Source organism: Numida meleagris, chromosome 14, assembly GCF_002078875.1.
Source record: "Numida meleagris isolate 19003 breed g44 Domestic line chromosome 14, NumMel1.0, whole genome shotgun sequence".
Classification (NCBI taxonomy): Eukaryota; Metazoa; Chordata; class Aves; order Galliformes; family Numididae; genus Numida; species Numida meleagris.
The window spans coordinates 10717523-10860951 of NC_034422.1; the positions used below are offsets into that span (position 1 = coordinate 10717523).

General features: G+C 48.3%; 1 protein-coding gene across 1 annotated transcript; it reads left to right on the top strand.

The window, feature by feature from the left end:
• RTN4R (reticulon 4 receptor) lies at nucleotides 21789-90022 on the top strand. Its single transcript, XM_021413126.1, has 2 exons — nucleotides 21789-22310; nucleotides 87998-90022. The coding sequence occupies exons 1-2, from the start codon at nucleotides 22289-22291 to the stop codon at nucleotides 89425-89427; spliced, it is 1452 nt and encodes a 483-aa protein (XP_021268801.1). The 5' UTR covers nucleotides 21789-22288; the 3' UTR covers nucleotides 89428-90022.

The following is a 143429-nucleotide window of genomic DNA, read 5'->3' on the forward strand; positions in this document are numbered from 1 at the left end:
GGGCAGAAATGAGGCTGGCTGTGCTGTTATCCCCCTGCAGTCCATTCCTGCTGCTACTGGCCCAATTCCATGTCTCATGAGCAAGCTCTAGGAATAGCTACTGGGTGCTATGGCTGCAATAACTGCAGGCAGAGCAGTATCTGGATGGCATCAAGCTCTATGTTGCTAGTGACTAAGTCCAAATTTCTCCTGAGCTGATCTGCTGGGGTATGTTTGCACTGTGTGCCATGTTTTCTTTCTTCCAGCTGTGATGGCTCTACCTGCTCAGGTCATGGCATAAAACTTGTTACTGCAGATGCAACTGGCAACTGCCAGCAAATCTCCACAGCTTTCAAATCAGAAAGAGATCCGAAATTAAGCAAGCACCTGTCTAGCTATGTCAGGACCTGGAGTCCTTAATGTTTTCTGCTGAATAAAAGACACTGTGGGAATTTTCCTGTCTACAGGACACATCTTTCCACCTACAGGCTACACTGGAGAGACATAAGTGTAACATGACAGAAAGCACAAGACAGCAGAGGAGCAAGATCCCAGGCTGCAGCAAGTGAGGATCCACTCAAACAACAGCTGCAAAAAAAATAAGGGAAAGAAGCCACTTACCTTCAGAATGCCTGGGAGGTCCTCAGGTAAGCAGGGATCTCTAGAGGAGAAACACTCACCTCCATTACCAACCCTTAAATGAGGTCTAGGAAGGAGTGGATCCTGGCTCCACCCCTTCTGGTCATTCAGGTGCATTGCATGCACCTGGGTTGGCCCTGCCTTCCTACCAGGTGCTCAGTCACTGGTTCAAGCAGTGAGTCAGCATTTCCACTACAGTAGACAATGACATGTTGCTCTCTCAAGTCTATTGCTTCAGGAGGAGCAGGCCCATGCAAAGCTGGATTAGCAGGAAGCCATCTGTTTGTTTCCACCTTGCTGTCGTCCCTAAGAGACACAGCTTCTGCTCAGAAGTGGCAGATAGGCACTGGGTGTCTTCCCCAGAGACATCTGCCATGGGCAAATGCTACCTACCATAGAATCACAAAATCATGATATCATTAAGGCTGGAAAAGTCCTCTAAGATCATCTAGTCCAACCACCAACCTGTCCCCACCATGCCAGCTAATCCTTTCCCTTCCTTACCTCTCGGGGACTGGAGTGCCCCAGAACTGCCACTGAAACATCTCCACTTACAGGCCTCCAGGAGGACAGGGCAGATTTATTCTCCTTGCCTGGGGAGGTCACTGCTTGTAAACCAGAACCCCAACTATAAGTGATGTCTTCTCTCTAGGTCTCCTTTCTGCAAAACTCTTAACCTTATATTCTGGAAATTTAAAAATGACAAGCATCCCTTGGTGCTGGTATAGAAGAAATACAACATGGACACATTGGGTAATCATGAGCTCAGAGCAGCAAAACATCTCCAAGTCCGAGAACCAGTCCCATGGTGCTCTTGGTTGCGTGTTGCTCTGTGGATGGGCAAGCTGTACACTCCCACTTCTGCTCCCTCCTTTTACTGTTGCCTCTGGTTCTGAGGTAGGGAGTGAACACAATCAAAACCCTGTCCCTGTGCTTGGGAGCAGGTGGAGATCAACCCTCCAGGATGCACATCCACGTGGTGATCTCCATCAGTGTCTCCTGGTTCATGGACCTGAATTCTAGGCAAGTTGCTAACAGATGTAGCAAAGAGAAAACAATCCGTCTTTCCACTTAAACCTTCCAGCTCACCAGCCCTGCTTTCGACTCTCCTAGCAACATCCTTTTGTTCCTCTCTGCTTTTCCTGCCAGATTTGTGTTGCCTCCTCTATCTGTCTGTGTAGATCCAGAAGCACTATGTAGACATGGGCATTGGGGTCCTGCCATGCCAGTCCTGCTCTCCACTCTGGGAAAAGGGACAGTTCGTGTTTCAATTCCTCTAGGAGTCAGCATCTCCATAAGTGATCCAGAGGCAAACACAGATGTGGTGGCTTGAAGAATGGAGGTCACTTTGGGGGGTGGCAGAGGACACCAGGATTTTACCAAAGACCTCATACATAGCGACAGACAGAAGAGGAACTATTAGACCAGTTATGGAAGCAGCAGGGCCGTGTCAGCATGATAAGCTCCCCCATGGAGGAGCAGGTTTGTAAGAAGGGGCGGCACTGTTCTGGCTTTGCTTTGCAGCTTCCAGACCCCCAGAGAGCTCTGAGAGAGGCATTACCCAGTATTATGTGGAGCAAACAAGTGCTATATCTTTACAGATGCCCTGTTTTCAGGAAGGCAAAAGAACTGGGCACATGCGATGTTTCTTCCTCCTGTTTCATAACTCCACGTGCAGCACACTGATTGAAGCCGCGACCCTCCCGCCCTAAATACCGCTTATAATAAATGCAGAAGTGCTTTAAGTGTAAGCACATTCACTCCAAGACGAAAGCTCTCAGCCTGCTCAAGTGATCCCCAAATAAAAAGCAGGGCAATAATGGGCTGGATGAGTTTGCATCAGGCACAGTCAGCTTGGTAATGAATACCTAGGGAAGCGTAAGCATGTTAAACAGGGCTCGCTTATGCTATATGAGGTCACTATTACATGCCCTTCATTATCAGAAACTTGTAAAAAGCATATGCCTCTGCCTAATGTGAATTAAGGAAAAAAAAAAAAAAAGAAATGACATTTATGCTTCTCATGGAGCTATCTTTTGCTACCTAAAGAAGCATTCTTTCAGCAAGAACTTACAAAAATAATGAGCAGGTGACTCTCCTTGCAATTTCTTGACATTTATTCTGAATGTCCTTAACTGCCTCTTTCCCTGCGCTGACAGTAGCTCTCAACTGCTCCAAATGGGCTTATTTCCAAAGCTTTTCTTCCCAGGATCAGACATCCCACAGAAAACCTCCAAGAAGGAATCTGAATGGGACAAAGACTTCTGTCTCGCATGCGAGCTGCTGGAAATGTGCGGTGGCCCTGAGCTGCTCTGCAGGGCCCCTGGTAGGCAATGCATGCAGCCAAGGCAGAGCTCTGCAAAGAGAATCTCAGCCCCCAACTCTGTGAGGTGCCTGGATTTCTTCAAGCTCAGCATTGCAAAATGTCTACGTGCACCCAGTATATGGAACCTCCGTAGAATAGAAAAGCCAGTACTAGAAACAAGTAACAGATTTAATGTTGAAAAATGATTTGGTATCATGGGCTATATTTCAGTATGGTTTAACAGAATGTCATCTTCTAGATGGCCAAACCAGAGAACTACCAGCTCCATCCTCCTCTTTCTACGTCTTCTATTGATGCTCAATGCAATCTGCACACTGTGTGGCTTCCACACCCGTGTATTTTCACTTGTATTTTGACACGAGAGCTTAATCATCAGCAATCTGCTATTGTTCTGCCCGCAGTGCCCCTAGGTGCCTCTCATTTGTAAATGGATCCAGGCCTTACCCAGTTTGTTCAGCAGACTGCACATGCAGCTCTCAGCCTAGATCGTCCTTCTTGACCCTACTGCCCTGCTCAGCAGGGGTTTGTTCAACTCCCTTCCCACAAGGATATAATCTGGACTACTGCTTTGGTGAATTGCACATCAGACCTTCTCTTCAAGCCCACAGAAAATTGCCTCCCCAGCAGTGATGGTAAGTGACTCCTGATGCCTGATTAATTTTATGAAGACTCTTCCTGCTGGTGGAATCAGCCTAGATCTTTGCTGTTGAACACAGAGGAGTCACCCCAAAATATACCCACACATTGGTCATCTCAGCCCCGCTAGGTGAAAACTCTACTTTCCAGCTTGCAGGTCTCCCAAGGCTCTCTGACAATCCTCCAATTTAGACAGTCACCTGAAGAGCTGACTCATCATCAGCCTCCACCCTAAAACACCTTCCTGTGAAAGCTTGGGCCATCCTCATCAAAGAATGGTGGAGGCCGGCATGGACTCCTCCTTGGTCCACATTGACCTCCGTGTCCATCTGGTCCAATCTCACTTCTCACACAGGGACACCCAGAGCAGGTTGCCTAGGACCATGTCCATGTTGTCCCTCCTTCAAGCTTGCTAAAACTCACTCCACCATGATGGCTTGCCCTAAACATTACTGCTCCCCAAACTCAGTCCCCAGAGCTCTCCCATCCTTTGGCATTTCCCCAGGAGAGTTCAGATCTAAATCCTCTGTGGCCAGTGGACTGCTGCCTACTCTGTGCTGAGTACAAAGTCATGTCCCAAGCTGCCCCTAAATGCTCATAGTCGGTTGTGCTCCAAATGGCAGGATAGATAGCCATAATCTATTCCTTGCTGAGCTCTGCAGCCCACTGAACTGACCTGGAGTGCTCAGGACAGGCTGTTCCCCAGAGCCTATTTATTTTTTTTTCATTAAAGAAACAAAATAATAATAATAAAATAATTTTTTAAAAAAGCCCTCTCTGCCCCATCAAGTTCATTTCAGTCCTTATGAGTAAGAAGAGCCACAGCAACCTCAGCACAGACCTGGCCTAAGGAGAGAGAAAACTGGAAGGAATAAATGAAATGTGATAAGAAATAGAAAGAAAAGGAAGAAAGGTGGAGGGGATGGACTTGTATGCCTGAAAGCTGAATTTGCAAGAACACAGAAGAGGACAGGGAAATAAGGAAACAGGCTTTAAAAGAAGGGAAAATCAAGAAGAAAGATGAAAGGGAACAAATACTTCTGTGAAACATTTGTAAAAAGGATCAACAGATACCCATGGAAATTCAGAAAACAATAAACCAAGAAATACAAATAATGTGATGTGAATTGATTCATTGCACTCGATAGTTGTGAGATTTTCTGACTTATCGTCTGAAACGAGTTTTCTGGAGGCCAGGATTCATCTTTTAAAGCACATCTGTTCCTGCTTCTTGATGCTGCTTGAGTGGCTTCTGTGCTCAAAACTTTTCATCTCCACTTCAGTCACCAACAGCATCACAGACGAGAGATCCCCATCTTCCTTCTTCTGTCCTCCTTATCCCAGCGAGTTAAGAACTACAACTGGCCACAGGCTTGGGAGATTTTTGCTCCATTATGTCAGCTGACGAAGGGCAACAGCAGTGAAAACACTCCACACTGGTTCTGTCTTAGGTCTCCATGGGTGCATCAGAATGGCTTCAACCATCTGGTTTTAGAAATGGTGGATTTCAGTTTCTCTCCTCGTCACCAGTGGAAGTAGTACAGGGAAGTCAGAGTGCATGTGTGCACCTGTGTGTAGAGGTGAGTATCCAGGTCCTTCCAAGATCTAGACGGGCAATGGTGACTGTTGTACAATGACAAGGATTCGGATATTGACCCAAACCTTGTGCCCTGCGCTCACGAACCTCTCAATTGCTCAAATCAGAGCTGACCACCCAAGAAATGATTGCTCTGATGTCTCTGGGGGATGGATGCCCTGCCCAGCTGCTCCTCAGCCCGATTCTCTTGGATCAAATCGTTTTGCTGTACATGGTTGCTGATAGTCCAGCAAACCAAGAGGCAGCTCCATTGGTCATGCTGCCCTGTAACACGAAATGTGTGTGCTCAGCACACACAGCACAGCACAGGGGTGTTGGCTTGAGTCATTGGTGTCACTTGTTTTAGTTTGGACACCATCAGGTTCGGTCATGCAGGCAGGTTCCTCTGCAGAAAGGAGCTGAGGGAATTGCTGCTGGAGAGCAGGGACTGTGGTTTGCATCCAAATTTCCCAGCTTGCTATTTGCTCATAACAATGAAATGCCCTCTGATACCTACACAACTGTTTTCTGACAAATTGGACATTATCCTAAATACTTTGTTGTTAGTTAGGATAGCATTAGCAGGATCAATTTGCTGATAGCTATGGAAACTACCAGTAGGTGCTTGCATGGAGATGGAAGATGCACGGATTTTGAGAGAGAAATCCCATCTTTCTTTGCTACTTACCCACATTACCAAGTGTTTTTCTGTTTCCCTTGTGAGAGCCTGGACAACCTGAGAGTTCTTTCTCTTCTGTCCTTTTTTCCTCCTTTTCCTGTGATAGAGCCCTGCTGCCTTGATACAAGATGAAGCAACTCCCCAGGAGCCACAAATGTTTGCAAATTTAACTCCAAGCTGTTTGGACAATTTGCAGGCCTTGAGTTGACCCTCCTGATGGCAGTATCCAGAGTCCCTGAAACAGCAAATGAGCAGCATGCCTGCACCACGCACCAGCTGGGGATTTGCTTCTGTGTGAGCCAGTGGAGGTCCTGAGTCCATCTGGGATGATGAGGCCAGAAAGTGAAAGCTACCATCCTGGATGCTGCTCAGCTCCCCTTTTGCCAGACTGCTCCTTGATTCCTACATCTAAAAAGTCCAGAGAGTTGGCTCTTATGCTTGCAAATTAATTTCAATTAATAATTTTCAATTAGCTCTAAATACAAAGGATGGGTGGTTATTTTTTTTCCTTCTGTTTCTGGGCTTGTTTGTTTGCTTGTTTGTTTTCTTACCATTTTTTTGAATTTTCAGTGATGCTTCCAGTGGTATAATGTGCTCACAACTCTGTTAACTACTGGAAGGCACCTGGGGCAATGCAATGAGTGATTCTGTCTCCTGAACTGCGCAGCAAAAAGCCTACCAGAGCCACAGTTTACACCAGTGCAAGGGAAACTTGCAGTGATGCTTCCACTGTTAGGCTTAGACGCTCCTCTCCCTTGGCTATACAGTCTTATGAGCCAGAGGGACAGGTGCCATCCGTGTCTGACAAACAACGGTGGTACCGCCAGCTTTTCTTGGCTTTGACTCTTCCCGCAGCTCTCTGCTCCAAGCACCAATCTCTCAGGTGCCAGCAGTCCTTACGACCTCAAAATCATGTGCTCAGGTGGAGGCTGTGCTTTGTTCTCACCCATCCGGGGCTCTGTCTTTGCCTCCTTCCATTAGGACTTCAGGGTTTTAATCCCTGCACTGCAGATTAACCCAAAGAAGTCTTAAAAAAGCAGTGGGGTACAGCTGGCATCCTTTCTCTCCAGCGTCTGGAGCTGCCCCAACCCCACTGCTGTTCCTTCTGCATGCTTTGCATGCTGCTAGAGGCAGTGGGTGATCTCAGCAGGCTACAGGCTGGCTGGATTGTTCATTCTCAGTGCCAGCCCGGTCCCTTTTTTCCCACTGCTCAGGACATCGCAGCTGGTTGGAATCATGATGCAGAATTGATTGCCAGTGCAGGGCTGGTGCCTGGGAATCCAGGCTCACGCGGCATCTACAGGATGCAGTCATCGGACCCAAGGCTGGTGGAAATCACAGCAGCGCAGGAGGAGCCTTTAGACAGGGGGTTGTAGGGGCACCATGGAGAGTGACAAGCTCCTGGTTGGAGAAGGCTTGGTAGGGACCGTGCTGCCCTGGGAGATGCAGGCGTTGCTCCGAGGTGGGACTTAGCATCTTGAGGTCCCTCGAGACCTTCTCAGCCTCCCATCTTCTGAGGCTTTGAGGTCTGTATAGGACCTGTGTAGGACCTCTGTAGGACAGGGTGTGCAGCAGATCTGTTTTATTAAGTCTGAAGGCTCTTCCGCTCATTTACTGTTCTCCCATAGAAGGATGATCAGCTGTTGTAGATAAATGAACTCCATTGATCACCTCAATGGTTGCAGCCTTTATCTTCAGATGGCGTTTTGTAAATGTGTGCAATTAATAGCAAGGTCCTCAATGAACATCTTTTTGGCAGTATCTGAGATCTTTTATGTGATCAAGGTGGCTTCTGGGCATGTAGAGTCAGGTGGAGAACTATAGGGAAGACAACACATCCCTTGGAGGCAGGAATTGCCAGTTCAGCTCTCTGCTGCTTTGCAGATCACAAGATACAGTTCAGCCTTGGAGGAACTGGAGTTTTCTCGCAGGATCATGGGAAATTCATGAAACATTTTGGGTCAGAGGGGCAAAATGGCCAAGCTGAGACCAGATCCCACCATATTAAAGCCATGGCCAAGAAGAAAAGAGAGTCCAAGAGGAAAGGCTGTCCGTAGTGCTGGAGGTGACTCTTCTGCTGGGTGCCCATGCACCACCGCCTGTGTCTGGTAGAGAATCCAGGCAGCCTTCACCACAGCAGCTTTCTGTTGGAGATACCTAGAGAGGTGCTGATGGAGCAGACATGTGGATAGTCCCAGAAGGCAGAAGGCTGGGATCTTCCTCTTGTCATTGTAAACAGAGACGTCTCCAGTGCTTCCTCAGAAATGCCTCCGTTCTCCTCCCTCAGGTGTCCTGAGCTTTGTAGGAGAGAGATGATCTTAGACACTGCCTAAGATGCAAAGAGGGACAGACTGCTGGGAAGAAATGAGTGACTCTGCATCAGATTTCCAGCTCAAGAGGAGATGTTCAAGGTCCAGGGATGAGATGAAACCTTTTCTGGCAGGACAGGAGGTGGGAAGGGAGAAAGCACTGCTCTGCAAACCATGATACCTGGACAAGCCCTCACTGGAGGCAAGTCCTGCTCGCTGTTTCCATTCTGCCCCAGCACCATGGCCCTCTGCCCAGTGCTGTGGCACTGCAAAATGTACAAGCCTGCCTGTGAGCATCACATGGCCCTGTAGCACTCTGTGCATCATTGCACGTGGCATGATTGTGGTTAAATGTAGAGAGAATATGTAGCGACAGATTAGTTTAAGATTATTTGTAAAGACTTTTTTTTTTACATATGTTTTCCCTTGTGCTGGACAGCTGTGGGCAAAAGCCTCACTAAGTCTGCTTATCCTCTGCACAGCTGTTTTGTTGATGTGCTGTTTCTGCTACTCAGTGGAGCTGTGGCTGTTCCTTCTCCCTGTTCCAGCCTCCATGCTCTGGGCATGGCTGCTCAGAGCATCCTCCTTCGGTTCACCTCCAGCTGAAGTGAGCAGAGCTGCCCCCTGAGCTTTCTCTGCTTTCACGCCCTTGGTGCACTCCCATGGGCTTGATCTCCCAGTATATGCTGGGAGCTCCGTGTCTTGGGCGTAAGGAACCAGGTGAAAGGAGCCGAAAGGAATTATGCTAGAGAAAAGATGAAAGACTGCTTTCCCTAGCCTGATTTCTGCACTCACTTCTCATTTCTGAAGCAGCTGAGAACACTGCAGAGCAATGACAAGCCCTTGTTAAACCAAAAAGGTGACCTTGGCTATTCCTCGCCCAACCACAATAAGTGTCCTGAGCCTGGAGTCCTTCTCAGGCAGTACAGTCTTGCAGGAAAGGTGCTCACAGCTTCTCAGCATGGGCTGTCTCTGGGGATCAAAAGAGCAGCTGAAATACAGATAATTCTTCCCTGCTGGGAATGGGATTCCTGTGGGAGCCTGGGTGTGCTGCCACCAGATACCAGGAAGGCTTCTGGCAGGGATGGACAGGGCTCAGCAGCCTCCTTGGTCCCTTTCTCCCAGCCTGCTCTTTTTTTCTTTTCTTTTTTTTTTTTTTTTTTTGGTGGACTGATGCACAGGAAATATGTCTTTTAATAGCTGAGAAGCCCTGTTGACTCTCTGCCCAAAACTTCAATGAGAGAGGTTCTGTCTTTCCACTGCACCATCCTGGACAAATCAATACTGTCTGGGCATCGGAGATCCCGGGTAAATGAAGCTGTAATTATTAATTTAATAGTCAGAATGAAAATCTCTCAGGTTATAAAGAGAGAGGCCACTCCCTCTCGGAGATGAATACAGCAGTAAGCAGAAAGATTGGTTGATGGAGGTAATTTATCATCCAAGAGCTATAGCATCAGAACAGAGCTTTCTGAAGAGTTTGATGGCACCTCTTTGTCCTTCTGTGCTTTGGGTACCATCTGCATTTGGTTTCTGAGATTCAGCAGCTTTCTTGTGAAGGAAAAAATTATTGTGCAGGAGAATGTTAATAGCAAAGGTTCAAGTGTGACATTCAAAATCTGTTTCTTCTTGGAAACTCTATGCAAAAAAAAAAAAAAAAAGAATACATCCACGTGTAGAAACAAAGCTAAGAAATACATCACTGGGAGCCAGGAAATGAAAGCTAAAAGCTGTGGTAGTTCTGTATCTTAATCCAGATGCCCTGGATAGAGTTTCCTTTTCCATTAGTGCATTATTTATCAGCTAAACTGTAATGGAGGATGTAAGCTGCAATGCCTAATAGAGCCTCAGAGAGGCCTGTCCTGGCAGCAGTGACAATGCTGTGTGTGCAGACCTGCCACGTGGTGAGCTCCCTCCAGATTTACTGAATCTTTAAGAAATAATGGCACGCCTGAGCGTGTGGTTAGAGATTTTGAGCATGTGAATGGGTTGGGAAGAGAGACACCAAACAGTTAGGCAGCGTAAGGTCTTGACTAGGGATGGCATTAAATCTCCCAGTGGAATCCCAACAGCACTGTCCGTCTGTTTGTCCTTCCTGTGTCTGATATTCTGCCTGTAGAAGGAACTCCTGGTGGCACTGGAGGTCCTTCTGTCCATTCTCCACCATCCTCCATCCCCACCCACTGCTGCTGGCTATGGCTGTGTAGCCACAGCAGGGTCTAGAGGAAGACTAGAGCTCCTGTGCTGTGTTTTTGGTGCTTTGTAGCTTCCTTCCATCCCAAGTGCATTGCTGAGGGGACAGCAGTGTCACTGCAGTGTCACGATGTGCTGGTAAACTGAGTCACCAGTGCTGGAGCATGGCCGTGCTCCTGTGTGGAGGCAACACTGAGCTCTGCACTCACCTAGGTAAACTGCAGCAGGAGATGTTCCTTTGTGCATTCACCCTCTTAAATCCCTGTCCCCTGGTCTTCCTCTGGGCCTCATTGTTGCCTGGGCTCTCCCTGCACTGTCAGGCAAATGACACAGCAGTGGCTGCAGTTGTGGATATTGATGTGTGCCTATATTCATAGCTCCATAAAGCTATTTTATGGTGATATAATAACCCTAAATATGGGGTGTATTGGCAACAGAGAGTTAGCAATTCTAAATGGTCTATCCATAGTGAAATGAATGCCTCCCAGATATCAATAGAGGAGTTGATGGAGTCAGGTAAACAGCCACTTTTCAATATCTCTCTCTGCTACAGATTCGCGAGGTATCAATATATCTATTGGAGCCTTTTGTGAGCAAGACATAAATCTGGCCTCTTGTTTCCCGGGAACAAATGCTTTATTATTAGCAAATTGTAAAGCAGGGTCTAGGCACTTTGCTAACAAGTGCACGATCTGCAATTCTAATGGCAGTTCATCTCCCTTCTCGCACACACGCAGGCACACGCATACACCCCTCCGGTAAACACCTCTGTGGGAGTGATTAGTATCTGCTGATGACTGATAGCCAAGCCTTCTCCTCGCGCTTATGCTGCCAGCTCTGCTGCTGAAAATAAGAGCTGCAATAGCTCCAGGCATGGCAAGGGAGCACGCAATGAGCTGGGCAACACGCTCCGCACAGAGTGGCAGCGCAGTGTTCTGACGCTTTGCCAGGTCTTCTGCAAAAGGAAAGTAAAAAAAAAAAAGTCCATTTCCATCGGTCCTGTTCTGCTCATTGTTATTAGAAGTGAACGGGGAGCTCTGTTTGAAAGGAGCAAGGGCGGCTGTGAGCCAGAGAGGCTGCTTGTCACCCGTGCCACACACAGAACAGACGATGCCTGGCTGGGAGATGGCTCTGGATTTCCCCCAGGGATGTCCAAGCAGCCAGGTTATCAACTTACCTGCTCTCATGTTACCTGTCTGCCATCTGGACAGCCTGGCCTGGGCTGTCTGGAGAAGCCCATGGGATGCTGCATCACACCATAAGCTGTCGGCAGGTCCAGCGACATCCCCCTGCCCCACTCGGCTTCTATGGATGATCTCAGCTCTGCCTGAGCTTGGTTTCAAAAGGAAATGAGTGAAGGCAGGAGGGAAACCCACTTGGTCCTTCTGAACTCCCTATAAACCAGGAGCTGGCCCAGGAGGTTGGCTGAATAACATTCCAACCTCCTGGGTGAGATGGTCTGACTTAAAAATACTTTCCTTCCTCCTGGAGCTCATCTTCCCTCTCCGGCAACATACAGGCTGCAAGGGTGTCATTTCAGGGACACTTCAGAAGTGTGGTTTGCAGAGCTCTGGTGTTCACAGCAGCTCCGTGGAAGCGCTGGAGAAAGGCACCAAACCACCCACAACACTCAGAAAACAGCAAACGCACGTGGATATTTGCAAGCTATATTTGCAGTGCTTTGAAACAGTTTTTCAAGTAAATTTCAGTAAACTTACTGGTGATCTTCCTCACTCTGAAATTATTTTATATACACTGGAGCACTTATCACCCAGGCAGGGAGGTGCCTTTCAGAGATGGTTTCTCTGTTGCTTTAGTGTGACATCAAGTTGTCCGTGCAATTCCCAGACCCTCAGAGGCGTGAAGAAGACAGCAGAGCAGCACTGAAGTCTGTCCAGACACTGGAGGCCAGAATTAGTATAGGCAAGACAACCAACAGGCAGAGACCAACTGCTGGGGAACCTGGCTAGCCCCATGGAGCTGCCTTTTTTTTCCCCAGTTTTGAAGTGGTTTATTGCACAAGAAGAGCTAAAACTCGATGGGATGCATCCCCATACAGGCTCCTTCATGGATGCAATTGCTGTCCTCAGGACTGCTGTGGAGCTGAAAATGGATCCAAACGCCACCAGAGGAAGAGGAGGGAGCACTGGGAAGGGAAAGAAATTAAAGAAGGTGCATTAGGAAAAGAGGGATCTGCAAAACCATGAGAAGGAGGAATGAAGAGGTGGCAGCGAGCCCTGCTCTGCTCCCAGAGCAGTGGGCAGTAACATGGGGCAATATGCACCACCGTAGTCACCGTGTTTCCAGCACAGAGGCTCATGCTCCCAGGATGCCACTCACCACACGTGATGTGCAGGAGCAGAAGTTCAGCACAGCTGCACTTTGAGGAAGCAGAGGCAAACAGCGGAGAAGGAAGCAACGTTCCCCTGCCCTCTCTGCATCTCTGGGAAGGCCTAATGCAATTCCTGCTTTCACCACTTAGATGGCGTTAAGCTTTGCTCTGCAGTTTGCTGCGTATCAGTGTGCTTAGCAGCATGCCCATGCGTGCATACATTTGTGAGGCTGAAGAAAAAGACATGTGTATTTGAAAATGTGAACTTTTGGAAATGATCGGCTGTCGGTGACTTGAGTGGTTTGTCTCCGTTTCGTGCTCAGCCCTCCCATGCTTATGATCCACTTCACCACTGTCACCTTGTGCTGCTGCTTCACGTCTCTACTTTGCAGCCCATAATAAGGGGACCGCCACTTGTACCTCCGTGCCCTGCCTGGGATAAGAGCAGCAACGTGCCTCACCCTTGTGCAGCTCACGCGACGCATTCATCCTGATGCTCTCTTGCATCCTGCAGGGCAGCATGGTCGGACCACCAACACCGTGCCAGGCTTCACTTGCTCTGCTAGCTCCCCCCAGGCCTGCCCTGCTGTTTCCTTAAAACTTGTCCTGTACTTTACTTTGAATGCAGCAGGGAGTCAGAATTTACGCCCACTGTTCCCGTCTATTCTTGGCCCTCCGCTTCCTTCACCTCCCAACCAAAATCTGTTCGCCTTCTGAAAATGGCTTGTATTTTCTGCCTGCGAGAAAGCCTCTCTCCCACGGGGGTTGCGGTGCCGTCAGCTCTCACACCTCGGAGCGAAGCAGCATGGAGCAGGGCTCTGCCCTCTGCCCCTCACTGCCCCTCTCTCCAGTCCTACCTAAGCAGCAAGTGGCGGAGCTGCCTTTTGGCAGCGTGTTCTGTGGCTCCTCCAATCGCTGTTTCTTTCGTTTATTGCTTGCTTTATGCCAGAGATGCTAAATTTACGGGAGCTGTCGCTAGGAATTATCGACGAGTCCGTATTTCTCTACTTTAATGCCTGTGATTGCTGGGTGAGGGAAGCACATGCTATTTGTCCCCCTTCCAAACAACGTTTCTGTCGAATCAACAAGAACAGATTATTCATCTGCTGCAGAAGCCTAATTGCAAACAATTGTAAAACAAAATATTATTTCATTGCAAAGTAATGGACAGCGCTGTCTCTGCACCATATGGCACCCTGGTTCGAACACAGCCTGGTCTGGCCACCTGAACACAGCCCCGGGTAAGTGCTCTTCCATTTGCTTAAGGGCTATTTATCTAATGGAATGCTTTCCTTGGTAAGGCAGAAGCAGGACGCTGTCGTTCACTGCCCAAGGGGAGCACGCACAATGAAGCCAAGGAGACGGGATGAGACACAAGCTAAGGCTGAAGCTTGAATGATGCACTGTGACATTTACCCTCGATGAAGTGGCCAGCATGGGGTGAGCGTCCCTGCACATCTTCACCTGGTCAGGATGAGCTCAAGGGGTCCTGATTTTAAAGGATATCCGAACAAGAGATATTGGGCTGACACCTCTTCGTGATGCTGCTAGGTCTCCAAATGAAGCAGCTGGTTCTCAGATAGTCAAATTTTCAGTGAGGAGAACTGATTTCCACGGGACGTGGAGTCTTCCCACAGAGAAGCATTATGTTTACCTCCAGCCTTCTGTCTTTTCCTGAAAACCACTTTCTTTAGGAAACTACGTGGGCACTTAATCTTTTCCTGAGGATGTGCTGTGCAAGAATGGGCTTTTAGTCATCTCTTCAGACTCTTCAGTGCAATATAAAAAGAGCGATGGCCAAAGAAGCCACCAGTGGGGTCCATGAGGTGGCCTAACCCAAGCTCAGGCCACTGCCAAGGCTACTATCTCCCTCTTACTGCATGTGGAAGTGTTTGTTTTTTTTTGCAAAAATGCTCAATTCTCTGAGTTCTACTTGCCATTTCCCAATTTACCTCTGTCAGTCATACACCCAGACATTCATTTACCCTTTGTCAACAAAGCAAAGCCATTGCTTTGAACGCAGTACTTGGTTAAGAGCTGATGGAGCAACTGGGCCGACATTTTCTTTGTACTAGAAATGTTCTTCATGAAACCTCAGTATTTTCAGTACACATCTTCCTCAAAAAGCTTTGAGGTCCAGAGAAGTGATAGCGTTCTAGTAATCCTGTGGCGTGGTGATTAGCATTAGATGGGCTGTGAGGCAGGCAGCTCCAAAAGGCCAAACACTGGCATTTGGAGAGATGACAGAAGTTTGGGACAGTAATTGACAAAATGGATCAAGGACAAATCCACCAGATTTGAGCTCACTGTTTGAGTACTACTGTGCTTTCCTAAATATAGAGCAAACTGTAGGACAGAAGATAAAGTCTGAAAAAGTTCAGCTTGCCACAGACTCTCTCCAGGTGATGACTGTGGTCATGTTTAATCAAAACCCTTCTTATAGTCTAAGCAGTACATTCCCAAGTCTTCTACCCGCTTTGGCATGATCAGGGATGGAAAACTCTGCTTGGAACTTGGCATTTCCATGTTTCAGCTCAATGTACCCCAGGCTATGCTTTCAGGAAAACATGCTTAACAATTTTGTTTAGTTCTAATGCAAAGAAAATAACAGTGCCTCCCAACTACCTGTGAAAAACCTTAGCACACTCCAGTCCAGTCTGCTGTTTTGCAGGGAAAGGGTTGAGTTGTTAAGACTGTGAGTGTAGTACAGTTTTTAGAAAACCAAAAGCCATGCTGTGGCATTCGGAGAGCTGTGGGACATCAATAGTCAAAATAATAACTCTAACCTGGTCTGTCCCAGCTGGAGGGAGAGCACAAGAGGAACCATAAACAACTCAAACCACTTCAGAGGGAGCAATCTTTGCAGATGACTGAGCAAATCATCACCGCACAATCCCAGCTTCCTATCTTGCACCTCTCCAGCTCCATATGTTTCTCTTTACCATGTATAGTTTCTCTGTTCTTCAGCCAGTTTTTCATGCATCAAGCCATGCCAAGTCCTAAACTCATCAGCAAGAGTACATTGGCATGGGACACTGAATCTTACAGATCGTTCAAACACAGCCTGCTTGCAGTCCCCACGTCCTGGAGAGTCTGCCTGAGGTCAGTGGGTTTGGCCTTCAGGAAGCCTCAAATTACTATTGAGGTATTCCCTCTTCTTAAGGGCCAATTTCTTCTCTTAATTAAGGCTTTTTGGAAACTTTCCAAAGGATGACTGGGTGCAGTTCCTGCGTCAGCACGCAGATGGGCTCCAGCATCCAATACACATGCCCTTATCCAGGACTGCTGTGCCATCATGGGGCACATCTCTATGCCCCATTTGGTTTGGTCCTTCCCTCCCCTTTCCCCATCTCATCTGCTTTGATTCCTGTTCCAGCGTTGTTTCCTCCATCTCTGTCTGATAGTGGCAACTGGGATAGGTGAAGTGTACAATTTTTGGCCTTCAAAAGCTTTGCCTTCACCATCTCTGGATAATGCTTGGAGCTGGTTCATGCTTGGTAGCAAAGTCACATCACTTGGAAGGGATGAGTTCTGGCTGCAGGGTGGCAAGGCACCCCTATGTGCTTCACCATCACTGTGTCTGCCCCTCTCATTGCACTGCTTAAGATATAGGAGCATCCCTGGAAATATCTGCCGGCTCTGGAGAGTTTCAAGTTAAGGCATGAGCTAAGAGAGTAATCTGAAATGAATAATTTATTTTGGTGAATTTTGCTTCCCTCTGTTTACAGATTGTCTAGGAGCAGATTGCAGCTTTCGCACCTCAATTCATTATTGGAAACTATTTGCAGATAGTTCCCGGTCTGCAACTCATATGCTAACTCTGTTGGGAGTACTGCAGATCTGAAATCAGAGCTGTTTTGAATGGTCATGTGGTACTGCCATGCTCTCATTCCTCCATGAAATATATGTGACGTTTAGAATCAGGCTTTAAGGGCAGATGCTCCTAATCAAGAACGAGATGTTCGTTTTCTGCCAGTGCTCTCCAGTAGCCCTCCTGCACGTTCTCACAACTGCCCCTGCCAGGACACCCAGCAACGCCAAGAGAGTAAGAGTCAAAAAGAATAAACTTAAACTGGAAGCCAAGCAAAACAAACAAACAATAATCATAGAAGAAGCGTATCTCGCCGTCTCAAAGCCGAGAGACAATGCTCAGCAAGCATGGGGGGAAAAACAAAAGGTTGACCCACTTACAGAACATACAAGCTACAGCCCACACCATCCATGTGGTGGAGCTGGGAACAGCAGAGCTCCTGAATTTCTGACTTGTGAGCAGTGATAGGGCCTGGGGGGTGACCCCAGCTGAGTCACACTGGTGTGGCTGTGATGGAGCTGTCATGTTTCATCTGTTGCTCTCAGGAGTGTTCACTGCAGTCTTGAATTCTATCCAGTCTGGTATTTAGAAGGAAAGAAACCTACATCCTGATCAGAAAGCCAGCAGAGCAATCTAACCATTGAGTAGGCAAGGCCAAGCACTGGGGATGCGGAGCCTTTCTCAGCAGAGCCCACCAGTACCCAGGTCCACGATGGAGTCCCTGTTCTGAATCAAGACTTTGGCCTGGATGCCACTGGAAGACACCTCTTAGGGCTTTGCATTTCCCCTTCAATAAAGTTTTCCAGTGCTACCAGTTGGTTCACAGTGAGGGCAGAGTAAGCTAAGGGCAGCTCCGAGCCACATGCAAGCTCTCATCCAGCTAAGTCTCCCTAAGACCCGAATCCGAGCAGCTGTCTGTGAGAGATGCCTGGATGAGCCCTACAGAGGCGCTGAAGGATTCCTGGCATGTCCCAGTCTCAGCAGCACTGCCAGGACCAGGTGGGAACCTTTTACTGCATGACGAGAAGGGATTGATGTGTCAGGCTGAAGCGAGCGCTGGGATGATTTACAGGAGCGACTCGTCCAAGCCGACCCTATTGCTGAGGCAGAAGAAGTCTGGAAGCCGAGAGAAATCACAAAGCAGAAGCGACGAGGCTCATAATTCATCTTCCTGGGAGAGGCAGCATCCATGGGGAATCACTGCCTATGGCAGAAGTTGGGTGCACTGAGAGAAGGGAAGCTATTCTCACTCCCATCTTGCCCATCCAGGCACTGCAAGGTTCTGGTGCATTTTTTCGTGGCAGTAGGAGCGAAAAAGAACCCAACAAGGCATGTAAGAATAATACAGACATTCACTGCCTTTTCCTGAACTAAAGTGGTATGGTGAAGAGATGAGATAGTTGACAGAGGTGGGGTGGGGTGGATGGGTCAAGCCAGGCAAAGCTCATACCGTGAAGCTGCTCCTAGGCCAAGTCTGGATGCCTGAGGAGTGGCAGAAGGGTTCTGCAGTAAGAATCATGGAATCATTAAGGTTGGAAAAGACCACTAAGATTATCTAGTCCAAGTGCCAAAGAACAATAGGATGGGTGTCCACCCATGGATGTGGAACAAGTCAAGGAACCTCAGGGCACTGCTGGGAGGTCAGAGACCACTTTGCTCCATCTGAGCCACTGGTCCTCCTGCCACACATGTGGATGCAGCATCTGTGCTCACTACAAAGGCAAAAGTAAAAACTGGAGAGCTTCTTGCCCAAATGGTTCCTTGATGCATGTGAGAGCAAGGCTCAGCACCAGGGAGCTCTTGAGGTGTAGCGGACTTCAGTGCATAGACAAGCAACAGGAATACGCTGTGCAGGTCCTGTATTCCCTTAGCTCATGTGTTAAGCTGTGATTTTCCCCTTCTGGCTTTCCTCCACCTTCTTCTCAGCACCCTCAGGCCCAGGAATGTGGCCCAAACATGCAGAGCCGCTATGTCCACATGAGTGAGCAAGTGACCAGCTGAAGCCTTGCAAACAATACTCACGATCCAAAGGAGGAAAACTGATCTAAGTGTGATTAAGAGCTAGGTAGAAATGATCATGTAATTATCCAGTCAAAGCAAGGTGTCTCTTGATCTGAGTGAATACTGGCTCCTTTCCAAGCTGCAAATGAGCCGCACAGAACTCCTCACGCTGTAATTGCAAGCTACCTCACATCTCCCAGGAGATCGCCTGCTTGGGAGGCTCTTTCTCTTTGCTAGACAGTGATTAGCCATGTTGGGAAATGGAAAGCACAAATGCCCAATGTGCAGGCACAGAGGGAAGAGCCTCCCATGTCTCGTAACATGAACTTGGAAAGCCAGCTGGCACTAGGGTGAGCCACTTTGCATGCCGGGGTCACAGCCACTGTGTTACTCCATGGTGTCCTGTGTGCTGGTGTCCTGTGCCTGTTGGGTCTTGAACCAGCCCAAAGTGGGGCAGGGATCTGCTAGAAAAGTCAGGCCCAGCACACTGTGGATGTGCTCTCTCCACTTCAAGATTAACCTTTCAGAAATGTCAGCCAAACAGCCGCATACAGCTTGCTGCCTCAGTGTTAGAACCTGTAATTTTTGGCCTTGTGACTATAGCTTCAGTTAACTCCTTCGTTGCTCATGTTCACCTTCCTGCTCTCCCCTAGACCATTTCAGCTCCAAGGTCCTTTTATCTACAGTGATCTTCATGCTCTGCATGTAGGTGACCTCTCTTTCCCGATGAGCTGCTTGGGATGGCTATGTCAGAGGGCACTACTCAAACACGAGTGCTTGGAGGTGTGTTTACAAGGGAGGAGCAGCATACTGCTGACTTGCAGGAGCTGGACTGTCTCTGCAGAAAGAGTAGGGCATCATCCCTCACCTCCCCAGATGTCCAAAAATCAATAAAGCATGCTACCAGCAGATAGCATAGGGGGTCCCTGTCTACTCCCAGAATTCACCTTTCCTTTTGACCTGAAACTCTCTCCACTTGCTTCTTCAGAGCAGATCTGCTACCTGCCACAGGACCTAAAGGAGGCAGCAAACTGCTAAATGGGCCATGGGCCCATCTGAGCCAGGATGGTTAGAAATTATGCGAGCATAGCACCCCCTAGAAAGCATGTTCTCAAGGAGTTTGGGGCAACGTGTGCAGGACAGGCAGAGAAGAGAGGGGCTGTATGGTGCAGGGTGGGGTTGGGCAGTGCACACTGGATTGGGTGCAGGCTGGGCTTCAAGATGGGCAGGAGTACAGCTGGAGATTGCTCTTATGCAGAATGAGTAGAGGAAACGGGGCATGCAAAGCAAAATGAGCAGAAAAGAATGGAATGGAGTGGAGTGGAATGGAGTGGAGTGGAGTGGAGTGGAGTGGAATGGAATGGAATGGAATGGAATGGAATGGAATGGAATGGAATGGAATGGAATGGAATGGAATGGAATGGGGGCAATGCCTCTCCTTCTGAGCCAAGCTGGGGAGGGAGCTGACCCCAGCCCACACATCTGTGTCCTAGCACAGGTGTTGTCCAAAGTCAAGGTGAGGGCATCCCTCAAAGCACATCCTGCTTCCAGCTGTTCCCCAGCTGGTCCCCAAAACATAAGCCTCCAAAAATGAGTGCTACAGCATAAGAATGGGGCTACCTTTACATTTGGGAGGCTCTGTCCTGTCCTGAGAAAAGCCAGATTCATCTCAGTCCATTGGTGCCCTGGAAGATCTGTATGTGGGGTAGGTTCTGGAGAAGAGCTGTGCTGTAGGCTGTCTGATACTCAGGGTCCTACCTTGGCCTCTGACTCCCTGTTCTTGAACTGTGGCAGAACAAGACAGCTCCTTCAGAACCTCTCTTGCTTTGTCCAGTTTTATGACTTGGTGATGACATGGTGCCAAAAAGCCCCAAGAGCTGTGGAAAAAAACAAGCTGTACTTCCACAACTTGGCTAAGACACACTGCCCTGTCTGCAGCCCCTGAAATCATCTGTGGGACCCCTCCAGAGCTCTGCCAGCTACTGTCCTCGTCCTGTCCTGCTCCTGATGATGTGACGTTGTTCCCAAAGGGAGCCTTTCCCCAGCTCCATGTTTACACCTTGGTTGTGGATGATGGATAAAATGACAACAAAAGGTGTCTAGAAGACATCTGGAAGACACTCAACCCAGATGTCTGCGGACAGCTGAGGCTGTTCGCATAGTTAAAGCCCACTCTTAATAAATGCCCTCCAGCTGGCTCAACTGAACCCCCCTGTGGTTGCCTTTCTTTTCTCCATAGATGACTGTGGGCACTGAAGATCTTTGGTTGAGAGGAGGCACTGTACCAGTTTCCTGACTCATCTTGATACCATCCCTACAGAGCAAACTGGGTACACCTTCAAGAATCTGGTTACAACACAAGCCCTGGGTGCAAACAGCTCTGGGGATGGCCAATATGAGGGTGACGAGTCATAAGAGAGAGATGAATATTCAATAGCATACTTGCCTATACATATACATTATATATATATACACAGATAGCAGTTTGAAACCTCTCACTAGCAGGGCCAGAGCCACCATGCCTTCCTATTCAAAATGTTCTGCTTTTTCTGGCACCATCCTTCCTCTTTCCTTTGCCCACTGAGCAAATGAGTTCAGTTTAATGAGATCTGGCTTCCTGCTCCCCGGGACAGCTGCAGATGGGAGCTGCCCGTGCACTAAGCACTTTCTGGTCCAGGACAGGGAAACTAGTGAGAGGGATGAGGATAGAAAACCACCTTCACTCTGCTTCATCTCCAACCAGTGTAAATATTATGCTTTTAGGTAAACTGAGGTAAGCTCTCGTCCTTGCAGCACGCAGGAGAACGATCCCGAAAGCACACGGGTGGGATGAGATCGGGGAGAGGTGTGTGTGTGTGTGTGTGGGGGGGGGGGGTCGATGTGGACTCTCCCTTCGCTGGGCCCCCCCGGGGAACGCAGTGACCCCACAGCAGCAGAAACGAACCCCGGCAGCGGGCCCTGCGGCAGAGCAGAGCGAGCCAGGTGCTGCTCTGCAGCCTGCCCGGAGAGGAGCCGGCTCGGGAGCGCCAGGATCGTGCCGTGAGCCCCGTGCCGCGCCGTGCCGAGAGCTGCGGGCTGCGGGCGGCTCCCGGAGCCGCTGCCGGTTGGAGGCGGGGGAGCGGCCGGCCCGAAGCCCGCAGCCGCCCGACCGGCCCTATCCGCGGCATCCTTTAGGTGGCACCTCTCCTCCAGGAATGAGCCTCCCGGCCCCACGCCGCCCTGCTCGGGCACGGCGGGGACCCGCCGCCATCGGAACGGCTCCGGCTGCCCCCGGAGCGGCCCCTCCCTCCCTTCCTTCCATCCCGTGCCCGTCTCCCCCGTCCTCCCTCTCACTCCTCCAGCCAGTAAATCCGAGCTAGGCTGATTCCTCTCACGTCAAACCACATGATCCCATAAAACATTCATCGCCTCTCCAAGCCCCGCGCCCCGCTCGCTCGCTCGCTCGCTCCCGGGATCCGCTGCTGCAGGCTCCGCGCTCCCCTCCGCCGCCTCCGGCTCTGCCTCCGCGGGATCCGCCGCAGCCCCGGCCCCGGCCCCGTGCGTGCGGCGGGCGGGAGGGAGGACGGAGGGAGGAGGCAGGCGGGCGGGCAGGGAGGGAGGGGGAGCCTCGCCTGGATGCTGACTCCAGCTCGGGGGCTGCTCATTCCCCCGATGAGCGAGGGCACCGGCACAGGGAGAGCCCCCTCCCCGCGTTCCGCTCCGCGCTCGGGCTGAAGTTTTTGCACGAGGACCTGCTCCGCTTTCTCAAGGATTGTACCGCTGCCGCTCGACTTTGCGCCTCCAGACGTGCCTTCCCCGACCCCTAAGATGAAGAGGGCGATAGCTGAAGGTAGGTGCGTCCCCCCACCTCCCAACCCCCCCCCCCCCCCGCCGAGGCTCCCCAGGGCAGGGCAGGGCAGAGCGAGGTGGCCACATCCCCCGGTGCGGTGCGAACTTGGAACTTCCCTGCCTGCAACTTTCTTCGGCGGAGCGGCCGGGTCCCACCGTTGGGAGAGCGCGGCTGAAGCCCGTGGGTTGGGGGCCCGCATCTCTCTGGGCCCGGGAAAGGCGGAAGGGGGAGAGGAGGCTAAGGCCGGGCTGGATGGGGGTAGCACGGCTGCGAGCTGCGGGCTGAGGCCCCTCCTGCCCCCCCCTGCCCCCGCCTCGGTGCGGCCGGGCTCCCCCCGAAGTTGGGGCAGGCAAAGTGTTAAGGAGGTTGGGCCGGGGGAAAAAGCGGCATCCTCCGCTCTCAAGGCTGCCTCCCACCGGGGCACAGCCCGTGCTGCTGGGGGAGGTGGCCGGAACGGCGGAGCCTGAGAGGAGGGCGGAGGCAGCCAGCCCGGCTTTCCTCCGTTCCCCTCCCGGCTGCCGAGGAGCGATGCTCCGCTCCCGATGAGGCTGGGAAGGAGCCGCGGGCTGCGGGTGCCTCCGGCCGGTGAAGTTTGCGGAGGTTGCGGGATCCCCGAGGCCGAAGCTCTGCGGGGATGTGCGCGGGGCCGACCCCTCCCTAAGGGACCCCCACCCGCTTCGGCTTCGCTCGGTGCCCACCAGCGAGAGGAGCTCGTGGAGAAACCCGGCAGAGCAGCCTCCTCCCGCTGCAGATCGCCCTTATCCATCTGCTCGGGCAGCCCTTTTGCTTTCCAGCTCCCGGTGTGGACGGATGGGGCTGCGGCCGCTGTTAGGGGGTGCCCCGCTGTAAGCTCGTGGCTTTGCCCATCCCATTTGCAGTCCCTCCGAGTGAAACCCGACATGAAGACCCGCGTTCCGAGGAACACATGCTCTCAGGTTCGGGCCGCTTGGAGAAGCGTGCCCAGGTGTGCTGCTGGAAAGCCAGCCCGAGGGCTGCAAGCTTGAACTCGAGCCATCTGCCCCTCGTAGCAGCTCCACCGCTGCCCAGGCTGCTGGATGAGGGAGCGTTTGGCACGCAGAGCTGCACGGACTCCCTTCCCATGTGTGCCATCTCCTGCCCGCTTCCTTTCTCCATCAAAGATAGATACAATTTTATTTTTTTTTCCATTTCCTTTTTATTTTATTTTTGCCTTTTTCTTTTTTGGAAAACGCTCCAGCTCATTCGTTTATGCCGGTCAAAGGGATGAGCCCCGGCTCTGCTCCAAACACACCGCCGCTTTTGGAGGGCCCGAATCCTTTTCAGTTCCGAAATAGCCAATGGCTTGCTGTTCAGCAAACACCTTGGGGGAGCAGGGGGGGGAGCAGGTTGTGGTGCTAGCCTGCAGGGCCCTTGGGTGATGCTGAGATGTCAGCATCCCTTTTGCTGTGTGCCGTGGCATAGGTGTTTGGATGACCCATTGGTCTGGACCCCACGGCTGCCCGCCGTGCTGCTGGCAGTGGTACCCAGGTGATGGGTGATGGGTGTGGTGCAGCACCCGGGCGCTCAGCGATGCTGCAGCGCAGCGCTATCTCCGCACCGCGACTTTCCCGCGTTTCCAGCTGCTACCGAAGATAATGAAATACAAAACCCGTGTTACAACAGCTTTATTTATAGAACAAAGCTTTGAGGGGGCTGACTTTTTTTTTTTTTTTTTTTGATTTATTATTATTTTTTCTCCCCGCCGCTTATGAGAGGCTGCTGCTTGCTGGTAGGTGTGACTGTGAAGTCCTTATGAACCTTGGGAGACGATGTTTAGATGAGTGACCATCCTCCTGCCTCTGGACTACGTTTCCCACTGTGGGCTGCCAGGATGCTCCGAGCGCTTTGTAAGCCAGGAATAGCCACCAGGGGCAGTTAGAGGCAGAGCTTTCACGTGGTGTTCTCAGCACTTACTGCTTTATTAACACAATTTGTTTGTACAGAAAGAGGTTTTTCTGAGCTTTTTTTTTTTTTTTTAAATAGAATTTCTTACGAAAAATAAAATCCTGTAGTATAAGAACCCACACCAAACTTGGAGAATATTTATTTGGTGATGTAGCAGCAGCTCTTTCTTTTCCTTGAGAGAGGACACCATTCATCAGTGCATTATTTTATATTTCCTTTCTGTACTTTGTTCATTCATTTCGAGGAGCCTCCGTGTTTCCCAAGCTTTGTTCCCCGTTCCTCTCCAGGCAGCACAGTGCTTTGGTCCGATGTTCTGTGGGTCCATCCACGGATGTGTTTGGAGAGGCTTTTTAAAGTGGAATATCAGAGCAAAAATGCCGAGGTGCCGTTGTGCTGCTCCATGCTGTGAGGTTGTGTCAGTGCAGATGTGGCTGTGCCTCTGCTTGTTTTGTGATATTTTCCCCTCTAAGAGAAAGCTGGCCCAGAAAATAAGTGAATTAGAAGCAGTGAGCCACTGCCCTCTGCACTGCTGTGGTTTGTGGGTAGCAGGTGTTTGTGCTGCTGACCAGAACGTGGGGAATGTGGCAGCCCTGTCTTTGCAAGCCCTGCTCTTTGTTAATTACCTGCATCCCATGTTTGGGTGCTCTGGGCTTTGCATAGTGACAACTATGCTGGCAGGTCATAAAGTGTGGGAGTGGTGGTCGTGGGGAGGAAGGGGGCAAAATCGGCAAATCCAGCAGCACCTCTATGAATTTTGGCTCAGAAGCAGTGTGAGAGACTGAAACGGGGGCAGAGAAGGGAAGGACGCTCCGGATTCCAACTCCTGGGCACGCTGCCATGGGCCCTGCATGCCCAGTGATGCTGCTGCAAGGAACTGCTGCCTGCCCCGAAAGGAAAGCACAGCATCCTCCTTCCCTCTCCATTCCGAGCCCCGAAGGAGAGGAGGAGGAGGAGGGAGAGGGGAAATGGGTTGAGCCAGAGCCTCGGCACAAAGCAGGGCAAGGAAGATTGCGAGGAGCTGAGCTCTAATCCCCGTGCTGAGCCTGCCCGTGGCTGCTGTGCCCCAGCGTGTGGCTCAGCCGTGCTGCAGGATGTGCCCCAGTGGAGAGGCTGAGGCCACGGTCCGGGTGTAGGATTTGCCCTGCGCGACCCACAGGAGGCAGAAGAGAAGGGAGAAGAAAGGAGCCAGTCTAATTAGGTGTGCGCTCTCTTCCCTTGGATTTGCAGTGCTCCGCTCTGCCGTCACCTTCATTAAGACATTTCTCGGAGTGCCAAGTGCCTCTTTTGATGTTCCTAAAGGGGTTTGTTTATCCAGGAGACATGCACGCAAGGCAGCGGGAGCATCCTGTACTATTGCAAGGAGCAAGGCAGCACCGCATTGTGGTGCCTGCAAGGGCTGGGAATTGCACCAGGGTTCCTTCCTCCCATCCTTCTGTGTCCTGGAGCCAATTGGGTCTATCTGCCGTGTGTGTGGGAGGGAGGTGGGAGCTTGTGATCCACGCAGCCCAACCTCTCCTTCCCTTTTTGCTATGGTTGCAACTCCTGGAGGTTTCCAGAGGCTGAAGGAAAAGGGAGAAAATGGCACTGAAAAGTCAATCAGCAAAAAGAAGCAAAGGGTGGATCCTCCCATGTTTGCATAGGAACGCCAAAGTAATTGCTACAGAGGTTGCTAAAATGTGCAAACTCACCTCTTCTTAGAGCTACAGCAGCACGCAGCAGTGCAAGGTTTGGGTGACTGCCACTATGGAGGTGTTCAGTGATGACTCAGAGCAGGGTGGCTTCAAAGTAGTTATTTCCTATGGTGTGTGTGCAGCACACATAGAGATCCTACCTGGATTTGAGGCAGAAAGCATCTGCACGTGGCATGCATGGGCTTTGTCCCTATTTCCTTTGCCTCACAGAGGTCTGGGCTTCTGCACCCTGCTCTTGGCTCTGCTTTTGACTTCTCTATACCCTTGAGCAGATTGCTCAGCTTTTCCAGCTCTAACGATGGGAGAGTGATGCTGAGCTATCTCCCAGGGGGCCCAGAATGCGCACGGAGGTCGGCCCTGAGCTGAAGCTTGCAGGTCCAGGCAGCAGTGACACGGCATCAGGCGGCAAGACGGATGGTGTTCTCCTTAGGGCTGGTGCTGCAGGTTTGTCTCTCCGCTCCGGCCTGCCTCCCTCGCTGCCTTAGCATTGCAGCGTGGAGCTGAACATCAGCACCGGTGCATTTTGCAGTATTTACTGTCTCTCTCAGGTCTCTCTGCTCCTGGAATCAGGGGATTAGAAAAGTGCTTTGTTTTATTTTATAGCCTTCGTTCCTGGAGCTGCCAATGGAAGTCAAAGCATTGTACAAGCGTGTAGAATGGAAGCAAGAAAGTTCTTGCATACCGTGACTTTTAGTGCCGTTTCTTGAAGGCTCGACAGGGTGAGGCTGACATCAGCCTTTCCTCCGGGATGCACCCGCCTTGTTCACAATATGAGCCACCATTTGCTCATATGCAGCTTGGGTCTGTAGGTGCCTACCTGCGTATCGTTCATTTCCATGCTGTGCTCAAGTCTTCTTTAGCTGTGGGTTGCAAGCCCTTGAGGAAGTCCAGGATTAACCTCCAAACCCCTTGCTCCTCTCTGCTGTTGAGTTCCCCTTCTGCCCAAATTCCAGCTAAGGAGAAACCAGCCTTTGACATGGGATACCTCTGTCTGTTTCACCGCCAACATCCTCAGGTGATCAAAGTGCTTTCAGTAAATGATGCTCGTTTTGCTGTTTGCGTCCTGGAATTTAGACTCAGAAAAACTTGCTTGCACTGCATGTTTCTGTACTTCATCCGTGGAGGTCTCCTCAAAGGTCTGGAGAGCCTTTGCTGCCAGCTATGCTTTGATCCCCATCCACAGCTGCAATTCCATGTGGAGGTGAGAAAAAGCACATAGAAAACAAGGGTGTCCCATGGGCAGAGTGAGGTTCACCGCCCGGATGGGAGTTTCCAGGCAGTCACAGCTTTGCTCCATCTCAAGGGAACTGGGTGCATCCCTCAGACGACTCTTAGTGTTTGCTGCCTTTCTAAGGACGGTGGTTTCCTTCATCTCTTTGCATTGCACCGTCCATTGGAACCAAAGGAATGTTCGCGCTCAAATGTGGTGCTTTCTTTTCTGCCCTGAAAAAAATGGGATCATTATAGTGCCATGCATGGATGTGCACGAACTGATCCGTTATTAGCGATAATTATAATTTACATGACGGTCTAGGAAGAGGGGTCATTAATACAACAGAAGCAGCAACAACTGTGATAGCAGTTTAGCATTGCTTACTGATGTGTCAGATCCTCTCCTGTGTGCTGCTCACGGGGGAAACTGGTTAAATTTTATTTTTTTTCCCTGAGAATGAATCTTTTGCTAGAACCATCTGGCCACTAAATTCTTCTCCCAAAGCTGTGCAGTTTGCTGGGAGTTCATTTGCGTCTTTAGCTACTAAGGAGGAAGTAAAAGTGACTGATTAGGCTGAGGCTGGGACCATTCCCATCAAAGTGACAGGTTTTGCGAGCTGGATTTGGGAAAGTGCTTAAAATTGGTGTGTTTTCATTAAATTTTGAAGACTGTGGGCAGAACTGTGCTCTCGGCGCTCCGGCGCAGCTCTCGACTCTGCGCCCTGCGTCGTTATGTCAGAGTGAATTGTGTGGCTGTTAAAATTTGTGCGTGCTTGTTTGATGACTTTAAATATTGATTTTAATTGGGCGCCTTTCTTAAGGCCGTGAGTGATGATTGGGGCCGCGCGCGATGCACCACGCGTAGCACGGTGACGTGTGCAGGAAGGGGATGCCAACCCAGCTTGACTCTTAAATACACGGGAGGAGGAGGGGGACAGGGAAAACCTTTGGAGGACCAGGATTTGGCTTTCCTTGCTTCCAGCCAAGCCTGGCCAAGGGCCCTTCCAAGTGCATATGGCCAGCACAGGGCTGGCGTGATTGATGCTTCCCGTGGCCGTGCCGACGTGGTTAGCGTTGGCTTTACACTAGAGGGCTGTCTGTCCCTTTCCCTTCAGAGGAAAGGCATTAGTGTGCGCACTGGGAACGCTCTTGTCGTTCACAGCCTCCAAGCAATTTGACAGCGGCCCGTTTCGTTGGCTGGGTAACGCGATGTGGGTTTTATTTACTGCTCCCCGCCTCCCTTCATGCTGCGTAAGAGCATCCACCTCCCGGTCTGGAGGGTGCTTGGGAGCAATTTGTCCGGAGTGACGAGGAAGCTCTCTGGTTTCACTGCACGGCACTCTGTCCTCTTTCAGCAAGTGAGGGCAGCCACAGGTCAGCAGCCTTTTTGCAGACCCAGCGGCCTTCAAACCAGTGGGACTTATCCCCTCTTGTTCATCCAGGCATCCTTTGTGCCTGTGGGGAGCTGCAGCCCTGGGTGTCAGCAGCGCAGCTCTGTGAGCTGTAGGGTGCACCGGGCTTGAGATGCTGTGGAAATGGACGTCCTGGGGCTGGGGAGGGTCTTCTGTGCCCCAGTCTCAAGGATTTGGTGGTTTCCTTTCCATAAACTTGGGTGGGACAGCTTCCTCTGCGCCACAGAATCGTGGAATCATTAAGGTTGGAAAAGACCTCTCAGATCCCCAAGTCCAACCCCACCCCACCCCCATCATGCCCAATGGCCGCATCCCTCAGTGCCACATCCCTATGGTTCTGGAACAGCTCCAGTGATGGTGACCCTACCACTTCCTGGGCAGCCTGTGCCAGTGCAGCACTGCTTCTGAGAAGAAATGTTTCCTAACATCCAACCTGAACCTCTCCTGATGCAACTTAAGACCATCTCCTCTTGTCCTTTTGGTGCTACCTGAGAGAAGACTGACTGCTGACAGCGGGGCTGGGCCTCTGTGGGACTGCTAGCCCTTGGCCACCATGATGGGTGACTGCTTTGGCTCCACGTGGGCACTCATATCTCTGCTTTGTTTCATTCTGTTCCTGGTCACTTGGGGCTGTGCCCAGTGTGCACTGAGCTGCAGGCATCGCTCCTGTGCCAGCAGCTGATTTATCAACTTAAGGGACTTCTCTCCCTCCCTCCCTCCCTCTTTTCTCAATTTGCAGCTAATATGTCGTGAAGGGAGGAGGGGGGGGGGAATTAATAACAGTAATTACAGCAGCTCACGGTCCTGAGTGCTGACACTAACCACGTGCACGGTGATGGATGATGGGAGGGCGCGGAGCCACAGGGATGCCATGCATGGTGGTAGCTGCATGGAGCTGAACCCATCAGCGCTAGCGGGGCAGGAGGGAGGTGGGCAGCAGGCTGTTTAAATGGCATCCCCAGCTCAGCAATCACTATTTCAGTTTTCCCGAGGCTGGAGCTGCCTGGGCTCTGCTCTGTTGCTCAGAGATTGGCGTAGAGCGAGAAAAAGGGGCCCTTGTTCTCCCAGGTTGGAAGGCAGCACCGAGGGAGCTGCACAGCCAAAGAGAGACATTTATATGAGTGGCAGAATAAATGAATCTGAGCTGCCTCCTGGGAACCAGCCCAGAAGAGACTGACTTTACTTGGCCATGGCTTTCCAGTGGGAAATATTTTTCTTTCGCTGTGTTTATTTTTGGCTTTCCTAGTGTTTTGCTCGGCTTACAATTAATCCTACGCTTCTGGGTGGCCAGCTGGGCTGCAGGGACAAAGTCTTCTTGAAAGCAGTTTTTTTTTGGTCATTTCCTGAAGACCCTGGATTTGCAGGAAGCCCAAGTGCTTGACCTGATGCACTGATGGAGAGGTGCTTGCATGCTGGGGCTGGGCTCACCTCTCCCCCAGGTGCACCTCTCCTGGTTTGGTAGCACTGAGCATCTCCCATAGCGGTTATGGTGAGGGCTCCCTGTGCTGATCTCCTCCTTCATTGCTGGAGGGGGATCCCATCTCCCTGACGTGTTCATTGCCCTCTGCACATGTTTATGGCCAACACCCCAGGGTGCCAGCCAAGGCAGCTCTCCATGTGCCATAGACCCATTCCCCCACCTGCAGCCTCCTCCCTCCTCTTGCTGCAGCTGAGATGGATGTGTTGGGCTATGCCACTGCAGTTTCTGAACATTTCTATTTTGATTCTGTATTCCTAAAGTGAAGGCTTTGTTGCTTGTCTGAACGTGACCCCCTTGCCCAAATTCCTAAAAAAGCACAGGTGTGAGAGTGGGGCACCCACTGCCATCTGCTGCAATGCAGGCAGAGCACGAGCCCGGGGCACGAGGTGCAGCTCTGCTGTCAGATGGATCGCTGAGCACCTGACATGCTGCCCCGGTGTGTGACTGTGGGACACAGCCCCTGGGGAGAAGACAGGACAAGCTGTGGTCCTGTTGCTCTGAGCCTGAGAAGCACAGTGCTGGGCTGCTAAATATATGAGCTCTCCCTGCATGCAGGACTGGAGCAGCACAGGCATTTGCTGCTCTCTGCAATGCTGAGAGATGCTGTGAGTGAAAGGGACGAGCCTGCCACTTGGCACGAGGAGAGGTGGGAAGTGATAACTGGAGACAATGATGGCACGGGAATCTCTCAATGTGATAGGAGCTAAATGACACGGTGAGGGATATTACACCTTGTTGCAAGTGCCAAAATCGGCACAGAGGGAAGGGAGAGGAGCAGGGCTTAGTGCACTCCAGCAGCTCCTGCAGAAGGGCCTTGGCCAAGCTTTGGCTCCAGCTGCAGCCCGCCTACCCCAGCAGCTCCCTCTACCCAATTTCCCAAAGCTCTTGTGCTTGGGGATGAAGATGATGAGTAGGATTGGTTGTTTATGCCAAATACCCTCTCATGCTGGGTACCCTCTGGGCCTTTCTGGATCGTGACACAGGGTGCGTGGTGGTAAGATCAAAATGCCCATTGCAGAGTGCACACGTGCCTGAGTGCATGATGCGTTGGGGCAGCTGCCTGTTGCATGGGCAGCAGGGTGGGCTGAGCCGGGCTGTGTGGCCCAATGGTTTGGAGCTGGTGGGGAAAGAGGCTCCAGCATCCAGGAGAAAGCACGGTGACAAATGGCACGGGGACGATAGCTTGGCTGTTCCTTCTGGTACGACAGCCAGATGGCAACATGCAGAGTAGCGTAGGAGGAGAGCGTTTTGCTAGCGGGAGAGGGCTCTGGAGCTGCCTCCCACAAGGCCCTGCTGAAAGTCCGCTGAAGGTCCAGCAAAGGCCACGTATTTATATTTTCAGGAAAGCATCCAGCGATGCCAGCCTGCAGGCTCTCTCTCCTAGTTAGTACACAAGCATCCCCATTGCTTCTTCCCAGAACACATCCAGCCCTGATTGTTCCTGGCAGGTAATGCTGCCTTCCTCCTCAACGGCCTTCTGCAGATTCATGGCCACTGAATCTTCATCCACTGCTGTGGTCCTTCACTTTTGTCCCTCTCAGAACCAGGGTCTGCTGTCCCGCAGCCCCACTGGGTGCAGGGTGGGTGCTCCCTGCAGGGCAGGCTGGCAGCAGCCCATCTCGGAACTAGTGGCTGGCTCTTCCCAGCAGCCCTGGGAAATATGCAAATTTAACCTTTGAATTTACTGCGCTGTTCTTTTCCTGGGAAATGTCATTCAGGGCATCAAGCTGGGACTGCTGGGAGGGGAGTGGGCATCGGTGGCATATGCTCTGTCTGGGGGGGTGAAGCTGAGGTCCCCCAGGGAGCCTTCAGGTGCTCCCCAAAAGCAGGAGCTTGCCATGCTCTCTGCCTTCACTGCCAGCAGAAGCTGCCCCGATGGGTGGAACAAGAGTGAGGGTCTTGAGCTGTCTCCTGGGTGATGTAAGGAGGGTTCTGTCCCGGTTGTGGGTGCTGGGGGGAGCTGGCAGCAGTGGCACAGCAGTGCTGGGATGCTCTTCTGCCTCAAGGGATGGAGCTTATGGAGCTCTTATGGGATCTGACCCAACCAGTGCTGCAGGAGGGAGCTCCCAGCCCGGCTGGATGTGCAGAGCTGAAGGGAATCCTGGGTGTCGTGGCTGGCAGTGACTGATGGGACCGTCCTAGCTCAGGCCGACACTAAGCTGAAGGGCCGAGTTTCCAGGCTGCCCCTGGGAGGTGTCTATGGAGCAAAACAAAGATGTGATTACAGCGCGGGCAGGAGTGACAGTGCAAAGAAGATGGATTTCAGCATGGCTGAATAACCAAAGACCATCTCCGTGTCCCAGGAGGGCTCTGCTCTGCTTGCTGGGCCAGCCGTGCTGAAGCCGTCCCTGTCACATCAGCTCTGTTACTGCTCCCGGCTCCTGTCAGCACGGATGTGCCTCTCTGCAGCGTTCCCATTGCACCTACGTGGGCTGAGCCAGCTGAAGAGCTCAGCTGTGGTTTGGGGCAGCAGAACGAACCTGAAGAGCGCTGTGCACGGCTCTGGTTTTGTGGCCGTGGTGCAGGTGTCCCCTACAGCTTTTTGCAGAGTTATTACACTTCCCAGTGCTGTCTCTGTGGAGGAGAAGTGCTGTGGGCTCAGCAGTGCAGGAGATCCCAAAGAACAAGGCGTGCAGCTGGGCTCTCCTGCAGCACCCTCCAGAACAGTCAGTGTGGGCAGCTCCGGGCCAGCAGCACCCTGAGCTAACAGAGCAGAGTGCCTTCACAGGCATCCCTAAAAATAGCCAAGCAGAATGTCCATGTGATGGGTTTCAGTAGGAAAATAGATTCATTTCCCAGCTCCCCAGAGGGGTTTTTGGAAACAGCGGAGAGTGAATAAGGGTTTGGAAAGCGATGACAAATACCTTGGAGGTGCCCTTCCAAGCAGCCTTAGCTGTTTGAAATTACATTCTCATACCCAGTGGCTCTGAGACAGGGAGCGTGAGGCCCCGAAGATCTCCAGATCTAGCGCGCTCTTATTTGCTTGGGTACTAATTAAGAGAACGTCAAAGCTCTGATATGTATTCTGTAACTCCCTGTAAATTCAGATAAGAGACATTACAAATCCATCACAGGTGTATTAAAATCTCCTTAATTAATAAAATATAAACACAGCACTCCCCTGGAGAACGACTGTGAGCAATGGATGGAGGCAGACACCAGAGCCATGAGGCGAGGTGGGGAGGATGCTGCCCATGCAGTCCTCGTTCCCCAGCACAGAGATGGTAAAGCAAAGATTCCCTGTACAGGAAAGCTGCTGGTGGTTAAGCACTCAAGCTATTGCCAGAGCCCTTGGTTTGTCCAGCTGTGCTGCATGGGGACCAAAAAGGCATCACGTTTGTCTAGCCAAAGTGGTTGGAAAGATGAGAGCAGCGTAGGGATGGGTTTCTCTGCCCTGTGCAACTTGAGAGCGTGGAGCCAATGGTTGTGTCACCCAAGGGACATTGGTTGAAGCCCCTTTGCCAGACATATCTACAAGAGCCAGCCTGCCCTGAGGCTGTGCAAGAATTCTGCACTGAAAAATGCTAAATGAAGTACACAAAGAGGAATAGATCCAAATGGAGACAAGATTTAGAGTGTCATCCCCACACAGCAGTGGTTTGCTTGGAGCATGCTTTGAAGCCAGTGGAAAACTGAGATCTTTTGCTCCAAAGCCTATGGGGGCTGCTGTGACCATTAGGGAATCTCTGGCCTTTGCATGCTTTTTGACCACAAATACCTTCCTGGCTCAGAGTGGACTCCTTCCTGACCAAGCTTTCTTAAAACAAATGCTTTTATATGGAGCTTCCACTGTATTCATGTTTTCTGGTTAAAAAGGGTCATGGAATCATTCAGATTGGAAAAGACCACTAAGATCATCAAGTCCAACCATCAAATGATGAGGTTTGAGCAGCTGGTGTTGTTAATACGCAGATGAAAGGAGGAGGTGGATTCCTGGATAGAGAACTCAAGTCCAGAGTTGTAATGAGCTTATGTCCCTGGAAAGCTGTGGAGAGAATCGCCCTACTTCCAAATGGAACAGTGCAGGGCAACCCCATGAGTTGTCCTTCAAAGGGCAGGAGCTACTTGTCTTCTGGGAGATGGCAGGGAGGCCAGCAGGCTTTCTGAGTGACGTGGGTGTGAGTGAAGACAGTGAGAGGAGGCAGCTTTCTTTACTAAAGCTATCTGGCTACGTGTTTTGGCACTGATGGTGCAGTTTCTTCAGCAGCAAGAAAGCAGTTGTGTCCCATGCCTGGTGGGTTCAGGGGTTGGAACGTCCTCGACAGGGCTTGTTGCTCAGCCCTCTCTGACAACACAATGTTTGAGCCCACTGAGAAGTGTGCCTTGATCAAACTGCCTTGCACTCCCCGTGGCACCCCCAGGTTGTGTCAGCTGGGGCTGATGAGGCTGTGTGACAGCTGGCTGGGTGCTGCACTCACAAATCAGTATGGCTAAGGGGAACTCACCATGCAAAGATGCAAGATCTACGTATTCCTGACAACACCTTCAAGCCCTGAGAAGTTCCAGCCACGTGCTGTCTACAACAGACTCTATTCCTTGCCTGCCCCGGGGCAGAAATACTGATCTGTGCCCTGCTGGCTGCACCAGCAGTCTGTTCAGCCCCTCATGAGCCCATGATGTCCTTCAGTGTCCATTCCTGGCATCGCACCCACTCCTGGCCATTCCCCCTCCTGGGTGAGGACGTGCAGGGCTGCCAGCAATCCTGGCCCTGCAACACCTGCAAAGCAGCTCCAGCGAGCCACGAGATTGTCCCTCAGGGACACAGGTTGGGACCTCGGAGCCTGGCCTGAGAATAGCAGGATTGTTGTGTCTCTGTGAGAAAGTCTGCCTGGTTTCGGGCTTCACTGTCTAGACAGTGAGCAGGGAAAGAGCAGGGTGGGGGTCATGCAGTGATGGCACTCAGAGATGCAACATTTGAAGCAGCTATGTCCCCCGTCCCCAGCACGGGCCACCCAGCCTTCCTCCTTGAGTACCCACCGTAGAGGTTTCCAGGCACTGCACCGCTTCCACAGATGGCTGACAAGCCCAGCTGGTGTGATGCAGTATGGTGACAGGACCTGGGGAGCTGTCTCTTGGGAGCCTGGACAGTGGTGTGAGCAGTTCACATCTGCTTCTGGAGCTCCCTTCCATCAGAAGGACTCTGAAGGTGCTTACCAGTGCCCGCAGGAGCTGGCAGGGCAGGGCAGAGTGCTGTGGTGCAGGCTTCGTGTTCCTCCTGGGCATCTCAGCCCTGGGATGCACTGGGAGTCCCTGTCCCCATGTTCCTTGGTGCCCTGCTGGAGTGCCGTGCTCTGGCTTTGGTACACCAAGGGCAGCTCTGAAGGCCTGGGGAGGGGTGCCAAGAGGCTTTGCGTGTCCTGATGGCTCTTTTAAAGAACCTGGTGCCTACCTGGCACTCTTTAACAATTCTTCACTGTCTTCTCTGCTGTCTAAGTAACGATTTGATGAGGGTATGGCCAGTCAGGCGTGTGGGAGCAGCTGCTGCTCCAGTGCCTGCTGGAGGGCTCTGCCTCCTGGGTGCAGCTCAGGCTGCTGGGGCTTGATGTCCTCCAGAGCGTGGGTTGAGGAAGCAGGCCCCATGCAGACCTGGGGCTCTCCATGCCATGTTCTACCTAAGAGACCGTGTGCTCTGCCCTCCAGACTGGCTGCAAAGGCTGCCTAGAAGGTGGATGGGCCTCTGTGTGCCCTCAGAGGTTGACCTGCCACTGAGATGGTTTCCCTGAAGTCTATCTTGCCTCCAAAGCTGTGGGCTGCAAGGACAAAGGGATGTCTGTCCCCTTTACCATATTCCTCAGGCTGCTTTGCTTGGCTCTGGAAGCTGTCTGCTGGATGCTATCTGATCTGTGTGTAATGTCTGCAGGTCCCCTGCTGTCTGAGGAGAAATGGGGCTGCTTGGTTAAAACCATAAAAGCTAATTACTTATCCTTACTGCGCTGCTAAGATCACATTCATCCGAATCCCCACCACAGATAAGGGATGTCGGTGGTGACTGAGTTATGCGTGAGGCAGCCTGGTCCCGTTAACCCATGCACAGCCCTCCTGGCATCCACCTGAGAAGGAGAAAGAAATGATAGGGGAACTAACCCCTGGCTCACTTGCACAGAGGATCTTCTGCAGAGGCCTTGGCTGGGAAAGTCTAGTGCACATTTGGGTCCTGCAAGGTGGATATAGGCACACTCGTGGCTTCCCTGCTCCAGCCCATGCATGCTCAATGGGGCTGATGCATCTTCTATGCTGGGCAATGTATCATGGTTATATACAACCAAAGCAGGAATGCATTTTGAGGGGGGAGGGGCTGCAAGTCCAGCAGAGCTCTTTGTGCCCTGGGGTACAGGGCTTTCTTCCCAAACACCTTCAGGAGCTGCTTGTCTAACCGCAGCTGTAAAGGAAAGCAATGGAGCTCTCAGGTGACACTGCCTGTTTTACTCTTTCAGGAGGAATAGTGTCTTATTATAATTGCCTTGCTTATTTGGAAGAAAAAGACCACTGTACTTACTAGAAATTCAATATAGAAATTACTGGTTACTACCCTCTGTAGACTAATTCTGAGGGTAGCAGAAGAATGAGGAATTTAATGCACACTATAATGAATGTCAATCTTCTCCCTTAATGAATAGGAATCGCAGTTTGCTGCACATTGTAGGGAAATGAAAAGCATCCAAAGTTCAATCCACTTTTTCCTTTTTTTTCTTTTTCTTTTTTTCTTTCTCTCCCCCTCCCTTTTTTTTTTTTTTTTTTTTGGAGAGAGAGATAATACTATGCACAGCAGATGGGTACATCCATTTGTCAGCGCTAAGGATTTTTATCTTGCACTGTACAACTCAGGGTTTTCCTTCAACTGAGCTTTGTAAAATTTCCTATACAAGCGGAGGCATAATGCCATTCATGGAGCTGGATCCTTTTGAGAAAGTGTTTTTTTTCCCCTCCCTCCTGTAGTAAATCATCCAGGCAATTAGAAGCAGAGATGATCCACTCTTTGTTTGATGTGCACCAGCTATTCCCAGCTACAGCTCTGCTTGCTGGATGCAGAGAGGAGCATTTGTGTGCGTGCGTGTGACAGTTGTGCAATGGGATCCCTTGGAGGGATGCATGACCATGAGCTGAAGGCCATGTCTGCAGCAAGAGCTTTACATCTGGAAAGGTCTATGGGGTGACCACGGACAGCATTGCTCCTGACTGAGGAAGCTGTGCAGGAACTGGTGTTTAACAGCAGGGAGAGGATTGGCTCCTCAGCACGGCCTGGCCCGTGGCCCACATGGCCTTTTATGGCTTTGTTGGCATGATGCAGGCTTGTAAAGTGTTATTCCTTAAGTCTGGATGTCCTTTAGGATCACAGAATCATGAAGGCTGGAAAAGACCTCTAAGATCCCCAAGCCCAACCCCAGCCCACCCCCACTGTGCTCACTGATCATGTCCCTCAGTGCCACATCCCCATGGTTCTGGAACACCTCCAGGGATGGTGACCCCACCACTCCCTGGGCAGCCTGTGCACTGCATCACTGCTCTTTCTGAGAATAAATTTTGGTTGGCTTTTTGGCTTTCTCCTTGCATCTCTCAGTCACAGAACCCGTCTGCATGGGAGAACCAAGCTCACCTGAGGGCTAAGCCAAGCCCCCAGTACAGCGGAGGGACACCAGTGGCACAAAGCCATGCTGCAGCTAATGTGATGCAGGGACTGAGAGCTGCAGAAAGAAACTGCCCCTGCTGTGAGCTGATCCTCCAGTTCTCTGAGCTGAAGTATCTCAGGAAGGGGCTTTTAGGCGGTTCCTTCGTCATGAGGAATAGCACTTTGCCATGACCTGTGCAGCCATCTGCCAGCCTTGCAGACTTTGGGGTGTACGTTAGAGTTCAGGGGTCCTACACACCACCAGGCCCCCAGGGCTCAGGGCTCATGGTGGGATGTATGGGTGCAACAAGGTGGCCCCTTTGGGAGGTGGAGGAAGGGGAATGTCTTCCCCAGGCAGAGTAGTGCCAGCGTGGGGCTGGAGAGCTTCCTTGCTGCCATGGTCCTGGGGATCCGGAAGGCATTTTTCCATCTGTTCTCTCTCATGTGCAAATGCAGGCTCCAGCTGAGCAGATGCCGGCTCTGTGCCAGAGGAGTTTAGAGTTCCACTGTTTTAAAATATTTATTAATGTGAAGATGTAGTTATCACTTAAGCTGAAGCAATACAGTGGAAGTCTTTTTGTTGGAATGGAAGTTAGTGATGCCGAAAAGCCATTAAGCTGTAAATATAAACTATATTAAGTGCTCAGTAGCAACCTTAAATATCCCTTTGTTGGTTGCTTTTCTTCTTCAAGGCTGAGTGTCTGTTGAGGGGATTACTCAATGCTATCGCTCCGCGGCATGCCCAGTTCTACCAGATAGCTTGAAGAAGGGCATGAATGGCTTTGCAGCAAGATTTCCCCAGCAGCTCAGTGCTGTGCCTTTCAGCAGCTGAAGGCTCCACAGCCATGTGAGTGTTCGAGGGGAGCTGGATGAGATGGCCGAGCATCTCTGCTGCTCCTGCATATGGAGAGAAGGTGCTGGGATCCCACACCCAAACTATGGGCTGATGCCTCCTTTCTCTTGCCTTGCCCACTGGTATAGAGTTGTAGAATAATTAAGGTTGGAAAAGACTGCAGAATTTTGCAGTATTTCTTAGAAGCTGCTTGCTTGCCCTCAGCTGGGATCAGGGCTGCATTCCCCTCTTGTTCTGGATGGAGTGCAAGTGCAGAAGGGATGCTCTAAGTGAGACGTAGAGTCAATGAGCACTGCCCATGGACATGGCTCGCAGCCTTCTGCATTCAGCCCTGCTGAGGAGCTCCCTCCCAGCCAAGTAGGCTCTTTGCCCAGTATGGCATCAGGCTTGATCCTTTCGTCTTTGCAGATCAGTCAGAAGAGATGGGCTTTTCTCAGAAAATGCTGCCAGAGCTCAAAGCAAGTGTCACTGGGTCTCTTCTAATCGCTGCCTCTGAGCCCTTCCCTAAAAAAGAAAGAAGAAAGAAAGAAGGAAAGGAAGGAAAGGAAAAAAGGAAAAAGGAGAGAAAGAAAGAGAGAGAAAAAATAAAGAGAGAAAGAGAGAGAGGAAGGGAGGAAGGGAGAAAGAGAAGAAAGAAAGAAAGAAGGAAAGAGAAAGAAAGAGAGAAAGAAAGAAAGAAAGAAAGAAAGAAAGAAAGAAAGAAAGAAAGAAAGAAAGAAAGAAAGAAAGAAAGAAAGAAAGAAAGAAAGAAAGAAAAGAAAGAAATAAAGAAAGAAAGAAAGAAGGAAGGAAAGAAGGAAAGAAGGAAAGAAAGAAAAAGAAAAGAGGGAAAAGATAAAGGAAGAAAAAAGAAAAGAAAAGAAAAGAAAAGAAAAGAAAAGAAAAGAAAAGAAAAGAAAAGAAAAGAAAAGAAAAGAAAAGAAAAGAAAAGAAAAGAANAGAAAAGAAAAGAAAAGAAAAGAAAAGAAAAGAAAAGAAAAGAAAAGAAAAGGAAAGGAAAGAGAAAAGAAAAGGAAAGAGAAAAGAAAAGAGAAAAGAAAAGAAAAGAAAAGAAAGGAAAAGAAAGGAAAAGAAAGGAAAAAGAAAGAATACCCTGCTTTGGTTGCTGAGAGTATGAAGCTGTATGGGTTTCTTAGGCTATTAAATTTTACATAATAGAGAAACTAAACTGTACCAATTTAACAAGCACCTGGAATATGCAGGCATATTCTAAATATCTGATCTCATATTTCATCCCTAGCCCATTAATCTGTCATGTTTCTTGCTTCTGTTTCTTTCCTATCCATTGCTTCATGGCTGGGATATCGCTGGTAAATGCACCTCTTCCATGTTAGCCTGTAGATCCTGTTCTGTTTGTGCTCTCCTCCCGTACACCATGGACACAAGAACCTTTTGCTCTCCAGACCTTGTGCTTGGCACGCTGATTTTTTGGAGGAGAACAGAGCATCGCCTCTGAGCATGGCTCCTCACTCTGCCTCTGCCTTGCTGTCTGCCAAGCTGGGGTGATGCTGCAGAGCCCTGCTGTCCCAACCTCTGCCCAGCCAGCCCTTCCTGACTCCTCTCCTTCCCCCTCCTGCCAGCCCTGGCTGCTGCCTTGCCCCCAGGACATGCCAAAGCATGTAATCCCCTTTCCTCAGGGTGGCTAATTCTGGCACGCTGGCTCCTTCCCTGCCGCTGTCATCTGCGCGCTTCCCCCTAAGCTGCTTTTCCAGGTCAGGTGGACAGCCGCGATATTTCTGCAGCTCTTTCTGAGCAGGAGGGTGCTCTCTGCCTGCGAGCTGATTTCAGAAACCCGAGCTCTTGGTTATGCCCTTGGGGCACCTTCGATGTTGTTGGGCTGTGTGGGTTTTCTCCCTGCTGCTTGCTGGGTCAGTGAGTTACGGGGGACGTTTTTCCCTTTACCCATCACAAGAGCATCCCCAGCTCTCCAGATGAGCCCTCTCCATCTTGCTTGGGGTTGCAGATGTTGGAAGCAGCGGCCAATGGAGTTTTGTGTGTTGCTTGCAGGAAATCACTGCTCTCCATTCAGTAAATCACCTTTGACTCCACTTTATGCACTCCGGATGAAAACAGCAGACTTTATTCCAGCAAAGCAAAGAGCTGAAGTCTTGGTTATAGCACTGGAGACTTTGCCAGCAGAGGGTAAAACAAACATGAATTGCAGGTCATACTAATTGCTGAGCTTCATCCCTTGCTTCTCCTGTGTCTTTGGTAGCTGGACAAGCCAGCAAGCACACCCTATTACCACCCAGCACAGCAGCTGCCCTTGGAGGTTTTGCCATCACAGCATTGCATTGCAGCTCTGTCCCCTCTTCATGGGATAAACCCAGCTCTTTTCAGCAGGAATTGTGTCTGCAGGAGCATCAAACATGATGGGGGTTTGACTTAGATTTGGACTATGATGCTTGCACAGTGCTGGTGGTAGATAACCAAAGAGCACCTGTTAATGACGAGTTGATCAGACCCTGCTCAGCTCCACCAACACCAGGGCACGGGTTGGAATGGTTATGCCAAAGCCCTGCTAGGTGTCACTGGGGAAAGCCTTGAGGGGTAGCTCCAAACTAAAGGATCCCCCCTAAAAAAAGCTTTGTGACTTTTTGCTTCTCTGTTGGGGATGGAGGAAGGTGGCAGCCCAGCCCCTTGGCTGCAGCTTTTGGGGGCTGGAGGGCAATAAGGACATATGGGGAGCATCCGGGAGTCTGGATGGGCTGCTGGCCTTTCTATCTCTTTGTGATGCAGCTTGGTTGAGCCTCAGCCACCTCTGGGAGCTCCACTGAAATCCAGCTGGAGGGAAGAAGGGAGAAAAAGATACATTGCCCTGCTTCTGTTTGCCTGCGTGCAAAATCCAGGCTCCTTGGCTGCTTCAAGCTGCTGGCCTAGATTACTACGAGGTAGATTACTTTTGCATGGAATCATTTGTAAATAGGGGTCTGGGATGTTGTTAATTTGCTTTGTTGCTGCTGAGAGAAGCGAAGGGTTTGGGAGCCCAGTGGCTCCGTAGGCATGGCGGCTGGTTTGTTTGCGAGACAAAGTCGGAGGGATTTACTTTGCAGAGCAAAGTGAGCAAGAAAGGAAAGAAAAAGGTGCAAACGGCATCTCTGGAGAGCCTTAAAAGTCTGAGCACCTCTGATAGGCTTTAGAAATTCAGAGCCGACTCTACTCGCTTTGTTTAAAAAAAATAAAAAATAAATAAAATGCCCCCCCCCTTCCCCCCCTTCCCCATCCCTGGCATTCTTTGTGAGGATTTCAGAAAGACTCCAAAATGTGCTGGCTGCTGAATTAATTATGAGCAGGTTTCCTCCGGCGGAGCGCTTGTTGCAGGCTGCACATCCGACGGAAAATTAAACGCGTTTTGGTGTAATCGGAGCTCTTTGGTTCATTTTGAGGACTTTGAGTATTCAAGTTATTTCTCTTTTTCTCGTGCTGCATGGGAAGGGGATGAGAGCGTGCAGGGGTGGGGTGGGAGATGGTCCGTGCTGCTCCTGCTCTGCGCGGTGTGCTTGCAGAGGGCTGAGGAGGCAATGTTTAAATCATGCTGCTTCTTCCAGCAAGCAGAAGTCAGGAAAGCCCATCCCATGCGTGGGCTGTGGGAGGGCTCCCCAGCACTTGCCTTGTAAGCAGGGCTGGAGCCAGCACTTCTCCTCTGGTTTTATGAGAGCTGTGCTTGGCAGAAAATCAGGCAGGGCTTGGCAGAGTGGCTCAGCGTCACCAGAATGATGGTTTGTAGCCCCAGCGTGACATGAAGTCCCCAGGATCAGGTGCCCTCAAAAACAAGGGGTTGTGCTGAGGGTGGTAGAGTGATGCTGTCTCTGCTGCTTGAGGTCCCACACACAGAGCTGTATGGTGAGGTGATGCCCCAGCTTGGCCAGTTTGCATTCACCAGTTCAAAAATGTAAAATCCATGCCCGGGAGGCGGCAAGGGTAGCTACCAGTCGTGGATCTACTTCCAGATATTAAATAAATCTCAGTGATCGAATCAGGCAAAATCTAGAGCTCATCCCTAAACTCGGACTCTCTCCAAAGGACACCAAAAACCTTAAATCAGTGCCTGCCAGGAGGTTAGGGTAGAATCATAGAATGGCTTAGGTTGGAGGGGACCTTAAAGATCATCCAGTTCCAACCCCCCTGCCATGGGCTGGTTGCCCCCCAGTAGATCATGCTGATAAGGGCCCCATCCAGCCTGGCCTTGAATGCCTCCAGGGATGGGGCACCCACAGCTTCTCTGGGCAGCCTGTTCCAGTGCTTCACCACCCTTTGAGTAAAAAATGTCTTCCTAAAATCTAACCTAAATTTCCCTCGTTAGGGTAGCTACCAGGCAAAGGTGTACTTCCAGAAATGACAACAATTTTCAGCTACCAAATCTGGCAAAATCTGGGGCTGCAGTCCTAAACTCAAACTCACTACACGTGCCAACAAAAACCTGACATCAATGCCTGCAAGAAGGCAAAGCTAGCTAGCCAGGCATGGGTCTACTTCCAAAAATGACAGAATATCTCAGCTACACAATACGGGGCTCAATCCTAATTCAGCAGATCCTCCAGCTCTGAGCCATCACGTAAGCACTCTGCTGAGCCCAGCAGCATGACTTGCAAGGAGAAAAGTGGGTCCAGGGCCGCTCTAACTGCTCTAATTCTGCACAGGCAATGGGAAAGGCAACGGCTGAACACTTATACATTAAGTTACGTAAGGATATAATAGCACTTGATGTTGTACAGCTATCTAAACTGTGCTTCATCACCCCTTGTGCTGGCTTCCTGCCCGTGAGCTGGACGTGTGGCGTGTCAGGTCCAGCCAGCGTCAGTCCCCAGTGTGAGTTATCAGCTCGTTTTCAGGCAGGGCTTTAAGTCTATTTGAAACACAAAGGGGAACAGAATCCCCCTCCATCTCCTCCACGAGCAGAGCCCAATCAGAAATATTACAGATTGATCAGTATTTTATCTGGGAAGGAGGACAGCTCCTTAACATCATTAAGTAGTGACCTTTAAAACTCATATTCTCCTGCCAGCCAGATTTGGCAATGGATAGAGCGGAGACGGATGGCGGCGATGGGGAATAAAATCAATTGTTTGCTGAGATCAGTGCGTGTGTGTTTTCCGTGGCACGGAGGTCCCTGGGCCACCGTTCACAGTCTCTTTCAGCACATTTCTTTTTTACAGCAGAATAAATTCTGTTTGGGGCCCGAGATGAATTTTCAGAGTCATATGTCTTGTTTTACAAGGGGCTGACAGCACAAATTGGGGGAGAATAATGGTGCCCAGCCCTAACTCACCTCAATGACTTTATTAGATTTCTCATCCAGAAGCAGATGAGCAGGCTGGGTTCTCGGGGATGTTTTCTGTTGGGAAGCCCATCTGCTTAGTTTCAGGTTCAAATTTTGGTGTGTGTTAAAGCTCTGCCTGGGTTAGGCTGTAAATGTGCTGGGTGGCAGCACCAGAGCCAGAGACGAAGCTGCTCATTGGGTGCACGGTGCCTCACGTTGGGCTGCCCTGTATCTGGATCCTGACTTCTGCGGCCTCTGGTACCACCTGTCCATCACTTGGGAATGAGGCTGTCTGGTGAAGTGTCCACCCCGAGTACATCTGGGCAGGTTTGTGTTGAACCATTGCATTTATGGCAGCCCATGGCTATGCAGTGATGGGAATCCAGGCTGTGGTGCTCTACATGTGGTCGTATGTACTTTAAGATCACGCTGGTGCCGTGAAAACAAGGTCTTCTCAAGGCACAAAGCTGGATCATAGACTCATAGAACCATTTGAAAGTCATCTAGTCCAACTCCCCTGTGATGCACAGGGACACCCACAGCTCCATCAGGTGCTCAGGGCCCCTCCAGCCTGACCATGGGTGTCTGCAGGGATGGGGCACCACCACCTCTCTGGGACACGTGTTCCAGTTCTTCACTTCATCACATCCCCACAGCAGTACCTCAGTGCCCTTGGTTGTCACTGCCTAACCCCTTTGTCCTCTGCAGAGTGACGGCGTGTCCAGCTGCCTGTGCCAGCAGTGCACTCCTGCTGTGGGACAGCTGTGTGCCGCAGCCACTCTCTGGTCCTGCACGTATTTGTCACCTGAACACTTGTAGGTGGCTGGGACTCGAGCTGACAGCAGACAGATGGGTTGTTGCTCAGGATGGGGTTTCTGTTGCCTGAAGCATCTGTGTGGGCAGCTGGGGGGGTGAGACAGGGCTCAGTGAGCTTGGAGGGTCAACTGTGGGCCCAGATCCTGAGCACGGACAGATGGTGTAAGGCTACAGTGACCCACTATGTCTGAGGGGACCAAGGGGGAACAAGGGACCGACCTCAGTGCTGGCCTGGAGGTGTCTCAGCTCCTGCCAAGGCATGCTGCAGAGTCATCACAGGGCAGCGAGCTTTCAGAGATGAACAGAGAAGTGCTGTCTCCGTTTTACAGCCTTCTTCTCTGACCTCTGAGAGATGATAGTGAGGACTCGCTGCTCATTCCCATGCATTTGCTGTAGGACAGTGAGACGGTCACTTATCAAACCAGAGGTGTGAGGACAGTGGCAGAGAGCAGTTGTGTCTCCTGGTCCTGATGGCAGCAGGAGTGGGGACACCCCCACAAAATCACAGAGTCACGTGGACCAGCTTTGGTCTCCCATCACCTCTAAGGATGGAAATGTGTTTTTTTTTCACCCCCATCTCTGAGCAAATACAGCAGTTGGCATTGCTTGTCTGTGCCCCTGAGCTGCGTGAACTCTCTTCTCAACCCAGGGCAATTGCAGACAAAGCGCCAGTGTCTCTGATGAGGATCTCCCTGACTTTGGGATGCCTTTGCAGAGCTCAGACAGCCCTTAAAACAGAAGGTTACCCTAATTTATAGTCCCTGGATTTATGGGAGGTGTATATCAAAGGAGAATGTAATAGCTTTCCTGTAGCCCATCGGCAGAGGGGGGACCGTCCTCAGGACTGGGAGTGGGGACAGCTGCGGGCTCATCCACCAATATAAATGCCTTAACTCTTTCACTTCAGAGCTGGTACTGCTGTCGATGGGCTCTCTCTGCCCCTTGGCCCAGCCCTGAGGACTTGGAGTCATCCCTTCCTTCAGCTTCCTTTCTTGGTGCTCCCACCTATAAAAATGGCTTTGGTGTCCTTTGTTCTGTCCGACTTTGGTCTAAAGGTGAAAAGGTCAGATTAGTTCCTATGTTGCTTCTCATGGCTTTTCTAAGCAGCCAGAGAGCTGGGATAGAGCTGTGTGGTATCATCTCTGTCCCCTGGTGTGATGCTCCATCATCTCCGCCTTTCCTGCCCAATAGGACAGAGCTGGAGCAAGGTCCTGGGACCTGCAATCTGCCCTGAGCTCTGTACTTCCAGTGTCTCATTGTCTGCAGGAGTGATGGAGCCCCAAGTGATGCCCTGGCTGTGGAGCTGCCATAGCCAGGAGAGAGCTGGTGGTGGGTGGAATGGCTTCAGCTCTTTTTGCTTTACCCAGAGGGTCATGGATGCCAGCCCTATCTAGCACATGGCAGCTATCTGTCGCTGCAAGTTTGTCCGGGAGATGGGGAGACAGGAAGACAACTGTAGGCATAGGAGGATGCTAGTTGAAAAGCTGGTGTTCTTGTGGTCCAAGCTCTTGCATCCTTCCTCATCCTCTGCAGTGCAAATGGCTGTTGCCCATTCCAGAATCTGGCACTGCTGCTAGAGTATGTTCTGCTTCTTTAGCAGTTCAAGAACTTCAGCAGTTACAAAAACTTCTCTTTAAAAATTCATGCTGTTCTGTATCATGTTAAATATTTATTCTTAAGGAACAATGCGTTCCCCTTCCCCCATTCCAGTATGATACCTATTTTGCATATGAACTGATTAATAATTAAGAGTCTTACATTTTATTTTCACTAACAGAAGATGTGCTCCAGCCAATTGCATGCCTGCTGTGTTCTGCTGAGCTGTGAATTCACCTTTCCTCTCCAGACTGAGGGATCCTCTCTGGTTGCAGCTTGCAGCTCTCCTGCACTGAGAGCCCATGGTGGCCAGGGCCCGTATGGAACCTCCTTCAGATCTGTACTACTGCAAGATCTGGCTGTTCTTGCCACGAGGAAGGCTGTAGGATTACCCTTTCATTTGCCATGCAGCATGAAGCCAGGTTGGCTTCTTCAGCCATGCACGTTTTATGGTGGAGAGCTCTTCCCTAGGCTGGTGCGGGAAACAGCTGGTGTGCCCATAGCGTGTCCATTGCTGGAAAGCAATGTGCCAACAGCAAAGGCCAACCTTTACCTCTGCTAGAGGAAGGAATGGAGAGGATATTGCATGCCTTAGCCAAAGTCAGTTGTGTCCATGCTGGCTCTGAGTACCAGCTCCGTGACCAGCATGGGGGTGGTAGCACTTCTGATGCAGCTTTGAGTTCCTCTGGGCAACTCCTGGCAACAGCACTGTTACTGCAGAGCTCATGAACTGGGGCTGGAAAAAGAGCTGACATAAGGGCAAGCTGCACCCTGGGATTAGAAGGAATTAGTCCTGCTAAAAAGACAGGATTACCATTCAGAAGAAATGCTGAGAAAACTGCATTTTGTAATTCTCCGGGGGATTTCAGCATTATCCCCCTCTTCCTCCTTGCAGATTTCCCACAGAAAACAAAACTAACTCCCCACGTTTCCCCGTAGATAGGAAATACAATCCCAGCTGCTCTGCAAACACGGGAGCGCCTTGCTCTCTGTAATTCGCAGGCATCACGAGAAATGTTATTTTTTTTTTTTTTCCGCCAATGAAAATGAAGCTTCAGGATCCATTTTAGAAGAGATGTTTGAGGGTTCGGGAAACAAGGAAATTAAAGCGAATTGCGCTGAGGTGTTTGTTTGGGGAGCTCTGTCAACACAGATGTGATTCCTCAGAGCTCGGGCAAAAGCATCTCAGCTGGCTCTGCCCTTTAGGCCAGAATTACAAAACGAAGAGGCTGTACAACACCCAGGTTTATGAATGCATATGGGTGCAGATTCACATGAAATCTTTGTCTCGGGCTGAGCTTTAGCAGCCCGGGTTGTAAGCACTGTCATAAAGAGCAAAGATTGCCGGGAGGGCTGTAAGCAGAGGGGAGGGATGGGTGATGGCAGGGATGGGGTGCTGAGGCTGTGCGTGGGGTGCAGGGGGCTTGCATGGCAATCAGTGCTGCTTGTTGGACAGCTTCATTAGTGAGCTGGAGGCAGGGAGAGGCAGCATGGGAGTGAGCACTGCAGGTGGTGCTCAACCAGGAGGTGCTACAAGCAGGAATTGCTTGCAAAGGCAGATCCAGGGCTTTGCCTGCTTCTAGGCCAGCAGTGTGCTGTAGCAAGGGTTCGCTAAGAAGGCAAGATCTTGTATTTGAGAATGGGGATGTGAGTGATGCGCTGTGGCCTGGTAGAGATCTCTGGCCCTGTTACAATAGCTAGGCTGTGTGTGGGAATGCAGCTTGCGTTTTGGACAGACTGGCACCAGAAGATGGAGATGCTGCTGTTTCTCTTCGTTGTTCATGGCTGTGGCTAATCACTGTGACTCATTTCTGATTTAAGTTCTAACCTTAAACTGCTAGGTCTGGCTTTCACATCCTCTGCTGAATTAAAGAGCCTTTGAGTACCCTCTTGTTTTCTTCCCCAGAAATGCTTAGATGCTGTTATCAGGTCACCTATTTTCTCTTTAGAGGAGAGGCAGATCACGTGTTTTCCATCCACAACATTTTCCCTGTCTGTTGGTACCATTCCAGGCTCTTCTTTGTGACTGCTCCTGCTCTTCAGTGGGGATCCAGGACTCACCCTGGCTGTGACCACAGAATCACAGAATCACAGAATATCCTGAGTTGGACGGGACTCACAAGGATCATAGAAGCATTGAATGGCTTGAGTTGGAAGGGACCTTAGAGCTCATACAGTTCCAACGCCCTGCCCTGGGCTGGTTGCCCCCTCCAGCTCAGGCTGCCCAGGGCCCCATACGTGGAGCACTGCTGGGACTGGGGCACCCACAGCTCCCTGGGCAGCCTGGGCCAGCACCTCACTGCCCTCTCAGTAAAGAATTTCCCCCTAGCCTCTCACCTGGCAAGGCACACTTCTGACTCACATTCAGCTTGCTGTCGAGATTTGTCTTTCTCTGCACTCACTTGGGATGGCCTTGGACTGGAGCAATACTTCCCTTGTGCTTTCCCTGTGCTGCAGCATGAGCCAGTTCCCTTCTGGACTTGCAGAAGGCCACCACTGTGTGCTCACATTTGTTGCTGGCATTCAGCCTGAGCGCCGTGACTTGAGCTATGACACTGGCTGGGTGCTGAATTTGCAGCGAGCAGTTATTGCTTTCAGGCATGCCCTGGCAGATTCACGGTCTTGGGAAGGAGGCAGGGTTGGATCTGATGCGTTTGGGCATGGGCAATGAAATTTCACTTTATTTTATTCCTCTCCCTGCGAAGCCTGTTGGCCTCATGTCAACCTTCTCCTCACTGTGGAAAGCAGCAGCCTCTCTCCCTCCTTCCTCTGACTTTGCCTGCTGTTCCTGGCTGGCCTCCTCTCTCTCACCTGAGGTTTCAAGCTGTTGTTAATACATGGGCTCAGATTAAAATGGAAGTGAGATGGCTTTGCTCTCAGTGGCCTCTCCACACATGCAGAATGGGTGCACAGTCTTGGCTCAGGGATTACTTGAAGATTCCTTATGCTGGGTGGCAGAGACAGGACTAGGGATCAGTCCCAATTCTCTGTCCCAAGGTCTGACTCCTAGCCCGTCTGAGATGCAAAGGCCATGATCGTGCTATGTCTCCCAAAGACAATCCAGTACTCAGATTGTTGCTGAGATTCTGTTTTCAGAAACTTCCTGGGGCAAAGGCACGAAAATTTCATTCTCCAGTAGGGGCAGAGATCCAGGCTCTGCAGTAGAGAAGAGGAATTCCAAGGTTCTAGCTCTCCAAAGAGAGCTGAAGACAACAGCCAAACCAGGATACACCTTGTGACGTCCAAGCCAGGTGAGGTAATGATCGCACAGGTCCTGGTGGGCTGCATCCCAACCCAACATCCCAGCTTGTATATCATCCAGGCAAGGTAAAGGCAGATGAAGCTAGGAAAATGAGGATAACCTGCCAAATGCCAAGGGAGAGCAGCACCATGGTTGGCCTTCTATCTATCAACTTGCAGACACTCTCTAGGTGGCACACTTGGCTACTTGTTCTCCTCTCCAAGGAGTCATCACTTCTCACATGGGAAGATGGGTGGACATGTTTCAAGTTAGGCAGAATGGGATCCTACAGAACCTCCCTCCTGAGTTGGGTGGTGCCCACACACACACAGCTGTGGTCCAGGCAGCCTGGCCTCCTGTGCTGAGCTTCTTGGTGTCCACCTCCTTCCTAAGGCATATGGTGACTCTCAGTTTCACTTGTCCCATTGTCCCTGTCCCTGCAGGGCTGGTCTTGTGCTGAGATCTCCCCTATGTCCCCATCAGCAGCAATTGCTAGAGGTACCAGCAACACCATGGCTGGAGCAGGAAACAGAGTGGGCTGAAGTTCAGCTGAGGGAGCTCATGTCCGTAAAACTCTTAGCCAGGAGCTTGTGCCTGCTCCGGTTGACAGCCAGGGAGTTGTGCTTGAGTCTGCACAATGCCTCCAAGCAGGTTCTGTAGCCCATGCATGTTCTCCTTTTCCATGCTCAGCCATACTTTCTGCAGGAGTTCCTCCTCCTTCAACACCCATTTCAGGCATTTACATGGGTTTCAGGTGAAGCCAGGCCAGAGTTATGCTGGCAGCAAAGCTTTCCTTGACAATTTGTAGTAAGGCTAAAACTCCTTCCTTTCCTACCCTCTGCGCCAAGCTTGTCTCTTGGGAGAGGCCCCTCTTTAAATAGCAGGCTGAGTGTTTTCAGGTTGCAGAGTGGTTTTGCAAAGAATTTCATCAAGGACTCTCACTGCTTGACCTTTCCCATCTTGCTGCAGTTTCTGAGTGCTCAGCTTCGGCTGTGAAGTGCCACCAATCCCACGCGGCCTGATCTCCTTGGCAGAGACCAAAACACATGAAGATCAGGGCTGGCTTTTGAATAGATGATGTTGGTCAATAGTGCCATACCCCTAGGAGTGCTGTCAGGACACAGCCTCTACACGTAGTTCTTGCTACATGTGCTGTGCATGCAGTGTTCCTGCTCTGGGATGACACTGTGTGATAGTGTCATAGAATCATAGGAACATTAAGGCTGGAAAAGACCTTGAAAATCATCAAGTCCAACTGTCCACCTACCACCAATACTGCCAAGTTAACCATGTCCCTCAGTGCAACATCTATATGGTTCTGGAACACCTCCAAGGACGGTGACCCCACCACCTCCCTGGGCAGCCTGTTCCAATGCATTAGCACTCTTTTGCAGAAGAAGTCTTTCATAATATTCAACCTGAACCTCCCCTGGTGCAACATAAGGCCATCACCTCTTATCCTATTGCTGTTACCTGGGAGCAGAGGCTGACTCCCACCTCACCACAACCTCCTTTCAGGGCATTGTAGAGAGGACTAAGGTCTCCCCTGAGCCTCCTCTTCTCCAGGCTGAATCATTCCAGTTCCTGCAGTCGCTCTGTGTAAGTCTCAAGCTCCAGACCCTTCACAGCTTTATTGCCCTTTGAATGCTCTTTAATAGTTCTATGTCTGGAGCTGCTTGAGCTGGCCATCTTCTGGAGCAGATCCCAGCCACTACAGCCCTGCTAAGAAGGCATCGATGTGAAAAGAGCTCTCCAGACTGATGGCCAAAAGTGGAATGAGGGCTGGTGCCAGGAGCTGGAGATAAAGCACACACGCTATAACAGGAGCAGGAGCAGGTTGAATGTTTGGTGTCACGGGTGTGTTCAGATGACATGGTTGTCTCCTAGGCTTTAGTAACAAGTGACCATGGACCAGACACAAATGCTGTCTTAGGGACAGGTTTCTTCGTACTGGTCCCTGACCCATCTCCCCTGAGGCCAGGCCTCCTTCTTGCCCCATGGCACGCACAGCTGCTGGAGGTAGGTCACCATACCAATGGTCTCAGTGGCCCTGCAGTGGACTCAGATGGACTGCATGGGTTAAGAGGAGGAATGTCCTCAGTGAAGGCATACACCTTGCCTTGGATGCTGCTCCTGAGCTGGTCTGATGAGAATTTGGTGGCCTGGATGAGCAGAGATCTGCTTGAAATCCAGGTTGGCAGAGGCCTGGCAATGTGTGTATGTGTGAAAAGGCAACAGCTGAGCTATTACATGCAGGGAAATCAGGGTAAGCACAAAACAACAACAACAACAACAAGATGCTTTTAAAACTTAAATTAGTTTTACTTCTTTTCATGTCGTGAGTCTGAATTTTCTTTCTGTCTCCCAGGCTTGCGTTGTTAAGGTGACGATTTTGTGCTTGTTTCTTCAATTAGTTTCTTAGCATTTTCCCAGCTTTTCCATAGAGATGTTTTCTTCTAAAGAAGTCTGTTCCTTAAGGTTAGTTCTTAAAATGCTCATCCGTACTGAAGAACGATGCCAAAGCCCAAGGAAAGTCTTTCCTATATGAAAGATACAGTCATTTGCTGTGCAACAAACTGTTTTCTGATATGCTAAGGACTCTCCCAATAAGGAAGTTAAGGGGCTTTGGTTTAGCAATACCCATCATCAGGGCTTGTGGGTTGAATTTACAGGGGCTTTGGCTTTCCAAGAAGTCAAACGCTTTAGAAAAGCCCTCCTAATTCCCTGCAGATGGAGTATGAGCTAATTTTAGACTGCCTCGTTTGGAGGTGTCAACTTGTGTGTACAAGAATCTTACAGCAACTTTGTTCGAGCGTTGAGAACAGAAATCCTTTTTTAATGTTAACAAGGAATCAATGTGTTTTGAATGTGCAAAGATTTTATGCCACTAGGAGGGAAGATTTTTTATTTGTATATAATAAGCCCATGGCGTGCCCGTGTTTTGAATAATCCATATTTTTCTTGTTGCCCTTCTTCAGGAACGATGCTGTAGTAATGGAATATCTTGTGAGAAGGGCAGTCAGGGCGATCAGAGACATGAAATCTTGGACTGGGGAGAACCCACGGGGAGGTTTTGACATCTAGGGAAGAGGAAACTTCACAGTGAAAGGCAAAGACCTCCAAAGCATTGCATGGGGCAGAGCAGATGAGCAGGGAGCAGTTAGCTGCTAGTGGAATGGTGAGGATGGAGCATTGCCATGCATCTGTCAGCTCTGGAACTCTTTGCCCCAGGATTCTGAGAGCTGAGTTAAAAGAGAGGAAAAGTAAATCGTCTTTCGGATGGATCCCTCTCTTTTCAAAAGCAGATGGTTCACATGTAATCCCAGTTTTGGAAATCTCCATACTGCTGACTGTTACCTCCAACAATATGCTGGGAGAAGGGCTCTCACGTTCTTGCCCTGTTTCCCCTGCTCTTACCCAAGCAGAGGATGCTGGCTGTGCCAGAGGCAGGATGAAAGCTCTAATGATCTTTGTTCTGGTTCAATATGCCAGTTCTTATATATATATATATATATATAAAGAATGATTTAAAAAGGTTTTGCAGGAGCAGCTAAGACCCAGATTCAGAGCTGCTTAAGTGTTGCAGAAATAGGGATTTAACTTTTAGAAGCTTGAGATTTCTTTCTCTGTATCTGTCCTTTTTTTTTTTTTTTTAATCAGTTTTCTAAAATTACAGTAAAGCATCCCACAGATGCTTTTTTTTTTTCCTGGTTCAGTTGTGTGTGTGTGTGTGAAACCCCACAGCAACTAACTGCTTCGTTTTCAAAGACTATGCAAATGGTGTTTGGTCAAACCTATGGAAATCACACAGTGAGCACAAGTAGTGTAAAACACTGCAGATGTTCTGAAACAGTATGAATTATTTTTGAACAAAAGCTCCCAAATAATCATTGTGTTGGCTTTCCTTGTTTGTCCCTGTCTGATTTAATCAGACTGATGCTTTGCTGTGAGATCAATGGACCAAAGGTAACTAACCTTCCCAAAATATTTCCCAGCTGGAAAGGATGTTTCTTTTTGTAGTCAGGACATGTGAATTTACCAGTTCACAATGACCCCGTGTAGGATGGTGACAGGTGTCTGCCCAGCTTTTCATGTTCTCATGGAACATGGTGGTGGAGGAGTCACTCTGGCTGGACAACCAGTTGCCCTCAGCAAGATGTTTTCACCATGGGACTGCTGTTCCATGTGTCGTAACTTGGCATGGAGATTGCATCTACATCTTGGTGGGGTTAAAAGAGTAAAAGTAAGTTTGGCCTATTTCGCCGAAGTCATCCTCCTTAAAACAGCCAATAAACACGTTACAAGAAGTGAACAGCACGCAGCACATAGGCAAAGCTGACCAATAAACCCAGCTCAACTCCCAGCTCTCAGTCTGGATGATTCCCTTTGGCCTCTGCTCAGCCACCACCATCCCTCTTTGCATGCTCTCCTGGGTAAGAGGAGAATGGGAACAGCAGGTGGCTCTTTGGGGCATGGCTGTCTTCTTGGATGCGTCCTTGGCAGGGGAAACCACAGAGTTCAGAAGCAGGTTGGAACGATGTCCTGGGGACTCTTGAAAATTTCCATCCACATCACAGAATGGCTGAGCTCAGAGGGGACCTCTGGAGATCCTTGATCTCAAGGATCTTTTTATTCTACTACTGCTGGAGCTTCCTTATATCGTGGTCTTGCCGCCAGCCTTTGAGCATCTTCAAGTCTGCTAGCGAAATGCTCTTAAGCTGATTTGAGAAGAAATCTCTTTGATGAACAAAAAGGGACCCTCAAGTGCTGATTTTCTACCCGTTTACCTATTTTTGCAAGATGTAATTGAACTGCAGTCATAGGAACATATTGCAGCAGTTTGCAAATTACATGCCATGGGAGATCCTCAGTGTCCTCTTGCAATTTGAACTGTGTTTTCCCTCTCCTTACCAGCATGCCTTGCAACAGGAACCTTTTCACAGCTCCACAAAGGACGTGAAATAAGAATATTTCAGAAATAATCATTTATGCAATGTTTATAACGACCCTGGGATTCAAATTAAGTTGAAACAAACTAGCGCTCAGGTGGTCACTGTGCTACTACACCATATCTAAATTACCTTTATGGAGCTCTTTTTTACCCATGGCTTTGTGGTCACCTTGTTGCAAAGCTCTGATGTTGCCTAACAGCTCTGTGCCTCAGCGCCCACCCTGACTTTGCCTCCAAGTCTTTCTCTAATCCAACAGGAATACAAATTGTCCCCCTGACTTGACTTGAAGGATGACATTGCTGACCTCCCCCAGTTCAACAAACAGCTTGACATCTCCAACATCTTGAAGTTCCCCAGGACTAAGTAAATGGTCTAGAACAGCCAGTGAAGTCTCTGGTTTGCATTCTAAGTGCCACGGGCCTTAGCACATGTGCATGGCTATCTCTGTGCATAATCTTACTGAGTTCTTGCTCACCTCCCTAACCCCCAGCCCAGCAAAGTCTGATGTAGATATCGTGCCATCCTCTCACCCATCCTTCCCTGTTGCCTTGCGAGATGCTATCACCTTGCTTCAAGACCCACGGGATTCTGTTTCTGGTCTCCTTTCCAGGTTGGACATGAACCTTTCCTTCAGAGCTTCCTGAGGTGCCACTTACCAATGGTTGGACTGGGTGATCTTGGAGGTCTTTTCAAACCTTGCTGATTCTGTGATAACAGAGCAATTGTCCCATGATGTCAGTGTTCTCATTCCCCAAACAAGCTCTTTCTTTCATTGTGATGCTTGAGCCTCGTGCTCTCCTGAGATATGTATTAATAGCGTGCTCACCTCCCGTCTGCCTGCAGGAAGAGTGACCTACATGTGCTAGTCACTTAGAATCATGGAATCATAAAAATGGAAAGGACCTCTAAGATCCCCAAAACCAACTCCAACCCACCCCCACCATGCCCACTAACCACGTCCCTCAGTGCCACATCTCCATGGTTCTTGAGCACCTCCAAGTGATGGTGACTCCACCGACATGCAGAAGATTTGCCTATCATTCTCCATAGCAAAAAGCAAAACAGCAGCTGTTATATTTAGCAGAAAAACAAAAGCTGTGTTTGTTGCACCAAAAACTTTCCTACTTCTTCCAAGTTTCTATTCTCTGCCAGCTGGAATGGTGCACAGAGCAGATCATTAAGATTTAATTCAACCCACTGCTTTGGGCATGATCTCTGTAGCTTGTCCTGCAGCCCTTCCCCTTCTCCAGGCAGGCCCTATGAGCCATGGCACATTTACCCCAACCCATCTGCCACCTCTTTTAGCTCTCAGCATGTGCTACATCCCAGCTTTATGTGGTGGAGCTGCTCCCCAGGCAGGAGCCAGGTCCTGGTTGCTTTTTAATGGCTGAACATGCATTTGTTGTGTCAGGTGGTGTGGAGAGGGAGCACCTGTAAGGTTCCCCTGTCTGCAGTGAATTGTGTGCCATGCTGACCCTACTAATGACCCAGCTCATCCATGCACTTCTCTGGATGATGGGTGCTCTCCTGGAGTCGCAACATGGGTAGAGGTTTCCCAGTGAAGAACTCTAACCATTTCCCTCTAACTCAAGTTGGGATGATGTTTTAGCACTCTCCCATGCTTGTGCTTAAATGATTTACAGGAGATCACTCACCTAGTTATATGTGCTGTGTCACCTCCAAAGCACTGCTTGCGTCCAGCCTTGCTGGAGCATAACAAAGCACGCACCTCAGCACGTGGTCTGGGCATGTTACCCTCATCTGCTCTCAGGGGCTGTGTGGTGTCACAGCTTTATCCTTCCGAGAAAAACCCTCTGGGGATGCCTGAAGGCTCATTGCCAGGCAGCTTCATGTCCCACCTCAGAGTCCTTCCCTTGCAGATTTAACACTGGGCTCGCAGGGCTGCAGACCCTAGGAGTTGACGGGCAATAGGAGTCAAGGGGATGCATTCCCCTCCCTGCTGGCATATTTTGTCGTGGAGCAGCCATCCTCCTGCCACTGGACCTTGTCCTTGGGTGTGAGTGGCTGAGCACGACGCACCAGCATCGCAGCACCCGGCTCGCTGTGTTGACACAGGCTCCAGGGATAACAGCATCAATACTAGGAGAATATTAATACTAACAGGAGGCAGAACCATTGTTTACCTTGCTTTTGTTAATCAGTTTGTTTCCATTCGTGATCCCAAAATGAAATTAAAATGCTCTGTTTACACTGCTGAATTATCATCTGCTCCAGCAGGTAAAGCACTTTGGCAGAGAATTAATGGAGCCACGGACAGATTTGTGTCAAAAATATGTGCATATTTTCTCACTGAAGGATTTGTTTGAAATGAGCTGGAATCCCATGCCTTTGTGTTTAAATAAAACATCATCCAGCAACCACCCACACATGCTGCTGCGACGCGGTGGCCCTGAAACAAGTTCACCTTTAAAAACATCTGAGTGGAAGGCACTTCCCACACTGGATTCAGAGGTGATTCTCTAAGACCGAAGATGGCCTTGGAAGGGAGCTTAGGGATTCAGAATATACTTGAAGGAAAAGTGCAGTCCTGATGCCAGAGAAAGAAAGACTGGCTTCAGGTTGTCCTCAAGAGCTTGTGCTGAATAGTGCTGGGGGGGTGGGGATTGAGGGGTGGGTGTATTTCTGCCTCAACAAAAAGAGCCAAATTGTCTTCTCCAGTGCTGCAGTGCAACCCAGCACCTGCCTCAGAAAGGTTGAAAAAATCCAGTTCTGATCATTTCTGCTCCAGCAGCACTAAATTTATAACCCAGCACAAGGAAGACAAGATCTAAAAACTAATTTAGCAAAAAATAGCCTTTGCAACTAAAAATTAATGCTTCGAGTGGCCTAAATGAAGCTTGAAAATAGCTTTTTTTTTTTTTTTTTTTTGCTCCATCTGATGATCCACGTGCCTATTTGCAAACAATTCAAATGCAGTAAATTGAGAGGAAATATAAATCAGGTTCCTAAGTGAAGCCGCATAAATCCAATAAATGATTGATGAGAGAATCCTGTTTTAAGGCACTGCTGTCTGTCTCCAGTGCTGAGGCAGAAAATAATGGGGCCGTCGCCTCTTTGGGCTGTGCTGAACGCAGCGAGCTTGCACCAAGCTCTGATCCCAGCTCAAGGTCAGAGGTGACCTTCTCTCTCCACCTAGCCAAGCTGCCCAAAAAGAGCTGCAAATTTAGGCTGTGCCCACCAAAGATCTGGCACCAGTCTTTGTGGTCTCTCCTCCAAGAAGATGGGAATGGATCCATCAGCTGTGAGTCTGACCTTGAAGTGCTATGCTGCAAAGGGCTCAGTGGCTCCACCAGCAGGGACCTGGCGCTGCCATACATCTCCTTGCAGGGTGATGGACTTGTTGCAAACATCAGTCCTGCTTCTCTGTTTGTGGGAGCAAAGCTGGCTCTGCATGTGCTGGCTGGCTCAGGGCAGGCACTAATGGCTTTGTGGGTCTCTGTTCTCCTTCAGATCATAGAACCATAGAATGGTTTGGGTTGGAAGGGACCTTAAAGATCATCTAGTTCCACTACTCTGCCACTGGCAGGGACGCCTCTCACTAGACCAGGTTGCCCAAAGCCCCATCCAGCCTGGCCTTGAACACCTCCAGGGATGCAACATCCGCAGGTTCTCTGGGCGACCAGTGCCTGTGCCTCACCACCCTCACAGCAAAGAGTGTCTCCCTAATATCTAATCTAAATCTACTCTCTTAAGCTGTTACCCCTTGAGCTATCACCACATCCCATGGCAAAGAATTCCTTTCCAGCTTTCCCATAGCCACCTTCAGACAATGGAAGGCTGCAGTGAACTCTCCCTGGAGCCTGCTTCTCCAAGCTGAGCGATCCCACCTATCTCAGTCTGCTTTCATAAGAGAGGTGCTCCAGCCCTGTGAGCATCCTTGTGGTCTCCTCTGGACTTGCTCCAACAGATCCATGCCCTTCTTATGCTGGAGGCCCCAGAGCTCAGTGGAGTCCTCCAGGTGGGTTCTCCCAAAAACAAAGCAGAGGTCCTGCCAGTTATGTTTTTTTTTATGCAGCCCAGGATATAGTTGGCCTTCCGAGCTGCAAGCACCCATTGCTGGCTCACATTCAGTTTTATATCTACCAACACCCCAAGTCCTTCTCTGCAGGCTTGCTTTCAATCTGTTCTCCACTCAGCCTGTATTTGTGTTTGCTATTGCCCTGACCCATGTGCAGGGCATTATTGAACTTCATGATGTTTGCACAGGCCCACTTCTCAAGCCTGTGGAGATCCCCCTGGATGGTATCCCTTCCCTTCAGTATGTTGACTGAGGTGCTAGCAGATGCCTGCTCTTGCCCCGCTCTGTTCCTGGCACAGTCTCCTATGTAATGGTTCTGGAACCCTCCAAGACCACAGCTTGCAACCCAGGAACCATTGTGAGCACCCAGCAGTTGTTAGCAATGCCTTAGTGGAAAACTGTGTGAGGTAGGGAGGGGACCTGGCCACCTCATCTAGCTGCCAGCGTCCTGCCCCCCAGCACAAAGCTGATGTCAGAATATTCCGAGTTCCCTGAAGGGCCATTTACCCGTCCTGCTCTGATTGAACATCCCTGCAGGCTTTTGCAAACTGGGATATGACACACACTGCTGATGCAGCCCTGAGGGCTGGCAATCACCAGCAGATTTTTCCATCCACAGAGTGAAGGGTGTTTCGGGACAGGGACAGATCCCATACAAGTTGTTCTGCAGCCCTAGAGCAGAGTAAAACACTTTGAGGGTGCAACCATCCCCATCTTTTCTGGAGATAGAGACCCTGAGGAGCCACAGGCTAATGGAACCATGTGGTGCTGAGTTGTGCCTCACTAACTCTGCTTTGAGTTGTGTCAGCTTGGGTTGTAGCAGAGTGCATCATCCTGAAGAGAGCTTTCTTTTCACCTCAACCTGTTACTCCCATCTTTCACCACCATTAGATTACCCACAAGTGAAGGGCGAGGATGGTTTGCTTAGGGTAGCAGCAGAGCAGCCTGCAATATGATGCTCTGGCAGCCTGGGACAAGCCTGCACCAAACACAGAGACACACTGCTCCCTGCTTTGTGCTGGGATTGGAGATTCAACCACTTTTTCCTGTACCTGACAGGTCAAGACAGCTGCCATCAGCCTCTGCTTCCAGACAGCTTGGCATAAATCGTTGTGAATGGAAGGAGATGGTGTGTCTCTGCTCCAGGTTGTCCCTGTTTGGATTCAGCTCTGACACAGTTTTCATGAAAAAATTATTTTGCAAGAAAATGGATTTCCTATCAAACCAGGCATTTCTGCATAAAATATTGTTTGGGCTGACGTTTCCCTCCCCCCTCCCCCCCTTTTTTTTCTCCACGATGCAGTTCTCTTCCCTTCTTCTCTCACCCTCTTCCAAAGATACGTGCATAAAAATAATTCTGAAACAGTGTTAATTTTTCAGTGAAAGTGTTTGGGTTTGGGTAACAGAGGGCTGCATATTTTTAGAGGAAAACAAACATCAAAACTAAAGAAAAGTCGGTTTTCAGAAATAATACCAACAACCGTTCAGGTAGAAATGCTAGCTACCTGGTAAATACTTTGTAGGAGAGAAAATGTGGTTTGTACCTGCTGGCCTGCAGCACAGCCCGTCTTCTGGTAAGCCTGAGCTGTTCCCATGATGACACTGGGGTGCTTGGCCATCGAGTCCCAAGGCCAATAGCCAAAACCCAGCCAGCAGTGGCCCCAGAGCTCCCCACTGAGCTCCTTGACTCATCATCCTTCCTCCCACTCCCTTCCTCCCCTTCCATCTCTCCCAGTTTCCCAAATCCTGTTGCTTTTCTTTCCCATCTCCCAGACTGTGCTCACGCTTGAGACATGAGTGACATGGTTTAGTGGCATGGTGGTGATGGGCTGATGGTTGGGCTGGCTGATCTTAGTGGTCTTTCCCAACCTTCATGAGTCTGTGATTCTATGTTTCAATGATTCTGTGAGGAGAGGAGCTGGTGTCACGGGCAAAGCTCAGAGGTCTGCAAAGGAGGACACTGTGTCCCACTTGGTCCTCAGCTCTGCAGTCCTGGCCATGCAGAACCCCGAGTGGAGTGGGGACAGCAGTGTTAATGGCCTTGGCTCCCTCCTCTTACTTATGGCCAAAAGCCCAAGATGCCATTCTCGCTGATGGCATTCACTGTGACAGCCCTCATTCTATAAGCAGTCTTGCTTTGGATCCAGCAACAAACAGCACAGGAAGGAGGAAGCAGTGCCTGTGGTCCTGGGGATGCCTTCTCTGCTGTGGAGCTGATTTCCATGCACCCCATTAGGGCTGGCTGCTGCTGGAGAGAAGCTGGCCCTCAATGCCCTGGAATCAGCTTCCCTCCACCCAATTTCTCTCTGGGCCATTGGCAGGCCCAGAACGGCTTCGTTTTCCAAAAGCTCCATGTGACAGAAGTCTCTTACAAAAGCAAAAGCTTTATTTCATCAAGCAGGGGATTGGTTTCCCCTATTCTCACCCTTCAGGAGGTGAATCTGCAGAAGAAAGCAACCCACGTGTTTTGAGGGGGCAGAAATCTCCCTGCACAACCCTTTCCCTTTATCACAGCTGAGCTAATCAGGGCAGGTCACTCAGGGGTCCCCAGCTGTCCTGTCTGAAGTCATCTGCTGTTTGATTGCAGTCTGTGATGCCACTCCAGTCCACTCTCTGTGGGAGCTCACAGTCCCAGTGTTCCCACTCCCTGTGCTGGGAGCAAGGGGTGCTGGTGCAAGAGCAGGGCTGGGGCTAAGGGTCTGCAGATCAGTGGAAGCTCTCGAGGCGCAGCATGGGAGATCCTGCTGGCTGCCCTTCAAAGGAGCAGAGCTGGCTCCAGAGAGACCCTGGCGAGATTCCCCCTGCCAGATGTGGCTGGCAGCTGGCGAGGCGCGCGGCCCTGAGAAATTCTTGCCATTTTCCAGCTCTTGCTCTTTTGCAGGACTAGCAGAATTTCTCAGTGTAGAGACATTTGTCAATTTACATAATTAAAGCACTGCAAACTCATCCAGATTCACAGATCCCTGTGCTGGCTCCCCAGAGACTCACCACTTCTCTCCCATGAATTATTTATTGGCAGCGCTGTTTCAAATGGGCCCCTTTGTCTGCTGTGTTTGCTCCAGATTTCATTTCTCCAAGGCGGAGATGATGCTGTGGTCCTCTGAGACAGAGCACGGGGAAAGGAACAACTCCATTTGCCACAGCCCTTGGTTGTAACTCTGCCCATCAGGTGCTGGCCCCAGTACAGCACAGAGCCTGGACCCAGGAACTCCGGGAACCCCAGTGTGGGATGCTCACCCTGTACGGTCACCTTGCTCCTCTCGAAGCAGTATTGCTTTGCCTCTAGTGAGAGTTGCCCATTGAACAGGCTCTCCTGCCAGAAGAACGGGTCCCTTGTTTGGACACACAGAAAATAATGGATAGCATGAGAGAGAGAGACAGAGGAAGGCAGCAGCAAGCAGTAGGTGCATAGAGACGTTGCTCATACTCGCAGGCTCTCCCTGCTGGAATCGGGTGTGTGCTTCCAAGTCCCACATCAGAGGAATACAAATATTTGTGCTGCAGAAACTCTTCTAATGAAGTCCGGGACTCAATTCACTTCAGCCTTTCGAGGCCTGTTTGTTTTCCAGTCCTGCAGCTGTGATGGCTGCAGCATCGGGAGCTCAGCATCACGCAGCCACGTCCCCGCTGCTTTCCCCACATCTCCCATGTGTCTGCAGAGCAGAATGGGGCCATGGCAGCCGGGTCAGGAGGCAAGCAGGAAATCAAAACGCAATGACCCCAGTGCTGAGTTAATCAGAGTGAGTCCGGCTGTCAGGTGCTGCATGCAGCTTTGCTAACTGCAGCCTGAAATGCTGAGAACAGAACGTGGGATGGTCCTGGGATGGTCCACGGGATGGTGGGGCAAGGAGTGGTCCAGCAAGATCAGGGATGCTCATTCCCCTGTGACACAGGGCTGGCGGTTCATCCTGGACCAGGAGCTGGGGAGGGAGGTTGCAGTTGCAAATTCAGCCTGAACAAGTTGCAAGCTGCCACAATGAGAGATACTTGCACGGCACTCCTCTCCCCACCCATGAATACGCATGTACAACAACGTGGCCCTTAGAGCAAGAGGACCAGGAGGCTCCCACAGTGGGGACGGCAGGCTTGGCTGGTTGTGCAGCAGAGGGTTTCTCACCAGGATCCTGCAGGTTTATTCCCCAGAGCCCCAGATCTCACTGCTTTCATCAGAAGGTGCGGTCACAGGTGTAATTTTCAGCTCCTATCCCCTTCGTTAAATCAGGTGGGGCAAGAAATGGTACAGTGCAGTTGGGGGCTATTGTGGAAAAAAAACCACACATGCACACACACAAAAACCCTCTGAAAAGGATTTTCACAGTGTGATGGAAGCTGAGAGAATTCATCTGGGCCTCTCAGTTTTTATTTTTATTTATTAATTTCTTCTTTTTTTTTTTTTTTTTTTCCTGGAGACTGCTGTTGCTGATGTATTATTTATACAGCGGGAAATTAGACTCCGAGGACTCAAGTATTCTTCAAATAAGCTTCCTAATTCTGTCAATTAAGAATGCACAGGCTGCTGGGTCTCTGGCTTGGGAAGAGCCGCAGAGGAGTGAAAGCTGCCCCTGGTCATTGCTCTGATGTGCTGCATCGCCGGCGTGCCGCAGACATTTCAGCTGGAGGAAAAAAAGATCTCTGTCCCGAAATCAAACGCTTCCTAGGAGCTCTGTGTACAGAAGCTCTTGCGGATTTCAATGGGACAAATAACTTTCTTGTGCTCTGGAGGGGGAGTATTGAAGCCCTGAACGAGCGGTCTCGCTTTGTTGTGCTCTAAAATGAAATCTGGTGCTGTTAACAGGCGGCTGCCAAAGCTGGAAGACCACTGTTGTGAGTTAGGGGGCGTCTGCTCTCTAATTAATGCTTTTAATCCTTCCTGTGTTCCCAGTGTAGTTTTAAAGCAAATGAGTTGACATGTAATTAATACTTAAAAGCGCATCCTCCCTTCTTTGCAGCCTTCCTGTAACCAAGTGGCACTTTTAGATGGGTTTGGAAGTCTGTTCCTGCACCAGGACATGGGGAGGTGTCCTTGGTCATGGAAGAGGGACTGGGCACCGAGCTGCAGGACAGGCTGTTCTCACCTCCCACGGCGCAGACTGCGTCCCAAGGTGGAGAAAAGAAAGAAGCAGGCTGTCCCAAAAACTGTAAAATGCTCAGCCCTGGCTCGTGGCTGAAGATGAGATGCTCAAGGTCAGGCTGGAAGGGGCTCTGAGCACCTGACCAGCTGTGGCTGTCCCTGTTCAGTGCAGGGAAGTTGGACCAGACGGCCTTCAGTGGTCCCTTCCAACTCAAATGATTTTATGATTGGATGATTCTGCGTTCATTTCATAGCCAGAAAAAAAGCAACGGGGGGTAAGGCAGTGCTTGCCAGCACACTTACAAATGCTTTGGTGCTCAGTGGCATTAGGCACAGGAAGATGCTAAATGCTCGTCCTCCCCTTAGTGTTGTTATGAGAAAGATGAGACCTCTCAGAGGACGAGTCCTTTTATCCCTTCTTATGGGTTGGACAACATCCCTTCTACCACCCCAGAAGCACTCTTTGCTGAGGGATGGAGGTTTATGGCTGCAGCAAGGCATTTCTTTTCTTTCCTTGCTCTGAATTTAGTGTTCACTGCAACTGCAGATCTCTCCATCTGGAGGAGGAATAAATGCCTGCACTAAGAATGCCACTAAGGGAGATCTCCCTCCCTGCTCTGGGTCAGGGCTGGTTGGGTGATCCCTCTGCTCCTGGAGTGCTGGAAGGCAGGTGACATTGGCCCCACCATTGGCCCCAGTTGGATGCACACTGGGGAAGAGACTTGCAGAGAAGGTGGAAGTTATGCTCGCAGATAGATTTCAATGCTTCTGTTTGGCCACAGTAAGTTTCTTTGTCAGCAAAACGAAGTCAGAAATAGCAATGCTTGGAATTGCTCTTCAGTAGTGCATTCCAAGGGCTGGTCCATCATGGGATTGACTCCTACGTGCCCATGGGAGCATGGGTCCTTATACAAGCAGCGATGCCCCCACCACCCTCCAGCTCATCCCAGTCCCCAGTCTTGCAGATGACACCGCAGTGACCAGTTGCATGCTTCTCCACAGTCTGTGTGAGATGAGCTGTGGATCCCCAGCCAAAGTCATGTCCGTCTGCTACTGCAGATGTAACCCTGTATTCACGAGCAAGTGCTAAAGCTTTCTGTCGTGTGGAGGCTCTGAAGTAAAAGGAGCATGGGATGGGAAGGGCTGCCTGAGACATCAGCCCGGCTCAGCAGTCTTGATAGACAGGGGAAGGGGCAGCAATCTGTGGTCTTGCCAGGTGAATTGTGCTAGATTAACTGCTCCAGCAAGTCCTCGGTTTCATCACACTGAGTTCTCCCAGCTTGTCCTTGAAACTGGGAGTGATGGAGATCCGACAGCCCCCCCCCCCCCCCCAGAGATCTGCCCCACTATTCTGACTACTCAGGTCCTTCCTCAGGAATGGTCTCAATCTTTAGTCCTGCATTTGAAGCCCATTGTTTCCTGGCGTGACCACAAGCAGGGAGAAATTGTTTCTCTTGCTTTCTGCAATCCTTTTTAGTCTTAGCTATGTGTCTCTCTCACTCTCCATTGTAGGCTGAACAAGCTTTCCCTCCCAGCCTGCTGTAATACCATCCTTTATTGAAAACCCTAGCTTCTGGGAACATTGATGTCATTTTGAAGGTGGTTTATAATCATGATGGCTGTGGAAAAAGCTGAAATAACTCACCCACCAGGATTCACACAGCAGAACCCCAAATCAATGGATCTGCAAGACTGATTAGCTGGAAGAAATGCTGGGTTCTGCTTTAGGCATCACTATTAGTGCTTGTGTATCACAGAGACTGGTGCATGGGGCAGCTCCCCGTCTTCCACTGTTCATAGAATCAAAGAATTGAAGAATATCCCGAGTTGGAAGGGATCTGTAAGGATCATCGAGCCCAGCTGGTTTGTAGTTCTGGTTTCTAGCTCTGCTTCTCAGTCACGCATGTGTGCCAAAAGCAGCACATCCTCCCTCTTGGCACAGCATGGCCTGCAACTGACCCTGGGATACTGCAGGAAGCCAACAAACTGATAAATAGGGGGCAAGACTCAGCTCTGAATTGCAAAGCTTTGACTCGTATTGAGCTAGAGAGAGAAAGTCTGCCAGCAGGCACTCACTGGAAGGCTATTTCTGCTTCGAAGAAGCTTGTGAAATATAAACCACACGTGACATTAGGCTTCTCCCTGTCCTTCGTGCTTATGGGGAATGAATGCTTTTCTTTTCAGCTATAGTGAGGGCAGGGTTGAACCTCTCCATCTGAAAATGTTGGGTTTGCTATGGAAACCTGTCCCTGTTCCAACAGCTCTCCAATCCTCATCCTGGGAGGAATTGCACATGATGTTTCTGAAGGGCCAACAATGACTCGGAGGAAGGGACTGATCCTTTCCTGCACCTTGCTGGGGCAAGTGTGGGGTAACTCCCTGCTTTGCTGGCTGCGCTCTCCATTTGGGAGGGCAGGAATGGAGCTGGGGACTCGGTGCAGAGGTGGAAGCACAACACGAAGATCCCCATCCTGCTCATTTCTAAACTGGTCCTTTTCTTCCTCACCCTTCTTATCCTTTTACTTTTTCAGTCCTTACAGGCAGGAGCATATGGAGATATAAGCCTCAGTGTTTTAAAGAGACAGCACACTTACAAAACAAATATATATGTGGTTAAAACTTTTGTTTTCCTTTTCCACTCAGTGCCTTGGTGCTGTTTGGACTCTGCAGTGCCAAGCCCATCATCCCTCCCTTTGCAACTGACTATAGGTCAACGAGGCCGAGAGCTCTCCCTTTGCCACCAGAGATGGGCTGTGTTGTCATCTATCTTTAGAGCTTATCCTAACAACAGGAATATGTGATTGCCTTCAGTGGGCTCTATGCTAAAGAACTTGTGGCTTGCAAGGTTTGACAGAGGAAATTCTCCCAGTCTGCAGAACATGTTGACAAGGACTGTGTGTGGGAGGGCTGCTGTGCTGCTGGTGAGCTCCTGTCCACCTGTCACTACAAGCGCTGTAATCAGTTTGTCAGTGCAACAACATTGGGAATAGATGTTGTTTGCATTGTGTTCTTCTGTGAAAGAAAAAGGACTGAGTTGGGCTTATGTGGCCAAGTTTTGGTAGCGTGGGGTGTCATCTGCTAGCAGCCCACCACATAGACAAACCAGAAACCCATTCAGTGGGCAGGATGCCTGTTGTGTCTCAGGACAAGGAGGTGACGACATGGGATGGTACTCACTGAACTAGAAAACTGACTTGATGTCAGCATGTTTGGGTTCAGTTCTTCCCCACTCCCAGTTGTTGGAGGTGCCAAGGTGTGGCTGGGACAGGGAGCCAGAAACTGCAGGTACTGGGTTCAGTGCTGAAACTGGGAGAACTGAGACATGTAAATGCTTTGGCTGAGCACCCAGTCTTGGGAAGCACTGTGTAAGCCACATGGGCAAACACACGACAGGCACTGGGAGGTAAAGCTGGGAGGCCAGGGAGCAGCAGGGCTTTCTGGTATGCCCAGATGGGTAAGATGCATCTCCTTTGGTGCTACATGTCCAAAGACCTCATGGTATCACAGGCTCATAGAATTATTAAGGTTGGAAAGACCACTAAGATCAAGTCCAACCCCAACCCACCCCTCTGATGCCCTCTGGCATGTCCCTGCCCTTTTCTTGAACACCTCCAAGGATGGTGACTCCACCACTTCCCTGGGCAGCCTATTCCAGTTCACTACCACTCTCTCCAAGCAGAAATTTTGCCTGATATCCAACCTGATATTTCAGTAGTTGGCAGTGCCATGGACCAGGAACCCTGTGGACTGAGAGGGCTTTATCCACACTGTGATGCTGGGAACTGGGGCCCATGGCCTCTGGCTGATATTTTTTTTAAGTTTTCTATTCCGGATCCATCTGGAAAAGAAGGACTATGACCCAAATCTCCGGCTTCTTCTGCTGGCACCATGCTCATTGCAATATCTCCCACAGGCTGTTTCTGTGCTGGCATGCAGTCTGGTCTGTTTGAACCCTGCACCTCTAACACGGCCATCAGTGATGCTCCCTCATTGCTTTGTTCTAAAGTTTACTCTAAATCTGTAGACAGCAGGATGCCCTTAAGTCAGACAAGTCTTCAGTGGGTACAAGACCATAGAATACAAGTCCACATCTCAAGCAGTGTGCAAGGGTCCCAGATCTGGCATTCCCTGCTTGAGCAGCTGCACATCAGGGACTGACACTGTGGAGAAACCTATCCCTGTGGTCTCTTCTTTCCTTCTGCTGTCCGTTCTGGAGCATTTACACTCTGTTGGTTTATTCCTGATTTCCTACTTCTTGTCAGGGAATAGCTTTGCAGGGACGTGGTAGGGGATTCCTGTGCTCAGCAGCTAAGTATGGGTGACAGCGAAGAGCAGGACAGTCCTGTAGGGCACTTGCCTCTCATTCTCAGACATCTCTGCTATGGGCGTGATGCTCTGCATAGACGCTGTGCAATGAGCAGGAACAGAGGAAGCCGTCAGCGACCTGTCCACCACAATCATGACTCAGCCTCTGAGGCTGTCTGTACCTGAGCAGCTGTTTGCAGGGCCAGGAGACATCAGAGAAAAGGATCTGCAAAGCAGCACAACGTACAGTGAGGCAAAACCTGCTGTGTCCTGGGTCCACACAAGTTCTCACTGAAGGAGGCATCACTTCAAGAAAGGTGGATCAGCCAAGAGCTGAAAGGCACAAACGCACAAGGAGATTGAATCAGCTGCTCTGATAAAAGTCAGGCTGGACATTAGGAAGAGTTTCTTCTCAGAAAGAGTGGTGATGCATTGGCAGAGGCTGCACAGGGGATGATGGGGTCATCGTCCCTGGAGGTGTTCGAGGAACATGGAGATGTGGCACTGAGGGATGTGGTTAGAGGGCATGGTGGGGATGGGCTGATGGATGGACTTGGGGATCTGAGTGGTCTTTCCAACCTTAATGATGCTATGATTCTAAAAAGGAGAGAAAACAGGACTTTGTAAGATTTATAGCTGCCACTGATAATCTCCAGGATCATTTTGGGGATCTCCAGCCCTCAGTCTCCCTAGGAACCTACCATCAGCCCCAGCACTGCTGCTGCAGATGGGAGAGCCTCTGCTGCTCTGTGCCTGGCACCAGGTCTGTAAATCTCAGCATCCCCTCCCCAGCAGTACTTAAATCAACCCTAAATGAGCTCTTTTAAGAAAATGTAGGCAATCAGCGGTGAATTATCGTGAGGCACAAGAGCTTTCTTGAAAGCGATGAGCACTTATTGGTCATCTGGACCGCAGAAGGCACAGTTCTTTAAATCAAAGCCCACAGGTCAGCTGGAGCAATGCCTCTTTCTGTGCTTCCTTAAGCAGAATCTGCCCTGGTGGTTGTCAGCATCTTCCTCCCTCCCTCCCTCTGTTCCTTCAAACCATCCTCTTCAGCACGATTCCTGGTGTGTTCTTCCTTTTATCAAACTTGCTTTTACTAGCTGGTTGTTTTTTTTTTTTTCAACAAAATTCTCAGAAAACAGATTGTTTGGGACCTTTTCATTCACCTCCTTCTGTCTGAGGTTTTGGGAGATAGACAGATAGATGAATTAATGCTTTCATCTCCTTTGCCGGAACAAAAAAGGAAAAAATAGCATTCAAAAAGAAGGCTGTGCTGAGCTCCTGAGTCCAGAATTGGGACTTGAAAAAAATAAATATTGCTACACATCTTAAGATCAGTGACAAAATCCTGAAAGTAATCACGACCTGCAGAGCTCCCAGAGCTCTCCCTGCCTTAATGGCTTGGCTGAGTCTCAGGGGGACTCATTGCCTTCCCTCTCCTTCCCTGTACGAGTGAGGGGGACAATGGGATCAGAGCAGGCTATGTGTAACGAGGAAGCGATGCATTCATCATCAGCCTGATCGGCTAATTTCTGTGTTGTGCCATAGCAGTGACAGCACTGTAATCTCACTCAGGAAAATCATCACTGCGGATCGTATTCTGTCAAGGAAACCACAGGTAATGTTGTGACTTCGCTGTTTGATTTTCCCAGGTTTAAAAGCATGTCAGAGCTCCCCCTTATTTTGTACGCGATGTTAATGTCAAGGGAGTTGTAATGAAATGTCATTCCTCCCCAAAATATTTTTCCTGCGAGTGAGAGAGCTGCTTTGGTTTAAGGTGAATAAAGTGGAGCAAAAGCTGGAGTTCAGTACGGGAGAAGAGGCTGCGACAGCATTGGCAGCATGCAGTGATACAGCAGCTGCTTGGTTGAAAAGGGGAAAAGAATGGCAGGATTCTCCTCCACAGCCCTCAGATACATCTCTTTCTGATATCTTTTCAAGGAAGTGTTTATCAGTTGTTTCTCAGCATGAAGCCTGCCACATTTGGTGCCTGATTTTGAAGATGTTTCTCCAGCCCTAGTCACCCTAACAGCACCAAGTCCCTCCCCTGCAATGCGCTGAGCCTTGTGACCCCACTATAATAACAAGGGTAGAGGAGCTGTCCCTGCTGGTCAGGGCATGTGGTGCCCAAGTGCTGCAATCTGAGTGAATATGAAAAGTCTCAAAGCCAGCGAATCTCATAACTTCCCTCAGTTTGGAGTGAGAGAGTGTACTCCCATGGAGCAACGAACTGTAGGGCTGCAGCACCCAGTCTGCTGTTGGGTGCCCAAGGCAGCTTTGTGCAGGATGCTCCTCTCCCTACAACTCTGACTCCAAGTACAAATGTGAACTAGCTTCACTGCAGCTATGGGGTTGGGATACATCTGAACACGAGGCCACCAAGAAATAAGCTCCAAATAAGTCATGGAGGCTTCCAGGTGAAAAGTTTACCTACACTGCTGCCATCAGAGTGAGAGAGAGATTTAGGAGTCAAGACTGATGCAGAAAGCTCCTTGGTCCATGCTGCCCGGCTTTGGCTGGCCACCCCCAAATGGTGTGTTAAATGTGGAAGGGATGGGTTACTCTGCAGTTTCTCTTTCTAAACCTAGTGTAACCTCAGAGCAAGAACTGAAATAGGCCTCCTTCCTCCTCTGTCCTCCTCTTAGCTTCATGTCCTGCCCCACTCTTTGCAAGCTTTTGTTGTATATGTCATGGTAGACCCATAGTCAGCATGTTTCATCTTTCAGCTCTTCAGGATGCTCATGGGTTCCTCTTGAGTCCACTTGGATGTAGTTCTGATCTTGAGAGTTCAGGTTCTTGAAGCTGCGCCTCTTCCTCTGGAGTCTTCCCCAAACACTGAGTTGTCACATAGTGATGCACAAGTATAGCTGTAAGCTTGTGCATTTGCCAGAGAAGTGCATTTAGACACACTCAAGTTACACAGGGCACCAGACCTATGAGAAGACATGTGCCACGATGCTAATATGTCATCACCATCATTATGAATTAATACCACTGGCTTCTTTTGACAGAAACTGGTGATTTTTAACCTGCATGTGGGATTTGATGGCACAGAAGATATACATATATGCCTTGGACCAGCCCTGAGCAATTACTGAGGAATGTCTCCTCTCCCTTGGCTGATGTGTGGGACCACCACTTTGTTCTGGGATCCCACCAGTTTTCAGACCATGGTCAGGCTGGACAGTTTGAAAAACATTGTGTGACACCATGATGAGAGCTTCAGCTGGTAATCCTAAGAGAGAAGTTCTTGGCTGTTGAGAGATCACATTTTATGTGCAAGAGCTTTGCTTTCCACCTTTCCGCCTTTCTCTTTTCCTAGGATCTCTCTCATGCTCTGTCCTCTATTTGTATTGAAATTGTCTAAAAATATTTTGTACTACTTACATACAAGATAACTTCATTTCTTTTTTTTCTGCAATGGCAGAGAATCAGAGAATCACCAGGGTCGGAAAAGACCTCCAAGATCATCCAGTCCAACCATCCACCTACCACCAATATTTCCCCACTAAACCCTCAGTACCATACCTCAATGTTTCTTGAACACCTCCAGGGATGGTGACTCCGCCACCTCCCTGGGCAGCCCGTTCCAGTGCCTGACCACTCTTTCAGAGAAGAAATTTTTCCTAATATCCAACCTGGCATCTACTTTTGCTTGGAAAATATCCTCTTTGGCCACCCTCTCTAACTCAGTCTTTCCAGAGTCCAGTCTGGCACACCAGTGCTGTAAGAGTGACTAGCATGGCACTGTTGGTGTTGACTTGGTTATTTCCAGTTAGCCTGGATTTCCAGATCTGGTGTAAACTGTTCTCGTAGTCTACAGTTGTTTTCTCTTTCTAATGTCAGAGTCGCTGGAAGGGCCAAGTTCTAAAATGTCAGAATATTTGTTCTTTCTTTTGGGGATAACAGGTCAGTGACTTCATCAGGTGTTCAACTCAAACTATTTCACTTAAAGGTTGGTCCTTCTCAGTGTTATGTTGATGTACTCATTAATTCATAGTTCATGCAAATATGATTTGAAATGTTCGTGATTATCTTAGACAAAGCTGCGATACTGTTCCCTTACTTTGCATATTATTTCAGACAGTCCACAAAGAAAAGGTGATTGATGGTAGTTTTACATCAGGGTCCAGCTGGCTGATCGTGAGAAGCGTGGGTGAGCAAATGCAGAAGAGACAGAAGTGATGATGTGCTCCTTTAGAGGATGTGTCACTGGTGGGACCTGCTGTTCCATCAAAGCCAATTCAGTACGTGCTTTGAAGTATCACACGCTACCCATGTCCACCATCACAGAACCAAATCAAAGACTTCTGGTCTATTCTTGTTATTCTGTAGGTTTCTTCTCTTGGGCTAAGTAGTTTATGCTCATAAACTACCCAACTAAGTCACAAGTTAAAATGCTGATTTTGTGCATCTTGTATTTCATTAGTTTCCTTCGCTGAACTCTTTGTTCCTAGATGTGATCTGATCAATGGTTATAGAACATATAAAGACAGGAGGGGTGTGTAGCTGGCATCTGTCTATTTATACACATTTATTTTTTTTTTAAAGTGCCATTTATCACCCATCTATTAATTTCTATGGATGGCCTTCAAGGCACCAAAGCTTACAAATATCTTAATAGAGACCTTAACTGCAAGTGTTTTTTGACTCTCTGTTTCTCTTTCTCATTTTGGATTTTCTCCTACATTTCTTGTCGATGTCTTTCAGCCATGGCTATCGCTTATATTTTTAAGACTATCAGGAATGGTTTCGTACCTCTAAGCACGTGGGACTCCTGGGATGCTGGAAGCTGTAGGTCTGATCCTCCTGACATTGATGAAATTATTTTGCCAACATTCGAGAAACTGCTTTGGTTGTGTGCATTCATTCCTGCATCAAACCAACATTTCTTTTATTAAGGAGTCTGTAGTGTTGTCTTACCTGTTACCAGTCGCTGTTTTAAACAGTCGGATTTCCACATTTGCCTTGAATTCTCCTTGTTCTTGGAAGATGTTCTCTTTAGAAATGATTTTAAGTGCACTTAGTCTCTCTCAAAGGGTTTTGTCTCACATTTGCTTCTCCTCTGGAGAGAAATTTCCTGTGTTTCATGGGATGTGACTTTCACTGCTGTTATTTCACAGAATTCTTGGACTGCAGCTGGTTCGCACCGGCAAATTGCAGTGAAGATCTGCCTTGTGCAGAGCAGAGCAGAGCCGGGGGGACCTTTATTGCAATCTGTCATGGAATGAGATTATTTTTACCTTGAAAAGGTGATATTTTGATGTCTCTTTTTTTCCCAAACACTTCTTTGGTCTTTGGAAAATCTCTTTTTGTGGAACACTAAGTATCCTTTCCTTCTCTCGCACAAGGACAACAAAAAGGAGCCCAAGGAAATTGACCACTGGCACTGTGTTGGCATGGGTGATGGTTTTAAACCCAGGTGCTCTATTCCAACTGGGGCCAGAAATTGAGCAGTGATTATTTTGTCTGAAAGTTTCTCGTTTTCTTTTGCCCAGCTCTTTGCAAGCAAACCTACCTAGGGTAGGTTTTTTAGGTAGCTCTGCCTTCCTGTGGGTGCCAACCTGATCACACTGGGTAGCCTGCCATTGCATAGCTCATTTCTGAGGTTCAAATTTGAAACAAAGAGGAGGAACAATATGATTCCTTCTGTGGTTTTTCCAAGTCTTGTTTTTCTGTGCCTTGTTGATGAGCCTTGCTCTAGTGCTGGTAGTCCTTCTTCCTTCTACCCAGTTAACTTACCATGCTACACTGCTTCCGACTGTGTTTTCCAGGGTTCTGTAGCCCTAAGGGCACACAGCTGCCGTGCACAGAGCTGGTCCTCCAAGGTCACGTGTGAATAGGGATTCTCCTTTTCTTGCCACTTCCATAACTTTTCTGGTGCTTTAGTTAAGCAAAAACATCGGACTCTAAGAACTGTTGGAACTGGGATCAATAATAACAACAGTATTCTTTCTGATAGTCTCTAGGAGCCCCACGCAGGAACTAACATTAGAGCACAAATTCATGTCCCAAGTAAACCACTTTCCCTTCTCTCATTATCAGCCATCATCTTGCAACTCCCCGGCAGTTCTTCAGATATCCTCTTTTATCTGCAGCCTTTCCCCTTTCTCTTAGATTACTTGGAAAGTAGATCATTTTCCCCAGAATTAGTTGCATCTATCTATCTTCTATCAATATACCATTTCTTCCGTGAATCCCCTATCATTTGTCTATCCCACTAATACTGAAAGCCTCTCCAGCTCAGCAGGGGCAAATTTAATTAACCTGCTATCTTCTCTCTCCCTCATCTAGATCATTCATGAAAGTGCCTAATGAGTCTGGGTCTAATTGTGGTCCCAATGGCCTAGCACAGTGCACATCCCCCTCTCAATACATCAAGGAGTAAATGTGAATCTGCAGTAAAGATCACATAGACAGTAGCAGACGTCATTTCTCCAATCCAGTATTAACTCCTGTTTAATGTACCATATCAGTAGTGAGTCAGCTGACGCTGTTTTACATCATAGAATCATAGAATGGCTTGGGTTGGAAGGGACCTCAAGGATCATCAAGCTCCAACCCCCTGCTGCAGGCAGGGCTGCCAACCTCCACATCTAATACCAGACCAGGCTGCCCAGGGCCCCATCCAACCTGGACTTGAACACCTCCAGGGATGGGGCATCCACAGCCTCTCTGGGCAGCCTGTTCCAGCACTGCACCACTCTCTTGGTAAAGAACTTCCCCCTGATATCCAACCTAAATCTTCCCTTCTTCAACTTAAAACCACTTCCCTTATATCATTCCTCTGCGTGCTTTGTCCAGCCAATGGGAGATGAAGGTATAGGTCTCTGCCTTGAGCTAGGCACTGTGGGGATGTGACAACCAGCTCCCTCAGCACACTGGGTTTGTGGATCAAACAGACGTCCACCAACAGGCACCCCCCAAGCCTCTCCCTGCTCCTTTGGCCAGCCAGTGCTGAAGTCCATTAACACCTGGAGATCGATGAGTGCAACCTCACGCTGGTAGGAGTGTATGTGCCATGAGCTGTGCAGACGAGGTAGATGAGTTTTGAGAACTACTTTGGCAATTACATTTGAGGGCTGAGAGACCTTGGGGAGGTTTGCCACTGCACCAGCTGCCCTAATTTCAGTGACCATCCGCTGCTGCTGTTTCACACACCTTACTGCTCTCCGGCCCACTGGAGAAGAGGGGATGCCGTGCAATGGAAACAGGCCAGGGTCCCAGAGGAGATGGTGAAGAGGACACTGAATGTGTTTGATTTCACTTCGTGCAGTAATTTTAAACAAACCAAGTCATCAGACTCTCCCCAACCCCCAACCCCGTCACAGGAAAGCCCAGAGGGACCTTCCAAATCTAGGATTAGCCTGTTCCCTCATAATAGCCTCTGGGCACCAGCAGCTAACATGAGGGCTAAGAGCCATGCGTCACCTTCAGCAGGATTTAAACACGTAAGAGGAGAGAAGAAAGAAATAGCTGCTGGATTTTAACATTATCAAATGTCAAGCCACACATTTGGGAATGGAAAAAACTTAAGGTGACCTCCAGACTGTGGGGAAAGGAACTGGAGTATTTTGATAATGAAGTGGATTTAGGGATTTGGAACGCGTTATCTTGAGGATGGAGGACACATGGTTGCTTCACCGAAGGATGCCAGCAGGACCCCAGGCACCATCCATCCTGGGAAGAATAGGCATCCTAAAGATACTTTACCAATGTATAAGCCCAGTGAAGCCACCAACAAAACCCATTTTTGGACTCTCAGATAAAGGTGGAGGTGAGAGGGATGTCACCTCAGATAACATCTTACAAAAAAAAATACCAAGGTAGATGTCAAGTATGGTGAGGGAGAAATGGGAGCACCTTCATTGTGAGTGGAGAGAAGTTTCCCAGAGGATGTATGTAGCAATGAGGAAGCCTTTCTGACTCCTCCTAATTGAGCAGAGATTGTCCCAGTTTGCTTAATTCTACCCCTCTGACATAAACCATAGGAGAAGGCAGAGGGTGCCCCAATTCCCCATGCAAGGCTGCAAGGGATTTGCTGAGCTGAGCATCTTGGAGTTTTGCTTTTGGGAGGCGGTGGTACTGCAAAGGTTTACATGCTGAGGCTGTTGCAAAGAGAGCTTGTTTTGAAGCGTGTTGTCTGGACAGTGCCTGGTGGAACCAGCAGGGATTGCTCCTCTTGTCCTTGCTGCTGTCAGAAACTGCACAAACTATTTCCCCAAAGGAAGGAGAGCTTGCTTCCAGTTTGGCAGGGATAAGAGAGCTGGGGGAATGAGGAGGCATGTTTTCCTGTCTTCAGATCTGCTCATCTCAAGCTCTGCTACTGTGACCACGTCTGTATGCACATGAGTGTGAGAGCACAAAAGTGGTGACTGAGAACTTATTAGTTTATTTTGTTTAATTATGAGACCAAGAGGGGCTCTGAAGAGGTTTTTCCAGGTTGTGAGATATGAGATATTCTACCTGTAAATTCCCTATCAGGTGCCATTTTGGTGCCTGATGTCATTGCTCTGACACTAGGCATATCCTGCAGGATTGAGTTTCCCAGTTATTTCGATTCCCTTTTCCCCTAAAATAGCAGTTGGTCCTTGGTCTCCCTCCCAGTGCTGAGGAATGTGAATTAAACAAATAAAGATGGCAAATGAAATGGAAAGGAAAAAAAAAAAAGTTCTCTTAATATCATGAAATATTAATAGCCACTTAATATTAGCAGAAATTAGCCCTGCTGTGCTAAAACTGCTCTGCATGGAGCTTCTGAACTGCAGGGTGTAAAGTCTGTGTCCCCCTGGAGATGTGCATGTCCTGGCTGTAGGTTGGAGATTGTCTTCAATAAGCTTCAGGGTTTGGATCTTTTAATTAAGCAATTTGCTTCAGGGGTTCAGGGGCTGAAGCAAAACATGTTTCTATCACCTCTTTCTCAGACAAGCATGGCCATGGGAAACCAGTGCCTTATGTGCCCACAGTGGGAAGCAAAGGCCATCGGTTTGGCAGAAGTCAGTGCGAAGGAAATGCTTTGTTTTCTCCAAAATGATGCTAAATGTTTAAGCAACGTGCCTGTGGGGGCTTGGCAATAGCACCTCTGGAGATGGATGTCCCCTTGAGGTGAGCCACCATCCATCAGGATTGGTTTATGGGAAGTAACAATAATCCAGCTATGGGCTGACCTGCAAGCCTCCCCCTGAGGACTGAGTGTGAGAGTGCTGTCAAAATTAGCTGACGTGGTCCTATTTCCAGTTTCTTAGGAATATCAGAAAACCAGGGAAGTCCCAGAGACCAAAGGCGTAGAAATACAATCACTTTCAACCAGCAGATTTCCCTGGAAATACTCTTAAACTTCACTGAGTTATTTTAATTTTTCTTATTCTTCTTCCCCTTCCCCCTTCCCCCCCAGGGAGATTGTTTTTAAACATATTGCTGTTGCTGTTATGTATTAATTATATTGCAACAATGCCAACAAGCCCCAGGCATGGACTAATGTCCTGGTGTACTACACGTGGCCAAGAAAAACAGTCTCTGCTCATGCATCTGGATTTTCATCATACATTTAGTCTTAATGTCAGGCACTTGTTCACTTGCTCAAAAATACGCTATCGAATCAATGGACAGTTATTAAATGTATTAAGAAACAGGCAGCTGAAAGCTCTCAAAATGCAATTGTTCTAGGAGAATCATTGACAAACAGGCTGCTTACACGGTAGCTCTGGAGGCTTCTGCTTTCACCCCCGGTGTATTTCACTATTTTCATGAATGATCTAGAAAATAGATATAAATTAGTTGCCTGTAAAGTTTGCAGCTGACTCAAATTTCGCCGTGATAAATAATGATGAAGGCAAGCCTCTAATGCAGAGCGATTGCAGTTGCTTGGTAGACCGGCAACGGTGGAACACCATGAATTTTAATACGGAGAAATGCTTGGTCATCCATCTCTGAGCACAGAATGTAGGGCACTCCGTCAGGCTGGGAGACTGCCTGCTTCAGGGCAGCGGTTCTACAATTGATTTAAGGGCCATATTGGAAAACAGGTGATTATGAACATTTAATGCCCTGTAGTGGCAAAATGGATGAACGTGATTTCTGGGTGAAGAGGGGAAGCTGAAGACAGGATGGGGAGTTTTTATCCACCCTGATTAAAAAGCCGGAATGTGCTGTCATCTACTGTAGCTGCAATGAAAGCTAATGGCTGAACTGAGAGCTTTTGACGTGGAAATCTGGTGCAAATCCCTACTGTTCTATGACGGGGTCTTTGAACTTGGGGTGGATGGCTGCTGTAGGAAATGTGGGCAGCTCAGCGAGGGGCTGGTGGCAGGAGCTGCTGCCTCCGGTGAGGCTCAAGGCTGCGGGCTGGGATCCTTCCCCCATTGTTCGCTCCCTGATTTCCCTGCAAACAGGAAGGTGTATCATTAGCATCCCGTTGTACTCCTGTTGAGCTCGGCTTCACAGAGCCTGCACATCTCAGGGAAACATGTTTATAGAGTTGTGGGTGTCGCGTTTCTTATCTGGTGAGAGTAGATGAGAGAGCTGCAGAAAAGCAGGCAAGCATGTCTAATACTGCAACTGCAAAGGAGACAAAGCCAACACCTGATAAAGACAGCGGCGGTTGAATTTGCACACTTATTAAAAATCAATCCTAGCTTTTATTTGGGAATGAAAAAATGAGCCATGTGAATATGCTGCATGCCGGGAAACAGCAGGGAGGGATGCAGAGAGAGACAAGGGAAAGGAGGAAGGCAACATCTAGCCTGGCCTGGTGTCCCTGTGTGTGGATGGAGGACCAAGTGACCAAGGGACACCAAGAAATGGCCTCTGTTTCCATTATGGAGTTTTCTCTAAGGCAGACCTTCTATGTAATTGCACAGCTCTGGTGCTCTGCCATCCAAAGGGATGACTTAGTAATGCATTGGCACAGGTTGCCCAGGGAGGTGGTGGAGTCACTGTTCCTGGAGGTGCTCAAAAAAGGGGCAGAGTTGCATTGAGTGACATGGTCTAGAGCGGTCACGGGCATGGGTTGGTGTTGGGTTGGATGAACTTAATGACCTTTCCAACCGTAATGATACTGTGATTGCTGGGGTGGAGTGCTCTGGTTCTCCAGGCTCAGAGAGGAACACATTGAGTTGTGAGCAGGGTAGAGAAATAGGATCCTCACCACCCGCAAGTTGCCTCTCTCATGTTTTCATTTCTAGCTGCTCTTTGAAAAAGTTATGGTGTTGAAAGTTGAAATTAAAATGCCCTTCTTCTCTCCATCCCACATTTGCTCCTGAGCTGCAAAGGTTTTCTGCCTCCATGCTGACAACAGAACTGAGATCATGGGCTATTTTCAGATTATATGGAGCAACATTTCCTCCCCATCTTTCCTAGACTTCCTTCCCTCATTCCACATTATCTGCAGATGCTAGGTCTTCAGCAAGAGCTGACATAAGTGTTAGTTTAGAAGAAAACCGAGAAAAATACTGCCTAGTGCAATGGGGCACTTCCAGTGCTGAAGGTGTGGGGGTGGGATGCGCAGCTGCCAGGTGGGGTGCAGTCCCAGATGGCTGGGGGAGAGCAGGTGTAAATGCCATCTGGAGCTTTACCTCCCCTGTTCTGAGTCACCCTCACAGTGCTGCGCTTGGATGTGCAGGAAATTCTGCTGCTGAGTGACAATATTTTGAAGCATTTCTGGTACACTTTGGGCTCCATGGGAGATTTAAGTCATCTCAGGAACTAGAGTTTTTTTTCTTTTGAACACCTGTTTGTCCCTGATTTTTGACAAATATGACATAGATAATACCAAATCCTGTAGTCGTGATTCACAGGGCATGTTTTCTCACTTCGCTCCTCACGGTGTGAGGATTGCGGGATTGTGATGCCATAAATGATCCTGTTCATGCAGCATGCTGGATGTGTCCCTTCCATACTTTTTCCCTTTTTCCCTTTCCCCTTTCCCCTTTCTCCTTTCCCCTCTCCCCTTTCTCCTTCCTCCTTTCTCCTTTCTTCTTCCCCCTTCCCCTTTTTTCTTTCCCATTTTCCTTACCTTTCCTTCTTCCTCTTCCCTTTCCTCCTTTCCCTTTCTCCTTTTCTCTTTCCTCTTTCCTCTTTCCCTTTTCCCCTTTCTTCTTTCCCCTTTTCCTTACCTTTCTCCCTTTCCCTTCCCCATCCCTTTCCCCTTCTCATTCCCATCGCCTTACCTCTTCTCCTTCCTATTTATTTCTCCCATGAACATCCTGTCTGCTCCAAATGCTCTTTGCAGTCTGTGTGCTCTCATCTAAGAGATAAACCCCATACTAAAGATATGAAGGAAGTTAACTCTTCTTGTGTAAACCATTTTGAGGAGTGGGGCGATGCCAGTGCTTAAAACCAACGCACATTTTAAGGCTTGGGTACAACTGTGAGCTATGATAATATTTCTGCTTGAGGGAAAGTGGATATTTGGGCACGGGATTTGTTGCAGCAAGGGGTTTCATGGTAAAACACACAGCCACAGAGTAGATGGCAGATGCAATTCAGCATTTATAAATACAAAGTAATGTACACTGGCAAACAGCCCAGACCCTTACCTAAACAAACCCAGTGATGGGCTCTGAATGAGCTATTGCCACTCAGCAAAGTGATCTTGGGGATTTTGCGGAGGGCTTTCTGAAAACCTCAGCCTGATGCTGAACGATGGCTTAAATGGCCGTCAGGGCTCAGGAGCTGCAGGGGACAGAGCAGGACAGCTAAACCTCCGTAGAAGTCCTTGGTGAGATTGCACCCTGAGTCCTCCTCCCACATATGGTGGTGAAGAGGACCTGGAAAAGATGTAGAGGAATGGAACAACCATGTCTGGAGTGGTATACATACGACGACCTGAGAGAGCAGAAAGGTTTCCTAGGCTGTTAAAGGGGAGCGAATGCTCTGGCTCAGGCCCTGGGCCACTGTTTCCCGTGAAAACAGGGTTTCCCACACCATTTTGTATTGCCTTTCCTTCTGCTTCAGCTCCTGACCACTGCCTCAGACCGGCCCAAATGGGGTACAGCTCTTCTCATGTTCCTGTGTTAGAACGAACAGTGCTTTTCTCTTTCTTATTCCCTGCCCTTGCAGGGAATTACTAGGCTATAATAATTGGTACAAGTGTTATTGTTCTATGGGGACCTAATGACTCCTGCATTTAAATCCCCTGATATTTTCCCCTATAAAGGATTCTCGTGACCTTTTCTTTGTGCATCTTTCACACCTCCATGGCTTGCAGCAAATCTTTGAAATTCAGCAGGAGGAAAACCCTCCGGCTAAGAGGAGAAGCTTCATGAAATTCGTATTCAGATTGGCTGAAGTATAACCTGTTAAATATCACCTTTTCCTTCCTCTCCCCGATGTTGCTGAGAGAAACGCTGGCAAACCACCAAAAAATGAAGAACCCTGCCCCAGTGTCATTAGCCTGAGCTGGTGCTGCTGCCAAAATGCTGGGAGCACTGGAGAGCCCCTGGCAGAGATGTGGAGCATTGGAGGCAGCCAGGAGCTGCTTTGGCATCTGCCCTATGAGCGCGTGGAGCTGCCCCAGTTAAGGTTCGTGCTGCACGCAGCTCACGTAACAAATCTTGCAGTTCAACCCTAAGCAGTGCTGAAGAATCAGCATTCAGACCCCCCTGGAGATTGGTGAGGAAGGAGTCGAAGAATTGCACATGATATATCTTGCTTTAAGTTCAAAAATCACATTAAGGGAGCATGATTTAGGTGGAAAAGATGAACACCTGGAAGCCAGGAAATGACACATCTATTGCCTGGATGCATTACGGAATTGACCTTTCATTTCTGACCGCATATTGCGTTCTTTCTGCTCAAATCATTCAGGTTGGGGACTGGATATATACTAAAGAGGAGAACTGAAGTTGCACTGACAAAGGGAATGAAGGGCAGCACAGTCCCAAAAGTTCGTGGATCTGCATGCAGTCCCAGAGCATGTGGGAGCACAGGCTGTAGTAGTTAGGGGTGGGATGCTGGTGCCTGTACATTGCCATTGATGACACACTGCAGCTGCTGAGCGTCGGTCTCCCAGAGGAGCGCTCACATTGGCACCTTGTACCCTCAAGAGCGTCTACGAGGGAATTAGCCAGCTATTTTTAGACAGCTGTGATTCAGCAGCGGAAAAAGATTTATGTCTTTGCTGTGAGCTGGGATGCTGAACTCCAGCAACAGCCCGTGGAAATTGAGCACGCCTGGTCAGTTGAGCCTGCAGAGAAATGGAGCCCTTTGTGACAGACATGGAGCTCGAGTGACCCCGTGGAGGGTTTGCCTCCGCAGGGCCTGACAGCCTGACATCCCCATGGAGCTGCAGATGTACCACAGGATGTGCATCAGCCCTAAAATCTCCTGCTGCAGCTGTCTGCCAGGAGTCTGCCTGAGGGTGCTTGCCAGATGGGAGCTGCTCAGCCAGTGCTGCTCCAAGCCCTTGGTTTCCCAGAGCTGTTACTCACCCAGGTGCTTAAGTGCTGACACCTATCTCTCCTCCTTCTCACCCAAAAGCCACCGAGCTGCACCATCACAAAGGTTATGAACCTGTTATCCTCTGCAGCAGAGGGACGAGGCAGCAGAAGAGAGGGAAACTGCAGCCTGGGGTTATACTCATCCAAACCAATTTTCCTTCCTCATTCAATTCTTAATTCACTTCCAGCTTGAGATGCACGTAAGTGCTGCCCTCCTCCTTTTGATGCACCTGTTCATCCAAAGTTCAACAAGTCCAAGTGCCAGGTCCTGCACTTTGGCCACAACAACCTCAGGCAACACTACAGGCTTCGGGTAGAGTGGCTGGAAGACTGTGTGGAAGAAATGGATCTGGGGGTGTTGGTGTACGCTTGATAAACATGAGCCAGCAGTGTGCCCAGGTGGCCAAGAAAGCCAATGGCATCCTGGCTTGTATCAGAAATAGTGAGGCCAGTGGAACAGGAGGTGATTGTCCCCCTGTACTCAGCTCTGGTGAGGCTGCACCTCAAGTGCTGTGTTCATTGTTGGGCCCCTCACTTCAAGAAAGACATCGAGGCCCTTGTCTCCCTCATGCCTACCCTCCTCCCCTGTTTCCCCACTGGCTGGGTGCTCCAGGTTCACAATCTTACCGAAGGTTTACATTTGTTCATTACGTTCTGGCACTTGCTAACATATGTGCTGTCTTGTGCGGGTCAGTCGCCATCCTGCTGTTTCTAGGATGTCTCCGTACTCTTCTTATCGCATTGATATGGTGATTTTCACCAAAGCTTCTCCCATTCTGTCCAAAGGACGCTCCCTTTGTTGCACAAAGAGCACGGAGGGGGGGTGCCAGGCCTTCCCAGTGCCTCCTTAGGCACTTCCTTGGGTATGTCATGACTTGTTTTCTGGTTCAATCAATCTCGTGCAGGGTATTCTTGCAATGTGTATGACAAAGTATTACATGCCGGCTAAACATGAATTGTTGCTAGCTATACATGTATATTGCCAATTTTTTTTTGCAGTCTTTATTTCTATAAATTACTCCATTTATTTAATCTCTGCGATGCTAGATGGCTATGAAACAAAATTCTTAGATTGTTCTTATGCAGAAACAACATTCCATTCCCACAAGTCTGGAGAAGAGGAGGTTCAGGGGAGACTTTATCACTCCTTGAAGGGAGGTGGTGGTGAGGTGGGGGTTGGCCTCTGCTCCCATGTAACTAGCGATAGGACTAGAGGGAATGGTGTTAAGTTGCACCAGAGGAGATTCGGGTTGGATATTAGGAAAAATTTCTTCTTTGAAAGAGTGGTGAGGTGCTGGAATGGGCTGCCCAGAGAGGTGGTGGAGTCGTCATCCCTGGAGGTGTTCAAGAAATGTGGAGTTCTGGTACTAAGGAACGTGGTTTAGTGGGCAGCATTGGTGGTAGGTGGACGGTTGGACTGGATGATCTTGGAGGTCTTTTCCAACGTTGGTGATTCTATGATTCTGTGATTCTGTGCACACACAGGCACACAGACCCACCTTTGGCCACAGGACAAAGCAGAAGACACTGAAGCTGCTTTGCAGAGTTATCTTTCAGAGAGGTGCCGAATTTCAAACAATAGCAGTTCAGAATAGGGAATTAAGCAGCTATGGTGTTTCTGTGCTATAAACAAAGGGAAAATGCTGTGTGCATCAGCAAAAGGCTTTGTATTGTAAAGCACTCCCTTTATGCCCAACCAGGAGAGAATTCAAATGATTATTGACCCTCCACTGTAGGAAAGCCGCATTATAATATCTCCAAATCAATAGAGACAAGTGCAGAGCGACAGAGAAAGGCCACGGCTCTGCAAACTGCAGAAAATTGCATTTTGCTTTGGCCTCTTAAAAAGTTTGCAAAGCATCTATTAGAGGCCCCCAGAGCCTTTTCTTTCTAATTGCCGTGTTTGACAATGCAGTCGCACAGGGGACTAGCGGAAAGACAGATAATGGACCCACTTTAATTGCTTCCCAGTTCCATGAGTCATAACACTTCTGAGATGGCAAAGGGGAAACGTGGCAGTTTGACTGAAGGAGGATCCTGGCTTTTAAGAAAGCTCTGGAGGAACAAATGCTAAACTCAAAGCCAAACTCTTGGAGAGACTGAAGGTTCCAGGTGCTGGATTTTCTTTCATCTTCTGCTTTTTGACTGGGACTATTCAATTAAGTTTTAATCATGTTCGGTAGGGGTAGGTAGGAATGGCTTTTCATCTAAGGGGTGAGGGAAAGGGGTTAAGGGCAAGGTGGGCGGGGGGCCGTGGAGGTCCTTGTTTTTTTCAGCCCAGAGCAGAGGGAGTGGAGGATCAGCACTGAGCTCTGCTCTCTAGTGACAGCAACAGGGCCCGAGGGAATGGCATGGAGCTGTGTCAGGTGAGGTTAGGGAAAGGTGCTGCCCCAGAGGGTGGTGGGCATGGCACAGCTCCCCAGGGCTGCGAGCACGGCCCCAAGCTTCCAGAGCTCAGGGAGTGGTGGGACACCACTCTCAGCCATAGGGATTGGGTTTGGGTCATGCTGTATGGGGCCAGAGGTTGGACTCCAGGATGCCTGTGGGTCCCTTCCAACTCAGGATATGCCGCGATTCCGTGACTTGTGTTATGGCTTTGGGCCCCAGAACGGGGACATGTTTCCATCAAATGGACTCAGGCTCCAGCTGTGCTACAGCTGGCCTATTTCAGTCTTATTCTGTGCAGTTGCTTTATCATGCAGCAATGCCAAGTGGTAGGAACCTTCCTGTGCCACGATCCTGGCTTGTGCTCATCCCTAAAGTTGTCACTTGGCACCTGGGCTGACAGAGCCAGGTAGCGTTTGCCTGGGGTTACACAGATGGAGCTATCCTGCTGCAAGTTCTGGGTGCCCCATAGCACTTGGTGGGTTCTACAGCTGGTACACACCAGGCACAAGCTTGTTCAACTCTGAACACCAGTGGTAGAGAAGCTCCTCAGAGGAGCAAGGGCAGGCCAAGGCACAATCTCTGTCACAGGACTGGGAAGAAGGGGGCTGCAGCATCAGTGTGACTCCCCAAGGCTGCCTGAGGACTGCATCCACCCCTTTGCTTTCTCCAAGCCCTGCACTGGCCAGACACTGGTGCCTGCTGGGTGCTGAGCTTTGGTACAGCCCAGCCAGGACTGAGCTGCGCAGTGGGAGGAAGACAGGAGAAAAGCTTTGGGGGATGATTGACAGCGAGAGTCTCTGATGGAGGGAGCTGATCCGAGCAGCTCATGAACACCAAGTCCCTAATTAAAGCGCACAGGGTAGCCCTGCCTGTAATTAATTTCCCTATGCTGCTCCACTGGCAGCCGACTATCGGTGCCACTGACTCACAGCGCCTGGCAGCTGCAGGAGCAGCAGCAATGGGAGAGGAAAGGAGTGGAGAATGATTTGCTCCTACCTTCAGCTCCTTTGTGCTGGGAGAAACTGTAGCATGTCTTGAGTGACTGCAGCAAGAGGAGAGCCCCGTTGTCCGGAGGGGTTAGCACAGGGCAGGGTGGTATTCATATGCATGGCTTGTTTTCTGTTGGCTGCTTCATGTTCTCTCTTTCTCTCTCCATGTATACATATATTTATTATGCGCTTGCCTCCCCTGTCTGGGGCTGGAACAGAAGTGTTGTCATTGTGATTCCTCTCCCACGGGACCAGTGCTTTGCATTCATTCCGCTGTGAACGCAGCACACTTCTATAAGGTGTGGGGGATGCATCTGGGTCACGGCTGGATATTCCCTGAGGAGGCTGCAGCCCCGGTGCTATTACAGGATGGGAATTGCTGGGGACTCTGCAGCAATGCCCGCAGTTCAGAATTGGTTCTGCTGGAGCATGTGGTGTGGCTGCTGTACCACCCGTCACCCCAGCACCTGGATCATGGAAGAGGCTCCAGAAATGCTTATTCCTCTGCTACAACCTTTCATTAACAGCTGGAGAAGAATTGGGCTGGTCAGAGGGATGCTGGCATTGTTTTAATTTCCCAGGAGGCTCCTCTTGGTGTGACATGTCTACAGCAGGGGATTTCAGTTGTCTCGTGTTACTTTGCTCCCTACAATGGGACGTGATATGTCAAAACATGACAAGCCAGCCAGAATGTGTCATAATACTGCACTCAACACATTGCCTTCCAGGGATGCTCAGCAGCTAATAATACCAGGCTCAAATTATCTCTGCATGCTGAGCTGTTATTTTTCTTCCATGTTAACTGTGATGTATGGGAGTCTCCTGTCTATATTGGACTGTTGAATCAGCACAGATTGATTAGCTGCACGTGGTGAATTATTTTGACTAGGCAGAAACTCAGGCCTAGGATCCCAGGCTTTCATGACAAAAGAAGCGACTACCATCCTGGCTTCTCTCATAGCTCTTTTCCCTCTTATTCCTGACTTTGTGAACTCTGGTATTCTACCTTAAAGTGTAATGAGGCATCAGGATGCCTGAAAAACATGTGCAGCCTTTCAAGGAAGAGAAAGCCTCCCACAGCTGCGGTGTGTGCCTGCGCTGGGACTCCCCAGTGAGGGGGAGGAGTGCATCCCTTTGCCAGAGGTGCCGTGATGAGCTCGGAAGGAGGCACACGTGTTCCTGCTTGCACGTGGTATTGCACAAGTGGAGCTTCCCACTGCTATGGTTGCTGCCTGTTCATTTTAGCTTCAGCATGTGGTTCAGAGAAAGCAATCTAGTTACGTGCTTTTAATTGCTGGTAAAGTATTGCTGAAACTGCCCCTGTTCACAGTGACTCTTTCCCAGGTCCCCTTTCAGATGCTGGTGTTAGCTGCACGGCTTCTGCGCATCTCTGCCCATCTTCCAGGCCCCTCCCAAGCACAATGAATCAAAAGACAAAATACTTCATTGTGATTCAAAGGCCCACACAGCCCAGCTCCTGGGAAAAAATGTTGTTTTCAAGGGCTCTTCAACCCCAGTGGGCTGCCTGCATTCTTGGGATGTGGAAACCTACTTCTGTCTTGCAAGCTTTGAGGAATCTCTGAATCAAGGCTTGCATAGGATTTCTTCCAGGAAGAGCATTGCCCTCTGGACAACACGCTCTTTTCACCTCTTCATTAATGCCAAAGTTTCAGAGGGGAGGTAAGAGAGAGGAAGGGAAGCATGGGTGTGTGGTGCAAAGGTCTGACTGGTTCTGAAGGAGAAGGAAAGGGCGCTCTTGGCTCTTAGGCTTCCGCAGGCAGTTCTGAACTGTAAGTTATTCTGGGAATCCCCTGAAGTGATGTCTTGCGGAAAGTCTGGATCAATCAGAAATTGTTCACGGAAAGTCACAAAAATCTTACATGTTGAGTGCAGGAAAGCCAGGAGATAGCAGCACTAGATGGGACGCAGAGTGGCGTAGTGTAACCCTGAAGGTGCAGGCATCTGCCGTGGCTGGGCAGGTGCTTTCCCACAGGCTGAATTGTCCTAAATGTTCCTGTGACAGACAAATAGCCCCAAGGAGACAGCTGCTTTCCTCAGAGGTAAGCACCTTGCAACCAAGTTTATGTTAGCTGTGTTTCCAGGACCGACGGTGCAAATACATAGTGAAGATTGCTTGTTTCTCAGACCAAAGTCAGATGCCTCCCAGATGTGAAAGGCTGAGGAGGTGCTCAGGATTTCTCACTGCGAGTGCGTGTTGCTTTTAACTGTTGCGCTGAGTGGTAGAACATTTTTAGTTCTTCATTTTAGTTGTTTGGCTCCCCTGGCATGTGTTGTTTGTGGTTAATGGCAACACACTGAGAAGGGTGATGTTCAGACTCGTCTGTTAGTTACAGAGAAAAGCACTCTCCTGTGACCCTGGCTAATTTTCATACTATTTCTGTTGTCCTTTAGGAAGCAAACTGCTGATTTTGGTGCTTTGCTTGAACATCCAGTCAGAAGTGGAGTCTTGCCCTGGAGCGTGTGTGTGCTACAGTGAGCCGAAGATTACAATAAGTTGTCAGCAGCAGGGACTGACAGCAATCCCCACGGAGATACCCATCCAGAGCCAGCGCATCTTCTTGCACAACAACAAGATAACCCTTGTGAGGTCCACCAGCTTCACGTCTTGTCGCAACATGACAATTCTTTGGATCCACTCCAACAACATCAGCCTCATTGAGCCTGGAGCCTTCTATGGACTCAACAAACTGGAGGAGTTGGATCTCAGTGACAACACGAACCTGAAGTCTATCAATCCTGTCACTTTCCGCGGTCTTGTTCACCTCCACACCTTACATCTGGATCGTTGTGGGCTCATGGAGCTCTCCACGGGGCTTTTTCGAGGGTTGTTTTCCTTGCAGTATCTCTACCTTCAGGATAATAATCTGCAGAACCTGCTGGATGACACCTTCATAGATCTGGCGAACCTCACCTACCTGTTTTTGCACGGTAACAAAATCAAGATCTTGTCAGAGAACGTCTTTCGCGGGTTAATCAACCTCGACCGGCTGCTTCTGCACCAGAACAGAGTCAGCCTGGTTCACCGCCGGTCTTTTCACGACCTTGGGAAAGTGATGACCTTGTATCTGTTTAACAACAACCTGACCGTGCTCACAGGGGAAACCATGGCACCCCTGGTGTCCCTCCAGTATCTGCGCTTAAATGGCAACCAGTGGATCTGTGACTGCCAGGCTCGGTCTCTCTGGAATTGGTTTAAGCAGTTTAAAGGATCGTCTTCAGAGCTGGAGTGCCACCTTCCCCCCCACTTGGCAGGGAGAGACCTCAAAAGGCTGCAGAGCTCTGACTTGGAAGGATGCATCGACTCTTTCAATCAGATTCGAACGAGCGTTTTTAGCACTAAGACCAGATCTGGTAAACTGGCCACCGGGAGTCCCCCTCTCAGCTCCCACGACGGCTCCATGAAGTGCTGCCAGCCAGAAATGGATAAATCTTTTATATATGAAGCTAAAGGCAAGGCAGGCCCTTCTTCCCACAGCAGCCGGCCGTCCTCCAACAACCCTCTCAAGGACAAGGAGAACATGTCCAAAACCAAGTACGTTGAGACGGACCCTTCCAAAAATGGCAGCAACAAGCAGATAAACGATTCCCCTTTTGGGACCTTCCCCAGCATTGTAGACCCTCCATTGACCAAGTTGAGACCAGAGTTTCTAGAGCCTATTGAACCTTCCACAGTCCCAACCAAAAAGAGGCAGGGCTGCTCTAAAAAGAACAAATCAAAGGCCCAGTGCCGCCTCACCCAGCAAGGAAACAGCTCCACGTTACAGCTCAGCCTAAGCCTTTTGATCCCCCCCTTGGTGTGGAGCTTACTGTTACTCTGCTAAAATTAACTCTTTTCCTGGGTTGATGACACTTTAATACTAGACTTTTGCTGACCTCCATAAATGTTGCAAACGAAAGCAAACTACCATCCACCCTGAGAAAGCTTTGTTACACAAAAGTTAACTGGATGCCTTTATATAAAAACAAAACAAAACAAAAAAATACAAAACAAAAGCAAACAAACAAAAAGACAGACACCAAGATGTACATAATTTATTTGTCCTGAAACCTGTGAATTATACCTTTGGTCTTCGGAACTGCACTTGCTCACAAAGCAGGTTTTGCTACAGCAGATGAGAAAGAAATATGGTTTATTTACGGAAAAAAAAAAAAAAAAAAGTGTAAGAAATGGTCTGAAAAGAATGTCTGAAATCTGTTTGTAACTTGACATCACACTGAACAATATTGCAGGTTCCCATTTGCAGAGGTAATGAATTTGATGCTGTTTTAATCCTATGTTTATGAATATTGCAGTTTTTTCCGTATTCATTCCATCACACCATGTTTACGGGCAGCATTTGTTAAAGAATGCTGCCTTTTCCTTCACAAGATTGCAGTATATATAGATATGCATTTTATTTTACTTGTGTACAAGTATAAAAAAAAATATAAAATAAAGATTTCTTTTTCCTAAGTGGCTGTCATCTGCAAGGGACAAAGCATGCTAACCGGCTAAAAAGCTGAAAAATTAAAAGGGTGTTGAGTAATACCCGGTCTGAAGGCTAGCTCAGCATTTAACATGACAGTAATAAATAAGACATACTCGGCACAGTTATGCAAGCTTTAATTGGTGCCAACAAAGAGGTTGTTTGCACAAAACACTCTCTCCTGATGCTCCTGCTTCCCATCAAGCTGTCCCACATGCTCCCCCAACACCGTTCATGTTTCAGGATGCTCGGAATAGCAGGACATTTTAGCTGGAGCTGAGGACTCCATGTTGGAGTCGAATAACCCCATGTTGGCGAATAACCCCAAGAAGTCAGGTAGGGCTGACTATTGATGTCTATGCATGCAAGACCGGTCTGTCACAGGCAGCTGGCATGCAGTGCTAAGTGGGAGGACCTCGTGCTCAGGCACTGACCAGAGAAGAGAAAAAGCGTTGTTCCAGGTGTACCCAAGGCCCTGGGAATATGTGCTAAAGGAATATTTGTGCTGGTGAGGCTGGTGCTTCCTGGGCACCAGTGAGGTTTGCAGCACTGGGATTGGTGCTCAGCTTTGCAGAAGAGCTATGCATGGAGGAGAGGAGGAGAGAAGGACAACAGCAGGGCCACAGCTTATTATGAACCTGACCCTAGGCATGATGGCTCGTGAGGAGGGGAAAGCAACCATGGGAAGGAGCAAGGCAGGGCGGCTGTGTGGCAGCATGGGTCTGGGATCCCTGTAGAGCTGCCTGCTGCCCTCCCAGCTCCATGGCCAACACAAGCACTGATTTCTGCAGCTGAGCCAGGCGGGTTTCTGTACAAATGCATTGTTTAGCCCAAAGGGTGAAGCAAGAATTCAGTGTCCTGTGCTGGGATTCACAAATGCCTTGATACTCTTGACATGGCCCTGACAATCCCTGTGCCTGCATGCAATGTCCAGTGTGTGTACACACAGGTGAGTGAGTAATCAGCTCTTTACTGGCTGCTTTCTGCCATGCTTGCTTGGATTTGTCCCCTTCATGCCAATGCTGAAGATATTCTGAGATATTGCATGCCTGAGGCAGGAGCTGTCCTAATGCACCTGAGAGCATCTTTATGAGTCTTGAGGGGGTCAACTCTACAGCTGAAGCTGACGTGCAGTAGCAGAGAACAGCTTAGCCTGGCTTGACTGCAGGATCAACACCACTTCAACGCCCGTAGGAAAGTCAGAAGAAGATTTGCTGGATGCTGTGCAGGATGCTCTAGAAACTTCTGTGTTTGGGCATAGCCTTGGGGTCTACCACGTGTCTCCTCAAAATGCTTGGGTGGATGCCTACAGCTCTCCGTGCACGAGGAAACCAGAGGAAGTGGGAAAAGACAGAATGAGCGTGAGCTGATAAAAGCAGTGGTGTGTTGTGGCATTTCCCCATGACAACTAAACTGGCCCTGAACAGAACTGAGATCTGGGCCTGTCTGTCTCCAAATTGGAATCACAGGTACTTTGGCTTTAATGCTTCCTGTGGTTAGCACAGAGCAGACAAGCGCATTACTGTCACTTACCCTGCATGGACTCCGAGTCGCTTTATGCCAACCCAGTGACACTCTTCTTGCTTTCTAGAGCTTGACTCTGCTGTGATTTCAGTGGCTCATAGGACTATACATTGGCCATAAGCCCAGAAGAATCCCTTGTGCTCATTTCCTAGATTTCCTGCTGTCCAGATGCCAATTTCTCTGTTTACAGGCATTAGAAAGCCATTTGAAAGACAGGCTATTGAAGGAGGGGGATGTGGTGGACAGCAGGAATAGCTGTGGGAAGTTAGAAGAGGCAGGCGGTGAGCTCTGACATAGGTGAGGGTAGGGAGGGCTCAAAGAGGGTAATTTCCCTTTTGCATTGTGCTTTCCTGATACAAGACTCCCAGATGTGCCTCGATCTGTTTTACACCCACATGTCACTCAGTTCAGGGGGATTTACACAGCTGGGCTCAGGGCCTTGTTGACTCTTCCCCATATCATGATGTTTGCTCTCCCTTTTCTTGCTGTGCAAGTCACAGTCAATTTCCTGCTCAAGTGCTTGATGCCATGAGTGAAATCAAGTAAACAAAATCACCTTTGAGGAGCAAGAAGCCAGACAGGCTCTGAGAGTGTCAGGGATGAAGTGTAGGCTGTCCTGGGAAGAGTGGGCTCCACATCACAGAGTGCAGAGCTGCACACCTTTGCACATAGTCATTGCCCTGCAGACCCTTGACAATGGCAGAGCCTGCTCTCGAAGATGCAGTAAAACCTCTGGCCTTCAGCAGAGCTGGACAGGCATTGCATTTAGGCTCACTTCTCATGCATTCAGCTGCATAGATCCACACTTACCCTTTGCCAACAGCTCCACATTTGTGCCGAAAGAAAAACCTTTTTTTCCAGGTTTTCAGGCCCATCTGTAAGCACTGCTGAGCTCCAAGCTAGCTGGAGAGCTCATTCTTCTTTGCCTTCTCAAGGCAGCAAGAAAAGTGTGTTTATCTTCTGGCCCTGCCCTCTCCCCTTCCTCCCATCCTCATGCAGAGAGCAGGAAGATAGAACTGTGTCTCTGCCTACGGATGGGATCCAAAAGCACACGTCCTCAGGTGGCCATTTGTCCCATTCTAAATGAGCGTGCTGAGCCACACTCCAGAGTTTCCTATCTCTCTTATCATGGTGCCAGGCTGCAATATCTGACACGGACACATTTCTAGTAGAAGTGATCTCATCAAAATGATTTTGAAAGCATTCTTTTTTCTTTTCTTCTGCATAACTGTGATTCACCAAGATCAAAACTTTATACAGAGATGCTGTGGCTTTGACATCATTTCCATCAGCAAAGCTTTTTTTCGATCAAAGCTATGGAGGAAGAGAGGGGTAATGCGATGTGAAAGAAACCCGCTAATGGTCTGGTTCCTAAGAAACCATAGATGTGGATTGGAAAGGGCCTAGATACGCTGAGTTACAGAGCTCAGGTGGTTCTAGTAAAAGCTGGAGTGTCCTGAGAATTCGCAAACTGTCTGTGCATTGAAAGTACATCGTAGGGATAGGTGTGAGCCTTATTGCTATAGCTGCTGCAGGGGACTTGCTGGAAGCACACCATCAGATGACAGGAGAGGCTGGGAGCAGGACAAGCCCAGGAGCCACTGACCACAGCCAAGCACTGGTCCTTGGAAGCTCTGCTCTTGGCCTGCTCCGCACGGCAGATTGCACTCCCAACAGTGTTTCAGGAGCAGTCATTTACTGCATGCAGAGATTTAGGAGAATTGCAGTGCCCTGAGGTAGACAAGCTCAGGCCAAGTTCATGGACTGTCTTGGATTCAGAATTTTTGAGTCTACCACTGCCTTGCATGGCTTTGTGGCAGCTGCTTTCCTCCCCTCTTGCTCAGGACATCACTAGAAGTGTGAGGACATAAAAATTGCCTCTCTTGCCCTTCACCTGAACCAGAGGGCTCCAGTGTTCAAGCTGGAACTCCAGACAGCACCAGCTAAAAAATGTTACTCATATCTCCAGATTGAAATCAGCTTTAATAACTGGCGCTTCATAATGAAGCTCCTCTGGATTCTGCTTCACTGCATGGAGACTGGGTTTCCAAGCTTTTCTCAGCTGAGGTTGAAGTCCTTATGCAACTGCTCTGGCTCTGCTCTGATGCAGAGAAACACCAAATCTCCCAATAGTCAGGACAGTGCTGGGAGAGATGGCAGTGTTGGGCCGGGTACTGGAACACGGAAGCACTCCCTGGACCCTCCAGTAGCTCATAGAAAACCATGGGGCCAAATGCTCAGCTGCCTGCGATGCGGGGCTGGTGGCACTCATCCTATGCAGGATCTCCTAAACCTCTTGAGTCATTGGGGTTTCCTCATCCCTCTGCTCTGAATTTCAGAATTTCCCTATATGCAAATATGATGCATAGAAATAATAAAGGCTGGAAGGTTTTCTAAGTCCAAGCTGTGTTTCTGGATTAGTTCTCTATTACTAGATTGTGAATGAGAAGAGCTATTATCTCCTGCCTCCCTCTCAAAATCAGAAGAGGTTACAAAGAAACAGAGTCCTTTCAAGTTGGAGGTGGGCAGGAGAACAGAGAGGACAGACAAGAGAGAAAAGCATTTCTTAGGGTTGATAGTGTACCACCGCGTTGTGATTGCAGATGGAAAGCTCCAGAGACAGAACAGACTGGGTACAGCCATAGCCAGGGCAAGGAATGTGTGAAATTACGCAGAGATCTTCCTTATAAAGCCAGGCCCCAAAATTTGAGTCTGAGACAGAAATACTAATTAAAGAGCCCTCAATTTGTGCCATAATTAGAGTGCTGCATGGGGAGATGCCGATGCAGGTGAGGCTTAATGGAAGTGCTTCCTGGGGCATCTATAAATAGGGAAAATGGGGACTCAGCAAAGCAGAGGCAAGATGGAAATAAAGGGACACGCTGCCCACTCACTGAATGGTGCAGCACTTCAAATGAGCCACCTTCAGCACAGACTGAGAGGCTTGTTCTAGGTCAGCAGGTACCGAAAAGGCCCAGCTGTCATCAAGCACAAAAACAGCACGTCTTTCAGGATGAAACCATAGACGTGATAGGCTGCTGCTCTCCGGCGTGCGAGCTGGGATGAGTCACAGGCCGGGCTCCTTCGCAGCATTTCTCTTGTGGGCGGCTCCATCTGCAGTGGTTTGCTTGTGTCAGGGTCCATCTGCAGTGGTGTACTGGTGGGTCTGCTGGCAGTTTGCTTGTGCCTCAGCTCCTCCGTGGCGGTGCGGCTGTGGCTGATTCCCTCTTGGATTTGTTGTTCAGTGGCTGGTTTGGGGCGTTTTTGCTTGGGTTTAAAGCAGAAAAGGAAAGGCTGGAAAATCTGGTTTGGGAAGGGATAGTGAAGTTGCCCCTATTGGTTGGTTATAGCCAGAGGGATTTCAACTGGTACTCCTGCCACTCACTGCGTGTGTATTGGATGCTGCATGATCTGCTCTGCTTTCTGCCCAAACTTGTCTGGCGCAGCTCCTCTAGGAAAAAAAAAAGCATCCCTGCAGACACCTGAGCACCTGATGGAGCTGTGGTTGTCCCTGTTCATTACAGGGGAGTTGGACGAGATGGTCTTTAAGGGTTCCTTACAACTCAAACGATTCTATGATTCTATGACCAAGAGATCCATGGCGTGCACATCCACCATGTCTGCTCTGCACTCCCTACCATCACCCCAATGGCGTGCCAGCAAGCAGAGAGTTGCCTTATGCACCAGCATGTCTACATTTGGGAGGATTGGCATGACATCTTTCTCTCACAGCACCCACACGGACTGCTCCCAAATACACACAGAGCTACCCCCCTGGCTCCCCATACATCAGTCTCCTCATCACTGCCTTGCATGGCTTGAGCAACCCTATATTTAGCCTCTGAGTCCTAAGGCAAAGCAGTAGAGACAGCTCCTTCACATGTGCCATGTGAGTGAGTGTTATTTGGTGAGTACGGCTTCTCGGGTGAGGAGCTTCACCTCCCTCCCAGTGCCCATCTGGGTGTGGGTGCGCTGGACATGGGAGGCAGTGCTGGGTCCTCACTCACATCCAAGGAAGGGCAGGATGCTCAACTGTGCTTTGTTTTCACTTGGAGCACAGCCCTGGAGTGGGCTAGCTGAGGACTCTGATTTAGCTGCACGCTTGCTAACTAAGGGCAGAGCTGCTCTTTTTTCCCCCAGTATTTCTCACAGAACTGCAACAACAGAGGCTGCAGGAGCAGCCACTCCCATGGAATATTCATAAGTTGTTGGCAGAAATGTCAGGAAGAGCCAGTAGTTGTATCAACTCACTCTCAGAGCAGCAGTGTTGGAAAGTTATCTCATGTGATTCTTAGTCTTTATGTAATAGTTACAAGGACTTACAAATCCCAGTGACACTTCCTTGTTTCTTGACAACCAGCCATGCAGTGCCCTGACCGAGACATTAATCAGTCACTTTCATTAGTTCATTAGCTGTCTCCATCCTTGCCTCTGCCCCACAGTGCAGTTAACACTGGGTTACCTGCAAGGTGCTGTCCCTTTCTGCGTTTGGACAATTAGAGACCAAGCTCCAGCGCGATGCAGCAGCACTGGATAACAGGCACGCTCATCATCTACCACTGTCAGACATTCAGCTTGACTTCAGGACTCTGGGACTGAGTGTTCCAATTCACTCTGGGCAGTAAAAGTTGAAATTTCAACGACGTTTCCAATCAAGACGGTGAAATTCTGCATTTTGTTAAATGCTGGTTTTGCTCCTCGCTCCCCCTCCTGTCCGACTGACCTCGTTGGAACTGCAGGGATGAATTGGGTGGGGATGAAGGGCACTGAAGGGAAAGCAACTTCAGTCCTAAATGGGGAGATCTGAGAATGCATTCATGTGCATGCCTGATTTCTAGGGGAAAGGGTGCAAGCTTCACTGGGGCATTTCATTTTACCTTGTGCATTTTGAGCTTGTTTTTAGGATTGTTTCCAGCAGCTGCAGCTCAGTGTAGGAGTTGAAGCGCTATGGCCTCTGGACTCTGAGTGGGTAAGTTCTTATGTTGTGCTCACTGTAATCAGACCTGGGAAAAAATTTCGTCTTTACCATCTTGTTCTTGGCCAGCATTTGTAACCTGGTGGTGTCAGGAATATTTAGGTGCGGTCAGGAGCGTTTGGCTTCTGATTTGTTTCTGCACTTGGAGCATATTACTTATTTCCATGAGAGCTGTGGGCTTTAAACAACCTGAAGAGATCATTTCCAAACCACTGAGTGAAACAGAGGCTGTCCCAGAAGGAGTGGGTGTTTGTGGGGAAAAAACACATCTCCCCGGCTAGAATAGTTTAGTAGTTCTGGAAAGAAGAACACTTTAACAAATGGGCGTTTCAGTTTTCACTGTGTGCTTTTAAAAACAGTTGGTTGCTCTGAAAGTAATGCCTCCTATTTATTTCCATGGAAATTAGGACAGATACAAAGAGCACAATAGTGAAAATCCTCAATTACAAAGCACTGTTTTTCAGTGTAGTCATGACCATTAGCTATGCATTAGCTATGCTTGCCCATGGAGCCCTGCTGCTCTGGACCCCAACTGTAGTCTGGTTTCCTGGCTTGGCCTTGGACCTACCTCATCCTTATGGACCTGCATAGTGATCACTGGACCTGGTCCTGACCTGTGGATTGACTTCCTGGCTTCACTGTGGAATTGCCTCATCCACAAGGTATTGCCTTATAATGTGGACTCTTGACTGGACTTGACACCATCATCTAATAGTCTTTGCTTCCTCATTTAGGTGCTGTGGTACAGGCTGTGGTTGGTGGGATGACTGACAGCCATGGGATCTTCCTCAGCTCCTGGCTTGCCATCCTGAGGGAACAGCCTTTCTCTTGCTGCTCCCTGGCACATCTCACCAAACCAGACACCTTACACACATCAAAAGGGCCAGCAAGGCAAAAGGGATCCCAGGTGGCCTGAAGATTTTCAAAGGTATGACCCCAGCCTCCTCCAGAGTCACTGCTTGTAAAACCCTTTGTGGGGTGGAAAAATGCATATTTGTATAAAGGGTGTCTGTCAAAGCTTTATACTTTTCAGGTCCTTTCTGGTTTGCTTGAAAAAAAATAAGAGGGAGGGTGGGCCCCAAACTGTGTATCAAAGACTGGAAAGAAAGCATCTGGTGTACCCAGGGGTTGTCATAGTGAAGCTGAGTGACACATAATAATGATGAATTCAGAAACTTTCACCTTGATTTCCCTGCCTATTTGAGCTTTGAAGTGAGCTTCTAATATTATGTTAGCGGTTTATTGTGTGTGCTTCATTAAAAATACATCACAAGACTTTTTGGAGCTAGAAGGGACGCAAATTAGGTCATCTAGTCCAGCCTCCTGCTGTTCTGCCAGGACTCTGATCTCGCTAATGACTCCAGCCCAGCCCTGACAGGTGCTCGTCTGGTTGCCAATTGATGCTCTCAGCTGACAGAGGGGAACCAGGCTCAGTCCGAGACCATTTCACTTCTCATAAAGTTTCGGGCTTCTTGTTAAATGGGGTTTTGTTTCACGTTTCAGTCCATCCGCCTGGCTGGTGCTTGAGCTGCGAGGAGAGCAGTTTTATTTCTCCCAATGGGGTGCAGTTCCCCTCTGTTCTTTGAGCTGGACAAGTTTGGCAATGCAGGCATAGGTGATGTGGCACAGCTCCCACTGGTCGGACTCTTTCTATGGAATGGTGCAACCCTTGAGTTTTGGTGGGCCCTCAGCAACACGTGGCTTGCTTCATCATAGAATGGTTTGGGTTGGTTGGAAGGACCTCATCTACTTCCAACTGACTGCTGTGATTGAGCCCCACACACCCGTGTCTTCCTGCCTAGGGAAGACTCAGCAAGGCTGAGCTGAGCACTCAGCAGGGTTAGCTTCCATGGAGAACCACAAGACTGGCCCCATGTGAACGCAAGAGCTTCAATGGAAGGGCAATAGGATCCATCAGCCAAGTTTCCTACCGGCAGCGTGGGAGCTGTGTGCGTTCTCCTGCACAGCTGACACAGGCTGGAGCTGCCAGGTCCTCCTTGGAGAGGGTCTGTGCCAGCTCTCTGCATCCTGAGATCTGCATCTGAGATGTGTCCTAGTGAGGAACAGGCAGAGTGTCACCTGGCATTTGCTGTCCCTGGAGCAAAGGGGTTTAGCAAGGGTCAGCATGATACTGGCAGACCCAGCAAGGAGAAGGCAGAAGAGGAACTGGGTTTTTTTGGCCTGAAAGAGCATCATGACACAGTGTTGTTGTGTTCTGGGCTGAGGTCTACAAACCTGGTTATATCCCATGGGGAGATCTGAGCACATGCATCCCTTGGGAGCATGGGAGCCCTTCACCTGTGCATCAGGAGCTAGAAACTCTAAGCAGCCTGACCTGCTGGATTTTGAGGCAGAGGAGACTGAAGATGTTCCTGGGATTTTCTGAGGCTCTGTGCCTCCTCCAGAGGAAGGAGAGCACAGCCCTTCATTAGCTGTAATGACTGTCTGCGTTGAGATGAGACCATGGGCCCTGGGCTCTGCACTGCTTGGCAGAGCACTGTGCTGAGCAGCCTGGATGACCTAGAAAAACCTCTTAATGTGTTGTTCATTCTGAAAGGGGCAATGGTCTTATCTAATCACAAACCACATCCTTCAGCACCAGAGACTCTGCAGCCAAGTTAACTCAATCAGTAAATCACCATGCCCAGCTATTTAGAGACAGTTTTTAATGGCTGTAGCAACAGGAGGATTGATAATAATAATATAGAAACAAAGTGCACTCAGAGGCTGTGATGGGCTAACTGGCATCCCTCCCCACCCCTGCAGGGCCTTTGCACAGCAGTGCTGCTATATGGGGCTTTGGCCTTTCCATGGAGCCCCTTTCCAGGAGCTCCTTTTTTTTTTTTCCCCGTTGTTTGTCATCTCTGCAGCCTCAGAGAAAGTCACACATTTCAAAAGCATGTGAATTTGAGAGGGTGTACGTGTCTTTCTTTCTTATTTTTTTTTCCTTGCTTTCCCCAACAATCTTATTTTGAGTCTGTCCTCCCCCTCTTCCCTCCTCCAGGTCTGTTTCGCCTTGTGTTAGCCCACTTGGGAGCTGGGCATCTCTGCTTGGAGTTGGCGTCTCGTGGTTGTGAGGCTGCAGGGACGTGCAGGCTACGTGGTGCTCCCTGGGTCAGGACCAGCTGCTCCATCCCCGGGGCCAGGTACCCTCGGAAGCAGAGTCCTACTGCTGTATCAGCCATAGAATATTCACCAGGGAAGGGGAACCAGTCCCAGGAAGGGTTCTTGTGTCCCAGGCCTGTGCCACTGGGCTGGCAGGCTGTTACTAAAGAAAAGGACTAAAGGACTTCTGGGGCCTGCTCCATGTGTTTCTTGACCTGCACTGTCAAAGCCAAGCAAAGCTAGAGTCGCTAGAAAGGCAGAGCTTCTGCATGGCACTCATCTTCTGCAGACTTCAGACTCTCTAGGAAGGGCTCAGCCCAGTGTTGTCATTACTCACGGGAGAAATGGAGGCTCTGAGTGTCCCAGGTGGCCTTAAAGGACAATGGCAGCGGTGGAGTTCGGACATCCAGGACTCAGAAAAAATATGCAGAGAATTTAAATTCTTAACTGAGCACCATTCGGCATCATCCTGGAGTAAAGCTGAAGTCTGATTTTCAGTTTTCACTTGTAAATATTTTGCATTTATTTTCATTTTTCCATAACAGTGAAATTTGGCAGGTCAGAGTCAGCTTTGGAGATGCTCATCTCCCCACATACCATACGAGCAGCTGTAGCTGGAAAGCTTGACCTGGAGGTGGCAAAGCAATGCACACTCCCACGCAGAATTAGGAGCACCAGGGCTGCCTCTCCATGCAGGCTTGCTTTGAAGCGTGCCTTGGGTGATGAATGAAATGATCTCATAGTTTGCTCACAAGGTCTCACCTCACTTAGCCCGGAGAGCAGTTGGGGTGGAACAACAGCTCTCTTCCCTTTCTTGCAGGCGTTGTTTAATGTGTGGCCTGCTTTGCCCAGCCCTGCTCTGAACTCAGCATTGTAAATGGCCTGGTGTTTATTGCCATGTTACCTGCATGCTTCCCAGCCCTCCTTGAATGTTTTCAAGCCCTCTGTAAAATAGCAAAATTGTTTTAATGCTGTTGCAGGCAGCAATCTCCAGGTGCTTGCAGAGCAGGGCGTTTGGAGAGCAGAACGTGGTGCTGCTTCCCTCTCATTAGCTCAAAGCACACCTGGGATTTGGCTTATCAGAGCAGCAAGCTGCAAGAAAGCTGCTCCCCTTTAACAAGCAGAACTCCTTTGGCTTGGCTACTTTCAGGACACCGCGCAGATTAAAAATATATTAAAAAGTGCTACTTTTCCTCCTCGTTTAGCTAGCAGGTACAATTGCCCAGCCCCTTCTACTGGGAAAAGGTATAAATACAAATCCCTTGAGAGATTAAGTGGTCAAAAGAGGGAAAAGAAGAGCATGGACCCCTGAAAAGAATGTCAGTGTTCTTCCTTTAAAAGAAAAAGAAAAAAAAAATCGTCAGTAGGACTGAAAAGAAGAAAACTGTGTATTCAACAGAAAGTCTGCTACACTGATTCTATTTCGGGTTTCTACCATGGAAGCAAAAGCTCGGAAATAGCAACCCGATCCCTGAGCAAGTCAGGTGCAGGCCATCTCCTCCCATCCGAGCAGTCCTGGAGCTGTGTTGTGGCTGAGGGACACATTCTGACCCCACAGCGACTCCCTGGTTTATTCCCTTGCACTTGGACCCCGGTCTTTACCTTCAGCATCTCGATGGCCACCAGCTCACAATGCGCTTCTGCTCCTCGCGGCTCAGCAAGCATTTTTCCCCATAGCATCACTTCTTGGGGCAGATTGGAAAGCTTGGCGCTGTGATACGTGTCTTGAGAAGCTGAGTCACAAGGAAACTAAAAACAACGATGACGAAAACATCTCCCCTCCAAAAATGGCCTTTTGCCCCCAAATGCCCATATATGTATATTTTCAAGGCAAGGGCAGACGTCGCACTGAGTGACATAGTTTAGTGCTATGCTGGTGATGGGTTGATGGCTGGACTTGATCTTTGTGGTCTTTCCAACCTTCATGATTATATGGTTCTGTGATCTGATGTGTCTGTGCAGATCTCAGTTTGCTTCCCTTTCCCCCAAGTTTTCACCGAAAATGTGGAAACAGGAAAATGCTAGATTTCACACACACACACATACACACCAAAAAAAAAAAAAACCCAACCCAAGAGTGTTTGAAAACGGTAAATTTTAGTGGAAAAGTGCAAATCCTGGGCGGCTTCCTTTTCCATCGCTAAGGGAAAATTTTGCAAAACGTTGACTTCTCCTGCAAAGACGTGTGAGCTGTGCTATTTTTCAAGCAGCTGTAGCATGAGCTCATATAGGCAAAATAGAAATGTAGCCTGTGCACCGGGGGCGAGAGGCGTCTGGTGAACAAGAGCAGATTGTTACACCAGTGAAAGGCATTAAGATTCAACAAGTGAAAACTGACAGTCTTGAGAAAGGAGCGTGGAGGGAGAGGATCAGGTTAATTAGCCTCCCAGGAGAATCGGAGGCCACAAGCTCAGCAGAACTTTGTAGAGGAATTAATTAAAGGTTTGCTTGTAGCTGAGCTTGACGATAAAAGAAAAAAAAAAAATATATCCCCACTGCAAGTGCCTATTGCATCCTGACACATTGAGCTGCTCCTGGGCTGCTGCCAAGCGCACACACACCCCGGTGTTTACACCTTTAAAGAGTCAGTGGACAGGAGGGAGAATTAATTATGAGCCCAACCTGCCGAGCTGCTGCTCCTGTCCACCCCGGTGGGTGGGCAATGTGGCAAGAGCTGGTGGGCTAGCTCCAAGTAAAGCTGTGAGGGGGGCTGGGGCCAGAGCACTAGAATACAGCTGAAGGGATATACGGATTTGTCAGACATCACTTGGTGCTGTAGTGTTCTTGGGGTCAGAGCCAGGATGATTTGGGGATGAAGGACTGCAATGGTGGTGCTGAGCATTGGGGTCCTTGCAAAGCACCTTTCCCAGCTCCTTATGGGGTGCCCATTCAGTGTGCTCATGGCACTGCTGGGATGCAGGAGGGTTAGGTCAGCATCTTGCAGAAAGGCTGTGCTATTGCTGGAGTTCCACGAGACTTCCAACAAAGGAGCAGTGGCAGGGAATATGGAAGCACTGCTGCAGCAGGGTCACTCCTCGGGGCAGAGCTAATGCCTGTTTGGACTGAATTACTTGGAACCTTGAAGTCTGAATATTGGTTCTGCAGACGTGTCACCAGGCTCAAGGACCATTGTGTATAGCATGAATAAAGCAGGACAGACTGACATAATAGCTGGGTTTTATGGCACTGAACTCTCCCTCAGCACGGAGCTGACAGATATAGCCCATAAAAGGCTTAAGGGATCTGACATAATATTCTGTTTTTAAACATTAGTATTGGGCATTACCTAATCTCTGTTAAATGGGTTGGGGAGTGACAACAAGCTACAAAACACAAATCAACAGAAAACTGACATCGAATGAGAACATTTCTGTCGGGATCTCAAGGAAACAGTGAAGCCTTGGTGCTTCTCAATGTTTCTATCAATTATCTAAAAATAAATCTCAAATTTGCAGATGGCATCGACTGGCAGAGTTGCATATAGAGATAAGAGCAGGCAGCTTTACAGACTTAGCTAAAATCCTGGGCGAGCAGGACCACTCAATTAAAATGTGTTTTCACACAGGCAGATGAGCTTTAGCTGGTTTGGTACAGGGCAGACACAAACTGTCAAAGGCACCAGCTCTGGCAGGGACGTGTTGAAAAGTGAGAGGACTGGCCGTCATTCCCAGGGCAGCAAACTGGGGTAAGATTTAAGAGGACCAGGAAGAAGGTGAAGAAGGTAATTTTAAGTCTATGTAGGGTACAAGTCAATCAGATTTGTTAGAAGGATGCTTTCCTTTGATCCTCTCTGCTTAGTGGTTCCCAAGGAATCACTGAATCACAAAAACATTAAGGTTGAAAAGACCACTAAGATCATCTAGTCCAACCATCAACCCATGCCTGTGACTGCTGTGGGATTACTGTTGTCTCCCTGAGCACCATCCCTGCTGTTACTGGTGGGCAGGCAAAGGCTGGGTGTTGTAAGCCCATAGACCCAAACACTCTCTCAGCTGGGGCATTGCAGCCTCATGGTCACCTCCCTGCTTTGGACAACCTTACATTCCCTTTGCTGTTTGGGTTATGTAGCCCTTCTTAGATAGGGATCATAGAGTGGCTTCAATACCCCAAATCCTGCCAGATGGCCACAGAGGGGTCGCTTGGTGATGGGCTGTACACTATTACGTGCTCTGGGACATTTATAGAATCACAGAATCATTGAATCCTTTGAGTTGGAAGAGATACTTAAAGGTCATCTACTCCAACTCCCCTGCAATGAACAGGGACACCTACAGCTGGTCAGGTGCTCAGAGTCCCGTGCACCCTGACCTTGAATGTGTCCAAAGAGAACATTTCTGAGGTCAATGTCCAAGGTATCCCCTAGCATTTTCACCTATGGGGACCACTGGAGTGCTTCTATCAGTCATGGATGCATCAGGATGATCTCTCACAAGCAGTACATTCAGCCTTACCCTGCCATTGGCACTAGATTTGTCTCTGGTATTGGTGCCCAGAATGACAGTGTGGATGCATCTGACTCTAGAAACATTCCTTAATGTGTCATGTACCTTCATGGTGAATTAAAATGCCAGTTCCTGACCCTAAAATGCTCTCCCGCCTCACCTGCCCAATGCAGTGCTGAGTGAATATAAAAATCAGGCCTTGCAGTCTTCCAACTGCATAAGGGAACATCCCTGCCATGCATAGCTCCATTGAGACAATAAAAGTAAGACTTAGCATCCAAACCCCTAAAACAACATGTCTTTTTAGCATGGTAGGGAATAACAGGGCAATGCACTGCAATGGAGGTTGCTTACAAAATAAGTGTGTGAGTGCTCTTGCAAGCTATAGAGACAAAGAAAAGGGAGGTGAGGCCAGAGGAGAGGAAGGTGGGAATATTGCTGCTGGGGTATTGGTGTTGGGATGGCTTCGGCGGCTAAGCTTTGCAAGAAGGTTTTTCTCAGAGATGTGTGCAGAACTAACAACACAGCTAAAGAAGGAGATGAAATGATACACAACTACTGAGATCAGAAGGAAGATAAACAGATGTAAACATCTCAAATGCCTACAATAGCAGGATTTTGTTTCTGAAGGTGATGAAGAGAAAAAAAATCTTACCAGCAGCACTGAAGCTGATTGAAGGTGAAACAGCAGCCCCAAGCCTCCTGAGATAGGGGGGATTTATTTAGAAGACAACCACAGGCAAATACGCTTTTTTAGGTTTTTTTTTCGTTGCTTTTTGATGAGGAATATTGCTGGAGTCAGCTGAAGGAGGGAGGAAGGGAGGGAGGAAAGGAGGCTTTGATCATGCTTTCGTGGAGCAAGAAAATCTGCTTTGAATTCTGGCACAAGCCAAATCCCAAGAGGGACTGTGTGTGTGATGTTCACACTGGTGCAGAGGCCCCTGTTCAGAAAATGGGAACTCTCCTCTATCCCCTCTTCACATCATACAGCTAAAACAGTGATGCATGGGCAATAGAGCACTGCTGTCCTTGCAGCCATCCTGCTGACAATTGGAGCAGTTAAAGGTAGCTGCCCAATCTGAGCTGGCCCCAGCAAAGGAGCCCAGAGCACCAGAGGACAACTTGTGTGGAACATCGTAGTACCTATTTTCATAGCATCTTAGAATCATAGAATCAGAGAATCACAGAATGGCTTGGGTTGGAAGGGACCTTGAGGATCACGAGGTTCCAGACCCCTGCCACAGGCAGGGATACCAACCTCCAGATCTGGTACTGGACCAGGCTGCCCAGGGCCCCATCCAACCTGGTCTTAAACACCTCCAGGGATGGGGCATCCACAACCTCTCTGGGCAGCCTGTTCTAGGGCTCTGTGGTAAAACCATGGTCCTCTTTGTGGCATGGGGCAGATCCATGGCAGGAGCTCTTAAACCTACCGACCATGTCAAGAATAGCAGTGGGATGAGCAAATGTTTAAAAAGAACATTTTCTGCATAGGTGAGGGTCAAAAATACGTTTCACCCAGGAAAACTGCCATTGAGGTCTTTGAATAATGTCATTAGATCTGCCAGAGTCCAGGAAAGATCTGTATTCAGAGCCATAACAATGTGGTAAGAGCAATATGTGATGATTTTTGCTGGTTTTGGCCTATACTAGGAAACAAGAGTGTTTGTTTAGATGATGATAATTGGAATAGCAAGAAAAAAAATTCCAAAAATAACTTTTTTTTTTTATTATTTTCAGGAAGCTGTTTCTCTGAAGGAAATTGCTCTTCAAGGAGTGGCACTAATTTTCAATTACTTTTTCATTCTCTGCTTCTTTTTTAAGCACGGTGGTTGAGAAGCAGAACTTCTTCTCAAGACTTTGATGTGCACAATGTTGTGCATGGATTTTTCCTCTCTTTTGTCACCAGAAAGTCTTCTTCCATGTAGACACTGACTTCCTTGCTTGCGGCACCCAATAACATTGAATTTTTTCCAAGGACAGCTTTCTCTCAAAAAACATTAATAGTCATAATAATCTCAAAAAAAAAAAAAAAAAAAAAAAAAAAAGCTTTGCCTTTTGAAAATAAGTTCTCCTCCACCTGCCCAAGGTTTTCTTGCTCTTTCTGAAGTGGATAAAGACTTAACGAGAGGAAAAATCGTGAACTCTGCATGGGAAACCAGAATCCTCCCACGAAAGTAATTCTAAAGAGACTTCTTTTGCATTTTTTTCCTGAAAATACAGTAATTGAAACAACAACAACAACAAAAACAGCCAGACCTCCTTAGTTTTCTTTGCAGTTTTAGTGCTATTATTTCCCTGAGCCATCTTGGAAGATTCTCTCAGACAAGATGGAGACGAACCAAGTTAAATTTATTCCCAGCAGCTGTACAACGTGGCACAGAGCCGTACATTCCTTGATAGGCGGCGGAGATAATTGCTGTGGCATCCTTCCTTTTCAGCACAGGCCTGCCCTAGCACAGTAGCTTTCATCATGAAAATACATTTCACTCCCTCTGCGCCACTCCATGCATGCACTTCATGGGTCTTCCAGCATCCCAATCAGCTGGGCTGAAGCACAAACTTCTCCTTCCACATCTTTCCCCAACACCCATTTGTGTTGCTATTCCATGCTATTGCATGCAGACTGTGGTTTGACAGTGTGAGAAGAGAAGGAAGCATGTACGTGCTGGGAAGCCCTAGCTGATACTACCCCTCTCTGCCTATCCAGATCTTCCATATGCAAGCTGATGTATTTCCAAATTCTGCTGAAATTGGCCCTTCTGCCAGGGACCTGCTGTGCCCCCAGGCTGCCCATCCCCAGGGTCTTGCACCCCAAAGCACTTGGCTTTGTGTTTGGCTGCAGCTTTGTTCTTCTTTCATCTTGCCTTCATCACTTACAGTTCTCATTTGTAGCCAGCCAGCACTTCCAACCTGACAATTAACGGCTGCAATTAAGAGTTGCAGAGGTAGGTGTTTCCCCTCCAAAGGGACCTGATGTTTTCCATGCTGAACATGAGATAGATTCCCACTGAGGGAGCTAATTTGTGCTGCTAAATTAATGCAGCTGAATATTGTCCTTGTAATCTGGCTAGCTAAATTTGGGAGAGAAGTCTAAAAATTTGTGCGGTCTTTAAAAACCTGCATTTTTACCTCTTTAATGACATCCCAAATTCCTGCGAAAAGTAAAAGGACACATGAATTTTAGATGATAGGAGAACAGTCTCTGCTCTTAGTCAGTTCAGAAAATCAGGTAAACAATGAAGAAAACGAGTAGATGCTGAGTAAGGGATTATTTAAGGTGAGGATTGTTGGATGAAAGGTAAGGATACTGGGGTTCTCTACAGAACACAGCCACAGAAGTGACAGTACTAAGTAGACGGTGCATTAAAATGTTTCTATTGAGCTCTTTTAGGTAATGATGGAATGGTAGAAGCCGGGAAACAATGGAAAAAGATGATCTAGTCCCGGATGGAAAAAAATATCAGCAAAAAATCAAAACAAATTGTCAATTACACAGTGCATTTCCACCGATTTTTAACTCCTGAATTCAGAAATGCTACTGGTGTTCAATAATGGCGTTTTATTCCTTGTGCAGTGAGTGCCAGTATGAAATTAAGGGTGGAAATATTTATTTTACAAATGCGACCGTGTCTCAGCGTCTGCAGTGAAAAATACGTTTAGATACTGCTCTGCTTGTTGCTAAAAGTGATCTAATGTCATAAGCGAAGCAAGAAAAGCCTCCAACAATGTCTGTCTGGTGATGAGGAATGATTAATATAATACCTGCTGGAACAGCTTCGAAGGCATCCCCAGGACAGCTGGATGGATTGTACACTACACGGGGATGTAGCAGCGTGCAAATAAAACAATGAAGAATAAGGAAGTGTTATTGATAGAGATTATTTCTCCCCTTACTTGATCATAACAGTTTTATATCTTTGTAAAAATGAATCCTCGACTGTAATGTGGTCTCTGGGAGTTGTATTTATTCTGTTTATTGGTGTGAGGAACTTATTGTTTTGCATAAATTATTCATGTGAATTAGACATGCTTGTGATACTCACATTATTTGTGTCTGGGGGGATGGGTGGTAGGAAGCCACCATCGTGCTTTCATTTATTTATTTGTTTGCCTTGGAGAAAGTGGCTGGGAATCGTGGAGCATGAGAAAATCCCAACATGAGTGTCTTCCCATCGTGCACTCCGCAAAATGCTCCTGGCCACATAACAGTGAGGGCATTGGGGCATCTCCACCAGACATGGCACAGCACAGTGCAGAGCCTCCCTGCACCAGCACTGATGGAGCTCCGTGGTCCTTCAAAGTGTCACAGCCATGCGGGAAGAATGGCTTTCCAGTCGGTTTGTCATTCCCTCAGAGCAGTTTACTTGACTGGGTCATGGTATGGTCGTGTTTGGCCATGGCAAAATTCTTGTGCAAGTCAAAAATATGACACGTGTCACTTCTTCTCCAGCTATGACTGCTTTTACCTTGCAATGAGTGGTAAATGCTTTGGATTCACCTGCTTCATTCTTAAAAGCAGTATTAGCTACTCGTCATCTTTTTGTCTTCTAGGTGTTTACAGATGTTTTCTTGATTTAAGATTGCTGACCTCTGATGCCCTGGATCTAATATTTATTTCGCACTTAAAAGCACTAACTTGAACATTCCCCTCCCTACCACTATTCCACCCATCCTCCTCAAAATCTCGGAGGACCATTGCTGACTGTGAGAGGCTTCACCTGGTTCTTGAAGGCTAAAATTCATCACTGTCAATGGACTGCACATTACCAGCCCATCTCCCTGCTCACCAGCCATCATTTCCATGCTCCAACCAGAGGTCAAGGCATTTCTCAGGGGAACAAACCACCCTGTAATGGTTGCACTTTCCAGTGAAAACTCACACGTAAGTCCTCAGCACCATGGACACTTGGTCTTGCCTTTCTTTTATGCTCATATTCAATGAAAAGATTTAGAAACCGGTGTCTGGCCAGAGCGCAGATGTTCTGTGTGCAGCGGGTGCCATCCTTTTTCCAGGCCCTGAGACCTTCTTTCCAGGATAAAGAGGACATTTCCTCACTCCCCTAGCAAAGTACATCTCACAGCTTTTAAGTGCAGATACAGCACTTAGGTGAAGATTTAACATCTTTCTGGAGTATCTGTTCTTCTTTAGCTGTAAAACAAAGGCTGGAAGGTGAATGCTCTTTGATCAGCTGGAGATGGGAACAGATAACATAACATCCCCTCTGGTTATGAGTTGGTAACTGGGAAGTACAACTGCTTCATTCAGTGCTCTTCATTGGCAAACCCCAGGCAGGGACATCCCATAAGGTGGGTCATAAACCTCTGGGATTGCTCATATAGCCACTGCTTGGCCCATGGTTCACTCATCAGGGGTACATGTTGCCCTTAGCTTTGTGGTTTGCTGCAAACCAATTTGCCTCTGTTTCCCTCTGCAGCAGTTGTTTGCCTAAAAGCCCATTTCTTTCTTAATAGGATGGAGTTTTGAATAAAATAATATTGAAGTGCAGTACTGATCACAGGAGATGGATTTGGCAGTGGTGCTGTGGAGATGGATCCCATACAGATATCGCCCTAGGTGCTTTTTCTTTCCCAGGACTGTTGTTTCTGCACAAGCTGTCCCCGAAGCAGTTGCTGTATTGTTGCTTTTCTGCAAGTGGTAATTCAAAAGACCTGTCTGACGTGCTCTTTTTCAGAGAGTTCTTGAAATTTCTGGGGTGTTTTTCTGTCCACCTGAGCCATGTTCTTGTCCCATCGCAGCTGGACCCTCATTAATCATTCCCCAACGGAGATGAACTCAGCAAGCTACAAAATGCAGTTGCTGGGCAGCCGCTCTTGCTATTTCACTCAGAGCAAAGCTAGAAATTCCTCTGGTGCTTTTCCCTCCAGCTGGTGGATGTGTTTTCTGTACTGCATCCAAATCTCACACCTGCCCAGCAGTGTGGTAAACACAACAGCTATGTCCACCCCGATTTGGGTGAAGAGCACATAGAGCCTACAGTGAGGCTCTGATGGCTTTATTACAGAAAGAAAGGAGTGCCCTCCGAGCACATCAGGCACCAGACTGCAGCACAGGGGCTGGGTGTTAAGTCTTAGCTGTCAATAACAGAGTGGCTCCATCCTCTTCCAGAAGCCTGGGTAGCAGAGAGCAAATTGGCCAGGTGTTCTGTGGCTTGATGAGGGAGGAACTGAGTGCCCAGACAAAACCCATGCGTCACTGATAACAGAAAACAAAAGGGCAGGAGTAAGGTAGGCTCAAGTGAACGATGTGCATCTTGACCCAGCTAACACATGGATGTGCAGCTAGACAGAGACTGCACAGATTAGACCTGTCATTTGTGAAATGTTAGAGCCATGACACCACAAATGTCTTGGGGATCATTTCAGATAGTCAGCTAATGGAAGATCACTCTAAGATAAGGAAACTAGGAAGGTGAATGCAAGACATAATTTCATTCATAGGAAAATACTAACTGGATAGATAGAGCTGATGTGATTTCTGCATTAGCAAGAATGAGATAAACTACTGGATCTCTATCTGATATCCACATTGTTAAAATATGTTGTCAACAGGAAAAGATAGACAAAGACATGCAAGGATGAGTCATGGTTTGGAAAACCTACCTGCCTGTGACAAACAGAGAGGTTTCATCTTTCAGTTGATTAAATTTTTCATGACTAATAAAAAAATCCATCCACAGAGTGAAGATTGCTGATAGTAAAACGGTGTTCAGTTTGGACAGATCAGGATCTAGCGGTTGGAAACTGAAGCATGGAATGCTGAGCCTGAAAATGATGCAAAATTCATAGTAATGTTAGCAGCTTAAAAAGTGCTGGACTTTTGGCTAGAACCAAGAAGGAATTAGGCATGCTGTAGCCCTGTGATGTGCACATTGAAAGTGTTGGATATCGAATAGAAATCCTGAGCCCTGTGGACCAAGACTTGGGTGGCTCCAGAGTTGCTAGAAGCCTGAGATGGTAGTTTAGGACTGAAATTTAGGGCATGTGCTCCTGTGTTGCACTCAGAGGCATGGCACCCATCCTTCCACATCTGTTGCCTTGGTGGACCCTAATTCTTTGGTTGGCTTCAAGGAGGAAATGCCAAGTCCAAAGATCACATCTCAGGAAGAAATAGCAAGGTCAGGAGACCTCGTGGTGTGGGAGGTCAGGCCTACCCTAAATCCCAATAATTGGGACTGTATCTTTCTCAGAGGGTACAATCTGCTGCCAAGTACCATCCCACCACACATCATGAAGGATTGGCTCCAGATCCCTGATATAGAAGCTGAGGACAAATGGAAGTCAGAAGCGCTGTCTCAGTCTTGCAACTCCACCATGGATGGCAGTACAGTTCTCCTCATTTCAAGAGGTAATTTGCTTCCACAGTTTGCCTCTGTCTCTGGAGAAGGAAATTGCACCAAAGGGATGTAATGGAAACTGCGGTGGAAATGTATTTCCTTCCTGTTCTCTGCAGATTTACTTGCACTCATTGAAAGAAATGTCAGCAACAAGAGTAGAGCCTTCCTCCAGTGCATGTACTAAGAACAGCCCACCAGGACATCTCTAAGAAACAATCACTATTCAGTCACCAATAGCTTTGGGCCAGAATCGGACCTGATGAGATCACTTCTGTCATAAATCTCATTGCGAACAGCACTCGAGAGAGGTGCTGGACCCTCATTCAGCTCATGTCTACTCCAAGGGTTGCACTTGCTTTCCTGGAAACATGAGTGACAGCAGTGGTGTGTGATAGGGATGCAGTTTGTTTTCCTTTACTAACCTCTGCCCATGCTTTCGTGAATCTCCAAGCCATGTACACTCTCTGAATCACAGCCCCATCTCTCCCTCACTGCTCCAGGAAAAAAAGCTCAAGAAAAAATTAACTTTACCACTTCCTGTAAAATCACTTGTTTTTCTGGGCCCTGGAAGGCAGGAGCTGGTAACACTCTCTGTGTGTTAGTGACAGCTCAGATCTTTTGCCTCCGTCTGCTGTTGTTGCAAATGGAGGGCAAGATTGCCTTGTCTGATTGTCACAAGCAGAGATATGCAAGTAAGTGTTTTCTTGGTTTGGCCAGCGATCCAGAAAGAAATAATTGTTTGAGGTTGACCTGAAACCAGAACTTTATAAAATTTTTGGTAAAGTGAAACAGATTGTACTGGGTTAAAATGCCAGATCAAACACTTCATCTGATAAGAGGTGAATTCGTTTAATTTGGGGGAGTTGTTTCTAATCTGACTTGAGAAGGACGGAGATGGGAATTTTGTTCCATGGCTTCTCACCTTGCTCACACTGGAAACCCAGAGCTACAGGCTGGGTGGACTCCAGACATACTGGGCTATGAGATGGGAAGGACAGGGCCTTATTCTGCCGAACTTATCTAATATGCTGAGCTCTTAATCATAGGAATGGCAGAGAGCCCCTTCTGGTGCACAGGCATGTGTCAAAGTGATGGGGACCCTAACAGGTTTCATCTGCCTGAACATCGATGCAGAGTAGAGATGTCTCTATTTGAGTAATCATCTAGAGTCCCATTATGGTCAACAGTGAGAAATCATCTCTGCTAGAAAACCATCAGTCTTGCTTTCACGGAGATACCTAAGTACGCAAAAGCAGTGACTTGCATGCTGAAATGTGTATTTTTTCTCTAACTTGTGCACGCGCCTAGACTGTGGAAGTACAAATTTGGGCTGATAAATCTCTCTTTCCCTTGTCCCTTCCCTAGTTTCCAGCTTTACTCTGCAGCACCACTGAAGCACTGGGACTGCATCAGGTACAGATGTGAGGGATGCATTCCCCCATAGACATGCCTGGGTGCTGCACTCCCAAGCACGGGCATCACCTTCCACATCTCCAGTGTCAAACAATTTCAAAACTGCTCTACTAGACAGCTGTCCCTGGTTCCAAGCTCCTATAAGTACTGATGAGAACAAAGAAATGAACATAACTGGAAAAGCCAAGTACACGTTATTTTCTTATTTCCTTCCTTTTTTCTTTATCGTATTCCCAGGAAATGAAAACACTCTTCTGTCTTCCCACGTAAGAGGTCTCACAAGGAGAGAAGGGATTTGTACTGTTCTACAAAGGCATCTGTTGGGGATAGTCTTCCCTAGGCTGGAGCCTCTCCTTCCTACTGAGGATGGTCTGCTGCACACAGGAGAGGCAGGGGTTGCTCTGGGCACTGCCAGCGTTGATGCCCATTGCACACAGTGGACTCACTTTTCTCTACCTGCACGCTGCTTGCAGTGGTCTTCATTGCTGCACTCAGCACAGTGTTTTTGGCTCACAGTGAGTCTATCCCGTTCCAGTCCTTCAGCGCTAAAGGGATTTGGCTTCATCCTTATAGCCATCTGATTCGTCCCATCTGCTACTGCAACTTTGCACTTAGAATCACAGAATCATTGGGGTTGGAAAGGAATGTCTCAGATCCCTGAGTCCAACCCCAGCCCACCCCCACCATGTCCACAGACCACGTCCCTCAGTGCCACATCTCCATGGTTCTGGAACACCCCCAGGGATGGTGACCCCTCCACCTCCCCTGGCAGCCTGTGCCACTGCATCACCACTCTTTGTAGAATAAATGGTTCCTAATATCCAACCTGAACCTCTCCTGGCACAGCTTAAGACCATTGCCTCTCATCCTGTCCTTGAGGATCTCAGGAGAAGGGCTTCATCAGAGTCATCCCATTGGAGCACCGGTCCATTGCATCCATCCCGAGTACATGAAGACGATGAGTACATATGGGGAGGGAGAACAACAACATGACCATGAAAACAAGCACTGATACTGGGAACATAGGAAGAGAAATGTAGGTGTACAAACACTTGGCCAATCAATAGCACATAATAAAATAATTTGAAAAACTACAGTTTTTCAGTGTGTAAGAGGCTTTAACAGGGCAAGACAGTTACATATGGAGAATGTCCCTGTGTGTGTCCTTTAGTTCTCAGTACCAACTACTGCAGATTTCATCATGAAAGGACTTCACACTTGAAAGGAAGAAGAAAGGAAGAAAAAAGAATTTGGACTAATTTGCTGACTAAATATTTACTAAAATAGAAAGCAGCAATAAAAGTTAAAAGCTCCCTGAAATTAAGATGCAAATTGGAGAACTAGAAAATGTAAAGGGAGAGGCTGCAGTGGAAGCTTTTACTCTGTCCTAGCTTATGAACGGACCTAGATTTTTCATAGAATCAGAAATTTTTTATCAACGCTAAAGCAGAAATGGAAGTGAAAATTTTGGAAAATTAGAAACTCGGAGCTAAATTTGTTTTGGGTACAGTCAAAATGTGCTTGACAACCCCCAAACATTTCAATTTATAATTTGAACAGTCTTCTTTTTTCTTCCCCCAATTAGCCCAAGACTATAAAAAGCACAATTATTGGAAGCCAAAGAATGTGACATTGCCCAAGTGTCTTAATAAATGCACAAGCTGCAAAAACAAATGTGGTTTTGAAAAACATCTTTGTGTTGACGCATTTACGTTTTAACTGAATGTATTCCTACCAAATTTCAGCCAATTTCCTCTCTAATATTCTGCCTCCTTAATGCAGCCATTTAATACTGATTTAAAGTCTGTGAAATGAAGAGGATGAAGAGCTGATATTTCTCCGTAACCTTTTATTTTTTTCTCTTCTGATTTCAGTCCATTTGATCCATAGCATCCAGATTTCAGTAGCATGAGGGATTTTTTTTACATTTATTTTCATAATTTAATGTTTGTTTTAGAAAAAGGAGGGGAGGGAGAGCTGCCAGGGCTTAATCATGCAGCAATCTCAAATCTTTCCATGACTGGGGGAGGCAAGGAAGTTTTGGCATCTTTGCTGCAGTGCTAATTTACATTGAGGAGGATTTTTACCCTTCGCAGCTAAAAAAGATGAAGTGCTAACTTCCAAAGTGACATTTTGGAATTTGTGTGGAGGTTCTCACGCTGCCAAGGCTGCAGTTAACGCTCTGCCTGTTTCTTTTATTAAGCTGAGGATGGCAAATTTGTCCAGAGGGACAAATGTTAGGGGTTTAACTCATGGAGGGGAGCTCGTTCCTGCATATAAATTGATATCATAGTGGAAGTCTCCAGTCTGGATGCCCAGGAAGCAAAGGATGCTGACCACCAATGCAGACACTCCTCTGTTCTGCTCTGCAAAGTGTATACCTCTGTCCCCTCCAAAGGGCACTTCTCACCCTTCTGTGCCAAAACCAGTGAAGACAAATAGCTGAGCTTACCTGCAGGGTGGCAAATGCTCTAACCTCTGCAGATGGGGCTGTTTCACATCTCCGTGCCCTGTGTTAGGACTTGGGCACTCAGATCTGCTACAGGATATCTGTGTGGATGACTAAGTGACAGTTGGGGTGTGTGCACTGCGAAACATGCCCTCATTCTGCTCTTCTGCCTTGGAAAAGGTTAGGTACAGTTTTTATGGCCAGACTTGAGGCTGTGATTTCCACCAAGGTACTTGTGCATCAGTGTGATGCTGGTTTGCTGCATGGTGCTGCCTTCATCCCACTTCCACAAGCTCCCAGCTTTTCTTAGCAAGCATGACCAGGAGCTTGTATTAGTGTGTATGCCTGTGTGTGTGCATGCACCTGTGTGTGACAGCGAGGGTAACGTTCTCCTCTTCTGTCTCTGCTGCTGCAGCCTGCTTTCCCTGGCAGTCTCCTTGGAAATAGGGAAGGTGGATGGCTCAGGACAGCAGCTTTAATAGTCCAGGTGGTTTCTTTCCAGTTACAATTCAGGAAGCATTACTTCTCATTACATGTTAATGAGGAGCCTGATGCCAGCGTGCTGCGGCGCTTGCAGCTCCTGCTCCTGCCAGCCCAAGCCCTATGCCATGAGCTTGTGCATTGTGATCAGCTCATGGGTTGGAGAGGCTCACATGGAACAGAGCATGAAATCCCCCATCACAGTAAGCTGTGAGTGGTCATTTCTCTTTCATTTTCACAAACAAGCACAGAAAGCTCCTCTGATATTAAGTATTGATGGGTTACAGGCTTTGGTACAGCAGAAAGCCATGCCCCTGGTCAGAAAAGGAGCTCAGAATTGTGCTTTATATTCCCTGACAGAGGGTAGAGGTTTTGAATAAGGGCTTTAGAGCTTTTTAGAAGTAATGATGTAAGGAGAGAATGGCCAAGCGTGTTGTGGCGTTGGGGAGATTAGGTTGCATATACAGTGCTTATGAACTGTACTGTCGTTCCACTCCCTCCCTCTGTGTCCGTCAGCTGAGCTGGATCTGAAAGTGACACATACGTTATTTATGGGCCAGGAACACGTCAGGTTTGGATAGACATTTTCCTTCCGTCTGCTGGAAGGGACTGGTTGCAGGAGGGATGTCGTGGGGAAAAGGTTGCACAAGAAGGGGAGTGACATTTCCCCTCCAAGACTAGTTTGAATTTGTGGGGGAAAAAACCCTAAACTGAAAGACAACTACGCACAATTCCTTAAATTCTTTTAAAAGCTCCTGTCTTCCAGATGCCTCATCTCCAAGCCCAGCCACCGGGGACTGGTGGGAAGTCTAGGCAGAGGATGTAGCTTGCTTGTTTATGCCTGGCTGATTGAGCTGTCCCAGCTGATTGAAGGACACCTTGAAGAAATTGTTTTCATATCCTTCTCATCAGGACGTCGTGTTACTTAAGGCTGCTCATTTGGCCTCGCATGGGAAAAAAAGACAGAACAAGGCAAAGCCTTCTTGGATCCTCCTCAGTTCTGCTCTGTCCTTCAGTGCTAAGGAGATGCCACCAGGAAACCTGCTGGAGACCTGGAGGAACCAAGAGGTGACCTAGGTGTGGAGAAGTGCTCAGGAAGGCAAGGAGATAACAGAAATTCTGTTAGTTCCTTGCACTAGAGTATGGAGACATTCCTTCACTGGGACATTTGGATAGTGGAAGAGACAAGTCAGAGCAACAACCTCACACTGAAGTGTCAGCGAAGGGGATTTTAGGATGAATTGATTAAGTGAATAATGACAGGACCAGATGGTATTCACACAAGCTCTGTAAAGGAGCTCAGATAAGAAATTGCTGAGCTGCTCACCGTGGCTTGTAACCTATCGCTTAAATTAGCCTCAGAGCCAAAGGAATAGGAGGTGGCAAATGAGATGCCAAGTTATAACACCAACTCCAGGGGAATGTGGGGAAGCACAGAGCAGAAAGTCTGACGTCTGCACTGGGAAAAGTGGTAAAGGCTATAAATTAGTAGTCATGGATGTAGAGTGGGCAGAAATCCTTCAGACATTCATCGAAGCTCTTTGAAGGAACTGACAAGCGTGTAGAGAAGGGTGATCCAGCTCGATGTACTGCACATGGATTTCCCAAATGCATCTTTCATGCTCTCTCATTAGGAGATCCTTAGGAGCTGGCTGCCTTCGTGTAAGTGGGAGCATGCCATAGGTTAAAGGAGAGGAATAAAGAGCAGGAGTAAGTGAAACCGGCTTGCCAGTAGAGTTCCCCAAAGGTCTGTGCAGAGATTTTAATTGTATGATGTTCCTAAACTGTCTGGAAAGCAAGCAAATTGAAAGGAGACAGCATTTGCATATGATATTCTCTTCCTCAGAACAGCCAAATCTGAAACAGTGAAGAAATGAAGGAATATTTGGACTTACAGAAGGGCTGTGAGCTACGTGGCATATACCAGTGTTGATAAAGGCAAAATAAAGCACACGGGGAAACCAATCCTTCCTACATTAGTACAATGGCAGGCTGTAAATGCACTCTTGCTGGTCAAGAAAAAACTGACATCACTCTAAAGGCATTAGCACACTGATCAGCAGGAGGTGAGGGTTTAGGACAGTTTAGGAAAGGGCAGTGAGGATAAAGAGAGATACAGGTCAGCTCTCATGGGGGAAGAGATTTCTCCAGTTTTTCAAAGAAGGGATTTGATGGCAGTGTGTGGTGTGGGGGTGAAGCTGAATGGAGAATGTTTGTTGTCACCAGTTCTTGAGGCAGGGTTAGCCCAAGTTGCCTATGATGATACCAATGTGGCCGTGTTTCGATTTTAACAGAGGTGCTGGGAATTGTTATGTTATAAAGCATGGCAAATCCAAACTTCCACGATGACACAAGCATTGATGATGAGATGCAACTCACCACCTGGAGATGGAGCCATGGAAGTTACACGTGTCAGGGCTGTCCAGGACCATGCTTCATAGCCCAGGGAAAGAAGTAGGCTTGGGACACAGTTCACCAGCTCTTCTTTCAAGCAGGATCAGCTAAACAGGATACAGGAGCCCATGCAGTCTAGAAAGACTGTGATTTGACAGCATGGCTTTGAGTGTGTTGTTGAAAGGCAAAGCAAGCAAAATCTGACTCTCCTGCTACAAGGCATGTTCTCACTTTGGTTCCAGCGCCGCAGAGCAGAGGTGGCAACAGTTCCTACAGGCACATCCACCTTGTAGCCCCACTGTATTGTAACTGGGGTGGGGGTGATGGTCAGATGGAAGTGGCAGTTTCCCAAAGGACAGGGCCAACCCCCAGCTCAGGGGAGCAGCTTTGGGAGAATCACAGGATCATGGAATCACAGAGGTTGGAAAAGACCACTAAGATCCCCAACCCTACCCCCACCATGCCCACTGACCGAGTCCCTCAGTGCCACTTCTCCATGGTTCTGGAACACCTCCAGGGATGGTTTCCAGACACAAGTGACATTTTTTTCGTTCTTTGCCCACAAGTGGACATGGCAGTTAGTGCTACCAAACCCAGAGGGTATGGACAAACCCCATCACTGAGGTGCTGAGATGTTCAAACTGCTGTTAGGTCTGCACGCCGTGCAACACCTCAGCCCAGGTGCATGGCGGCTTCTACTTGTCATAGTAGTCAGGGACTTGCAGGGGCTGACGCTCACTGCAAATTGAGCTTGTGCTGAATGGACTCCTGGTAAATATCCTGATACAGAATCTCATTAGCAAGCACAGCACATTACCCAAGCAGCAGCAGCAGTAGCAAACACAGCAGCCGCTTCTCGGGGATGTCAGATTAGCTGCTTAGCTTTGTAACAAATATACCGTGGTTCATTATCTTTTATATGAATCCACCTCTCCAGTGCTTCTAAGATCCTGTGAAACGAGCATTTATTTGCTTTTTGCTCACGCGGCACCTAATTCTCCAATTACAAGTTTGTTTCGGAGACCCCATACACAAAGCCTGAGGCCAGAGCCTTCTGCAGAGGGCAAGGGGCTCCCAGCTGGACAGAAGTTTGCTTCGACAAGGCTCTTTTGTAAAGCCTTTAGTGACAGCATGAAAGAGTCAGCATTTTCCTCAGCCTCCCCCATCTTCCCTCTCACCACAAAGTGGGAATGGGGAGGATTCTGCTGACGGAAGAAGTCAAATTAAGAAATGAGCAAACAGTCCCTTTGATGATAAGGAAGGCTGAAGTGTTGCATGTGGAGCACCCATGGGATCCTTCCTTGCCTGGTAAGGATATCTTTGTACACTGCTTTGGTGCTCTGGGAACTCATCCTGGATATGATGAAAATTGGGAGAGGCGCCGATGCAGGGAACAAGGAAACCTCTGAAAAGCTGAAAACCTATTTCTGCATTAATTGTGATGGTGTCCATAGGAAACAGAATGGTGTAAAGCAGTCTGATGTTTAACAGGGATTTACCTGGTACAAACAGGATAGCTCATTCACTGTAGTGCACCAACACAATGTGATGCCAATCATTTATAACACGCTATCAATTATTCTGTACCTAGAACAGTGGCCAAAGATTTATAGCAAAAACAGCTCCTTCAGACCCGTTGCATTAATACACAACTACTCTGATAACGATTAATATTTGAGGGAGACCATTATAGCGATTCTAGCTGCAAATCCCAGTGCATGTAGGAAGTCTATCTGCAGTCCATCCAGGTAAGGCTTTCATCATGCTGAGAAGAGGGAAAAAAAGTAAATAATAATAATAATATAAAAAAATAAAAAATAAAGGGACAAAAGAAAAAAAAAAAAGGAAAGGAATGAGGAGGGAAAAAAAAAGAAAGAAAGAAAACAGCTAGGAGGGGATAAAGACCAAGAACTGCTTAATGACCTCTTCAGGGACTATGAGTGTTTCAGAACAAATTCAACAGCAATGTCTGTGATGTGCGAAAGAGGGATCTTGGGGGAGGAGGAGAGGGTGGCATTTGAAGTGGGGAGAGAAAGGCAAGCACTTTCTGCCCAGCCTGCTTCTGGATGGAAAGCTGGATTCTCGACTAAACGAAATTGATTTCAGAAAGTACCCGATTCCTGTGAGGATACAAAATCATATTTTCAGTTGAAATTTTTTTTTTTGCAGGAAAACTTGAGAGTTTTGATGAAAAGTCAGCTCTAAGAAATAAGATTCTATCTGCAGCTATTTCCCTCCTGATCCAATATTGTTATAGCTGGTTAATATTTCTCCATTTAAGCTATATTTTGATGGAGAATTGAATATTTTTACGAAACCACTTTTTATTTTTGAGAAGTTTCTCCTTTTGTGGACTGGGATGAACACTTAACAAAAGCACTTCAGATAAACGCCCCTTTTTAATTTTTTAATGAAGAACAAAAAAATGCGTGGGGAAACATTAAAATCACTTTCCACCGACATTTTCATTCAAAGGAAACTCATCACTCAGTCAGCCCTGAAAGCAAGATTTCCCCAGCTTTATTTCTCTCTCTAGGCTGCATTTTCTTTAAAGTTGATACTGCCTGAGAACCAAGAAGTCCCCAAGTCCCCTCGCACCAGGCAAATCTTTGAGGAATCACAGAATATTCCAAGCTGGAAGGAACCAACAGGGATTGAGTTCAACCCCTGGCTCCACACAGCACCACCCAAACCCAACCCCTATGGTGGACAGGGATGTTTCAATGCTCTCTGAGCTCCATCAGCTTGAGGCCGTGCCCACAGCCCTGGGAATCTGTGCCATGCCCACCTCCCACTGGGGCAGCACCTTTCCCTAACCCCCATCCTGACCCTTGTGCAGCTCCACGCCGTTCCCTTGGGCCCTGTCTCTGTTGAGCAAGGGAAGTGAATGAGGCATGTGAAGGTGGTACAGCTGCAGTGTAAGCTCAGTTGATTTTTTTTTTAATGAGTTATCCAAAAATGACTCGTTTTATTGCCTTTTGTGGATTATTTGGTCTTTCGCTTGATGATAAGGTCAGGCTCTGCTCTGGTGGGCAGTGTGGCAAAGATGGTTTGAAGGCTCTGTCTGACAGCTGGGAGCGGTGTGGAAAGCTGACAAACATGGGAGAGGAAAGGCTATCTTTCTCTCCAGATAAAATGAGAGCAGCAATGCAGAGATGTCACTTCAGGAGGTCAACAGAAAAGGATGGAGAAGGTATGGCACCAGAGGTTGGTATTCATGGCAAAAGTAAAGGACAAGAGAGGGACCAGCTGGAGAGAGAAGGAGGGACTGGGGAGCATGAGGAGTTCTGGGGTCTGCTCAGAAATGATGGCAAAATGCAGTGGTCCTACACGTTGTGCAAAGGGAAAGGCACTGAGAGAACCTCGTGGCGACATCCATTAATACTTGAGCGAGTTGGCTGCTATTGAATGAGATTTGAATTTCACACCATGACTGGAAACCTCAAAATAGACCTTTCCCCTTCCCAGTGCGTCAGAGAGCCTGTATTAAAAGGCAGTATTGCTTGCTGGATGTTGTGGGGGCAGAAAAGGGAGAGAAAATAGACCTGGGAGCTCCTTTCCCATACATCTCTCCAGCCCTTCATCTTGCTCTGGTTCCTGGGTTGCAGCAGAGCTGGAAAGGCTTTTTTCACCCCCCCACGGTGTTGGGAGAGAGGAGAATTCCCACGGGAAGAGGAACCACAAAACTACAATTTCTGATTCACTGCCTGCAGTCAAGTTAGCATCCTGCTGCTTGTTAGAGAAAAATGGAGGAAAAAATATATAAAAAAAAGGCATCATCTGGCTAGGTGTGCTCTCCGGGGAGCTCCTGCCCTGCCTTGCTGGCAAGATGCGGAGGCAGGGGAGTTCAGTTCCACTGATGGTTTGGGCAGGCTGAATTTCAATCTAAATCAGCTGCTAAGCAGAGCAGGGGGATGTTTATAATGGGACTTAATGAAGCAGAGAATCGGTGTTGTCCTCTGGATCAAAGGGGCTTCCAGTTACGGAGGAATGCAAAGCTTTTCATTACCAAATGAGCACAGCAATACCCACCTGATAATCTTTGGCACTTACTGAGCACTTCCTCACTTCAAACAGCTTTGCCCGCCCCAGGGAAAAGCCTGGCAGTGCTGCCTGGAGTGCTTGCCATTGCATAGGTGCCTCAACGAGGTCACCAAGGCCATGGGCAGCAGCTATTGGACACAAGGGCCCATTCACTGTTGCTAATCAGTCTCCTGAGTATTTGAGCCCTGCTTACTGCTCCACTTCTATTTCCATATAACCAATTACTTTTCAGGCACAGGCTGTGGGTTCAGCATTGCACAGCTTGAAGGTTTTGGACTGGATGCCTACAAACCTGTCCATCCATCACTTGCCAGATGAGTTCCCAAATTCCTGCCACAACAAGATGGTTTTACTGGGGATTCTTCCAAGAGATAGGCCTTGAGGAAGGTCTTTGGAAACAGCCTGTGTCATAGAAACACAGCGTCATTAAGGTTGGAAAAGACTCCTAAGATCCTCAAGTCCAACCCCAACCCACCCCCACCGTGCCCACTGGCCACGTTCCTCAGTGCCTCATCTCCATGGTTCTGGAACACCCCCATGGACGGTGACCCCACCACTCCCTGGGCAGCCTGAGCCAGTGCATCACCATTCTTTCAGAGCAGTTTTTCCAAATATCCAACCTGAACCTTCCCTGGTGCAACTTGAGGCCATTGCCCCTTGTCCTATCTGTCCCAGACCACCTCCCTCTCACCCGGATCAATACCTGCTGAGAAAGCCTCATCTTGGTAGGCATATTTTCCTGCTGCCATACAGTTCACTTGCCACAAGCAGAATGAGCTGGTGCTTCTGTCCTGTGTGTATAAATAACATAGATTTCACCTGTATATAAGAAACTTCAGTATTTATGATCTTGGGGAACATCTCATTAATGAATCTATGGAGCCGAGAGAAATAATTATTTCTGTGGTAGATTATACTTAGCATATTTACTAAGGGATAAAAGGATAAATTTATTCCCTCTGATAAGGTTAGCCAGATGAGAGGCCTCAGCTGCCCTGTTCTTCACCAGTCCCACACCATGCCCTACCCTGCATTCAGGCAGCCCTGTGAGAGGTCTGCCAACCTTTTCCATGAGAAAAGGACACAGAGATCTTCTTCTGTCAGGCACCATACGGGGAAAATCTAGTGTCTTCTAACAGGTTCTTTCCACTGTATTAGGAAGCAACTCCACTGAGAGTAGACATATTTCTCCTGCCTGAATTCATGCTCATGGGACACCATCTCTCTATCTCCCAGTCTTGCCATAGCTATTAACATGTGTATCTGCATCCTCCCTCCTGGGTCTCATTGATCCTACCCGGCATTGTGCATGGACAACATCCCCCTGTCTGCTTACCGTTGTGGTTGGATGGATGGATGGATGGATGGATGGATGGATGGATGGATGGATGGATGGATGGATGGATGGATGGATGGATGGATGGATAAATGGATAAATGGATAAATGGATAAATGGATAAATGGATAAAAGGATAAATGGATAAATGGATGGATGGATGGATGGGTGGATGGATGGATGGATGGATGGATGGATGGATGGATGGATGGATGGATGGATGGATGGATGGATGGATGGACGGATGGACGGATGGGTGGATAAATGGATGGATGGATGGATGGATGGATGGATGGATGGATGGATGGATGGATGGATGGATGGATGGATGGATGGATGGATGGATGGATGGGTGGGTGGATGGGTGGATGGGTGGATGGATGGATGGATGGATGGATGGATGGATGGATGGATGGATGGATGGATGGGTGGTTAGTGCATAGCTGACAACAACTATCACCTGCACTCATGGTGCCAGACTCCAATCTGACCATTGCCATCTCTGCTTCCAGAGGAGACTGACCTGGTGCCCAGCAGCACCAACCCTTGTAGCAGTTCCAGCCAAATCATTTCCTGAGCATCATGACGCAGAAGCGATGAAATGGAAATGATCCAGCAGTTTCCTGCAACCTGCCCTCGGACTGGCTGCCTGGGAAACACAGAGGCAACCTGCTGCTCTTCATGGCAGCATCCGTCCTCCCCCTGCAGCAGGATCCCTCCTGGCAAGGGCTGGCAACCTGCAGAGCAAACGAGTTAACACAAATCCGACTTCTCGCGTGTCAGCTGTTCACTTTTGGCCAATCCATCCTTCCCTTAATGGTGATTTATTTCACAACATCTCAGCAGAGGTAATTTCCATATGGCACAGACTGCCAGAGTGGGCATTTTTCATGATATTTAGAAGCCAAGTCACTTCAATTTGCATAATATTCAAATGATTTCTAAATGTTGAAAACAGTTCACGGGAGAAAAACAGAAAGGTTACTCATAAATTCCACATCTTTTGTCCTGCCTCTGGGTGCAGAGAACCTGGTCATGGCACATAGGGTGCATCCTTGGTTACTGCTGGGAGAGCAGAAAGTGTACTTGGATTCTGGTTTGTTGGTCAGGGAAACCTAGTGGAGAGGAAAATAACCAAGCTCACCTACACCTGCACAGCAAGGGGGTGTGCATTGAGTTACTGTTGACAGCCAGAAAGATACTTGGGTCTAGGAATTTAGCTCTGTTTCCTCCAGCCTGATATTGATGGGGCTTCATCATGCCTTGCTGTATATCTACGCAGCCTAATCCTTTTTTATTCTTATTTTTTAATTTTTTTACTTATATGTGTTCCCCCCCCGAACTGTGCAGCTGTGAAGAGGGAGCCAAGCAACCTGGCATCTCACCTTACAGCTTCCGCCCAGGTGGACAAGACCTTATGTGCATGGGGAGAGGACTCCCCTGGTCAGAAGCTGGCAGAAACATGGACTGTCCCATGCAGGACCCCCACCAGGGCTGAGTGCTGTGGTTGGTAGGATCTCAGCCTTGCTCCCTGGAGCTGGTCTCTGCAGCAGACTCTACTCCAGCTGACGTTTCCTCTTCCTTAAGTTCGTTCCAGGATGGCACAGCGCTGTGCATTATTTCAACTTAAGTAACCCTTTTCTCTTTGTTTACCTTTGGCAAATATTTGCAGATTTAGTAGCTCACATCCCTGGGAGGGATTATACAGAAATCACTGTAGCCCTCTGCCTCCCATGCAGTGTTCATAGCTGAGATCTAATAAGCTCAAACCTTTCCCGTGTAAAGCTTTTGGCTTTGCTTTACCTTAAGTACCCCACACGCTCCCAGGTGCCTGTGATTACCCAAGAAGTCTCTGTAACGCTGGGAGATACTGGGCAGAACTTATCCCTTGATTTAGCTGAAACGGTATAAATAGGAAGGCAGGAAAAAAGACCCAGTCTATTTATACTGCAAATTCTTTTCATCCCATTGGCTTTGAAATAGATCCAGAGTTTGTTTGCTTTTTAATTTTTTTTTGCATTAAAAATACATAAGATCCAAGTGGTTGGTGGTTTTCTAATTATTTTTTTTTTTTCATTTTTATTTTTTTCATTTCCTCGCTTTCCCTCTCCCCGCTCTGCCTGTGGTCTTTAGGCATTTTCATAGCTGGTGGAAGAGGGCTCTCAGCTGGGGGCTGGAGGCGGGGCAAGGCTCTGATTCATTACTGCTTGGATGGGAAGCACCTTTGAATATCATCTCAAGCATCGTCTCTGTTCTTCTGTAGCATAACTGCCTCATCCTTAATGACTCTGTTCTTGTTAAGAGGAAGCTTCATTTGTGAGCTGCATGCAGCCACTTAACATGCGCTGTGCATCTTGCTGACTGTGAGTTACTGTCTCTGTGATCTCACAATGCCACGGAGAGTGCAGAGCAGAGACCCTGCATGCATTTGCCTCCTATAGGGTTTCACCCTGCTCTTGTCCTCTGCAAGGCACTCACTGGTGGTGGGCTATGGGGGATGCTCTGCCAGCACTTGGGTGCCTGTGTCCTGAGGATGCTGCAATATTTCACCATCTTCTTCCTACGCGAAGGAAAGGACTGCTGAGCCCACAGACCAGAACTTGTCTTCTAGAGAATGATCACTTTGAGCATCCATTTGTGCTTTGCACATCCCATGCACGAGGGCACGACACCTTTGGCATCACACCGGCATGCAACCTGACAGTGGTTTCCCAAAGTACATTCAGTTTGCAGCCCTGTCCTGGCCAGGATGGTCTCCTGCACCCTGCAGCTTGCTGGCTACAGCCTTCTCATCTCTTTTTTCCCATACCTGATGCTCTCTGGGGAAGGAGCTTCTGTTTTACACATTTAGACCCCAGTATAGTGGGATCTTGGACCATGATTGGAACGCTCGCATGTTCTGTGAATACAAATGTAATTAATTAATGAAAATAACCAGTGGGAAGACAGAGCTCATTGCTAGAGGAGCTGATTCAGTGCAACAATATTTCTTTTATTCCTTCCAAGCTCTTCTGTGCAGGAAGCTGCTCTGCAGCTGGCAAGGATGTCCAGAAGTACTTCCACCTAGTCTCAGCATTAACCTCTTCAGTGCTGGGTGAACAAACCAAGTGGGATCCTAACTGCCTGTCTGGTTGGTGGGTCTTAAACAATGACCCTCAGCACCTCTTGAAAGGGCCACGTGGCTCCTCATCAATCAGCCATCATGCAGGGAGAATCTAGCAGGCTTTTTCTACCATATTAGGAAGCAGCTGCCTTTTAATTAGATGATAGCTAAGTGCTACCTTGTGATCCACAAGGTGATGCATATTTAATAACACCAGCTCCCATCTGCTGTTGCCTAGTGCTGTGTTTTAGGAAGTGCAGACTGGAAAGCCCTCTTTGATGTTTCTTCACACTGGCTGCTCTTTGAAACAGGGAAAGCACAGCGACTTGGCAGCCACGGGTGCTTCAGCCATTCCAAGAACAGGGGAAAGCCATTTTGAGAAGGGAGAGCCCTCACCTGGTTGTGCAATGCATTGGCCTGTCTGCTTTAGTGGAGGGGAGTGGGTGGCATCTCTGAGTTGCGTGTGCTGCGGGTGAGGAGCAAGAAGGAGGGACTTGGAGAGGGCATGGGAAGGCAGGACTCTGCTGCTGCCTCACCTTACCCACACACGGTCAGGCTTTTTGGTGCAACTGGAAAGACAGATTAACATGAGCCTGTTTTAGGAAAGGCTGTCCCAGTTCCTCAAATCACTGATGCTCTAAATATGATCACCATCACTTCGGGTGACCCAGGAGCAGCAAAAGATGGCAGAAGGAAGTGTAGGAGCTCTTCCACCAGTGGCTGAATGCAGCTGGAAGTGCAGAATCCTTATGGTTATCATTAAGGGTTGTAAACCCAAAAGCGTCTGTAGTCGTGCTCATGTTCCAGCCCTTAGTAATGATGCTGGAGGTTTTCTTCTCACAGTGTTTACTACTTGCTCTTCTACCCTGTGTTCTCCATGTAGCTCACTAGATATTTCCATATCTATCTTCTCCATTTCCCGTCCCTCCCTGAGGCATTTTGCAATTTTAAATTACAGTGCTTTGGCACTTCCTCCCTTTCCAACTCAGCGCATTTAGGTGTCACTGAATTGCTCCTGGTGTGTTTATTTTTCCTCCTGGGATGTCAAGAAAAGGCTCTGCAACGTTCAGGTAAAATTCCAGTGTGAGCAGCTGTCCATAGAGAAGCAAACCTTCCCACCTGCATATGAAACCACGCTTTAGAGCGAGTAGGGACTGAAGGAGGAAGCAGCTCTCAGCAAGAGCAAACCTGACTGCATTGATTTTCATTGTCTGACATAAGGAAAAAAAAAAAAAGATAATAAATAGCTGGAAAGGAGGAGGCATCAGACTCAGCGTTTCTGCAATGTGGGCAAAGCAAAAAGCTCCACGTCCCAGTGGTGCCACACCAGTGTCCTGCTCCAGCAGAGACAGGTGGCCCTGGAGCTGCTCTAAGTGGAACGCTGGGATCATTCCAGGTGACACAGAGGCAGCTGGCACAGACACTTGCTCTAGGAGCCTCTTTATCTGGCAGGGGTGGGGAACAGGTGCTACAATGAGCTGACACGAGCTGGAGCAGCCCTCCAGATGAGCTGGTGGCACTGGGGAGCACCTGTGGCTATCCACCCCACTGCAGCTGTGCTGCTGGTGTCAGCCCTGTCCTCTGCTGCCACAGCCCTTCAAACCAGGAGAGCAGCATCTGCAAGTCAGTGATCACACACAGAGAGATAAGCATGGGCGTTCTGCTTGCTGCTGGGATGTTCCCCAGGCAAGGAATTGCTCCATCGTCTCCAAACTGTTGCTCCCTGCTGGCCAAATGGACTCTGCAGCCCAGGACTATGCTCACACCATTCCTCTGGGCATCTCTATCCCCAGGAGCACAGGGGTACCAGCACCTCAGAAGAACCAGATGCCTAATTGCTCTGGCTCTATCCATTTGGAAGGACAGGAACAAGCAGCTCCGTAGCTAGCCAAGGAAGGATGCCTGCAGGCTTCATTTGCAGGAACAGAAGCAGGTTTTGAATGGGACAGAGACAGCCAAGAGGCTGACTGGGGAATTCACTAAATAAAATATTTTCACCAGCCTTGTTTGTTTGTTTATTTTTGTCAAAAGTGAAATGCCTCGCTGGAAAGTCTCCATCAAACCTGAACTGGGAAGACTGCCAATGTCTGGGATGGGATCTCCGTTCAAAACCAGCATGCTGGGGAGCCAGTCTAAAAAGCAAGTATCTTGTACGGAGGATTTGCCATGCAGAGGGAGCTCAGTGCTCCAGTCCCTTCTAGAGGATTACAAGTTGGGTCCCTTCAGTCTTATGTCATTGCCCCAAGCACTGGGCAAAAAGTTATTGTGGGTCTGTCACTCATTTGTTGAAAGTTTGCTCCTGCACCAAAGAAACTGCTTTCCCATGAATATTTAATTGCAACTGATCTGCTCTAGTGAAAGATGTTGGTATTCTCTACAAAACAAATATACACTGCGTCAAAAACTGATTCAGTACAGAATTCCTGCCTGTCCCCACTCCTGTTATTCCACTGTTGCCTTCTGGTTCCCACTAGGATCTTGGAGCTAATCCCAACCTGGCTTTTGTCTAGATTTATGCCCTGACCTATTCTTCCTTTCCAAAGTAGATGAAGAGCCATCTCACCCTTCAAAGAATCATAGAAGCATAGAATGGATTGAGTTGGAAGGGACCACAAGGATCATCAGGTTCTGACCCCCCTGCCACAGGCAGGGCCACCAACCTCCAGATCTGGTGCTAGATAAGGTTGCCCAGAGCCTCATCATGGTCTTGAAAGACCCTTAATTAAGCCAATCTCTCACCTGCAAAAACAGACTGGATAAGAAGAAAAAGATGATTTCCTTGCATTTTGTGCCCAGTTGGCCATGAATGTTGGTTTTAGCATCAGATCTGGGGTGCTACCAGCATCAAACTGCACATCATGGCTGCACACTTTGCTCCAGCTCAGCCCACTCTGGGAGGGAATTCAGTTAATATTTCAATAACAAATCTCCTAAACTTGGGCTCCCCATGAGACTGGCATTGATCACTGATCCTCAGAGCTTCACTCTTTCTTCCTTCAAATCTTCCCTAGGCTGGAGAGGCGGCTGCTTATTGATATTCAGAGGCAAACATTGCAGTCTTTCAAATGCTGCCAGGCTTTATGAAGAGCTGTTAATAAAATGGGTTTATCCAGCAGCAGAAGCAAACCAAAGTGCAAAAAAATGGCTGGGAGGAGGCAGAAGGAGCACTTCCTGGCAACCATGGTCTTTTCCCTACACTGCCACCAAAATCTTGGCCTGGGATTGCTCAACAGTCAGAATTTCAAGGCCAGGCTGTTGGATTTTGCACGTGAGCAAAGAGATTTTCAAAGATTTGGATTAAGCCATCACCAAATGTTCAAGATCTCTACTCCCTTGGGCACCTTTTACTTAACAGTTGATCTCTTGGGGAGCAAGTTTGCAGCCATCCTTCAAACAGTCCTCCATCACATGGATGCACCTCCTAAAGAAATACTGAAGCAGCATTCAAAGCTGACATACTAGAGCTGGGGCGGAAGGTCAAGCACCTTCACCATGTCCTCAGCTCAGAGCACTGCAGTTGGTGACTCAGTAGGACTATAATATGCTCTATTTTCTGCACATACTTTTGCATAAAGAGTATCACGTCTATGGGTGCACCTCAGGGCCCTCGTACCACAGATTTCCAGGGCAGGTTGATCAACAGTGTAGAATCTTTTCCAAAACTGCTAACTTTTCTCTGCAATATTGGGGGAAATCTCAATCTTTTAAGAGGCCTTAGGGGATTTGTATTGTACCTGTCGAATTAAGCACACATTTATGCTTAAATATGGAAAGATTTAATGAGTAATGCATTGGACAGCATCCTACCAGCACAACCCTCTGGCATTTCTGTTCCCACCTTAACCTGTTCTACACCCATATTGACTCACCCTCCGCTCAGATTATTCATTGGCTGTGAATTACCATTGCTGAACAGTTAGAGTTTGAATTCCCCTTTCACAGCTATCAACTTGGAAGAACGTGTCAAAGATAAAACAGGCATCCCAGTAATGACTTAAATCAAGGCACTTCCTAGGTGTTGACAGCAAGGAGGAGGAAGGAGGTATACTTGGATACTTGGCTCTCAGCAGCTGGAAGAGATATCCAAATGCAGCATCCTACTGCACTGCAAGAAGTGCTGCAGCTTCCCACTCACTGAGTTCTCTGTCCACAGTGTTGCTTAGTGTCTGCATGGGGAGTGCAGGGGCTGTAGTGGTTGGACTGATGGGCTGAGGGGCAGTTTCCAGAAAGCCCATGTGATGCTCACACCTCCGCAGATACGACATGGGTCCCATCTGTTCCTCTTAAATCCTAAGGTGGATGGGTTTGGTGGGTGACACATGCTTTCATCAGAAGAATCATAGAATATCCTAAATTGGAAGGGACCCATAAGGATCATAGTGTTCAACTCCTGGCTCCACACAGGGCCAGCCATAAGTCAGACATACGAAGAAGATATAAGAAGAATTGCCCTTCTATTCCATACAACACCATGAGGATGCCATCCTATAAGAGACTGCATTTTTACAGGAGGCTGAAAAACAGTGTCTTACAAACAAGAGTGGCCAGGGATGTGTGGAGGGGCTGAGTGTGACAGCAAAGCCCCATGCTCTGTATTACATTTGGATCCTTTCACAATCACAGTCTGTGTAGCCCTTGCTCTCCTTGACAGAGGCATCACGGTGCAGTCATTACAGGGCTCCTGCATGACAGTTGCTATGTCTGGGGAGCAAGTTACTTGATTTCTCAATTTGGAAGATCTTTTGGGATTTGGTTGTGAATGGCTATTGTTTACTGTAGGTCTACGAAGGACATCAGCAAATATGCCCACAGTGTTGGGCTGGGATATTTATGGACATATGGCACTACAACATAAAGAGTTTGGGACGCCACAAAACACAGAGTGACTCATCTTGCTTCATAAATGACTTTCAGCATTCTCAAAGGTCTCTGCTGTTTGTCTTCCCTTCTGGAAGAGCTGACGTTGTTTACAGCCGTGTAAAACCCTCAAGAAGTGTCATGAGGAAGATGAGGCATTTTCATCCTTTCACAAGACAACTCCCCGTGGCCAGCCCCCGTTCTCCTCTTGTGTCTCACAACAACACAGAGGTGCCTTGACATCCCAGCCATTCTGTTTCGGGAGAGCTGAGAGGCATTAGCTACTATGGGAGAGGAAAAAGCCCTTTGATGGTAATCCTGGTGATGGCAATGGAGACCCTGGTGTTGCATCTGCATTGTGTCCCTTGCTTTGTGGCACCATGTTAATACCCAGCAACTCATCACAGCTCTAGCCACCAATGACTGGGGCTTGAGGGAGGGGTAGAGAGGAGTGGAGATGACTTATTTAGTCTTCCAGCCCAGGATCAGCTCATTAGCAAAGAACGCTTTGTTTTTTAATGTCTTAAAGCTCAGGCTACAGGAAAGGTCACTGATGTCTGGCAGAAACTCCCTCCTGAGCCTACCCTTCAGCCAAAGCACACGAATAGCTCGAGGACATGAGAGGTCACATACATAGTAATCAAATGAACATTGCATATAGAAGCCCTCGGGGAGGAAGGCTGGGGTGTGCTGGGGACTCTGCTGCTGTGAGAGGACGGGGTGCACAGAGGACAGGGGCAGAGGGAGTGGGGAAGCAGATGGGGAGGAGGAGGGCAATGACTTGACAGGAATTATGCAACGTGTCTCATGCTGTGGAGCAGTGCCTTTGACCTGGCTCCTCTCAGAAACTTGGTTCAATTTGCACGCTCCCTTTGAAAGGGCGTTTTCATTAAAGCTGTGCTGTGGCTGAGATGCTGGGATAGGCAGCTGAACACACTGACATCCCATGCCGGACTCCTGCAGCAGACAGCAACGTAGCACCACCCAGCACGATGTCAAGAAACAGATAGATTGCTGCTTAATTATTTATATCTCTTGCTTTATTATTAAGACTTGGTCTTCCACCCTCTTTCTCAAGATCTCAGAGCGTGTTTGTAATATGACAGCTTTTTTCATCTTTTTTTTTTTTTTTTTAATATGTGTCTGCATGTCATATTCATCTCAAGGGCAGTAGCTGGGAAACCGACAAGAAGGAGCTGGGTGCCATGTGCTGTCTGCTGCACACAGAGGGGGCTCTGGGGAACAGAGTGCCCATTCCCTGGTAGGTGCGAGGCAGAGACACTTTCAGTTTATGCACAGGGGGAAGAAAAGAGGAGAAGAAAGCAGAACGTGAGCACCCATTGGATTATGTGTTTCTGGCAGCACGTGGGGCTAGAGCACCATGGTAGAGAACCAAAAAGGATGTTGCTCTGCAGGTCGGTTGTTCTTCTCTACCAGGATGCTATGCAAAGCAAATGAGGATAGAAACGTTTCCCCACACCTTACCAACCTTCCTCATTCAGGCAACCAAGCTACCAGGGCAGTGGAGGGGCAACCACTGATGTAAGGCATTAATACCAGGGATGGGAGGAGAGATGAGCTGGGAGGATGAGATAATCACACTTCTGAGGATGTTTTGTCTCCTGAGAACCATCTGTCCCAACACAAAACCTCTTATCCTTCAGAATTTGTCATCACTCTTGGAGTCTGCACTGGAAGGGATGTCCAGATGTCATGGGAGGACTGTCATCCCTTCTGTATCTAGCTGAGCCTAGGACTAGTCAGTTGTTCACGGGTAGCTCCCCCACCTATCTGAAGCACATTAGCATCTCTCTATCTGCTTCAAGCATCTCTCAAGCAGAGGCATGGGGAAGTGTTAGAGCTGTTGCAAGAGTTTTTTTTTCCCTTCTCTGGAATCTCTTTTTCATTGACTCACAAGTGGGGTGCTTCTATCCTGGACCAAAGTGTCCCAACCACTGCAGCATACATAATCCTCTCCTGCCTTTGTTTCCTCTGTGGCCTGAGTTTGCTTCCTCCTAATCACATCTCTGCTCCCTATGACGAGGTGAAAGCCTGTTTGCTTGTGTCAGCAATCTGCAGCAACCACCCCTCCTTCGGAAGGTGCAAAGATATTTTAGGCCTCTCCAGAGGATGCACTGGGAGCCCTTCTCAGAGCAACAAGACACCCTCTATAATCTGGCTTTCCCGTAATGCAGCTATAAATCCCCTCCCCACATGAAGCATCTCTAGGATATGTCTCTTGCCTGCTGCTGCTACATCCCTCGCAGTGATGCACTTGCATCCACCTGCTCCATCCCACCCTGCTCCCCGCAGCCTCCTCCTGCTGCTCACACCTGCCCTCGGGCCACTGCAGCAGTTCTAGCAACAGCCACCAGGCTGCTGTATTTCCCTGGAAATACAAAAAGAGGTCTGAATATGTAAGAGCCTGCCTGGTTTCTAGGAGGAAGGGCACTGATGAATAATTGCGAAGGCAAATATTCTCATACGCCCAGTGCACCGAGCAGTGTTTTGCTCTCTCAGCCTGCATGGGCCCAAGGAAGGCTTAAATTAGAAAATTCCCATCAGGAAGACCCTTTTCTGATGTTATCTTTCCCTTCCTAGCTTCTAAAGAGCTTATTTCTTGGTTAATCTGTTCTTTGGACTTATGGCCCATTCGTATTGAGCCCCATATTCTGGTCATTATTATTGAGAAGGCCATGTCTCCAGCATGATGCCTGGATGTGTGCACTGTTCGCCTGGTTCATGCTGTGCTATTGCCCCATCAGTAGCATTTAACCTAAAATTTGACCTTGGAAAACCCTGATGAGCAGAAGAGTTGTGTTTCAGTCCGTTTGGTCTAAACTCAATGCGTATCAAACAGCCACGGTATGCACGGAAACCTTTAGAGAACTTTGTTGAGCAATAATAATGCATTCTGTTAGAAACAAACATTAAGCAACTTTGAGATTAAACTTTTCTATGTTAAGCATTTAAAAAAACAACAGCTCGAGTGAGCAGCATGTGTGAATGTTGCTCAGAGATAAGCCAAGAATCCGCTATGAATATGTATCAAAGAGGCTTCGTGGTACAACTCCATCATAAAATCTGTGTGTGTGAGGTTGTTTGACAAACTAGCCACAGGAAGGGAAAAAAAAAAAAAAAAGAAGCCAGAAAAAAGATTACGACCGTGCACTTGGTTGAGCAAATCCATTTGAAAGGTATCGGGTGATAGCCTTCTCTGAGAAGGGCATTGTCTGGGAAGTTTGATGGTAAACAGGCACAGTGTGTGTGACATTTGGGGGCACATAAGATCGATGTAGCTGCTGTTGGAAACAATTTTATCTTTCCTCACGAACACTGTCATTCGAATGAGCTTGCTATGGAAACTACAAGCTCTGGCCCAGATCCTGCCAAACGTTCTGCATGCGGACAGCAGGAGCGGGGCTTCCCTTCTGAAGGCATCTGCACGGAGATGTGGGGCCCTGCAGAGGGAGAGGAAAGAACTCAGGTGCTCTCCCTGGGTACCACAGGCTCCGTGTTGGGGGGCTGAGGCAATCCTTCCACCATCCTTGGAGGTATTCAAAGAATGTGGAGATGTGGCACTGAGGGACACGGTCAGTTGGCACGCTGGGGGTGGGCTGAGGTTGGGCTTGGCAATCTTAGTGGTCTTTTCCAACCTTAATGATATTACGGTTCCCTCAGCACCCTCCCAGCAGCCAGTCTTTCTTTTCATCCCACCCCACCTCTGTCCTGCTTACCACCACCCATGCATATGTGAAATCCCCTGTGGTTTACAGCAGGTTTAATTTTTGCTCTGATGTTCACACCTAAACTAGGACAGCTGCTTTATCCCTGCAGTGAGCGGTTCCTCCCCATGTAGGTTAATAAGGTTTTCCTTCATTATTTAAACAAGGTTTTGTTTGTTTGTTTGTTTGTTCACGTTTCTCCAGGAATATTTAACAGGAGGAAGAAAAGAATATGCTACCAGGAGCAAAGAAAAGAATAATTTTATAAATTTTAGGTTTCTTAGGAAAAGAAAACAGCACAGGAAAATGATATCTCCAAATAAAACATCGACTAAGGCAGAATTAAGTCCTCAGAGAAGCCCTCGGTCACTCAGAACAGCATAAGTAAAGTTCGGCATTATCTCAAAATACTCTCTGACCTTTGAAAGTCAGAAAAACGGAGGACTTCAGCCACCACCCCTCGTTTAATGTGCTCTGTGAGTCATGGGATAAAGCCCTGTGTACCAGCCTGAACGCTGCAAAACCCTTGAGAAAAGCTGGGGGATAAAAAGCAAAATGTAATGCTGATAAGTGATATTACTGTTCTTACTAATGCTCCACTACTGAATAGAAAGAATGGAGCTGAGGTTAACAATGATGAATAAATACTGGGACTTCACCATAGCTAAGGAAAGCTAAAGATAGTTCTAATACAGCGGTAGCTACTAGGCTAACAAAAAAAACAAGAAAGATTAAAAAACGTACCCGGACCAAAAGTAGGTCTGGCAGTCCACCAAATCATTTAGTAGATAGCAGTGATGAAATCTGCAATGATGGAGTAAAACAAGCAGAAGTATTAAATAGCTGCTGTGTTTGGAGAGATGATGGAAGAGGCTGCCACACGGCATAGAGTCTGAGCTTCTCTGTCCTGTAGCAGCTAAGGATGATGCTAAATGGCAGCAGGTGAAGGCGATGCATTTAAATCTGAAGGCACCTGCACCATGAGCTTGTACAACCTGACCAGGAAGGCCTGTAACAAATTGATGTTAGTTTGAATGAACTTCTCGCATACTGAGGATGGAAAAAGCTTTGCTTCCCCACTAGGGGTTGTGAAAGCTGGATAGGATGGCACAGGGAGGGTCGGGCAGGGCTGGCCTTGGTTGTGAGCAAAACAGTGGGACCCTTGTTACACGAATCACAACGGGATAAAATAAGGAAATCCCAGTTCAGTATTGATTCATACTATTCTTAACTGCACAAGGAACTGCATGGGCAGCCAGGGCCAAACTCCACGCCTCTTTGCTGGCAATGGGGTACGGGATGGGAAATCCAGGATGGCTGCATCAGTCACGTTCCCCCTGCAGCAGGCTACAGACTTCAGGCTCATGCATGCAGCCTCAGGTCTCTCTTTATACCCAGCAAGGATATCAATATGGTTTGAAGGGAATTAACAGGGACAGAAGATGGGCAGACTGAAACCCTTCGGTGAACAAAAGCAAGATGTAACTGAGAAGGAACAAGTCACTTTAATTCCGAACAATTATTTAAATCTATCACTGTGAATAAAAGGAAACCCATTTCCTTAGATGTCTGTCACGCCAAAGAGCAGTTTGTTCTGGGTGAAAAGCAAGCAGAGCAGAAATGAAACCAAGCGATCAGGGAATCCACTAAGTACTAAGGTAAATAACAATAGGCAAACCAAAACAATGATGGATGCTGCTTTCTCCTGCCCTTCATCTGTCCTCCCTTCCTGTGTTTCCATGGACCTAAGCGTGGCACAGACAACATGCAATTACAGTATTCTTATCTCCACTCTGCCACCTCCAATGTCCTCTGGTTCCATCTTCAGACAAGCACAGGCATGCTCTCTCAGGTGGGTGAAGATTGCTCCAGACATCCTTGCTGTCTGCTTAAGAGTTATTCAGTAACAGGGAGAAGAGCGGAATTAAACCAGCATGTTGTTCTTTACAAATAATTTGACCTACCCTAATTACTAACTATGAAAAAGCAGTAGAGAAAGTGCCATACTTATTTGCACAGGAGTTCAAATATGCTTCTCCTTGTTAAGACTCAGTGTAAGTACTTTCATAACTGAAATAAGAGATGATGAGGGCAATCATCATCTGCTTCTTAATGTTTTCTACTGAAGTTTTATGAGGATTTTGGGTGAGAATTGTTAATGGTGTTTGTAATCAGTGCTCCATGTTGCACAGGATTTATTTCAGTGTGACCATACCGCCACCTGGTACAGCTATCTTAGAAATAACAAAAATTGGAAGATGATTGCAGCCCCTGTATCTTTCTATTGACTTGAAAGAGTATTTTCTTGCACATTCTTTACTGCAGTCATGCATGTTTACCAAGGCTGAATATGCTGACATTTCCCACATTGAGATGTTGGACAATAGCTGATATTTTGTGCATTTCTTCCTGTTGCAAGTGACGTTGTTTGCAGCTTTTCCCCTCAACAAGTCTTTACCTTTACAGCCTTTCCTCTGGAGAAGGTGTTTTCATGAACATAAAGTGAAAATCCGTCGATCCAGGATCTGTGCTTAGAGGGAGCATCACAAAGGTGAAGATGGGAGCAAGTGATTGGCTCTTCTCTCGTATAGAAGATAATTATGTGGGAGGTGACAAGGTGGTTGTCTGACTTCCCTCATGCTGTTGGCAGGCTAAGGCAGAAAGAGAGGATGAGCAAACTGTTCCTGAAGTACCAGCACCACAGAGGCAAGTGACAGAAAGAAGAGAGGTTTTTTTCTATGGTGTAAGTACATGGATTTTTGCCAGTTGCTTGAGCGAACTCTTCGCTTTCAAAATCAACTCCCACTGTAGGTGAGGTCCTGTTTGGAACTCTTCTTCTTTAGGAAACACAGCTTTTCCAGCACCTGTGCTTCCCCGTGATCTCTTTGGGAGGCTGATCTCTGTGCCATGCCGGGTTGCCATAGGCAGTCATGACATTCCCTGCCTTGCCAGGGGACAGGTGGAGGACGTGCTGCAGCTCCCCTGTGTTTTGAGCTTCTTCCTGAGTGGGAAACAGGAAGATCTGAAGCATTTCAACACTCTCAGACATGTGGTTTAAATTTTGGGTAGTCTCATATGGAGCGAGGAGTTGGAGTCAATGATTCTTGTGCATTCCTTCCAATTCAGGATTCTCTATGATGCTGTGATTTCTTGTTGGCTAGCACCACAGTTGGACTAGATGATCTTAACGGTCTTTTCTAACCTTAATGATTCTATGACCTTCCCTGTGGTCCAGTCCTTTCAAAGGGTCATTCATCAAGGACCTTTTCCCACAATCTTTTGACAAAGTAATGTCATACAGAACATCCCGGGGACAGACTTAGTGCTCCCAGCACTGCCAGGGGGACAGAGCCTTGCTTTGCATGCAGCTCCAGTTCCACTTTTCTGTCCCAAGCTCTTTAGGAGCCAGTGCATCAGAATTCTCTGTGCACTGGGATGAGAAAGGTGAGTGGTGGGAGACGTTGCCCTGCTTACTCTCTTCCGATTCTCCTCCCCAGTCCTTTCCTTCCTTCTCCAGGGACTGAGCACAGCTGTCTCCAGCCCCATTCCATCCTCAGCAAGCTACTGGGGGCCATGGTCGGTGAAAGACTAAAGGCAGAGCGTGTCCTGTTGAACATCACAGTCGTGTGAGCCAAATTGTGTGCAGACCTACTTCACTCCTATCTGCACCACCTCAGCGAGATGTCATCGTGCCTGGAGTTGAGTGGGCTGGATACGAGTTTTTCCCACAAAAGAAGTCCCACCGGAAGCCAGTAGTTGAGCCCTACCTCCAACCTCAGCTTGGGGACTTATAGGCAGGGAGTGTGCAGGTGGCCTATGGGTCAGAGCACCAGAACACTGCAATGGGAGGTTGCCCCTGGCTAGCAGTCACATGGCTGCTGGGTGCTCAGCCCCACAAAGCCTCCCCAGTCAGCTAAGCCACGTTTACTACAGTTGACATCTGTGCAAAGAGAGGCAAGATGTCTCACTGAAATAAAATCATGAGCACCGAAATTCCCTTAATCTTTGGTCTGCACACCTCCCCATGCTTTCTGATGAACCAGGGGGAGTGTGCTGTAGATCCTTGAGCATGTGCGAGCCAGGATGTGCAGCACGTAACCATCAAGTTCACAACTTCACAGCCAGCTTCCACTACTTTAAACTCTTCAAAGCAGTCAGCTGGAAAGCACATTAGAGACTTTTCCCTTTCATTCAGCCATGTTGTAGCCAAGAAGCAGTGAACAGTGGGGACAGCTCTGGTATATCAGGAAGAATGGGAGAGCAGGTACTGTAGATACATGAAAGTATGAAAGGCATTCGCAGTTGAGTTAGATTCATGTATAGGCACAGACACAGCCTAGGACTTGCATGTCACTCAAATTTTGAGGAAAAAGTGAGGGTTGGGCAGAAGAACTGGAAAGGATACAGAAAACAGAAGATAAACCACAGTACGTCTAAGAAGGTGTGTGCAGGGAAGTAATTAGCCCAGGGGAAGTAGGTTATGAACCCAAAAATCATTCATAGCTCCACAGTTTCAGCCCTAGTGCATGAAGCTGCTCTGCAAGAACCCATGGAGAATCCGATGCACCTTCAAGGAAAGCAATAAATTTTCTGCAAGATAAATGTGTTTGTGTAGGTGATTAGTATACGGTAGTTGGCGTCTTTCTGCCAGCTCTTCCCTTTGGGTGATAAACTACCATGTTTTGCTCTCACCTATCATTCTTCCACTTTTGGTGACAACATACTGAATTTTGGACATGTAATATGCCCTGGGCTTACACTGTGCAGCCTGAAGAGTTGGTAGGTGCTGATGTGCTGTGAACTCACTTGTCAGCTTGTGGCACCTGGTGATGACAAGTTCACAAATAACTCTGGCACTGGGGAAAATAAGGACCAGAATCCTGGTCAGACGGAGATGCTCAAGCCAGCTTCAAATGAGCAGAGTCTTGTAATTAAACTGACCTTCAAGATAGCACAGGGAGCTGTTAGAGAGGATCCAGAGGAGGGCCACGAAGATGATCAGAGGGCTGGAGCACCTTCCCTAGGAAGACAGGTGGAGGAAGCTGGGCTTTAGAAGAGAATGCTGCGGGGAGACGTCACTGCAACCTGCCAGTACATGAAGGGAGCCTACAAGGGGAGTCAACTATTTACAAGGGTAGATAATGGCAGGACAAGGGGAAATGGTTTTAAGTTGAAGGAGAGAAGATTTAAGCTGGATATCAAGGGGAAGTTCTTTACCAAGAGAGTGGTGCGGTGCTGGAACAGGCTGCCCAGAGAGGCTGTGGATGTCCCGTCCCTGGAGGTGTTCAAGGCCAGGTTGGATGGGGCCCTAGGCAGCCTGGTCTGGTATTAGATGTGGAGGTTGGCAGCCCTGCCTGCAGCAGGGGGTTGGAGCATGATGATCCTTGAGGTGCCTTCCAACCCAAGCCATCCTATGATTCTATGATTCTATGATATCAATACCAGTTAGAATTGGTTGGGTGGGATGCTCTAGTTTGAGCTCAGCGAGTCACTGTTATGACTGTACTACTTCTTGTTCTGGGTTTGCTGCATTGTGCCCACAGCATTTTGATATTTGCATCCTTTTCTTGAGGTATTTGTCTCTTTGTCTGGTGTATAAAGGTATCACAGCTCTATAGATAGACCTGTTAGATAAACTATGGAGAAAAAGTGTTTCTGGTTGCACATGCCGCATCACCCAAAGCACTGCTTACCTGGAACCAAGTGCCCCTCTGTCCCAGATTACTCTAGTAGCAGCACATAGCAACAGAGGTGCTGCAGTTTGCCTCTTGTACAAAGATGCTGGCTCACCAGCTCAAAGACTGGAAAGCTGGATATCCTGGGTGCCCATCTCCTCCAGAATGACTTACTATAAGTGGTTGTAAAGAGCCACTTTTTCCAAAGACCTAAGGGCATGAGTATTTTCCCATCTGCCTTCTGGTAATGAGATGACATTTGTCAAGTGCTGTTAGAAAGGAGGGCAGGGAAGGGAAATTGTTTCTAATCAAACAAAACAGGAGATTGCAAAGGAAAAATGCTGAAATATTGTTTTGGGCTCACCCAAACAGTTTCATTCCATCGAAAAGAGAATCTTTTGTCTTTTATTTTTTCCAGAGTCCTTAAAATAAAAGGTTTGACTAACAGGGAAAATGTTGGTCAATTTTAAACAACAAAGAACCTGTCATTTGGAAAGAAAGAAGTCTGAGCGCTGTCACATAGGGAATATCAGATTGAAGCATTTTCTCATTTCCAAACCAAAACATTTCCATCTAGAAAATGTGAAAATGAGGTGTTTTGACATGTTCAGAAAATTCTCTTTTACTACCTTCTTGGCTGAAAGCATTTGGTGCACTCAGTCAGCATCAATGCATTAAAGTTTCAGTTCCTGAAACATCCAGCTTATAGATAACTGAACTCATCACAGAACATGACTTGGCTTGGGCAGCTCTGAAACTGGAAGGGCCCGGAGCAGCAGAGAGATGCCCACTGACTGAAACATCTATGTCTGCAACTGGCTGGTCAACCTCATTCTGACCTTCATGCAGAAGTGCTGTGAGTCTTTGGGTCTTAACCTGGGGAGAAGTTGGATGGAGGTGCCTTGTTGGCAGCAGAGATACCCTACACACAGCTCTCCCTGCATGGTTAAGAGGACAGACAGCCCTGCCATCTTCTTGGAACCAAGCCCACATCTTGCAGCTGACATCAGTCCACTTATTAGTAATACATTAAATCCCAATTGTTTCTTAATTCTTTTGAAATGGGATAACAGGGCAGTTAATTAGCACACAGCGAAACATGCAATTCTGATGAGGAAGCGCTGGTTAACACACCAACCACCAAATGTCAAGATGCGTTTTTAGCACTGAATGGAATTAATTTGCCAGTGTTCCCTTGTTAAATGTCAGGTCCTTATGACTTGTATACATTAAACAATTCAGGAATTGGAAAGCACTTGTGTAATCAAGTTAAGCGTGAGGCAGGCAGAATTCTTTCACCTAAACAAACCTGAAATTTTCCTTTTCCAATTAATATTTCATTTTATAACAGCCGCCACATTAATTCTTAATTAAATGCTTATTTGAGACACTCTACTGATTAGTGTGAACTAATGAGGAACAATATGAATTGTTTATCCAGCTTCTAGTTATTTTCCTTCATAAAAGGAATGGTGCTTGGAGGACTTCTGTCATGTCTTGCTGTGCCCTAAAATGACTTCCTTGCAGAATAACTTCCATAGAAATAACACCAACTTCAACCACAAGAGCATCATAAATGTGTGGAGAGGTGACCAGGAGAAGCTGTCATGATTGTCCTCTCTGCTCTGCTCCAGGCAAGCTCAAGGTAGCATTTCCCCCAGTACATCTTCCAGCTTTCAGTAAACCCCAGTCTAGAGAATTTGTGAATGAAGGGTGACATATACATCTTTGTAGTCAGCTCCCAGCAAGAAGTCTCCTGCAGGAATTGCCTGTATGCCGGCTTTGGCACTGCTGAGGGCATGAGCAGGCATTTCCATGGTACTTTCTCCACTACTGAGATCTATTTCCTTCACACCCTGTGATTATGTGTGTATAGTCTGGGCTGTTTTCATCTCTGTTTATGACTCAGTGTTTATTGACCACGAGCCCTCTTCTGCAATTTTATCACCGAATCGTTCAGAATTGTGAGGTCTTCCCTCAGCTTTTCATAGGCACATTCAGATTTGACTGTTGTAAAGACTTCATTCTTGTTGATCCTCAGCAAATTTTGTGAGTTTCAAGACCAGCGCTGATGAGAAAGTAAAAGATTTCCTAATGAAAAAATTCAAAAGGCACAGGAACCAAGACCCCAAGACCCCTGGGAAACCCTATTGGCATTTTATCTTCATCGTAAAAACTCATTTATTTTTACCTCAGCGTCTTACTAATTACGAAGAGGCCTCTCATTTCCTCAGGACAGCTTTGTTTCCTCAAGAGTTGTTACTGAAGGGACCTCACTGAAAGTTTCTTGTAAATACAAATGCATCAGCTGGATTTATCAACTATGTACTTATTAACTCCTTCAAAGAACTCTCATATTTTTAAAGAAAGACTACATTTCTACTTAACTACTCTTTTTGACTGGTTTTTACCAGTCCATGATCATGTCTGTATTCCTCCAGATGCTTCAGAGCTTCCTTTCAAAGCTCGTTCCTCAT

Bases quoted from the DNA above. Each gene is read 5' to 3' on its own strand.
- RTN4R (XM_021413126.1), top strand. From the start codon at position 22,289: ATGAAGAGGGCGATAGCTGAAG. The intron at 22,311-87,997 runs GTAGGTGCGTCC...GTTGTCCTTTAG, and splicing joins GAAGAGGGCGATAGCTGAAG to GAAGCAAACTGCTGATTTTG.